Genomic DNA, 138412 nt, shown 5'->3' on the forward strand with positions numbered 1-138412 from the left:
ACACTCCAACTGGATGGTGCTCACTCGCTCTCCCTCACACTCTGACTGGACGGTGCACGCTCACTCCCCCCTCACACTCCGACTGGACGGTGCTCATTCACTCTCCCCTCACCCTCCGACTGGACCTTGCTCACTCACTCCTCACACTCCGACTGGACGGTGCTCACTCACTCTCCCCTCACCATCCGACTGGACGGTGCTCACTCTCTCTAAACTCACACTCAGTCTGGACGGTGCTCACTCACTCTCCCCTCACACTCCCACTGGACGGTGCTCACTCGCTCTCCCCTCGCACTCAGTCTGGACCGTGCTCCCTCACTGTCCCCTCGCACTGCCACTGGACTGTGCTCCCTCACTCTCCCCTCGCACTGTCACTGGACGGTGCTCCCTCACTCTCCCCTCGCACTGCCACTGGACGGTGCTCCCTCACTCTCCCCTCGCACTCCCACTGTACGGTGCTCCCTTGCTCTCCCCTCGCGCTCCCACTGTAAGGTGCTCACTCAGTCTATCCTCGCACTCTCACTGGACTGTGCTCACTCAGTCTACCCTCGCACTCCCACTGGACAGTGCTCCCTCACTCTCACCTCGCACTCCCACTGGACGGTCCTCACTCAGTCTACCCTCGCACTCCCACTGGACGGTGCTCATTCAGTCTACCCTCGCACTCCCACTGGACGGTGCTCACTCAGTCTCCCCTCGCACTCCATTTGGACGGTGCTCACTCACTCTACCCTCGCACTCCCACTGGACAGTGCTCACTCGCTCTCCCCTCGCACTCCAACCGGACGGTTCTCCCTCACTCTCCCCTCGCACTGCCACTGGACTGTGGTCCCTCACTCTCCCCTCGCACTCCCACTGGATTGTGCTCCCTCACTCTCCCCTCGCACTCCCACTGGATGGTGCTCCCTCACTCTCCCCTCGCACTCCCACTGGACGGTGCACCCTCACTCTCCCCTTGCACTCCCACTGGACATTGCTCCCTCACTCTCCCGTCGCACACCCTCTGGACGGTGCTCGCTCACTCTCCCCTCGCACTGCCACTGGACAGTGCTCCCTCAATCTCCCCTCGCACTGCCACTGGACGGTGCTCCCTCACTCTCCCCTCGCACTATGACGCGACAGTGCTCCCTCACTCTCCCCTCGCACTCTGACGGGACGGTGCTCACTCACTTTACCCTCACACTCCGACCGGACAGCGCTCCCTCACTCACTCCTCACACTCCGACTGGACGGTGCTCACTCACTCTCCCCTCACCCTCCAACTGGAAGGTGCTCACTCTCCCCTCGCACTCCGACTGGACGGCGCTCACTCGCGCTCCCCTCGCACTCCGACTGGAGGTTGCTCACTCGCTCTCCCCTCGCACTCCGACTGGACGGTGCTCACTCTCTCTAACCTCACATTCAGGCTGGACGGTGCTCACTCACTCTCCCCTCACACTCCAACTGGACGGTTCTCACTCACTCACTCCTCACACTCTGATTGGACGGTGCACACTCGCTCTCCCCTCGCACTCCCACTGGACGGTGCTCACTCGCTCTCCCCTCGCACTCCCACTGGACGTTGCTCACTCGCTCTCCCCTCGCACTCCGACTGGACGGTGCTCACTCGCTCTCCCCTCGCACTCTGACAGGACGGTGCTCACTCACTTTACCCTCACACTCCGACCAGACGGTGCTCCCTCACTCACTCCTCACACTCCGACTGGACGGTGCTCACTCACTCTCCCCTCACCCTCCAACTGGAAGGTGCTCACTCTCCCCCGGCACTCCGACTGGACGGTGCTCACTCGCGCTCCCCCTCGCACTCCGACTGGAGGTTGCTCACTCGCTCTCCCCACGCACTCCGACTGGACGGTGCTCACTCTCTCTAACCTCACATTCAGGCTGGATGGTGCTCACTCACTCTCCCCTCACACTCCAACTGGACGGTTCTCACTCACTCACTCCTCACACTCTGGACGGTGCACACTCGCTCTCCCCTCGCACTCCCACTGGACGGTGCTCACTCGCTCTCCCCCTCGCACTCCCACTGGACGTTGCTCACTCGCTCTCCCCTCGCACTCCGACTGGACGGTGCTCACTCGCTCTCCCCTCGCACTCCCACTGTACGGTGCTCCCTTACTCTCCCCTCGCGCTCCCACTGAATGGTACTCACTCAGTCTCCCCTCGCACTCCCACTGGACGGTGCTCCCTCACTCTCCCCTTGCACTGCCACTGGACGGTGCTCCCTCACACTCCCCTCGCACTCCCACTGGACTGTGCTCCCTCACTCTCCCCTCGCAATCCCACTGGACGGTGCTCCCTCACTCTCCCCTCGCACTCCCACTGGACGCTGCTCCCTCACTCTCCCCTCGCACTGCCACTGGACGGTGCTCGCTCACTCACACCTCGCACTGCCACTGGACGGTGCTCCCTCATTCTCCCCTCGCACTCTGACGGGACGGTGCTCCCTCACTCTCCCCTCGCACTCTGACGGGACGGTGCTCACTCACTTTACCTTCGCACTCCGACGGGACTGTGCTCCCTCACTCTCCGCTCACAATGCAACTGGACAGTGCTCACTCACTCTCCCCTCGCACTCCCACTGGATGGTGCTCACTCACTCTACCCTCACACACCCAGTGGACGGTGCTCACTCAGTCTATCCTCGCACTCCCATTGGACGGTGCTCACTCAGTCTACCCTCGCACTCCCACTGGACGGGGCTCATTCAGTCTACCCTCGCACTCCCAGTGGACGGTGCTCACACAGTCTACCCTCGCACTCCCACTGGAAGGTGCTCACTCAGTCTACCCTCGCACTCCGACTGGACGGTGCTCACTCGCTCTCCCCTCAAAATCCGACTGGAGGATGCTCACTCACTCACTCCTCAAACACCGACTGAACGGTGCTCACTCACTCATCCATCACACTCTGACTGGACGGTGCTCACTCTCTCTCCCCCCCACCCTCCAATTTTACGGTCCTCACTCTCCCCTCACACTCCAACTGGACGGTGCTCACTCGCTCTCCCTCACACTCTGACTGGACGGTGCTCGCTCGCTCCCCCCTCACACTCCGACTGGACGGTGCTCACTCACTCTCCCCTCACCCTCCGACTGGCAGGTGCTCACTCTGCCCTCGCACTCCGACTGGACGGTGCTGACTCGCTCGCCCCTCGCACTCCGACTGGACGGTGCTCACTCTCTCTAACCTCACACTCAGTCTGGACGGTGCTCACTCACTCTCCCCTCATACACCGACTGGACGGTTCTCACTCAATCACTCCTCAGACTCTGTACGGTGCACACTCGCTAGACCCTCGCACTCCCACTGGACGGTGCTCACTCGCTCTCCCCTCGCACTGCCACTGGACGTTGCTCCCTCACTCTCCCCTCGCACTCTGATGGGATGGTGCTCTCTCCCTTTACCCTCGCACTCCAACGGGATGGTGCTCCCTCACTCTCCCCTCACACTCCCACTGGACGGTGCTCACTCACTCTCCCCTCACACTGCAACTGGACGGTGCTCACTCACTCTCCCCTCGCACTCCCACTGGATGGTGCTCACTCACTCTACCCTCGCACTCCCAGTGGACGGTGCTCACTCAGTCTATCCTCGCACACCCATTGGACGGTGCTCACTCAGTCTACCCTCGCACTCCCACTGGACGGGGCTCACTCAGTCTACCCTCGCACTCCCAGTGGACGGTGCTCACTCAGCCTACCCTCGCACTCCCACTGGAAGATTCTCACTCAGTCTACCCTCGCACTCCGACTGGACGGTACTCACTCGCTCTCCCCTCAAAATCCGACTGGAGGATGCTCACTCATTCACTCCTCAAACACCGACTGAACGGTGCTCACTCACTCATCCATCACACTCCAACTGGATGGTGCTCACTCGCTCTCCCTCACACTCTGACTGGACGGTGCACGCTCACTCCCCCCTCACACTCCGACTGGACGGTGCTCATTCACTCTCCCCTCACCCTCCGACTGGACCTTGCTCACTCACTCCTCACACTCCGACTGGACGGTGCTCACTCACTCTCCCCTCACCATCCGACTGGACGGTGCTCACTCTCTCTAAACTCACACTCAGTCTGGACGGTGCTCACTCACTCTCCCCTCACACTCCCACTGGACGGTGCTCACTCGCTCTCCCCTCGCACTCAGTCTGGACCGTGCTCCCTCACTGTCCCCTCGCACTGCCACTGGACTGTGCTCCCTCACTCTCCCCTCGCACTGTCACTGGACGGTGCTCCCTCACTCTCCCCTCGCACTGCCACTGGACGGTGCTCCCTCACTCTCCCCTCGCACTCCCACTGTACGGTGCTCCCTTGCTCTCCCCTCGCGCTCCCACTGTAAGGTGCTCACTCAGTCTATCCTCGCACTCTCACTGGACTGTGCTCACTCAGTCTACCCTCGCACTCCCACTGGACAGTGCTCCCTCACTCTCACCTCGCACTCCCACTGGACGGTCCTCACTCAGTCTACCCTCGCACTCCCACTGGACGGTGCTCATTCAGTCTACCCTCGCACTCCCACTGGACGGTGCTCACTCAGTCTCCCCTCGCACTCCATTTGGACGGTGCTCACTCACTCTACCCTCGCACTCCCACTGGACAGTGCTCACTCGCTCTCCCCTCGCACTCCAACCGGACGGTTCTCCCTCACTCTCCCCTCGCACTGCCACTGGACGGTGGTCCCTCACTCTCCCCTCGCACTCCCACTGGATTGTGCTCCCTCACTCTCCCCTCGCACTCCCACTGGATGGTGCTCCCTCACTCTCCCCTCGCACTCCCACTGGACGGTGCACCCTCACTCTCCCCTTGCACTCCCACTGGACATTGCTCCCTCACTCTCCCGTCGCACACCCTCTGGACGGTGCTCGCTCACTCTCCCCTCGCACTGCCACTGGACAGTGCTCCCTCAATCTCCCCTCGCACTGCCACTGGACGGTGCTCCCTCACTCTCCCCTCGCACTATGACGCGACAGTGCTCCCTCACTCTCCCCTCGCACTCTGACGGGACGGTGCTCACTCACTTTACCCTCACACTCCGACCGGACAGCGCTCCCTCACTCACTCCTCACACTCCGACTGGACGGTGCTCACTCACTCTCCCCTCACCCTCCAACTGGAAGGTGCTCACTCTCCCCTCGCACTCCGACTGGACGGCGCTCACTCGCGCTCCCCTCGCACTCCGACTGGAGGTTGCTCACTCGCTCTCCCCTCGCACTCCGACTGGACGGTGCTCACTCTCTCTAACCTCACATTCAGGCTGGACGGTGCTCACTCACTCTCCCCTCACACTCCAACTGGACGGTTCTCACTCACTCACTCCTCACACTCTGATTGGACGGTGCACACTCGCTCTCCCCTCGCACTCCCACTGGACGGTGCTCACTCGCTCTCCCCTCGCACTCCCACTGGACGTTGCTCACTCGCTCTCCCCTCGCACTCCGACTGGACGGTGCTCACTCGCTCTCCCCTCGCACTCTGACAGGACGGTGCTCACTCACTTTACCCTCACACTCCGACCAGACGGTGCTCCCTCACTCACTCCTCACACTCCGACTGGACGGTGCTCACTCACTCTCCCCTCACCCTCCAACTGGAAGGTGCTCACTCTCCCCGGCACTCCGACTGGACGGTGCTCACTCGCGCTCCCCTCGCACTCCGACTGGAGGTTGCTCACTCGCTCTCCCCACGCACTCCGACTGGACGGTGCTCACTCTCTCTAACCTCACATTCAGGCTGGATGGTGCTCACTCACTCTCCCCTCACACTCCAACTGGACGGTTCTCACTCACTCACTCCTCACACTCTGGACGGTGCACACTCGCTCTCCCCTCGCACTCCCACTGGACGGTGCTCACTCGCTCTCCCCTCGCACTCCCACTGGACGTTGCTCACTCGCTCTCCCCCTCGCACTCCGACTGGACGGTGCTCACTCGCTCTCCCCCTCGCACTCCCACTGTACGGTGCTCCCTTACTCTCCCCTCGCGCTCCCACTGAATGGTACTCACTCAGTCTCCCCTCGCACTCCCACTGGACGGTGCTCCCTCACTCTCCCCTTGCACTGCCACTGGACGGTGCTCCCTCACACTCCCCTCGCACTCCCACTGGACTGTGCTCCCTCACTCTCCCCTCGCAATCCCACTGGACGGTGCTCCCTCACTCTCCCCTCGCACTCCCACTGGACGCTGCTCCCTCACTCTCCCCTCGCACTGCCACTGGACGGTGCTCGCTCACTCACACCTCGCACTGCCACTGGACGGTGCTCCCTCATTCTCCCCTCGCACTCTGACGGGACGGTGCTCCCTCACTCTCCCCTCGCACTCTGACGGGACGGTGCTCACTCACTTTACCTTCGCACTCCGACGGGACTGTGCTCCCTCACTCTCCGCTCACAATGCAACTGGACAGTGCTCACTCACTCTCCCCTCGCACTCCCACTGGATGGTGCTCACTCACTCTACCCTCACACACCCAGTGGACGGTGCTCACTCAGTCTATCCTCGCACTCCCATTGGACGGTGCTCACTCAGTCTACCCTCGCACTCCCACTGGAAGGTGCTCACTCAGTCTACCCTCGCACTCCGACTGGACGGTGCTCACTCGCTCTCCCCTCAAAATCCGACTGGAGGATGCTCACTCACTCACTCCTCAAACACCGACTGAACGGTGCTCACTCACTCATCCATCACACTCCGACTGGACGGTGCTCACTCTCTCTCCCCCCACCCTCCAATTTTACGGTCCTCACTCTCCCCTCACACTCCAACTGGACGGTGCTCACTCGCTCTCCCTCACACTCTGACTGGACGGTGCTCGCTCGCTCCCCCCTCACACTCCGACTGGACGGTGCTCACTCACTCTCCCCTCACCCTCCGACTGGCAGGTGCTCACTCTGCCCTCGCACTCCGACTGGACGGTGCTGACTCGCTCGCCCCTCGCACTCCGACTGGACGGTGCTCACTCTCTCTAACCTCACACTCAGTCTGGACGGTGCTCACTCACTCTCCCCTCATACACCGACTGGACGGTTCTCACTCAATCACTCCTCACACTCTGTACGGTGCACACTCGCTAGACCCTCGCACTCCCACTGGACGGTGCTCACTTGCTCTCCCCTCCCACTCCCACTGGACGTTGCCCACTCGCTCTCCCCTCGCACTCCCACTGGACGGTGCTCACTCGCTCTCCCCTCGCACTCCCACTGTACGGAGCTCCCTCGCTCTCCCCTCGCGCTCCCACTGGACGGTGCTCACTCAGTCTACCCTCGCACTCCCACTGGACGGTGCTCACTCACTCTACCCTCGCACTCCCACTGGACGGTGCTCACTCAGACTACCCTCGCACTCCCACTGGACGGTGCTCCCTCACTCTCCCCTCGCGCTCCCACTGGACGGTGCTCACTCAATCTACCCTCGCACTCCCACTGGACGGTGCTCACTCAATCTACCCTCGCACTCCCACTGGGCGGTGCTCACTCAATCTACCCTCGCACTCCCACTGGAAGGTGCTCACTCAGTCTACACTCGCACTCCCACTGGACGGTGCTCACTCAGTCTACCCTCGCACTCCCACTGGACGGTGCTCACTCAATCTCCCCTCGCACTCCCACTGGACGGTGCTCACTCACTCTACCCTTGCACTCTCACTGAATGGTGCTCACTCAGTCTCCCCTCGCACTCCCACTGGATGGTGCACCCTTACTCTCCCCTCGCACTCAGTCTGGACGGTGCTCTCTCACTCTCCCCTCGCACTCCGACGGGACGGTTCTCCCTCACTCTCCCCTCGCACTGCCACTGGACGGTGCTCCCTCACTCTCCCCTCGCACTCCCACTGGATGGTGCTCCCTCACTCTCCCCTCGCACTCCCACTGGACGGTGCTCCCTCACTCTCCCCTCGCACTCCCACTGGACGGTGCTCCCTCACTCTCCCCTCGCACTGCCACTGGACGGTGCTCCCTCACTCTCCCCTCGCACTGCCACTGGACTGTGCTCCCTCACTCTCCCCTCGCACTGCCACTGGACGGTGCTCGCTCACTCTCCCCTCGCACTGCCACTGGACGGTGCTTCCTCACTCTCCCCTCGCACTGCCACTGGACGGTGCTCCCTCACTCTAACCTCACACTCCCACTGTACGGTGCTCCCTCGCTCTCCCCTCGCGCTCCCACTGGACGGTGCTCACTCAGTCTACCCTCGCACTCCCACTGGACGGTGCTCACTCACTCTACCCTCGCACTCCCACTGGACAGTGCTTACTCAGACTACCCTCGCACTCCCACTGGACGGTGCTCCCTCACTCTCCCCTCGCGCTCCCACTGGACGGTGCTCACTCAGTCTACCCTCGCACTCCCACTGGACGGTGCTCACTCAATCTACCCTCGCACTCCCATTGGGTGGTGCTCACTCAGTCTACCCTCGCTCTCCCACTGGACAGTGCTCACTCAGTCTACCCTCGCACTCCCACTGGACGGTGCTCACTCAATCTCCCCTCGCACTCCCACTGGACGGTGCTCACTCACTCTACCCTCGCACTCCCACTGAATGGTGCTCACTCATTCTCCCCTCGCACTCCCACTGGACGGTGCTCCCTCACTCTCCCCTCGCACTCCGACGGGACGGTTCTCCCTCACTCTCCCCTCGCACTGCCACTGGACGGTGCTCCCTCAGTCTCCCCTCGCACTCTGACGGCACGGTTCTCCCTCACTCTCCCCTCGCACTGCCACTGGACGGTGATCCCTCACTCTCCCCTCGCACTCCAACTGGACGGTGCTCCCTCACTCTCCCCTCGCACTCTGACGGGACGGTGCTCACTCACTTTACCCTCGCACTCCAACGCGACGGTGCTCCCTCACTCTCCCCTCGCACTGCAACTGGACGGTGCTCACTCCCTCTCCCCTCGCACTCCCACTGGATGGTGCTCACTCACTCTACCCTCGCACTCCCAGTAGACGGTGCTCACTGTCTATCCTCGCACTCCCACTGGGCGTTGCTCACTCAATCTCCCCTCGCACTCCCACTGGACGGTGCTCACTCACTCTACCCTCGCACTCCCACTGAATGGTGCTCACTCATTCTCCCCTCGCACTCCCACTGGATGGTGCACCCTTACTCTCCCCTCGCACTCAGTCTGGACGGTGCTCCCTCACTCTCCCCTCACACTCCGACGGGACGGTTCTCCCTCACTCTCCCTCGCACCTCCCACTGGACGGTGCTCCCTCACTCTCCCCCTCGCACTGCCACTGGACGGTGCTCCCTCACTCTCCCTCGCACTGCCAACTGGACGGTGCTCGGCACTCTCCCCTCGCACTGCCACTGGACGGGCTTCCTCACTCTCCCCCTCGCACTGCCACTGGACGGTGCTCCTCACTCTAACCTCACACTCCCACTGTACGGTGCTCCCTCGCTCTCCCCCGCGCTCCACTGGACGGTGCTCACTCAGTCTACCCTCGCACTCCCACTGGACGGTGCTCACTCACTCTACCCTCGCACTCCCACTGGACAGTGCTACTCAGACTACCCTCGCACGCCCACTGGTCGGTGGCTCCCTCACTCTCCCCCTCGAGCTCCACTGGACAGTGCTCATCAGTCTACCCCTCGCACTCCACTGGACGGTGCTCACTCAATCTCCCCGCGCACTGCCACTGGACGGTGCTCCCTCACTCTCCCCTCGCACTATGACGCGACAGTGCTCCCTCACTCTCCCCTCGCACTCTGACGGGACGGTGCTCACTCACTTTACCCTCACACTCCGACCAGACAGCGCTCCCTCACTCACTCCTCACACTCCGACTGGACGGTGCTCACTCACTCTCCCCTCACCCTCCGACTGGAAGGTGCTCACTCTCCCCTCGCACTCCGACTGGACGGCGCTCACTCGCGCTCCCCTCGCACTCCGACTGGAGGTTGCTCACTCGCTCTCCCCTCGCACTCCGACTGGACGGTGCTCACTCTCTCTAACCTCACATTCAGGCTGGACGGTGCTCACTCACTCTCCCCTCACACTCCAACTGGACGGTTCTCACTCACTCACTCCTCACACTCTGATTGGACGGTGCACACTCGCTCTCCCCTCGCACTCCCACTGGACGGTGCTCACTCGCTCTCCCCTCGCACTCCCACTGGACGTTGCTCACTCGCTCTCCCCTCGCACTCCGACTGGACGGTGCTCACTCGCTCTCCCCTCGCACTCTGACAGGACGGTGCTCACTCACTTTACCCTCACACTCCGACCAGACGGTGCTCCCTCACTCACTCCTCACACTCCGACTGGACGGTGCTCACTCACTCTCCCCTCACCCTCCAACTGGAAGGTGCTCACTCTCCCCGGCACTCCGACTGGACGGTGCTCACTCGCGCTCCCCTCGCACTCCGACTGGAGGTTGCTCACTCGCTCTCCCCACGCACTCCGACTGGACGGTGCTCACTCTCTCTAACCTCACATTCAGGCTGGATGGTGCTCACTCACTCTCCCCTCACACTCCAACTGGACGGTTCTCACTCACTCACTCCTCACACTCTGGACGGTGCACACTCGCTCTCCCCTCGCACTCCCACTGGACGGTGCTCACTCGCTCTCCCCTCGCACTCCCACTGGACGTTGCTCACTCGCTCTCCCCTCGCACTCCGACTGGACGGTGCTCACTCGCTCTCCCCTCGCACTCCCACTGTACGGTGCTCCCTTACTCTCCCCTCGCGCTCCCACTGAATGGTACTCACTCAGTCTCCCCTCGCACTCCCACTGGACGGTGCTCCCTCACTCTCCCCTTGCACTGCCACTGGACGGTGCTCCCTCACACTCCCCTCGCACTCCCACTGGACTGTGCTCCCTCACTCTCCCCTCGCAATCCCACTGGACGGTGCTCCCTCACTCTCCCCTCGCACTCCCACTGGACGCTGCTCCCTCACTCTCCCCTCGCACTGCCACTGGACGGTGCTCGCTCACTCACACCTCGCACTGCCACTGGACGGTGCTCCCTCATTCTCCCCTCGCACTCTGACGGGACGGTGCTCCCTCACTCTCCCCTCGCACTCTGACGGGACGGTGCTCACTCACTTTACCTTCGCACTCCGACGGGACTGTGCTCCCTCACTCTCCGCTCACAATGCAACTGGACAGTGCTCACTCACTCTCCCCTCGCACTCCCACTGGATGGTGCTCACTCACTCTACCCTCACACACCCAGTGGACGGTGCTCACTCAGTCTATCCTCGCACTCCCATTGGACGGTGCTCACTCAGTCTACCCTCGCACTCCCACTGGACGGGGCTCATTCAGTCTACCCTCGCACTCCCAGTGGACGGTGCTCACACAGTCTACCCTCGCACTCCCACTGGAAGGTGCTCACTCAGTCTACCCTCGCACTCCGACTGGACGGTGCTCACTCGCTCTCCCCTCAAAATCCGACTGGAGGATGCTCACTCACTCACTCCTCAAACACCGACTGAACGGTGCTCACTCACTCATCCATCACACTCCGACTGGACGGTGCTCACTCTCTCTCCCCCCACCCTCCAATTTTACGGTCCTCACTCTCCCCTCACACTCCAACTGGACGGTGCTCGCTCGCTCCCCCCTCACACTCCGACTGGACGGTGCTCACTCACTCTCCCCTCACCCTCCGACTGGCAGGTGCTCACTCTGCCCTCGCACTCCGACTGGACGGTGCTGACTCGCTCGCCCCTCGCACTCCGACTGGACGGTGCTCACTCTCTCTAACCTCACACTCAGTCTGGACGGTGCTCACTCACTCTCCCCTCATACACCGACTGGACGGTTCTCACTCAATCACTCCTCACACTCTGTACGGTGCACACTCGCTAGACCCTCGCACTCCCACTGGACGGTGCTCACTCGCTCTCCCCTCGCACTGCCACTGGACGTTGCTCCCTCACTCTCCCCTCGCACTCTGATGGGATGGTGCTCTCTCCCTTTACCCTCGCACTCCAACGGGATGGTGCTCCCTCACTCTCCCCTCACACTCCCACTGGACGGTGCTCACTCACTCTCCCCTCACACTGCAACTGGACGGTGCTCACTCACTCTCCCCTCGCACTCCCACTGGATGGTGCTCACTCACTCTACCCTCGCACTCCCAGTGGACGGTGCTCACTCAGTCTATCCTCGCACACCCATTGGACGGTGCTCACTCAGTCTACCCTCGCACTCCCACTGGACGGGGCTCACTCAGTCTACCCTCGCACTCCCAGTGGACGGTGCTCACTCAGCCTACCCTCGCACTCCCACTGGAAGATTCTCACTCAGTCTACCCTCGCACTCCGACTGGACGGTACTCACTCGCTCTCCCCTCAAAATCCGACTGGAGGATGCTCACTCATTCACTCCTCAAACACCGACTGAACGGTGCTCACTCACTCATCCATCACACTCCAACTGGATGGTGCTCACTCGCTCTCCCTCACACTCTGACTGGACGGTGCACGCTCACTCCCCCCTCACACTCCGACTGGACGGTGCTCATTCACTCTCCCCTCACCCTCCGACTGGACCTTGCTCACTCACTCCTCACACTCCGACTGGACGGTGCTCACTCACTCTCCCCTCACCATCCGACTGGACGGTGCTCACTCTCTCTAAACTCACACTCAGTCTGGACGGTGCTCACTCACTCTCCCCTCACACTCCCACTGGACGGTGCTCACTCGCTCTCCCCTCGCACTCAGTCTGGACCGTGCTCCCTCACTGTCCCCTCGCACTGCCACTGGACTGTGCTCCCTCACTCTCCCCTCGCACTGTCACTGGACGGTGCTCCCTCACTCTCCCCTCGCACTGCCACTGGACGGTGCTCCCTCACTCTCCCCTCGCACTCCCACTGTACGGTGCTCCCTTGCTCTCCCCTCGCGCTCCCACTGTAAGGTGCTCACTCAGTCTATCCTCGCACTCTCACTGGACTGTGCTCACTCAGTCTACCCTCGCACTCCCACTGGACAGTGCTCCCTCACTCTCACCTCGCACTCCCACTGGACGGTCCTCACTCAGTCTACCCTCGCACTCCCACTGGACGGTGCTCATTCAGTCTACCCTCGCACTCCCACTGGACGGTGCTCACTCAGTCTCCCCTCGCACTCCATTTGGACGGTGCTCACTCACTCTACCCTCGCACTCCCACTGGACAGTGCTCACTCGCTCTCCCCTCGCACTCCAACCGGACGGTTCTCCCTCACTCTCCCCTCGCACTGCCACTGGACGGTGGTCCCTCACTCTCCCCTCGCACTCCCACTGGATTGTGCTCCCTCACTCTCCCCTCGCACTCCCACTGGATGGTGCTCCCTCACTCTCCCCTCGCACTCCCACTGGACGGTGCACCCTCACTCTCCCCTTGCACTCCCACTGGACATTGCTCCCTCACTCTCCCGTCGCACACCCTCTGGACGGTGCTCGCTCACTCTCCCCTCGCACTGCCACTGGACAGTGCTCCCTCAATCTCCCCTCGCACTGCCACTGGACGGTGCTCCCTCACTCTCCCCTCGCACTATGACGCGACAGTGCTCCCTCACTCTCCCCTCGCACTCTGACGGGACGGTGCTCACTCACTTTACCCTCACACTCCGACCGGACAGCGCTCCCTCACTCACTCCTCACACTCCGACTGGACGGTGCTCACTCACTCTCCCCTCACCCTCCGACTGGAAGGTGCTCACTCTCCCCTCGCACTCCGACTGGACGGCGCTCACTCGCGCTCCCCTCGCACTCCGACTGGAGGTTGCTCACTCGCTCTCCCCTCGCACTCCGACTGGACGGTGCTCACTCTCTCTAACCTCACATTCAGGCTGGACGGTGCTCACTCACTCTCCCCTCACACTCCCACTGGACGGTTCTCACTCACTCACTCCTCACACTCTGATTGGACGGTGCTCACTCGCTCTCCCCTCGCACTCCCACTGGACGGTGCTCACTCGCTCTCCCCTCGCACTCCCACTGGACGTTGCTCACTCGCTCTCCCCTCGCACTCCGACTGGACGGTGCTCACTCGCTCTCCCCTCGCACTCTGACAGGACGGTGCTCACTCACTTTACCCTCACACTCCGACCAGACGGTGCTCCCTCACTCACTCCTCACACTCCGACTGGACGGTGCTCACTCACTCTCCCCTCACCCTCCAACTGGAAGGTGCTCACTCTCCCCCGGCACTCCGACTGGACGGTGCTCACTCGCGCTCCCCTCGCACTCCGACTGGAGGTTGCTCACTCGCTCTCCCCACGCACTCCGACTGGACGGTGCTCACTCTCTCTAACCTCACATTCAGGCTGGATGGTGCTCACTCACTCTCCCCTCACACTCCAACTGGACGGTTCTCACTCACTCACTCCTCACACTCTGGACGGTGCACACTCGCTCTCCCCTCGCACTCCCACTGGACGGTGCTCACTCGCTCTCCCCTCGCACTCCCACTGGACGTTGCTCACTCGCTCTCCCCTCGCACTCCGACTGGACGGTGCTCACTCGCTCTCCCCTCGCACTCCCACTGTACGGTGCTCCCTTACTCTCCCCTCGCGCTCCCACTGAATGGTACTCACTCAGTCTCCCCTCGCACTCCCACTGGACGGTGCTCCCTCACTCTCCCCTTGCACTGCCACTGGACGGTGCTCCCTCACACTCCCCTCGCACTCCCACTGGACTGTGCTCCCTCACTCTCCCCTCGCAATCCCACTGGACGGTGCTCCCTCACTCTCCCCTCGCACTCCCACTGGACGCTGCTCCCTCACTCTCCCCTCGCACTGCCACTGGACGGTGCTCGCTCACTCACACCTCGCACTGCCACTGGACGGTGCTCCCTCATTCTCCCCTCGCACTCTGACGGGACGGTGCTCCCTCACTCTCCCCTCGCACTCTGACGGGACGGTGCTCACTCACTTTACCTTCGCACTCCGACGGGACTGTGCTCCCTCACTCTCCGCTCACAATGCAACTGGACAGTGCTCACTCACTCTCCCCTCGCACTCCCACTGGATGGTGCTCACTCACTCTACCCTCACACACCCAGTGGACGGTGCTCACTCAGTCTATCCTCGCACTCCCATTGGACGGTGCTCACTCAGTCTACCCTCGCACTCCCACTGGAAGGTGCTCACTCAGTCTACCCTCGCACTCCGACTGGACGGTGCTCACTCGCTCTCCCCTCAAAATCCGACTGGAGGATGCTCACTCACTCACTCCTCAAACACCGACTGAACGGTGCTCACTCACTCATCCATCACACTCCGACTGGACGGTGCTCACTCTCTCTCCCCCCACCCTCCAATTTTACGGTCCTCACTCTCCCCTCACACTCCAACTGGACGGTGCTCACTCGCTCTCCCTCACACTCTGACTGGACGGTGCTCGCTCGCTCCCCCCTCACACTCCGACTGGACGGTGCTCACTCACTCTCCCCTCACCCTCCGACTGGCAGGTGCTCACTCTGCCCTCGCACTCCGACTGGACGGTGCTGACTCGCTCGCCCCTCGCACTCCGACTGGACGGTGCTCACTCTCTCTAACCTCACACTCAGTCTGGACGGTGCTCACTCACTCTCCCCTCATACACCGACTGGACGGTTCTCACTCAATCACTCCTCACACTCTGTACGGTGCACACTCGCTAGACCCTCGCACTCCCACTGGACGGTGCTCACTTGCTCTCCCCTCCCACTCCCACTGGACGTTGCCCACTCGCTCTCCCCTCGCACTCCCACTGGACGGTGCTCACTCGCTCTCCCCTCGCACTCCCACTGTACGGAGCTCCCTCGCTCTCCCCTCGCGCTCCCACTGGACGGTGCTCACTCAGTCTACCCTCGCACTCCCACTGGACGGTGCTCACTCACTCTACCCTCGCACTCCCACTGGACGGTGCTCACTCAGACTACCCTCGCACTCCCACTGGACGGTGCTCCCTCACTCTCCCCTCGCGCTCCCACTGGACGGTGCTCACTCAATCTACCCTCGCACTCCCACTGGACGGTGCTCACTCAATCTACCCTCGCACTCCCACTGGGCGGTGCTCACTCAATCTACCCTCGCACTCCCACTGGAAGGTGCTCACTCAGTCTACACTCGCACTCCCACTGGACGGTGCTCACTCAGTCTACCCTCGCACTCCCACTGGACGGTGCTCACTCAATCTCCCCTCGCACTCCCACTGGACGGTGCTCACTCACTCTACCCTTGCACTCTCACTGAATGGTGCTCACTCAGTCTCCCCTCGCACTCCCACTGGATGGTGCACCCTTACTCTCCCCTCGCACTCAGTCTGGACGGTGCTCTCTCACTCTCCCCTCGCACTCCGACGGGACGGTTCTCCCTCACTCTCCCCTCGCACTGCCACTGGACGGTGCTCCCTCACTCTCCCCTCGCACTCCCACTGGATGGTGCTCCCTCACTCTCCCCTCGCACTCCCACTGGACGGTGCTCCCTCACTCTCCCCTCGCACTCCCACTGGACGGTGCTCCCTCACTCTCCCCTCGCACTGCCACTGGACGGTGCTCCCTCACTCTCCCCTCGCACTGCCACTGGACTGTGCTCCCTCACTCTCCCCTCGCACTGCCACTGGACGGTGCTCGCTCACTCTCCCCTCGCACTGCCACTGGACGGTGCTTCCTCACTCTCCCCTCGCACTGCCACTGGACGGTGCTCCCTCACTCTAACCTCACACTCCCACTGTACGGTGCTCCCTCGCTCTCCCCTCGCGCTCCCACTGGACGGTGCTCACTCAGTCTACCCTCGCACTCCCACTGGACGGTGCTCACTCACTCTACCCTCGCACTCCCACTGGACAGTGCTTACTCAGACTACCCTCGCACTCCCACTGGACGGTGCTCCCTCACTCTCCCCTCGCGCTCCCACTGGACGGTGCTCACTCAGTCTACCCTCGCACTCCCACTGGACGGTGCTCACTCAATCTACCCTCGCACTCCCATTGGGCGGTGCTCACTCAGTCTACCCTCGCTCTCCCACTGGACAGTGCTCACTCAGTCTACCCTCGCACTCCCACTGGACGGTGCTCACTCAATCTCCCCTCGCACTCCCACTGGACGGTGCTCACTCACTCTACCCTCGCACTCCCACTGAATGGTGCTCACTCATTCTCCCCTCGCACTCCCACTGGACGGTGCTCCCTCACTCTCCCCTCGCACTCCGACGGGACGGTTCTCCCTCACTCTCCCCTCGCACTGCCACTGGACGGTGCTCCCTCAGTCTCCCCTCGCACTCTGACGGCACGGTTCTCCCTCACTCTCCCCTCGCACTGCCACTGGACGGTGATCCCTCACTCTCCCCTCGCACTCCAACTGGACGGTGCTCCCTCACTCTCCCCTCGCACTCTGACGGGACGGTGCTCACTCACTTTACCCTCGCACTCCAACGCGACGGTGCTCCCTCACTCTCCCCTCGCACTGCAACTGGACGGTGCTCACTCCCTCTCCCCTCGCACTCCCACTGGATGGTGCTCACTCACTCTACCCTCGCACTCCCAGTAGACGGTGCTCACTGTCTATCCTCGCACTCCCACTGGGCGTTGCTCACTCAATCTCCCCTCGCACTCCCACTGGACGGTGCTCACTCACTCTACCCTCGCACTCCCACTGAATGGTGCTCACTCATTCTCCCCTCGCACTCCCACTGGATGGTGCACCCTTACTCTCCCCTCGCACTCAGTCTGGACGGTGCTCCCTCACTCTCCCCTCACACTCCGACGGGACGGTTCTCCCTCACTCTCCCCTCGCACTCCCACTGGACGGTGCTCCCTCACTCTCCCCTCGCACTGCCACTGGACGGTGCTCACTCACTCTCCCCTCGCACTGCCACTGGACGGTGCTCGCTCACTCTCCCCTCGCACTGCCACTGGACGGTGCTTCCTCACTCTCCCCTCGCACTGCCACTGGACGGTGCTCCCTCACTCTAACCTCACACTCCCACTGTACGGTGCTCCCTCGCTCTCCCCTCGCGCTCCCACTGGACGGTGCTCACTCAGTCTACCCTCGCACTCCCACTGGACGGTGCTCACTCACTCTACCCTCGCACTCCCACTGGACAGTGCTTACTCAGACTACCCTCGCACTCCCACTGGACGGTGCTCCCTCACTCTCCCCTCGCGCTCCCACTGGACAGTGCTCACTCAGTCTACCCTCGCACTCCCACTGGACGGTGCTCACTCAATCTACCCTCGCACTCCCATTGGGCGGTGCTCACTCAGTCTACCCTCGCTCTCCCACTGGACAGTGCTCACTCAGTCTACCCTCGCACTCCCACTGGACGGTGCTCACTCAATCTCCCCTCGCACTCCCACTGGACGGTGCTCACTCACTCTACCCTCGCACTCCCACTGAATGGTGCTCACTCATTCTCCCCTCGCACTCCCACTGGACGGTGCTCCCTCACTCTCCCCTCGCACTCCGACGGGACGGTTCTCCCTCACTCTCCCCTCGCACTGCCACTGGACGGTGCTCCCTCAGTCTCCCCTCGCACTCCGACGGCACGGTTCTCCCTCACTCTCCCCTCGCACTGCCACTGGACGGTGAACCCTCACTCTCCCCTCGCACTCCAACTGGACGGTGCTCCCTCACTCTCCCCTCGCACTCTGACGGGACGGTGCTCACTCACTTTACCCTCGCACTCCAACGCGACGGTGCTCCCTCACTCTCCCCTCGCACTGCAACTGGACGGTGCTCACTCCCTCTCCCCTCGCACTCCCACTGGATGGTGCTCACTCACTCTACCCTCGCACTCCCAGTAGACGGTGCTCACTGTCTATCCTCGCACTCCCACTGGGCGTTGCTCACTCAATCTCCCCTCGCACTCCCACTGGACGGTGCTCACTCACTCTACCCTCGCACTCCCACTGAATGGTGCTCACTCATTCTCCCCTCGCACTCCCACTGGATGGTGCACCCTTACTCTCCCCTCGCACTCAGTCTGGACGGTGCTCCCTCACTCTCCCCTCACACTCCGACGGGACGCTTCTCCCTCACTCTCCCCTCGCACTCCCACTGGACGGTGCTCCCTCACTATCCCCTCGCACTCCCACTGGACGGTGCTCCCTCACTCTCCCCTCGCACTGCCACTGGACGGTGCTCCCTCACTCTCCCCTCGCACTGCCACTGGACGGTGCTCCCTCACTCTCCCCTCGCACTGCCACTGGACGGTGCACGCTCACTCTCCCCTCGCACTGCCACTGGACGGTGCTTCCTCACTCTCCCCTCGCACTGCCACTGGATGGTGCTCCCTCACTCTCCCCTCGCACTCCCACTGTACGGTGCTCCCTCGCTCTCCCCTCGCGCTCCCACTGGACGGTGCTCACTCAGTCTACCCTCGCACTCCCACTGGACGGTGCTCACTCACTCTACCCTCGCACTCCCACTGGACAGTACTCCCTCAGACTACCCTCGCAATCCCACTGGAAGGTGCTCCCTCACTCTCCCCTCGCGCACCCACTGGACGGTGCTCACTCAATCTACCCTCGCACTCCCACTGGGCGGTGCTCACTCAGTCTACCCTCGCTCTCCCACTGGACAGTGCTCACTCAGTCTACCCTCGCACTCCCACTGGACGGTGCTCACTCAATCTCCCCTCGCACTCCCACTGGACGGTGCTCACTCACTCTACCCTCGCACTCCCACTGAATGGTGCTCACTCACTCTCCCCTCGCACTCCCACTGGACGGTGCTCCCTCACTCTCCCCTCGCACTCCGACGGGACGGTTCTCCCTCACTCTCCCCTCGCACTGCCACTGCACGGTGATCCCTCACTCTCCCCTCGCACTCCCACTGGACGGTGCTCCCTCACTCTCCCCTCGCACTCTGATGGGATGGTGCTCACTCCCTTTACCCTCGCACTCCAACGGGATGGTGCTCCCTCACTCTCCCCTCACACTCCCACTGGACGGTGCTCACTCACTCTCCCAACGCACTGCCACTGGACGGTGCTCCCTCACTCTCCCCTCGCACTCCCACTGGATGGTGCTCCCTCACTCTCCCCTCGCACTCCCACTGGACGGTGCTCCCTCACTCTCCCCTCGCACTCCCACTGGACGGTGCTCCCTCACTCTCCCCTCGCACTCCCACTGGACGGTGCTCCCTCACTCTCCCCTCGCACTGCCACTGGACGGTGCTCCCTCACTCTCCCCTCGCACTGCCACTGGACGGTGCTCGCTCACTCTCCCCACGCACTGCCACTGGACGGTGCTTCCTCAGACTACCCTCGCACTCCCACTGGACGGTGCTCCCTCACTCTCCCCTCGCGCTCCCACTGGACGGTGCTCACTCAGTCTACCCTCGCACTCCCACTGGACGGTGCTCACTCAATCTACCCTCGCACTCCCACTGGGCGGTGCTCACTCAGTCTACCCTCGCTCTCCCACTGGACAGTGCTCACTCAGTCTACCCTCGCACTCCCACTGGACGGTGCTCACTCAATCTCCCCTCGCACTCCCACTGGACGGTGCTCACTCACTCTACCCTCACACTCCCACTGAACGGTGCTCACTCATTCTCCCCTCGCACTCCCACTGGACGGTGCTCCCTCACTCTCCCCTCGCACTCCGACGGGACGGTTCTCCCTCACTCTCCCCTCGCACTGCCACTGGACGGTGCTCCCTCAGTCTCCCCTCGCACTCCGACGGGACGGTTCTCCCTCACTCTCCCCTCGCACTGCCACTGGACGGTGATCCCTCACTCTCCCCTCGCACTCCCACTGGACGGTGCTCCCTCACTCTCCCCTCGCACTCTGACGGGACGGTGCTCACTCACTTTACCCTCGCACTCCAACGCGACGGTGCTCCTTCACTCTCCCCTCGCACTGCAACTGGACGGTGCTCACTTCCTCTCCCCTCGCACTCCCACTGGATGGTGCTCACTCACTCTACCCTCGCACTCCCAGTAGACGGTGCTCACTGTCTATCCTCGCACTCCCACTGGGCGTTGCTCACTCAGTCTACCCTCGCACTCCCACTGGACGGTGCTCACTCAATCTCCCCTCGCACTCCCACTGGACGGTGCTCACTCACTCTACCCTCGCACTCCCACTGAATGGTGCTCACTCATTCTCCCCTCGCACTCCCACTGGATGGTGCACCCTTACTCTCCCCTCGCACTCAGTCTGGACGGTGCTCCCTCACTCTCCCCTCACACTCCGACGGGACGGTTCTCCCTCACTCTCCCCTCGCACTGCCACTGGACGGTGCTCCCTCACTCTCCCCTCGCACTCCCACTGGATGGAGCTCCCTCACTCTCCCCTCGCACTCCCACTGGACGGTGCTCCCTCACTATCCCCTCGCACTCCCACTGGACGGTGCTCCCTCACTCTCCCCTCGCACTGCCACTGGACGGTGCTCCCTCACTCTCCCCTCGCACTGCCACTGGACGGTGCTCCCTCACTCTCCCCTCGCACTGCCACTGGACGGTGCACGCTCACTCTCCCCTCGCACTGCCACTGGACGGTGCTTCCTCACTCTCCCCTCGCACTGCCACTGGATGGTGCTCCCTCACTCTCCCCTCGCACTCCCACTGTACGGTGCTCCCTCGCTCTCCCCTCGCGCTCCCACTGGACGGTGCTCACTCAGTCTACCCTCGCACTCCCACTGGACGGTGCTCACTCACTCTACCCTCCCACTCCCACTGGACAGTACTCCCTCAGACTACCCTCGCAATCCCACTGGACGGTGCTCCCTCACTCTCCCCTCGCGCTCCCACTGGACGGTGCTCACTCAGTCTACCCTCGCACTCCCACTAGACGGTGCTCACTCAATCTACCCTCGCACTCCCACTGGGCGGTGCTCACTCAGTCTACCCTCGCTCTCCCACTGGACAGTGCTCACTCAGTCTACCCTCGCACTCCCACTGGACGGTGCTCACTCAATCTCCCCTCGCACTCCCACTGGACGGTGCTCACTCACTCTACCCTCGCACTCCCACTGAATGGTGCTCACTCACTCTCCCCTCGCACTCCCACTGGACGGTGCTCCCTCACTCTCCCCTCGCACTCCGATGGGACGGTTCTCCCTCACTCTCCCCTCGCACTGCCACTGGACGGTGCTCCCTCCCTCTCCCCTCGCACTCCGACGGGACGGTTCTCCCTCACTCTCCCCTCGCACTGCCACTGCACGGTGATCCCTCACTCTCCCCTCGCACTCCCACTGGACGGTGCTCCCTCACTCTCCCCTCACACTGCAACTGGACGGTGCTCACTCACTCTCCCCTCGCACTCCCAGTGGACGGAGCTCACTCAGTCTATCCTCGCACACCCATTGGACGGTGCTCACTCAGTCTACCCTCGCACTCCCACTGGACGGGGCTCACTCAGTCTACCCTCGCACTCCCAGTGGACGGTGCTCACTCAGTCTACCCTCGCACTCCCACTGGAAGATTCTCACTCAGTCTACCCTCGCACTCCGACTGGACGGTGCTCACTCGCTCTCCCCTCAAAATCCGACTGGAGGATGCTCACTCACTCACTCCTCAAACACCGACTGAACGGTGCTCACTCACTCATCCATCACACTCCAACTGGATGGTGCTCACTCGCTCTCCCTCAAACTCTGACTGGACGGTGCTCGCTCACTCTCCCCTCACCCTCCGACTGGACCTTGCTCACTCACTCCTCACACTCCGACTGGACGGTGCTCACTCACTCTCCCCTCACCCTCCGACTGGACGGTGCTCACTCTCTCTAACCTCACACTCAGTCTGGACGGTGCTCACTCACTCTCCCCTCACACTCCGACTGGACGGTTCTCACTCACTCACTCCTCACACTCTGATTGTACGGTGCACACTCGCTCTCCCCTCGCACTCCCACTGGTCGGTGCTCACTCGCTCTCCCCTCGCACTCCCACTGGATGTTGCTCACTCGCTCTCCCCTCGCACTCCCAATGGACGGTGCTCACTCGCTCTCCCCTCGCACTCCGACTGGACGGTGCTCACTCGCTCTCCCCTCGCACTCCCACTGTACCGTGCTCCCTCGCTCTCCCCTCGCACTCCCACTGGACGGTGCTCACTCACTCTACCCTCGCACTCCCACTGGACAGTGCTCACTCAGACTACCCTCGCACTCCCACTGGACGGTGCTCCCTCACTCTCCCCTCGCGCTCCCACTGGACGGTGCTCACTCAGTCTACCCTCGCACTCCCACTGGACGGTGCTCACTCAATCTCCCCTCGCACTCTCACTGGACGGTGCTCACTCACTCTACCCTCGCACGCCCACTGAATGGTGCTCACTCACTCTCCCCTCACACTCCCACTGGACGGTGCTCCCTCACTCTCCCCTCGCATTCCGACGGGACGGTTCTCCCTCACTCTCCCCTCGCACTGCCACTGGACGGTGCTCCCTCACTCTCCCCTCGCACTCCGACGGGACGGTTCTCCCTCACTCTCCCCTCGCACTGCCACTGGAAGGTGATCCCTCACTCTCCCCTCGCACTCCCACTGGACCGTGCTCCCTCACTCTCCCCTCGCACTCTGACGGGACGGTGCTCACTCACTTTACCCTCGCACTCCAACGGGACGGTGCTCCCTCACTCTCCCCTCGCACTGCAACTGGACGGTGCTCACTCACTCTCCCCTCGCACTCCCACTGGATGGTGCTCACTCACTCTACCCTCGCACTCCCAGTAGACGGTGCTCACTGTCTATCCTCGCACTCCCACTGGGCGGTGCTCACTCAGTCTACCCTCGCACTCCCACTGGACGGTGCTCACTCAATCTCCCCTCGCACTCCCACTGGACGGTGCTCACTCACTCTACCCTCGCACTCTCACTGAATGGTGCTCACTCAGTCTCCCCTCGCACTCCCACTGGATGGTGCACCCTTACTCTCCCCTCGCACTCAGTCTGGACGGTGCTCCCTCACTCTCCCCTCGCACTCCGACGGGACGGTTCTCCCTCACTCTCCCCTCGCACTGCCACTGGACGGTTCTCCCTCACTCTCCCCTCGCACTGCCACTGGACGGTGCTCCCACACTCTCCCCTCGCACTCCCACTGGATGGTGCTCCCTCCCTCTCCACTCAGACTCCCACTGGACGGTGCTCCCTCACTATCCCCTCGCACTCCCACTGGACGGTGCTCCCTCACTCTCCCCTCGCACTGCCACTGGACGGTGCTCCCTCACTCTCCCCTCGCACTGCCACTGGACGGTGCTCCCTCACTCTGCCCTCGCACTGCCACTGGACGGTGCTAGCTCACTCTCCCCTCGCACTGCCACTGGACGGTGCTCCCTCACTCTCCCCTCGCACTCCGACGGGACGGTTCTCCCTCACTCTCCCCTCGCACTGCCACTGCACGGTGATCCCTCACTCTCCCCTCGCACTCCCACTGGACGGTGCTCCCTCACTCTCCCCTCGCACTCTGACGGGACAGTGCTCACTCACTTTACCCTCGCACTCCAACGGGACGGTGCTCCCTCACTCTCCCCTCGCACTCCCACTGGACGGTGCTCGCTCACACTCCCCTCGCACTGCCACTGGATGGTGCTCCCTCACTCTCCCCTCGCACTCCCACTGGACGGTGCTCGCTCACACTCCCCTCGCACTGCCACTGGACGGTGCTCCCTCACTCTCCCCTCGCACTCTGATGGGATGGTGCTCACTCCCTTTACCCTCGCACGCCAACGGGATGGTGCTCCCTCACTCTCCCCTCACACTCCCACTGGACGGTGCTCACTCACTCTCCCCTCACACTGCAACTGGACGGTGCTCACTCACTCTCCCCTCGCACTCCCACTGGATGGTGCTCACTCACTCTACCCTCTCACTCCCAGTGGACGGTGCTCACTCAGTCTATCCTCGCACACCCATTGGACGGTGCTCACTCAGTCTACCCTCGCACTCCCACTGGACGGGGCTCACTCAGTCTACCCTCGCACTCCCAGTGGACGGTGCTCACTCAGTCTACCCTCGCACTCCCATTGGAAGATTCTCACTCAGTCTACCCTCGCACTCCGACTGGACGGTGCTCACTCGCTCTCCCCTCAAAATCCGACTGGAGGATGCTCACTCACTCACTCCTCAAACACCGACTGAACGGTGCTCACTCACTCATCCATCACACTCCAACTGGATGGTGCTCACTCGCTCTCCCTCACACTCTGACTGGACGGTGCTCGCTCACTCCCCCCTCACACTCCAACTGGACGGTGCTCATTCACTCTCCCCTCACCCTCCGACTGGACCTTGCTCACTCACTCCTCACACTCCGACTGGACGGTGCTCACTCACTCTCCCCTCACCATCCGACTGGACGGTGCTCACTCTCTCTAACCTCACACTCAGTCTGGACGGTGCTCACTCACTCTCCCCTCACACTCCGACTGGACGGTTCTCACTCACTCACTCCTCACACTCTGATTGTACAGTGCACACTCGCTCTCCCCTCGCACTCCCACTGGACGTTGCTCACTCGCTCTCCCCTCGCACTCCGACTGGACGGTGCTCACTCGCTCTCCCCTCGCACTCAGTCTGGACCGTGCTCCCTCACTCTCCCCTCGCACTGCCACTGGACGGTGCTCCCTCACTCTCCCCTCGCACTGTCACTGGACGGTGCTCCCTCACTCTCCCCTCGCACTGCCACTGGATGGTGCTCCCTCACTCTCCCCTCGCACTCCCACTGTACGGTGCTCCCTTGCTCTCCCCTCGCGCTCCCACTGTAAGGTGCTCACTCAGTCTATCCTCGCACTCTCACTGGACTGTGCTCACTCAGTCTACCCTCGCACTCCCACTGGACGGTGCTCCCTCACTCTCACCTCGCACTCCCACTGGACGGTGCTCACTCAGTCTACCCTCGCACTCCCACTGGACGGTGCTCATTCAGTCTACCCTCGCACTCCCACTGGACGGTGCTCACTCAGTCTCCCCTCGCACTCCATTTGGACGGTGCTCACTCACTCTACCCTCGCACTCCCACTGGACAGTGCTCACTCGCTCTCCCCTCGCACTCCGACCGGACGGTTCTCCCTCACTCTCCCCTCGCACTGCCACTGGACAGTGCTCCCTCACTCTCCCCTCGCACTCCCACTGGATGGTGCTCACTCACTCTCCCCTCGCACTCCCACTGGACAGTGCTCCCTCACTCTCACCTCGCACTCCCACTGGACGGTGCTCACTCAGTCTACCCTCGCACTCCCACTGTACGGTGCTCATTCAGTCTACCCTCGCACTCCCACTGGACAGTGCTCACTCAGTCTACCCTCGCTCTCCGACTGGACGGTGCTCACTCAGTCTCCCCTCGCACTCCCACTGGACGGTGCTCCCTCACTCTCCCCTCGCACTCAGTCTGGACGGTGCTCACTCGCTCTCCCCTCGCACTCAGTCTGGACCGTGCTCCCTCGCTGTCCCCTCACACTCCGACTGGACGGTGCTCACTCAGTCTCCCCTCGCACTCCCACTGGACAGTGCTCACTCACTCTACCCTCGAACTCCCACTGAATGATGCTCACTCAGTCTCCCCTCGCACTCCCACCGGACGGTGCTCCCTCACTCTCCCCTCGCAGTAAGTCTGGACGGTGCTCCCTCACTCTCCCCTCGCACTGCCACTGCACGGTGCTCCCTCACTCTCCCCTCGCACTCCCACTGGACGGTGCTCGCTCACACTCCCCTCGCACTGCCACTGGACGGTGCTCCCTAACTCTCCCCTCGAACTGCCACTGGACGGTGCTCCCTCACTCTCCCCTCGCACTCCCACTGGACGGTGCTCGCTCACACTCCCCTCGCACTGCCACTGGACGGTGCTTCCTAACTCTCCCCTCGCACTCCCACTGGACGGTGCTCGCTCACACTCCCCTCGCACTGCCACTGGACGGTGCTCCCTCACTCTCCCCTCGCAGTCTGATGGGATGGTGCTCACTCCCTTTACCCTCGCACTCCAACGGGATGGTGCTCCCTCACTCTCCCCTCACACTCCCACTGGACGGTGCTCCCTCACTCTCCCCTCACACTGCAACTGGACGGTGCTCACTCACTCTCCCCTCGCACTCCGACTGGACGGTGCTCACTCGCGCTCTCCTCGCACTCCGACTGGAGGTTGCTCACTCGCTCTCCCCTCGCACTCCGACTGGACGGTGCTCACTCTCTCTAACCTCACATTCAGGCTGGACGGTGCTCACTCACTCTCCCCTCACACTCCAACTGGACGTTTCTCACTCACTCACTCCTCACACTCTGATTGGACGGTGCACACTCGCTCTCCCCCTCGCACTCCCACTGGATGGTGCTCACTCGCTCTCCCTCGCACTCCCACTGGACGTTGCTCACTCGCTCTCCCCTCGCACTCCGACTGGACAGTGCTCACTCGCTCTCCCCTCGCACTCCCACTGGACGGTGCTCACTCGCTCTCCCTCGCACTCAGTCTGGACCGTGCTCCCTCACTGTCCCCTCGCACTGCCACTGGACGGTGCTCACTCACTCTCCCCTCACACTCCCACTGTATGGTGTCCCTTACTCTCCCCTCGCGCTCCCACTGGACAGTGCTCACTCAGTCTCCCCTCGCACTCCCCACTGGACAGTGCTCCCTCCACTCTCCCCTGCACTGCCACTGGACGGTGCTCCCTCACTCTCCACTCGCACCCATGGACGGCTGCTCCCTCACTCACCCCTCGCACTGCCACTGGACGGTGCTCCCTCACTCTCCCCTCGCACTGCCACTGGACGGTGCTCCCTCACTCTCCCCTCGCACTCTCACTGGACGGTGCTCACTCACTCTACCCTCGCACTCCCACGGGACGGTGCTCACTCACTCTACCTCGCACTCCACTGGACTGTGCTCCCTCACTCTACCCTCGCACTCCCACTGGACGGTGCTCACTCACTCTCCCTCGCACCCACTGGACGGTGCTCACTCAATCTACCCTCGCACTCCCACTGGACGGTGCTCACTCACTCTACCCTCGCACTCCCACTGGACGGTGCTCACTCAGTCTACCCTCGCACTCCCACTGGACGGTGCTCACTCAGTCTACCCTCGCACTCCCACTGGACGGTGCTCACTCACTCTCCCCTCGCACTCCCACTGGACGGTGCTCACTCGCTCTCCCCTCGCACTCCGACTGGAGGTGCTCCCTCACTCTCCTCGCACTCCGACTGGACGGTGCTCACTCAGTCTACCCTCGCACTCCACTGGACGGTGCTCACTCAGTCTCCCTCGCACTCCCACTGGACGTGCTCACTCAGTCTCCCTCGCTCTCCGACTGGACGGTGCTCACTCAGTCTCCCTCGCACTCCCACTGGACGGTGCTCCCTCACTCTCCCCTCGCACTCAGACTGGACGGTGCTCACTCACTCTCCCCTCGCACTCCGACTGGAAGGTGCTCACTCTGCCCTCGCACTCCGACTGGACGGTGCTCACTCAGTCTCCCCTCGCACTCCCACTGGACAGTGCTCACTCACTCTACCCTCGACACTCAGTCTGAATGGTGCTCACTCACTCTCCCTCGCACTCCCACTGGACGGTGCTCACTCACTCACCCTCGCACTAAGTCTGGACGGTGCTCACTCACTCTCCCTCGCACTCCCACTGGACGGTGCTCACTCGCTCTCCCTCGCACTCCCACTGGACGGTGCTCACTCACTCTCCCCTCGCACTGCCACTGGACGGTGCTCCTCACTCTCCCCTCGCACTCCCACTGGACGGTGCTCACTCACTCTACCCTCGCACTCCCACTGGACGGTGCTCGCTAACTCTCGGCTGGGGCTCACTCTCCCCTCGCACTCCCACTGGACGGTGCTCGCTCACACTCCCTCGCACTGCCACTGGACGGTGCTCCCTCACTCTCCCCTCGCAGTCTGATGGGATGGTGCTCACTCCCTTTACCCTCGCACTCCAACGGGATGGTGCTCCCTCACTCTCCCCTCACACTCCCACTGGACGGTGCTCCCTCACTCTCCCCTCACACTGCAACTGGACGGTGCTCACTCACTCTCCCCTCGCACTCCGACTGGACGGTGCTCACTCGCGCTCTCCTCGCACTCCGACTGGAGGTTGCTCACTCGCTCTCCCCTCGCACTCCGACTGGACGGTGCTCACTCTCTCTAACCTCACATTCAGGCTGGACGGTGCTCACTCACTCTCCCCTCACACTCCAACTGGACGTTTCTCACTCACTCACTCCTCACACTCTGATTGGACGGTGCACACTCGCTCTCCCCTCGCACTCCCACTGGATGGTGCTCACTCGCTCTCCCCTCGCACTCCCACTGGACGTTGCTCACTCGCTCTCCCCCTCGCACTCCGACTGGACAGTGCTCACTCGCTCTCCCCTCGCACTCCCACTGGACGGTGCTCACTCGCTCTCCCCTCGCACTCAGTCTGGACCGTGCTCCCTCACTGTCCCCTCGCACTGCCACTGGACGGTGCTCCCTCACTCTCCCCTCACACTCCCACTGTATGGTGCTCCCTTACTCTCCCCTCGCGCTCCCACTGGACAGTGCTCACTCAGTCTCCCCTCGCACTCCACTGGACAGTGCTCCCTCACTCTCCCCTTGCACTGCCACTGGACGGTGCTCCCTCACTCTCCACTCGCACTCCCACTGGACTGTGCTCCCTCACTCTCCCCTCGCACTCCCACTGGACGGTGCTCCCTCACTCTCCCCTCGCAATCCCACTGGACGCTGCTCCCTCACTCTCCCCTCGCACTGCCACTGGACGGTGCTCGCTCACTCACCCCTCGCACTGCCACTGGACGGTGCTCCCTCATTCTCCCCTCGCACTGCCACTGGTCGGTGCTCCCTCACTCTCCCCTCGCACTCTGACGGGACGGTGCTCCCTCACTCTCCCCTCGCACTCTGACGGGACGGTGCTCACTCACTTTACCTTCGCACTCCGACGGGACTGTGCTCCCTCACTCTCCCCTCACACTGCAACTGGACAGTGCTCACTCACTCTCCCCTCGCACTCCCACTGGATGGTGCTCACTCACTCTACCCTCACACTCCCAGTGGACGGTGCTCACTCAGTCTACCCTCGCACTCCCACTGGACGGGGCTCACTCAGTCTACCCTCGCACTCCCAGTGGACGGTGCTCACTCAGTCTACCCTCGCACTCCCACTGGAAGGTGCTCACTCAGTCTACCCTCGCACTCCCACTGGACGGTGCTCACTCGCTCTCCCCTCAAAATCCGACTGGAGGATGCTCACTCACTCACTCCTCAAACACCGACTGAACGGTGCTCACTCACTCATCCATCACACTCCGACTGGACGGTGCTCACTCTCTCTCCCCCCACCCTCCAATTTTACGGTCCTCACTCTCCCCTCACACTCCAACTGGACGGTGCTCACTCGCTCTCCCTCACACTCTGACTGGACGGTGCTCGCTCACTCCCCCCTCACACTCCGACTGGACGGAGCTCACTCACTCTCCCCTCACCCTCCGACTGGAAGGTGCTCACTCTGCCCTCGCACTCCGACTGGACGGTGTTGATTCGCTCGCCCCTCGAACTCTGAATGGACGGTGCTCACTCTCTCTAACCTCACACTCAGTCTGGACGGTGCTCACTCACTCTCCCCTCAAACTCCGACTGGACGGTTCTCACTCACTCACTCCTCACACTCTGATTGTACGGTGCACACTCGCTAGACCCTCGCACTCCCACTGGACGTTGCTCACTCGCTCTCCCCTCGCACTCCGACTGGACGGTGCTCACTCGCTCTCCCCTCGCACTCCGACTGGACGGTGCTCACTCAGTCTCCCCTCGCACTCCCACTGGACAGTGCTCACTCACTCTACCCTCGAACTCCCACTGAATGATGCTCACTCAGTCTCCCCTCGCACTCCCACTGGACGGTGCTCCCTCACTCTCCCCTCGCAGTCAGTCTGGACGGTGCTCCCTCACTCTCCCCTCGCACTGCCACTGCACGGTGCTCCCTCACTCTCCCCTCGCACTCCCACTGGATGGTGCTCGCTCACACTCCCCTCGCACTGCCACTGGACGGTGCTCCCTAACTCTCCCCTCGCACTCCCACTGGACGGTGCTCGCTCACACTCCCCTCGCACTGCCACTGGACGGTGCTCCCTCACTCTCCCCTCGCAGTCTGATGGGACGGTGCTCACTCCCTTTACCCTCGCACTCCAACGGGATGGTGCTCCCTCACTCTCCCCTCACACTCCCACTGGACGGTGCTCCCTCACTCTCCCCTCACACTGCAACTGGACGGTGCTCACTCACTCTCCCCTCGCACTCCCACTGGATGGTGCTCACTCACTCTTACTCGCACTCCCAGTGGACGGTGCTCACTCAGTCTATCCTCGCACACCCATTGGACGGTGCTCACTCAGTCTACCCTCGCACTCCCACTGGACGGGGCTCACTCAGTCTACCCTCGCACTCCCAGTGGACGGTGCTCACTCAGTCTACCCTCGCACTCCCACTGGAAGATTCTCACTCAGTCTACCCTCGCACTCCGACTGGACGGTGCTCACTCGCTCTCCCCTCAAAATCCGACTGGAGGATGCTCACTCACTCTCTCCTCAAACACCGACTGAACGGTGCTCACTCACTCATCCATCACACTCCAACTGGATGGTGCTCACTCGCTCTCCCTCACACTCTGACTGGACGGTGCTCGCTCACTCCCCCCTCACACTCCGACTGGACGGTGCTCATTCACTCTCCCCTCACCCTCCGACTGGACCTTGCTCACTCACTCCTCACACTCCGACTGGACGGTGCTCACTCACTCTCCCCTCACCCTCCGACTGGACGGTGCTCACTCTCTCTAACCTCACACTCAGTCTGGACGGTGCTCACTCACTCTCCCCTCACACTCCGACTGGACGGTTCTCACTCACTCACTCCTCACACTCTGATTGTACGGTGCACACTCGCTCTCCCCTCGCACTCCCACTGGTCGGTGCTCACTCGCTCTCCCCTCGCACTCCCACTGGACGGTGCTCACTCGCTCTCCCCTCGCACTCCGACTGGACGGTGCTCACTCGCTCTCCCCTCGCACTCAGTCTGGACGGTGCTCCCTCACTGTCCCCTCGCACTGCCACTGGACGGTGCTCCCTCACTCTCCCCTTGCACTGTCACTGGACGGTGCTCCCTCACTCTTCCCTCGCACTGCCACTGGACGGTGCTCCCTCACTCTCCTCTCGCACTCCCACTGTACGGTGCTCCCTTGCTCTCCCCTCGCGCTCCCACTGTAAGGTGCTCACTCAGTCTATCCTCGCACTCTCACTGGACTGTGCTCACGCAGTCTAACCTCGCACTCCCACTGGACGGTGCTCCCTCACTCTCACCTCGCACTCCCACTGGACGGTGCTCACTCAGTCTACCCTCGCACTCCCACTGGACGGTGCTCACTCAATCTACCCTCGCACTCCCACTGGACGGTGCTCATTCAGTCTACCCTCGCACTCCCACTGGACAGTGCTCACTCAGTCAACCCTCGGTCTCCGACTGGACGGTGCTCACTCAGTCTCCCCTCGCACTCCATTTGGACGGTGCTCACTCACTCTACCCTCGCACTCCCACTGAATGGTGCTCACTCAGTCTCCCCTCGCACTCCCACTGGACGGTGCTCCCTCACTCTCCCCTCGCACTCAGTCTGTACGGTGCTCCCTCACTCTCCCCTCGCACTCCCACTGGACGGTGCACCCTCACTCTCCCCTTGCACTCCCACTGGACGTTGCTCCCTCACTCTCCCGTCGCACACCCTTTGGACGGTGCTCGCACACTCTCCCCTCGCACTGCCACTGGACAGTGCTCCCTCACTCTCACCTCGCACTGCCACTGGACGGTGCTCCCTCACTCTCCCCTCGCACTATGACGCGACGGTGCTCCCTCACTCTCCCCTCGCACTCTGACGGGACGGTGCTCACTCACTTTACCCTCACACTCCGACCGGACGGTGCTCCCTCACTCACTCCTCACACTCCGACTGGACGGTGCTCATTCACTCTCCCCTCACCCTCCGACTGGACCTTGCTCACTCACTCCTCACACTCCGACTGGACGGTGCTCACTCACTCTCCCCTCACCCTCCGACTGGACGGTGCTCACTCTCTCTAACCTCACACTCAGTCTGGACGGTGCTCACTCACTCTCCCCTCACACTCCGACTGGACGGTTCTCACTCACTCACTCCTCACACTCTGATTGTACGGTGCACACTCGCTCTCCCCTCGCACTCCCACTGGTCGGTGCTCACTCGCTCTCCCCTCGCACTCCCACTGGACGTTGCTCACTCGCTCTCCCCTCGCACTCCGACTGGACGGTGCTCACTCGCTCTCCCCTCGCACTCAGTCTGGACCGTGCTCCCTCACTGTCCCCTCGCACTGCCACTGGACGGTGCTCCCTCACTCTCCCCTTGCACTGTCACTGGACGGTGCTCCCTCACTCTTCCCTCGCACTGCCACTGGACGGTGCTCCCTCACTCTCCTCTCGCACTCCCACTGTACGGTGCTCCCTTGCTCTCCCCTCGCGCTCCCACTGTAAGGTGCTCACTCAGTCTATCCTCGCACTGCCACTGGACGGTGCTCCCTCACTCTCACCTCGCACTCCCACTGGACGGTGCTCACTCAGTCTACCCTCGCACTCCCACTGGACGGTGCTCACTCAATCTACCCTCGCACTCCCACTGGACGGTGCTCATTCAGTCTACCCTCGCACTCCCACTGGACAGTGCTCACTCAGTCAACCCTCGGTCTCCGACTGGACGGTGCTCACTCAGTCTCCCCTCGCACTCCATTTGGACGGTGCTCACTCACTCTACCCTCGCACTCCCACTGGACAGTGCTCACTCGCTCTCCCCTCGCACTCCCACTGAATGGTGCTCACTCAGTCTCCCCTCGCACTCCCACTGGACGGTGCTCCCTCACTCTCCCCTCGCACTCAGTCTGTACGGTGCTCCCTCACTCTCCCCTCGCACTCCCACTGGACGGTGCACCCTCCCTTTCCCCTTGCACTCCCACTGGACGTTGCTCCCTCACTCTCCCGTCGCACACCCTTTGGACGGTGCTCGCACACTCTCCCCTCGCACTGCCACTGGACAGTGCTCCCTCACTCTCACCTCGCACTGCCACTGGACGGTGCTCCCTCACTCTCCCCTCGCACTATGACGCGACGGTGCTCCCTCACTCTCCCCTCGCACTCTGACGGGACGGTGCTCACTCACTTTACCCTCACACTCCGACCGGACGGTGCTCCCTCACTCACTCCTCACACTCTGACTGGACGATGCTCACTCACTCTCCCCTCACCCTCCGACTGGAAGGTGCTCACTCTCCCCTCGCACTCCGACTGGACGGTGCTCACTCGCGCTCCCCTCGCACTCCGACTGGAGGTTGCTCACTCGCTCTCCCCTCGCACTCCGACTGGACGGTGCTCACTCTCTCTAACCTCACATTCAGGCTGGACGGTGCTCACTCACTCTCCCCTCACACTCCAACTGGACGGTTCTCACTCACTCACTCCTCACACTCTGGACGGTGCACACTCGCTCTCCCCTCGCACTCCCACTGGACGGTGCTCACTCGCTCTCCCCTCGCACTCCCACTGGACGTTGCTCACTCGCTCTCCCCTCGCACTCCGACTGGACGGTGCTCACTCGCTCTCCCCTCGCACTCCCACTGTACGGTTCTCCCTTACTCTCCCCTCGCGCTCCCACTGAATGGTGCTCACTCAGTCTCCCCTCGCACTCCCACTGGACGGTGCTCCCTCACTCTCCCCTTGCACTGCCACTGGACGGTGCTCCCTCACTCTCCCCTCGCACTCCCACTGGACTGTGCTCCCTCACTCTCCCCTCGCAATCCCACTGGACGGTGCTCCCTCACTCTCCCCTCGCACTCCCACTGGACGCTGCTCCCTCACTCTCCCCTCGCACTGCCACTGGACGGTGCTCGCTCACTCACCCCTCGCACTGCCACTGGACGGTGCTCCCTCATTCTCCCCTCGCACTGCCACTGGACGGTGCTCCCTCACTCTCCCCTCGCACTCTGACGGGACGGTGCTACCTCACTCTCCCCTTGCACTCTGACCGGACGGTGCTCACTCACTTTACCTTCGCACTCCGACGGGACTGTGCTCCCTCACTCTCCCCTCACACTGCAACTGGACAGTGCTCACTCACTCTCCCCTCGCACTCCCACTGGATGGTGCTCACTCACTCTACCCTCGCACTCCCAGTGGACGGTGCTCACTCAGTCTACCCTCGCACTCCCACTGGAAGGTGCTCACTCAGTCTACCCTCGCACTCCGACTGGACGGTGCTCACTCGCTCTCCCCTCAAAATCCGACTGGAGGATGCTCACTCACTCACTCCTCAAACACCGACTGAACGGTGCTCACTCACTCATCCATCACACTCCGACTGGACGGTGCTCACTCTTTCTCCCCCCACCCTCCAATTTTACGGTCCTCACTCTCCCCTCACACTCCAACTGGACGGTGCTCACTCGCTCTCCCTCACACTCTGACTGGACGGTGCTCACTCACTCTCCCCTCACCCTCCGACTGGAAGGTGCTCACTCTGCCCTCGCACTCCGACTGGACGGTGCTGACTCGCTCGCCCCTCGCACTCCGACTGGACGGTGCTCACTCTCTCTAACCTCACACTCAGTCTGGACGGTGCTCACTCACTCTCCCCTCAAACTCCGACTGGACGGTTCTCACTCACTCACTCCTCACACTCTGTACGGTGCACACTCGCTAGACCCTCGCACTCCCACTGGACGGTGGTCACTGGCTCTGCCCTCGCACTCCCACTGGACGTTGCTCACTCGCTCTCCCCTCGCACTCCCACTGGACGTTGCTCACTCGCTCTCCCCTCGCACTCCGACTGGACGGTGCTCACTCGCTCTCCCCTCGCACTCCCACTGTACGGTGCTCCCTCGCAATCCCCTCGCGCTCCCACTGGACGGAGCTCACTCAGTCTACCCTCGCACTCCCACTGGACGGTGCTCACTCACTCTACCCTCGCACTCCCACTGGACAGTGCTCACTCAGACTACCCTCGCACTCCCACTGGACGGTGCTCCCTCACTCTCCCCTCGCGCTCCCACTGGACGGTGCTCACTCAGTCGACCCTCGCACTCCCACTGGACGGTGCTCACTCAATCTACCCTCGCACTCCCACTGGGCGGTGCTCACTCAATCTACCCTCGCACTCCCACTGGGCGGTGCTCACTCAGTCTACCCTCGCACTCCCATTGGAAGATTCTCACTCAGTCTACCCTCGCACTCCGACTGGACGGTGCTCACTCGCTCTCCCCTCAAAATCCGACTGGAGGATGCTCACTCACTCACTCCTCAAACACCGACTGAACGGTGCTCACTCACTCATCCATCACACTCCAACTGGATGGTGCTCACTCGCTCTCCCTCACACTCTGACTGGACGGTGCTCGCTCACTCCCCCCTCACACTCCAACTGGACGGTGCTCATTCACTCTCCCCTCACCCTCCGACTGGACCTTGCTCACTCACTCCTCACACTCCGACTGGATGGTGCTCACTCACTCTCCCCTCACCATCCGACTGGACGGTGCTCACTCTCTCTAACCTCACACTCAGTCTGGACGGTGCTCACTCACTCTCCCCTCACACTCCGACTGGACGGTTCTCACTCACTCACTCCTCACACTCTGATTGTACGGTGCACACTCGCTCTCCCCTCGCACTCCCACTGGACGTTGCTCACTCGCTCTCCCCTCGCACTCCGACTGGACGGTGCTCACTCGCTCTCCCCTCGCACTCAGTCTGGACCGTGCTCCCTCACTCTCCCCTCGCACTGCCACTGGACGGTGCTCCCTCACTCTCCCCTCGCACTGTCACTGGACGGTGCTCCCTCACTCTCCCCTCGCACTGCCACTGGATGGTGCTCCCTCACTCTCCCCTCGCACTCCCACTGTACGGTGCTCCCTTGCTCTCCCCTCGCGCTCCCACTGTAAGGTGCTCACTCAGTCTATCCTCGCACTCTCACTGGACTGTGCTCACTCAGTCTACCCTCGCACTCCCACTGGACGGTGCTCCCTCACTCTCACCTCGCACTCCCACTGGACGGTGCTCACTCAGTCTACCCTCGCACTCCCACTGGACGGTGCTCATTCAGTCTACCCTCGCACTCCCACTGGACGGTGCTCACTCAGTCTCCCCTCGCACTCCATTTGGACGGTGCTCACTCACTCTACCCTCGCACTCCCACTGGACAGTGCTCACTCGCTCTCCCCTTGCACTCCGACCGGACGGTTCTCCCTCACTCTCCCCTCGCACTGCCACTGGACAGTGCTCCCTCACTCTCCCCTCGCACTCCCACTGGATGGTGCTCACTCACTCTCCCCTCGCACTCCCACTGGACGGTGCTCCCTCACTCTCACCTCGCACTCCCACTGGACGGTGCTCACTCAGTCTACCCTCGCACTCCCACTGTACGGTGCTCATTCAGTCTACCCTCGCACTCCCACTGGACAGTGCTCACTCAGTCTACCCTCGCTCTCCGACTGGACGGTGCTCACTCAGTCGCCCCTCGCACTCCCACTGGACGGTGCTCCCTCACTCTCCCCTCGCACTCAGTCTGGACGGTGCTCACTCGCTCTCCCCTCGCACTCAGTCTGGACCGTGCTCCCTCGCTGTCCCCTCACACTCCGACTGGACGGTGCTCACTCAGTCTCCCCTCGCACTCCCACTGGACAGTGCTCACTCACTCTACCCTCGAACTCCCACTGAATGATGCTCACTCAGTCTCCCCTCGCACTCCCACCGGACGGTGCTCCCTCACTCTCCCCTCGCAGTAAGTCTGGACGGTGCTCCCTCACTCTCCCCTCGCACTGCCACTGCACGGTGCTCCCTCACTCTCCCCTCGCACTCCCACTGGACGGTGCTCGCTCACACTCCCCTCGCACTGCCACTGGACGGTGCTCCCTAACTCTCCCCTCGAACTGCCACTGGACGGTGCTCCCTCACTCTCCCCTCGCACTCCCACTGGACGGTGCTCGCTCACACTCCCCTCGCACTGCCACTGGACGGTGCTTCCTAACTCTCCCCTCGCACTCCCACTGGACGGTGCTCGCTCACACTCCCCTCGCACTGCCACTGGACGGTGCTCCCTCACTCTCCCCTCGCAGTCTGATGGGATGGTGCTCACTCCCTTTACCCTCGCACTCCAACGGGATGGTGCTCCCTCACTCTCCCCTCACACTCCCACTGGACGGTGCTCCCTCACTCTCCCCTCACACTGCAACTGGACGGTGCTCACTCACTCTCCCCTCGCACTCCGACTGGACGGTGCTCACTCGCGCTCCCCTCGCACTCCGACTGGAGGTTGCTCACTCGCTCTCCCCTCGCACTCCGACTGGACGGTGCTCACTCTCTCTAACCTCACATTCAGGCTGGACGGTGCTCACTCACTCTCCCCTCACACTCCAACTGGACGTTTCTCACTCACTCACTCCTCACACTCTGATTGGACGGTGCACACTCGCTCTCCCCTCGCACTCCCACTGGATGGTGCTCACTCGCTCTCCCCTCGCACTCCCACTGGACGTTGCTCACTCGCTCTCCCCTCGCACTCCGACTGGACAGTGCTCACTCGCTCTCCCCTCGCACTCCCACTGGACGGTGCTCACTCGCTCTCCCCTCGCACTCAGTCTGGACCGTGCTCCCTCACTGTCCCCTCGCACTGCCACTGGACGGTGCTCCCTCACTCTCCCCTCACACTCCCACTGTATGGTGCTCCCTTACTCTCCCCTCGCGCTCCCACTGGACAGTGCTCACTCAGTCTCCCCTCGCACTCCCACTGGACGGTGCTCCCTCACTCTCCCCTTGCACTGCCACTGGACGGTGCTCCCTCACTCTCCACTCGCACTCCCACTGGACTGTGCTCCCTCACTCTCCCCTCGCACTCCCACTGGACGGTGCTCCCTCACTCTCCCCTCGCAATCCCACTGGACGCTGCTCCCTCACTCTCCCCTCGCACTGCCACTGGACGGTGCTCGCTCACTCACCCCTCGCACTGCCACTGGACGGTGCTCCCTCATTCTCCCCTCGCACTGCCACTGGTCGGTGCTCCCTCACTCTCCCCTCGCACTCTGACGGGACGGTGCTCCCTCACTCTCCCCTCGCACTCTGACGGGACGGTGCTCACTCACTTTACCTTCGCACTCCGACGGGACTGTGCTCCCTCACTCTCCCCTCACACTGCAACTGGACAGTGCTCACTCACTCTCCCCTCGCACTCCCACTGGATGGTGCTCACTCACTCTACCCTCACACTCCCAGTGGACGGTGCTCACTCAGTCTACCCTCGCACTCCCACTGGACGGGGCTCACTCAGTCTACCCTCGCACTCCCAGTGGACGGTGCTCACTCAGTCTACCCTCGCACTCCCACTGGAAGGTGCTCACTCAGTCTACCCTCGCACTCCCACTGGACGGTGCTCACTCGCTCTCCCCTCAAAATCCGACTGGAGGATGCTCACTCACTCACTCCTCAAACACCGACTGAACGGTGCTCACTCACTCATCCATCACACTCCGACTGGACGGTGCTCACTCTCTCTCCCCCCACCCTCCAATTTTACGGTCCTCACTCTCCCCTCACACTCCAACTGGACGGTGCTCACTCGCTCTCCCTCACACTCTGACTGGACGGTGCTCGCTCACTCCCCCCTCACACTCCGACTGGACGGTGCTCACTCACTCTCCCCTCACCCTCCGACTGGAAGGTGCTCACTCTGCCCTCGCACTCCGACTGGACGGTGCTGATTCGCTCGCCCCTCGAACTCTGAATGGACGGTGCTCACTCTCTCTAACCTCACACTCAGTCTGGACGGTGCTCACTCACTCTCCCCTCAAACTCCGACTGGACGGTTCTCACTCACTCACTCCTCACACTCTGATTGTACGGTGCACACTCGCTAGACCCTCGCACTCCCACTGGACGTTGCTCACTCGCTCTCCCCTCGCACTCCGACTGGACGGTGCTCACTCGCTCTCCCCTCGCACTCCGACTGGACGGTGCTCACTCAGTCTCCCCTCGCACTCCCACTGGACAGTGCTCACTCACTCTACCCTCGAACTCCCACTGAATGATGCTCACTCAGTCTCCCCTCGCACTCCCACTGGACGGTGCTCCCTCACTCTCCCCTCGCACTCAGTCTGGACGGTGCTCCCTCACTCTCCCCTCGCACTGCCACTGCACGGTGCTCCCTCACTCTCCCCTCGCACTCCCACTGGATGGTGCTCGCTCACACTCCCCTCGCACTGCCACTGGACGGTGCTCCCTAACTCTCCCCTCGCACTCCCACTGGACGGTGCTCGCTCACACTCCCCTCGCACTGCCACTGGACGGTGCTCCCTCACTCTCCCCTCGCAGTCTGATGGGACGGTGCTCACTCCCTTTACCCTCGCACTCCAACGGGATGGTGCTCCCTCACTCTCCCCTCACACTCCCACTGGACGGTGCTCCCTCACTCTCCCCTCACACTGCAACTGGACGGTGCTCACTCACTCTCCCCTCGCACTCCCACTGGATGGTGCTCACTCACTCTTACTCGCACTCCCAGTGGACGGTGCTCACTCAGTCTATCCTCGCACACCCATTGGACGGTGCTCACTCAGTCTACCCTCGCACTCCCACTGGACGGGGCTCACTCAGTCTACCCTCGCACTCCCAGTGGACGGTGCTCACTCAGTCTACCCTCGCACTCCCACTGGAAGATTCTCACTCAGTCTACCCTCGCACTCCGACTGGACGGTGCTCACTCGCTCTCCCCTCAAAATCCGACTGGAGGATGTTCACTCACTCTCTCCTCAAACACCGACTGAACGGTGCTCACTCACTCATCCATCACACTCCAACTGGATGGTGCTCACTCGCTCTCCCTCACACTCTGACTGGACGGTGCTCGCTCACTCCCCCCTCACACTCCGACTGGACGGTGCTCACTCACTCTCCCCTCACCCTCCGACTGGACGGTGCTCACTCTCTCTAACCTCACACTCAGTCTGGACGGTGCACACTCGCTCTCCCCTCGCACTCCCACTGGTCGGTGCTCACTCGCTCTCCCCTCGCACTCCCACTGGACGTTGCTCACTCGCTCTCCCCTCGCACTCCGACTGGACGGTGCTCACTCGCTCTCCCCTCGCACTCAGTCTGGACCGTGCTCCCTCACTGTCCCCTCGCACTGCCACTGGACGGTGCTCCCTCACTCTCCCCTTGCACTGTCACTGGACGGTGCTCCCTCACTCTTCCCTCGCACTGCCACTGGACGGTGCTCCCTCACTCTCCTCTCGCACTCCCACTGTACGGTGCTCCCTTGCTCTCCCCTCGCGCTCCCACTGTAAGGTGCTCACTCAGTCTATCCTCGCACTCTCACTGGACTGTGCTCACGCAGTCTAACCTCGCACTCCCACTGGACGGTGCTCCCTCACTCTCACCTCGCACTCCCACTGGACGGTGCTCACTCAGTCTACCCTCGCACTCCCACTGGACGGTGCTCACTCAATCTACCCTCGCACTCCCACTGGACGGTGCTCATTCAGTCTACCCTCGCACTCCCACTGGACAGTGCTCACTCAGTCAACCCTCGGTCTCCGACTGGACGGTGCTCACTCAGTCTCCCCTCGCACTCCATTTGGACGGTGCTCACTCACTCTACCCTCGCACTCCCACTGAATGGTGCTCACTCAGTCTCCCCTCGCACTCCCACTGGACGGTGCTCCCTCACTCTCCCCTCGCACTCAGTCTGTACGGTGCTCCCTCACTCTCCCCTCGCACTCCCACTGGACGGTGCACCCTCACTCTCCCCTTGCACTCCCACTGGACGTTGCTCCCTCACTCTCCCGTCGCACACCCTTTGGACGGTGCTCGCACACTCTCCCCTCGCACTGCCACTGGACAGTGCTCCCTCACTCTCACCTCGCACTGCCACTGGACGGTGCTCCCTCACTCTCCCCTCGCACTATGACGCGACGGTGCTCCCTCACTCTCCCCTCGCACTCTGACGGGACGGTGCTCACTCACTTTACCCTCACACTCCGACCGGACGGTGCTCCCTCACTCACTCCTCACACTCCGACTGGACGGTGCTCATTCACTCTCCCCTCACCCTCCGACTGGACCTTGCTCACTCACTCCTCACACTCCGACTGGACGGTGCTCACTCACTCTCCCCTCACCCTCCGACTGGACGGTGCTCACTCTCTCTAACCTCACACTCAGTCTGGACGGTGCTCACTCACTCTCCCCTCACACTCCGACTGGACGGTTCTCACTCACTCACTCCTCACACTCTGATTGTACGGTGCACACTCGCTCTCCCCTCGCACTCCCACTGGTCGGTGCTCACTCGCTCTCCCCTCGCACTCCCACTGGACGTTGCTCACTCGCTCTCCCCTCGCACTCCGACTGGACGGTGCTCACTCGCTCTCCCCTCGCACTCAGTCTGGACCGTGCTCCCTCACTGTCCCCTCGCACTGCCACTGGACGGTGCTCCCTCACTCTCCCCTTGCACTGTCACTGGACGGTGCTCCCTCACTCTTCCCTCGCACTGCCACTGGACGGTGCTCCCTCACTCTCCTCTCACACTCCCACTGTACGGTGCTCCCTTGCTCTCCCCTCGCGCTCCCACTGTAAGGTGCTCACTCAGTCTATCCTCGCACTGCCACTGGACGGTGCTCCCTCACTCTCACCTCGCACTCCCACTGGACGGTGCTCACTCAGTCTACCCTCGCACTCCCACTGGACGGTGCTCACTCAATCTACCCTCGCACTCCCACTGGACGGTGCTCATTCAGTCTACCCTCGCACTCCCACTGGACAGTGCTCACTCAGTCAACCCTCGGTCTCCGACTGGACGGTGCTCACTCAGTCTCCCCTCGCACTCCATTTGGACGGTGCTCACTCACTCTACCCTCGCACTCCCACTGAATGGTGCTCACTCAGTCTCCCCTCGCACTCCCACTGGACGGTGCTCCCTCACTCTCCCCTCGCACTCAGTCTGTACGGTGCTCCCTCACTCTCCCCTCGCACTCCCACTGGACGGTGCACCCTCCCTTTCCCCTTGCACTCCCACTGGACGTTGCTCCCTCACTCTCCCGTCGCACACCCTTTGGACGGTGCTCGCACACTCTCCCCTCGCACTGCCACTGGACAGTGCTCCCTCACTCTCACCTCGCACTGCCACTGGACGGTGCTCCCTCACTCTCCCCTCGCACTATGACGCGACGGTGCTCCCTCACTCTCCCCTCGCACTCTGACGGGACGGTGCTCACTCACTTTACCCTCACACTCCGACCGGACGGTGCTCCCTCACTCACTCCTCACACTCTGACTGGACGATGCTCACTCACTCTCCCCTCACCCTCCGACTGGAAGGTGCTCACTCTCCCCTCGCACTCCGACTGGACGGTGCTCACTCGCGCTCCCCTCGCACTCCGACTGGAGGTTGCTCACTCGCTCTCCCCTCGCACTCCGACTGGACGGTGCTCACTCTCTCTAACCTCACATTCAGGCTGGACGGTGCTCACTCACTCTCCCCTCACACTCCAACTGGACGGTTCTCACTCACTCACTCCTCACACTCTGGACGGTGCACACTCGCTCTCCCCTCGCACTCCCACTGGACGGTGCTCACTCGCTCTCCCCTCGCACTCCCACTGGACGTTGCTCACTCGCTCTCCCCTCGCACTCCGACTGGACGGTGCTCACTCGCTCTCCCCTCGCACTCCCACTGTACGGTTCTCCCTTACTCTCCCCTCGCGCTCCCACTGAATGGTGCTCACTCAGTCTCCCCTCGCACTCCCACTGGATGGTGCTCCCTCACTCTCCCCTTGCACTGCCACTGGACGGTGCTCCCTCACTCTCCCCTCGCACTCCCACTGGACTGTGCTCCCTCACTCTCCCCTCGCAATCCCACTGGACGGTGCTCCCTCACTCTCCCCTCGCACTCCCACTGGACGCTGCTCCCTCACTCTCCCCTCGCACTGCCACTGGACGGTGCTCGCTCACTCACCCCTCGCACTGCCACTGGACGGTGCTCCCTCATTCTCCCCTCGCACTGCCACTGGACGGTGCTCCCTCACTCTCCCCTCGCACTCTGACGGGACGGTGCTCCCTCACTCTCCCCTTGCACTCTGACCGGACGGTGCTCACTCACTTTACCTTCGCACTCCGACGGGACTGTGCTCCCTCACTCTCCCCTCACACTGCAACTGGACAGTGCTCACTCACTCTCCCCTCGCACTCCCACTGGATGGTGCTCACTCACTCTACCCTCGCACTCCCAGTGGACGGTGCTCACTCAGTCTACCCTCGCACTCCCACTGGAAGGTGCTCACTCAGTCTACCCTCGCACTCCGACTGGACGGTGCTCACTCGCTCTCCCCTCAAAATCCGACTGGAGGATGCTCACTCACTCACTCCTCAAACACCGACTGAACGGTGCTCACTCACTCATCCATCACACTCCGACTGGACGGTGCTCACTCTCTCTCCCCCCACCCTCCAATTTTACGGTCCTCACTCTCCCCTCACACTCCAACTGGACGGTGCTCACTCGCTCTCCCTCACACTCTGACTGGACGGTGCTCACTCACTCTCCCCTCACCCTCCGACTGGAAGGTGCTCACTCTGCCCTCGCACTCCGACTGGACGGTGCTGACTCGCTCGCCCCTCGCACTCCGACTGGACGGTGCTCACTCTCTCTAACCTCACACTCAGTCTGGACGGTGCTCACTCACTCTCCCCTCAAACTCCGACTGGACGGTTCTCACTCACTCACTCCTCACACTCTGTACGGTGCACACTCGCTAGACCCTCGCACTCCCACTGGACGGTGGTCACTCGCTCTGCCCTCGCACTCCCACTGGACGTTGCTCACTCGCTCTCCCCTCGCACTCCCACTGGACGTTGCTCACTCGCTCTCCCCTCGCACTCCGACTGGACGGTGCTCACTCGCTCTCCCCTCGCACTCCCACTGTACGGTGCTCCCTCGCAATCCCCTCGCGCTCCCACTGGACGGAGCTCACTCAGTCTACCCTCGCACTCCCACTGGACGGTGCTCACTCACTCTACCCTCGCACTCCCACTGGACAGTGCTCACTCAGACTACCCTCGCACTCCCACTGGACGGTGCTCCCTCACTCTCCCCTCGCGCTCCCACTGGACGGTGCTCACTCAGTCTACCCTCGCACTCCCACTGGACGGTGCTCACTCAATCTACCCTCGCACTCCCACTGGGCGGTGCACACTCAATCTACCCTCGCACTCCCACTGGGCGGTGCTCACTCAGTCTACCCTCGCACTCCCACTGGACGGTGCTCACTCAGTCTACCCTCGCACTCCCACTGGACGGTGCTCACTCACTCTACCCTCGCACTCCCACTGAATGGTGCTCACTCAGTCTCCCCTCGCACTCCCACTGGAAGGTGCACCCTTACTCTCCCCTCGCACTCAGTCTGGACAGTGCACCCTCACTCTCCCCTCGCACTCCGACGGGACGGTTCTCCCTCACTCTCCCCTCACACTCCCACTGGATGGTGCTCCCTCACTCTCCCCTCGCACTCCCACTGGACGGTGCTCCCTCACTCTCCCCTCGCACTCCCACTGGACGGTGCTCCCTCACTCTCCCCTCGCACTCCCACTGGACGGTGCTCCCTCACTCTCCCCTCGCACTGCCACTGGACGGTGCTCCCTCACTCTCCCCTCGCACTGCCACTGGACGGTGCTCGCTCACTCTCCCCTCGCACTGCCACTGGACGGTGCTTCCTCACTCTCCCCTCGCACTGCCACTGGACGGTGCTCCCTCACTCTCCCCTCGCACTCCCACTGTACGGTGCTCCCTCGCTCTCCCCTCGCGCTCCCACTGGACGGTGCTCACTCAGTCTACCCTCGCACTCCCACTGGACGGTGCTCACTCACTCTACCCTCGCACTCCCACTGGACAGTGCTCACTCAGACTACCCTCGCACTCCCACTGGACGGTGCTCCCTCACTCTCCCCTCGCGCTCCCACTGGACGGTGCTCACTCAGTCTACCCTCGCACTCCCACTGGACGGTGCTCACTCAATCTACCCTCGCACTCCCACTGGGCGGTGCTCACTCAATCTACCCTCGCACTCCCACTGGGCGGTGCTCACTCAGTCTACCCTCGCACTCCCACTGGACAGTGCTCACTCAGTCTACCCTCGCACTCCCACTGGACGGTGCTCACTCACTCTACCCTCGCACTCCCACTGAATGGTGCTCACTCAGTCTCCCCTCGCACTCCCACTGGATGGTGCACCCTTACTCTCCCCTCGCACTCAGTCTGGACGGTGCACCCTCACTCTCCCCTCGCACTCCGACGGGACGGTTCTCCCTCACTCTCCCCTCGAACTGCCACTGGACGGTGCTCCCTCACTCTCCCCTCGCACTCCCACTGGATGGTGCTCCCTCACTCTCCCCTCGCACTCCCACTGGACGGTGCTCCCTCACTATCCCCTCGCACTCCCACTGGACGGTGCTCCCTCACTCTCCCCTCGCACTCCCACTGGACGGTGCTCCCTCACTCTCCCCTCACACTGCCACTGGACGGTGCTCCCTCACTCTCCCCTCGCACTGCCACTGGACGGTGCTCGCTCACTCTCCCCTCGCACTGCCACTGGACGGTGCTCCCTCACTCTCCCCTCGCACTGCCACTGGACGGTGCTCGCTCACTCTCCCCTCGCACTGCCACTGGACGGTGCTTCCTCACTCTCCCCTCGCACTGCCACTGGACGGTGCTCCCTCACTCTCCCCTCGCACTCCCACTGTACGGTGCTCCCTCGCTCTCCCCTCACGCTCCCACTGGACGGTGCTCACTCAGTCTACCCTCGCACTCCCACTGGACGGTGCTCACTCACTCTACCCTCGCACTCCCACTGGACAGTGCTCACTAAGACTACCCTCGCACTCCCACTGGACGGTGCTCCCTCACTCTCCCCTCGCGCTCCCACTGGACGGTGCTCACACAGTCTACCCTCGCACTAACACTGGACGGTGCTCCCTCACTCTCCCCTCGCACTCTGACGGGACGGTGCTCACTCACTTTACCCTCGCACTCCAACGGGACGGCGCTCCCTCACTCTCCCCTTGCACTGCAACTAGACGGTGCTCACTCACTCTCCCCTCGCACTCCCACTGGATGGTGCTCACTCACTCTACCCTCGCACTCCCAGTAGACGGTGCTCACTGTCTATCCTCGCACTCCCACTGGGCGGTGCTCACTCAGTCTACCCTCGCACTCCCACTGGACGGTGCTCACTCAATCTCCCCTCGCACTCCCACTGGACGGTGCTCATTCACTCTACCCTCGCACTCCCACTGAATGGTGCTCACTCAGTCTCCCCTCGCACTCCCACTGGATGGTGCACCCTTACTCTCCCCTCGCACTCAGTCTGGACGGTGCTCCCTCACTCTCCCCTCGCACTCCGACGGGACGGTTCTCCCTCACTCTCCACTCGCACTGCCACTGGACGGTGCTCACTCAATCTCCCCTCGCACTCCCACTGGATGGTGCTCCCTCACTCTCCCCTCGCACTCCCACTGGACGGTGCTCCCTCACTATCCCCTCGCACTCCCACTGGACGGTGCTCCCTCACTCTCCCCTCGCACTGCCACTGGACGGTGCTCCCTCACTCTCCCCTCGCACTGCCACTGGACGGTGCTCCCTCACTCTCCCCTCGCACTCCGACGGGACGGTTCTCCCTCACTCTCCCCTCGCACTGCCACTGGACGGTGATCCCTCACTCTCCCCTCGCACTCCCACTGGACGGTGCTCCCTCACTCTCCCCTCGCACTCTGACGGGACGGTGCTCACTCACTTTACCCTCGCGCTCCAACGGGACGGTGCTCCCTCACTCTCCCCTCGCACTGCAACTGGACGGTGCTCACTCACTCTCCCCTCGCACTCCCACTGGATGGTGCTCACTCACTCTACCCTCGCACTCCCAGTAGACGGTGCTCACTGTCTATCCTCGCACTCCCACTGGGCGGTGCTCACTCAGTCTACCCTCGCACTCCCACTGGACGGTGCTCACTCAATCTCCCCTCGCACTCCCACTGGACGGTGCTCACTCACTCTACCCTCGCACTCCCACTGAATGGTGCTCACTCACTCTACCCTCGTACTCCCACTGGATGGTGCACCCTTACTCTCCCCTCGCACTCAGTCTGGACGGTGCTCCCTCACTCTCCCCTCGCACTCCGACGGGGCGGTTCTCCCTCACTCTCCCCTCGCACTGCCACTGGACGGTGCTCCCTCACTCTCCCCTCGCACTCCCACTGGATGGTGCTCCCTCACTCTCCCCTCGCACTCCCACTGGACGGTGCTCCCTCACTATCCCCTCGCACTCCCACTGGACGGTGCTCCCTCACTCTCCCCTCGCACTGCCACTGGACGGTGCTCCCTCACTCTCCCCTCGCACTGCCACTGGACGGTGCTCCCTCACTCTCCCCTCGCACTGCCACTGGACGGTGCTCGCTCACTCTCCCCTCGCACTGCCACTGGACGGTGCTTCCTCACTCTCCCCTCGCACTGCCACTGGACGGTGCTCCCTCACTCTCCCCTCGCACTCCCACTGTACGGTGCTCCCTCGCTCTCCCCTCACGCTCCCACTGGACGGTGCTCACTCAGTCTACCCTCGCACTCCCACTGGACGGTGCTCACTCAATCTACCCTCGCACTCCCACTGGGCGGTGCTCACTCAATCTACCCTCGCACTCCCACTGGGCGGTTCTCACTCAATCTACCCTCGCACTCCCACTGGGCGGTGCTCACTCAATCTACCCTCGCACTCCCACTGGGCGGTGCTCACTCAGTCTACCCTCGCACTCCCACTGGACGGTGCTCACTCAGTCTACCCTCGCACTCCCACTGGACGGTGCTCACTCAGCCTACCCTCGCACTCCCACTGGACGGTGCTCACTCACTCTACCCTCGCACTCCCACTGAATGGTGCTCACTCAGTCTCCCCTCGCACTCCCACTGGATGGTGCACCCTTACTCTCCCCTCGCACTCAGTCTGGACGGTGCTCCCTCACTCTCCCCTCGCACTCCGACGGGACGGTTCTCCCTCACTCTCCCCTCGCACTGCCACTGGACGGTGCTCCCTCACTCTCCCCTCGCACTCCCACTGGATGGTGCTCCCTCACTCTCCCCTTGCACTCCCACTGGACGGTGCTCCCTCACTCTCCCCTCGCACTCCCACTGGATGGTGCTCCCTCACTCTCCCCTCGCACTGCCACTGGACGGTGCTCCCTCACTCTCCCCTCGCACTCCCACTGTACGGTGCTCCCTCGCTCTCCCCTCGCGCTCCCACTGGACGGTGCTCACTCAGTCTACCCTCGCACTCCCACTGGACAGTGCTCACTCAGACTACCCTCGCACTCCCACTGGACGGTGCTCCCTCACTCTCCCCTCGCGCTCCCACTGGACGGTGCTCACTCAGTCTACCCTCGCACTCCCACTGGACGGTGCTCACTCAATCTACCCTCGCACTCCCACTGGATGGTGCTCACTCAGTCTACCCTCGCTCTCCCACTGGACAGTGCTCACTCAGTCTACCCTCGCACTCCCACTGGACGGTGCTCACTCACTCTACCCTCGCACTCCAACTGAATGGTGCTCACTCAGTCTCCCCTCGCACTCCCACTGGACGGTGCTCCCTCACTCTCCCCTCGCACTCCGACGGGACGGTTCTCCCTCACTCTCCCCTCGCACTGCCACTGGACGGTGCTCCCTCACTCTCCCCTCGCACTCCGACGGGACGGTTCTCCCTCACTCTCCCCTCGCACTGCCACTGGACGGTGATCCCTCACTCTCCCCTCGCACTCCCACTGGACGGTGCTCCCTCACTCTCCCCTCGCACTCTGACTGGACGGTGCTCACTCACTTTACCCTCGCACTCCGACGGGACGGTTCTCCCTCACTCTCCCCTCGCACTGCCACTGGACGGTGATCCCTCACTCTCCCCTCGCACTGCCACTGGACGGTGCTCCCTCACTCTCCCCTCGCACTCCCACTGTACGGTGCTCCCTCGCTCTCCCCTCACGCTCCCACTGGACGGTGCTCACTCAGTCTACCCTCGCACTCCCACTGGACGGTGCTCACTCACTCTACCCTCGCACTCCCACTGGACAGTGCTCACTCAGACTACCCTCGCACTCCCACTGGACGGTGCTCCCTCACTCTCCCCTCGCGCTCCCACTGGACGGTGCTCACACAGTCTACCCTCGCACTCCCACTGGGCGGTGCTCACTCAGTCTACCCTCGCTCTCCCACTGGACAGTGCTCACTCACTCTACCCTAGCACTCCCACTGAACGGTGCTCACTCAGTCTCCCCTCGCACTCCCACTGGACGGTGCTCCCTCACTCTCCCCTCGCACTCCGACGGGACGGTTCTCCCTCACTCTCCCCTCGCACTGCCACTGGACGGTGCTCCCTCACTCTCCCCTCGCACTCCGACGGGACGGTTCTCCCTCACTCTCCCCTCGCACTGCCACTGGACGGTGATCCCTCACTCTCCCCTCGCACTCCCACTGGACGGTGCTCCCTCACTCTCCCCTCGCACTCTGACGGGACGGTGCTCACTCACTTTACCCTCGCACTCCAACGGGACGGCGCTCCCTCACTCTCCCCTCGCACTGCAACTAGACGGTGCTCACTCACTCTCCCCTCGCACTCCCACTGGATGGTGCTCACTCACTCTACCCTCGCACTCCCAGTAGACGGTGCTCACTGTCTATCCTCGCACTCCCACTGGGCGGTGCTCACTCAGTCTACCCTCGCACTCCCACTCGACGGTGCTCACTCAATCTCCCCTCGCACTCCCACTGGACGGTGCTCATTCACTCTACCCTCGCACTCCCACTGAATGGTGCTCACTCAGTCTCCCCTCGCACTCCCACTGGATGGTGCACCCTTACTCTCCCCTCGCACTCAGTCTGGACGGTGCTCCCTCACTCTCCCCTCGCACTCCGACGGGACGGTTCTCCCTCACTCTCCACTCGCACTGCCACTGGACAGTGCTCACTCAATCTCCCCTCGCACTCCCACTGGATGGTGCTCCCTCACTCTCCCCTCGCACTCCCACTGGACGGTGCTCCCTCACTATCCCCTCGCACTCCCACTGGACGGTGCTCCCTCACTCTCCCCTCGCACTGCCACTGGACGGTGCTCCCTCACTCTCCCCTCGCACTGCCACTGGACGGTGCTCCCTCACTCTCCCCTCGCACTCCGACGGGACGGTTCTCCCTCACTCTCCCCTCGCACTGCCACTGGACGGTGATCCCTCACTCTCCCCTCGCACTCCCACTGGACGGTGCTCCCTCACTCTCCCCTCGCACTCTGACGGGACGGTGCTCACTCACTTTACCCTCGCGCTCCAACGGGACGGTGCTCCCTCTCTCTCCCCTCGCACTGCAACTGGACGGTGCTCACTCACTCTCCCCTCGCACTCCCACTGGATGGTGCTCACTCACTCTACCCTCGCACTCCCAGTAGACGGTGCTCACTGTCTATCCTCGCACTCCCACTGGGCGGTGCTCACTCAGTCTACCCTCGCACTCCCACTGGACGGTGCTCACTCAATCTCCCCTCGCACTCCCACTGGACGGTGCTCACTCACTCTACCCTCGCACTCCCACTGAATGGTGCTCACTCACTCTACCCTCGTACTCCCACTGGATGGTGCACCCTTACTCTCCCCTCGCACTCAGTCTGGACGGTGCTCCCTCACTCTCCCCTCGCACTCCGACGGGGCGGTTCTCCCTCACTCTCCCCTCGCACTGCCACTGGACGGTGCTCCCTCACTCTCCCCTCGCACTCCCACTGGATGGTGCTCCCTCACTCTCCCCTCGCACTCCCACTGGACGGTGCTCCCTCACTATCCCCTCACACTGCCACTGGACGGTGCTCCCTCACTCTCCCCTCGCACTGCCACTGGACGGTGCTCCCTCACTCTCCCCTCGCACTGCCACTGGACGGTGCTCGCTCACTCTCCCCTCGCACTGCCACTGGACGGTGCTTCCTCACTCTCCCCTCGCACTGCCACTGGACGGTGCTCCCTCACTCTCCCCTCGCACTCCCACTGTACGGTGCTCCCTCGCTCTCCCCTCACGCTCCCACTGGACGGTGCTCACTCAGTCTACCCTCGCACTCCCACTGGACGGTGCTCACTCAATCTACCCTCGCACTCCCACTGGGCGGTGCTCACTCAATCTACCCTCGCACTCCCACTGGGCGGTGCTCACTCAATCTACCCTCGCACTCCCACTGGGCGGTGCTCACTCAATCTACCCTCGCACTCCCACTGGGCGGTGCTCACTCAGTCTACCCTCGCACTCCCACTGGACGGTGCTCACTCAGTCTACCCTCGCACTCCCACTGGACGGTGCTCACTCAGTCTACCCTCGCACTCCCACTGGACGGTGCTCACTCACTCTACCCTCGCACTCCCACTGAATGGTGCTCACTCAGTCTCCCCTCGCACTCCCACTGGATGGTGCACCCTTACTCTCCCCTCGCACTCAGTCTGGACGGTGCTCCCTCACTCTCCCCTCGCACTCCGACGGGACGGTTCTCCCTCACTCTCCCCTCGCACTGCCACTGGACGGTGCTCCCTCACTCTCCCCTCGCACTCCCACTGGATGGTGCTCCCTCACTCTCCCCTCGCACTCCCACTGGACGGTGCTCCCTCACTCTCCCCTCGCACTCCCACTGGATGGTGCTCCCTCACTCTCCCCTCGCACTGCCACTGGACGGTGCTCCCTCACTCTCCCCTCGCACTCCCACTGTACGGTGCTCCCTCGCTCTCCCCTCGCGCTCCCACTGGACGGTGCTCACTCAGTCTACCCTCGCACTCCCACTGGACAGTGCTCACTCAGACTACCCTCGCACTCCCACTGGACGGTGCTCCCTCACTCTCCCCTCGCGCTCCCACTGGACGGTGCTCACTCAGTCTACCCTCGCACTCCCACTGGACGGTGCTCACTCAATCTACCCTCGCACTCCCACTGGATGGTGCTCACTCAGTCTACCCTCGCTCTCCCACTGGACAGTGCTCACTCAGTCTACCCTCGCACTCCCACTGGACGGTGCTCACTCACTCTACCCTCGCACTCCAACTGAATGGTGCTCACTCAGTCTCCCCTCGCACTCCCACTGGACGGTGCTCCCTCACTCTCCCCTCGCACTCCGACAGGACGGTTCTCCCTCACTCTCCCCTCGCACTGCCACTGGACGGTGCTCCCTCACTCTCCCCTCGCACTCCGACGGGACGGTTCTCCCTCACTCTCCCCTCGCACTGCCACTGGACGGTGCTCCCTCACTCTCCCCTCGCACTTCCACTGGACGGTGCTCCCTCACTCTCCCCTCGCACTCTGACTGGACGGTGCTCACTCACTTTACCCTCGCACTCCAACGGGATGGTGCTCCCTCACTCTCCCCTCGCACTGCAACTGGACGGTGCTCACTCACTCTCCCCTCGCACTCCCACTGGATGGTGCTCACTCACTCTACCCTCGCACTCCCAGTGGACGGTGCTCACTGTCTATCCTCGCACTCCCACTGGGCGGTGCTCACTCAATCTCCCCTTGCACTCCCACTGGACGGTGCTCACTCACTCTACCCTCGCACTCCCACTGAATGGTGCTCACTCAGTCTCCCCTTGCACTCCCACTGGATGGTGCACCCTTACTCTCCCCTCGCACTCAGTCTGGACGGTGCTCCCTCACTCTCCCCTCGCACTCCGACGGGACGGTTCTCCCTCACTCTCCCCTCGCACTGCCACTGGACGGTGCTCCCTCACTCTCCCCTCGCACTCCCACTGGATGGTGCTCCCTCACTCTCCCCTCGCACTCCCACTGGACGGTGCTCCCTCACTCTCCCCTCGCACTCCCACTGGACGGTGCTCCCTCACTCTCCCCTCGCACTGCCACTGGACGGTGCTCCCTCACTCTCCCCTCGCACTGCCACTGGACGGTGCTCCCTCACTCTCCCCTCGCACTGCCACTGGACGGTGCTCGCTCACTCTCCCCTCGCACTGCCACTGGACGGTGCTTCCTCACTCTTCCCTCGCACTGCCACTGGACGGTGCTCCCTCACTCTCCCCTCGCACTCCCACTGTACGGTGCTCCCTCGCTCTCCCCTCGCCCTCCCACTGGACGGTGCTCACTCAGTCTACCCTCGCACTCCCACTGGACGGTGCTCACTCACTCTACCCTCGCACTGCCACTGGACAGTGCTCACTCAGACTACCCTCGCACTCCCACTGGACGGTGCTCCCTCACTCTCCCCTCGCGCTCCCACTGGACGGTGCTCACTCAGTCTACCCTCGCACTCCCACTGGACGGTGCTCACTCAATCTACCCTCGCACTCCCACTGGGCGGTGCTCACTCAGTCTACCCTCGCTCTCCCACTGGACAGTGCTCACTCAGTCTACCCTCGCACTCCCACTGGACGGTGCTCACTCAATCTCCCCTCGCTCTCCCACTGGACAGTGCTCACTCACTCTACCCTCGCACTCCCACTGAATGGTGCTCACTCACTCTCCCCTCGCACTCCCACTGGACGGTGCTCCCTCACTCTCCCCTCGCACTCCGACGGGACGGTTCTCCCTCACTCTCCCCTCGCACTGCCACTGGACGGTGATCCCTCACTCTCCCCTCGCACTCCCACTGGACGGTGCTCCCTCACTCTCCCCTCGCACTCTGACGGGACGGTGCTCACTCACTTTACCCTCGCACTCCAACGGGACGGTGCTCCCTCACTCTCCCCTCGCACTGCAACTGGACGGTGCTCACTCACTCTCCCCTCGCACTCCCACTGGATGGTGCTCACTCACTCTACCCTCGCACTCCCAGTGGACGGTGCTCACTGTCTATCCTCACACTCCCATTGGACGGTGCTCACTCAGTCTACCCTCGCATTCCCACTGGACGGGGCTCACTAGTCTACTCTCGCACTCCCTTTGGACGGTGCTCACTCAGTCTACCCTCGCACTCCCACTGGAATGTGCTCACTCAGTCTACTCTCGCACTCCGACTGGACGGTGCTCACTCGCTCTCCCCTCAAAATCCGACTGGACGATGCTCACTCACTCTCCTCAAAAACCGACTGAACGGTGCTCACTCACTCATCCATCACACTCCGACTGGACGGTGCTTGCTCACTCCCCCCTCACACTCCGACTGGACGGTGCTCATTCACTCTCCCCTCACCCTCCGACTGGACCTTGCTCACTCACTCCTCACCCTCCGACTGGAAGGTGCTCACTCTCCCCTCACACTCCGACTGGATGGTGCTCACTCACTCCCCCCTCACAATCCGACTGGACGGTGATCACTCACTCTCCCCTCACACTCCGACTGGATGGTACTCACTCCTCACACTCTGATTGGACGGTGCTAACTCACTCACTCCTCACACTTCCAATGGACGGTGCTCACTCACTGTCCCCTCACACTCCAATTGGATGGTGCTCACTCACTCTCCCCTCACACTCCCACTGGACCGTGCTCACTCAATCTCCCCTCACTCTCCCTTCACACTCCGACTGGACGGTGCTCACTCACTCTCCCTTCACACTCCGACTGGACGGTGCTCACTCACTCTAACCTCACACTCAGTCTGGACGGTGCTCAGTCACTCTCCCCTCACACTCCGACTGGACGGTTCTCACTCACTCACTCCTCACACTCCGACTGGACGGTGCTCACTCACTCTAACCTCACACTCAGTCTGGACGGTGCTCACTCACTCTCCCCTCGCACTCCCACTGGACGGTGCTCACTCGCTCTCCCCTCGCACTCCCACTGGATGGTGCTCACTCGCTCTCCCCTCGCACTCCGACTGGACGGTGCTCACTCGCTCTCCCCTCGCACTCCGACTGGACGGTGCTCACTCGCTCTCCCCTCGCACTCCGACTGGACGGTGCTCACTCGCTCTCCCCTCGCACTCGGACTGGACGGTGCTCACTCGCTCGCCCCTCGCACTCGGACTGGACGGTGCTCACTCGCTCGCCCCTCGCACTCGGACTGGACGGTGCTCACTCGCTCTCCCCTCGCACTCGGACTGGACGGTGCTCACTCACTCACTCCTCACACTCTGGACGGTACCATCACTCAGAGTGCACAATGCCTCTTTTAAAAAATTGTCGAGACCTTTTTATGAAAATGCTGAGTTTTTTTATTCTGCTGAAGATTACGGAGTGTAAAGGACATACAGCAGCCGCCGGACATCACGTCAGAGACACCACTTGAGCTTGTATCCTTGAATCATCTTTATCTACATCGTTAAATGCAGTCTCGCGTATGACGCAGGCTCCCTCTTAAAGTCACACCCCCACGGCTGGTCAGTCTCATCCCACCACCCGCGATTGAGAAACACCCCTTACCACCTCCGTGGAATCGTGAGCAATGAGACGGGGCGGCTGGAGTGAGGCGGGGGGAGGGGAGTTTGCTGCGGTGGATGCTGCTGGTCACAGCGCTCTGCTGCAACATGGTGGCAGCGGGGCCAGCCGTCGGTTGCCCTCGGTTTGTCCCTTTAGGGTGGGGGGTGGTGGGGGGGGGGCAGTGGGTGGTCGGGGAGATGCGATGGAGGCGGGGAAAGTGAAGCTGCTCAGCAACCCCAGGGCTGCCGGCTGCAATGAGGTGCATTCCTGGGTGGGTGCTCCATCATCTGACACGCCTGCCACGCTCCGGCCAACGCGCCCGTCCTTGTGATGCCCGGCCTTCCGACACCCAATCAGTGGCAGAGAAAATGACTCGTTCCCAATCGGATGCCGCTCGACTGTCAGCCGTTCCCGCCCTCCACCCCCCCATGAACCCCCCTCCCCGAGCCCCTCTTTTTCAACCAGGTGTACACGAAATATTGAAAATAAGCTCAAAAGAAAATGACCCCACACAAAACAAAGACAAGCCAGCGTTTGTAAACGTGCCGACGATTTCCGGCCAGGGTGGGGCGCGTGGCTGAGAGCCGGAGATTGACCTTCAGTTCTCCAGGAGCCCAGGTTGATCCCAGAGGGTGGGCAACCCTGGTCACGCCACCTGTCCACACCCTTCACCATCCGCCCCCTCCCCACCCCCCCACTGCCCTCAGGGATGTCCCTCCGGCGTACCGGAGAGAGCTACACGCCGCCCAAAGGGGAGTCTTGCATTCACATGGCACCTTTCGCAGCCTCGAGACGCCTCCCACCCCCGACCCTCATCCCCCCTCCCCCCCCCACCACCCCCAACCCCACGAAGCTCCTCGCAACCGATGGTGGCACCACGGCGACCCCATTTGCACCAAACACGGTCCTGGCTTTGGTCACGTCGGCCAAGGGGTCAATAGCGGGGCCCCCCAGGACGCCGGGTACAACTCCGCCTCCCCCCACCACCACCCCGCCCCCCCCCCAACTCTTCTTCCTCCTGGCGTCCGTTTGGATCTCGAGTGAACAGGAGGCAAAGAAGCCAGTCCCGCGATGGCGCCCACAGCGACGGGAGCAGGAGGCGAGTACAGAAAGAACGCGGTGAGTGGGTTTTCCGAATGCCAATTCTTCCTGAAGGCGGAAGCCAGGAATACATTTAGGCCCCCCTACCCCGTTTTTTAAAAATTTAGGTTGATGTCCTCCGAAAGTACAGAACGCCGGCGTGGGTTGGGGAGGAAGAGGAAGTCTTCTTGCAGGGGTTATAACATCACAAGATGTCCTCCAAAAGTACAGAACACCGGCGTGGGTTGGAGGGGAGGGGGTGCAGAGGAAGAGAGCAAGTCCTCTTGCAGGGGTCATAACATCGCAGTGATGTTTACGTGTCATGTTAATCGGGCGAGCGGTATAAACTGCAGCCGGGAAACTGGCGCTCATCCGGACCTCTGCTGCCTGCACATCCCCTTCCCTCGCAACAAACCACACACCTGACCCCCACCACACCGCACACCCCCCTCCCCCACCTCACGCTCCCTGACCGGCTCCCAGCCAGGTTCCTGCCTCAATTTTCAAACACCCATCCTTGCTTTCCAATTCCTCCAACCCCTCCCAGCCCACCACTCCTCACCTCCGGAATATCCTCCACAGCTTCTCCAACGCCGACCTCTCGAGCTTTCCTCCCCACCTCCCCCCAAACAGATTTGAATCGCTCCACCAACGGCGGCCGTGCCTGGGCCCCCGCGTTCCGGAATTCCCCTCCCTAAAGCCCTCTGCACAACCCCCCCCCAAAACCCCCAGCCATCACTCCTTTAAGAGGCTCCTTAAAACCTATGCTCCTCCCCCGCTCCCCCCCACCACACCCCCCACCCCAGCTTTCACTCGCCTGCCCGAGGGCCTCCTCTGCCTGGCCCAGTGTCCTGTTTTGCTCGGTAACAGTCTTGCGAAGGCACCAAAAGGTGCCAAACGAATGCAAGTTGTTGTTGTTTTTGTTGCTGTTGCCTGTCGCGCCGCATGTTGCTCACCACAGCGAGGCGAAGTCAAAGCGGACCTTGAGCAGGTATCTCATGTGGACCTGCGTCGGGTTGTAGACCACGTACTCGTTGTAGTTCAGGGTGTAGCCGTTCAGGTTCTCCACCCCCGTCTCCGTCCCAGGGCCCATGGGAACCAGTGCGCCGTTACTGCAGGAGGTGGGGGGAGTCGAGGGGAGGCGAGACGGGGAAGGCCGAGGGGAGGCGAGACGGGGAAGGCCGAGGGGAGGCGAGACGGGGAAGGCCGAGGGGAGGCGAGACGGGGAAGGCCGAGGGGAGGCGAGACGGGGAAGGTCGAGGGGAGGCGAGACGGGGAAGGTCGAGGGGAGGCGAGACGGGGAAGGTCGAGGGGAGGCGAGACGGGGAAGGTCGAGGGGAGGCGAGACGGGGAAGGTCGAGGGGAGGCGAGACGGGGAAGGTCGAGGGGAGGCGAGACGGGGAAGGTCGAGGGGAGGCGAGACGGGGAAGGTCGAGGGGAGGCGAGACGGGGAAGGTCGAGTGGAGGCGGGGAGGTCGAGGGGAGGCGTGAGGGGAGACAGGGAAGGTTGAGGGGAGGGGAGGCAGGAGGGGTCCGAGGGGAGGCGAAGTGAGTGGGCAGGGTGGGGGCCAAGGGGAGCAGGACAGAGGGCGGCCAAGGGGAGGGGGCATGGTCGAAGGGGGAGGGACAGGTAGAAAACAGCAGGGTGGGGGGGGGTGGGGGAAAGAGAGAGAGAAAGAGAAAAAAAAACACAAAAACAACAGGTTAAAAGGAAAACGGGAGCGGGGAATTCCAGCTACAAGATCCGCCGGGAAGCATAACCTCAGCAAATCTGGCAGAAAATCCATAAACTCCTCGCGGTCACGGAGATTGTCTCCTGTCACGGAGCGAAGGGGGTGTCCGACTGGGCTGTGACACCACATTGGCGCTCTCTTTTCAAAATGGCGGCAATGTTGCAAAGTGCATCAGCCTACCTGCGCACAGCAAGATCCCACAAGCAGCGGAGCCCATCAACCGAGCGCTTTTTCCAATCGCTCGGGCCGAGGGTTGAAACGTTGGGCCAGGATACGCTTTCCTCTCATCCTTTATTCTTTCCTGGGACGTGGGCGTCGCTGGCGAGGCCCTAGGGTTTCCTGCCCACCCCTTAATTGCCCCTCGATCCCAGTGCCTTGGTCGGCCATTTCGACCGAGGGGCAGGTAACAGTTGACCATATTGGCTGTCCTATGACAAGTGCAGCCGAGCGCATGCCTGGGAGTTTGGTGAGTGGGGGAGTTCGATGAGGAGGGGTAGGAGGCCTTCCTTAATTTCTGCTTTTTCTAACTTTTTTGCCCTGTAAAGAATTGGTTCTTACTCTACGACAGGGAAAGGAGCTAGCTGTTTGGTGAGTAACTAGTAACTGGTTAACATCTATTCTATTTTAAAGGTTTAAAATAGTACAGGAACAGGTGGTAAGGTTAACAAGATACATAAAAAAGGTGAACAATTAAGTAATACAGCTAAGTAGTTAATTAAGTCACATTAAGGACGGCAGGACAGGTGATATGTCATGGCTGCAGCATGTGGGTATTCCTGGAGGCCACTGTGATCCAGGGCAAACATGCCTGCTCTAAGCTTTGCGGCTCCAGGAACTTCAGCTCAAGATTCATTGAGCTGGAGGCCGAACTGCAGACACTACAGCACATCAGGGACAAGGGAAAGCTACCCGGATGCTTTGTACCAAGAGGCAAGTCACACCCCTTAGGATAGGGTCTTCAGATTTGGTCAGTGGTCAGGGACAAGAGGGTGTGACTGCAAGTGAGGCTGGTTAGGGGACCCAGAGGGCAGCAGTGCAGCAGCTTTAGCCTCTGCAATTGTCCAGTGAGGAAGGGGGGGCGGGGGGGTGCGCATGTGAGGTTCTCACAGCTTGTTTGGATATGAGTAGGGGCTGCAGGGCGAATGAGCTAACTGGCCATGGCACCATGGTACAGGAAGCCTTTCAAGAGGGGGAAGCAAAAGCTTAGTTGTCAGAGACAGAGGGTGATGACAGAAGGATGCTTTAGTGACTGGAAGCCAGTGTCCAGTGGCGTACCACAGGGATCTGTGCTGGGTCCCCTATTATTTGTCGTTTATATAAATGACATAGATGACTATGTGAGGGGTAGGATTAGTAAGTTTGCAGATGACACAGAGATTGGCTGGGTGGTTAACTGTGAGGTTGAGTGTCTTGGGCTACAGGAAGATATAGACGGGATGGTCTAATGGGCCGATAAGTGGCAGATGGAATTTAACCCTGAAAAGTGTGAGGTGAGACACTTTGGAAGGAGTAACTTGACAAGGAAGTATTCAATGAATGGCATGGCACTAGGAAGTTCTGAGGAACGAAGGGACCTTGGCGTGTGTGTCCATAGATCTCTGAAGGTGGAGGGGCATGTTAGTGGGGTGGTGAAAAAGGCATATGGGACACTTGCCTTTATCAATCGAGGCATAGATAGGGAGGTCATGTTGGAGTTGTATAGAACCTTGGTGAGGCCACAGCTGGAGTACTGTGTGCAGTTCTGGTCGCCACATTATAGGAAGGATGTGATTGCACTGGAGGGGGTGCAGAGGAGATTCACCAGGATGTTGCCTGGGATGAAACATTTAAGTATTGAAGAGAGGTTGGACAGACTTGGGTTGTTTTCGTTGGAGCAGAGAAGACTGAGGGGCGACCCGATCGAGGTGTACAAGATTATGAGGGGCACGGACAGGGTGGATAGGGAGCAGCTGTTCCCCTTAGTTGAAGGGTCAGTCACGAGGGGGACACAAGTTCAAGGTGAGGGGCAGAATGTTTAGGGGGGGATGTGAGGGAAAAACATTTTTACCCAGAGGGTGGTGAGGGTCTGGAATGCGCTGCCTGGGAGGGTGGTGGAGGCAGGTTGCCTCACAACCTTTAAAAAGTACCTGGATGAGCACTTGGCACGTCACGACATTCAAAGGCTACAGGGCCGAGCGCTGGTCAATGGGGTTAGGTAGGTAGGTAGGTCAGGTGTTTCTCACGTGTCGGTGCAGACTCGATGGGCCGAAGGGCCTCTTCTGTGCCGTGTGTGATTCTGTGATTCTGTGAATGTAGCGGTAGTGGGGGGCAGTATGGCGAGGGGGACTGGCGCTGTTCTCTGCAGCAAAGAGCGAGAGTCCAGGCAGCCGTGTTGCCTGCCCCACCGCCAGGGCTCGGACGTCTGCTGAGGGCTGGAGAGGAAATTGCAGTGGGAGCGGGGAGGATCCAGCCGCAGTCCATGTCGGTACCAAAGATACTGAGCCTTTAGTTTTGTCCTTGTATTATTTTGGTAACCTCTGGGCTTATCTGTTGATTTAGTCTTAGATTTGTTCTCTCTGGCCCTTCCTGTTTATAAGTTCCCACATTAATACCTATCTCTCTTGCCTTGTCCCTACCCAGTTTTGATCCTTTGCCCCCCCCCCCCGCCACCCCATTCAGTCTAAAATCCTCTCTACTTCCCGAGTAGAGATAAAATTAGGAAAGCAGTTCTGCATAGACAGCATGAGGAGCTAGGCACTACATTAAAAAGTAGAACCTCAAAAGGTAAAACAGTCTCTGAGTTAGCCATGTGCCAATTGGCATGGGGTACATAAAATTAGAGAGATGAATGCGTGGCTCAAAGACTTGCGTGGGGGGGGTCGGGGGGGGGGAAGTGGGTTCCAGTTTTAGGGCATTGGCACCAGCGCTGGGGGAAAAGGGGGCTATACCGCCGGGACGGTCTCCACCCGCACCGTGCTGGGACCAGTTTTTCTAGCGAGCCACGTAACTCAGGAAGTAGAGAGGATTTTAAACTGAATAGTGGGGGGGGGGGGGGGGGCAAAGGGTCAAACAGAGTAAAGAGTAGAGACACGGCAAGGGAGAGAGGAGTTAATGTGGGAACATATTAACAGGAAGGGCCAGAGAGAACAAATCTAAGACTAAATCAAAAGATAAGGCTGGAGGTTAGCAAAATAATATAAAAGGACAAAACTAAAGGCTCAGTATCTGAATGCACAAAGCATCCGAAACAAAACGGATGGACTGATGGCACAGATACAAATAAATAAGTACGGCCTGGTAGCCATTAAAGAGATATGGCTGCGAGATGACAAGGGGAATTGAATATAAAAGGAGGGAGGTTATGCTTCGGTGGTACAGGGCACTGGTGAGACCACACCTGGAGCACTGTGTACAGTATTAGTCTCCTTATTTAAGGAAGGATGTAAATGCATTGGATGCCATTCAGCGAATACTAGACTCACACCAGGGATGGGCAGCCTGTCGTATGAGGGAAGGTTGGACAGGCCGGGCTTGTGTCCGCTGGAGTTTAGAAGAGTGAGAGGCGACTCGATTGAAACGTATAAGATCCTGAGGGGGTCTGGACAGGGTGGATGTGGAGAGGCTGTTTCCTCTTGTGGGAGAATCTAGAACTTGGCGGTGGTGGGGGGGGTCACTGTTTAAAAATAAGGGGGGTCGCCCATTTAGGACGGAGACGGGGAGAAATTTTTCCTCTCAGAGGGCGGCGAGTCTTTGGAAATCTCTTCCTCGAAAGGCGGTGGGAGCAGAGTCCTGGAATATTTTTAAAGCGGAGCGAGATAGATTCTTGATTAACAAGGGGGTGAAAGGTTATCGGGGTGGAGGGGAGGGGGGAGGGGCGGGTCGTCGACGGGAATGTGGGGCTGAGGTTACAATCTCATTGAATGGCGGAGTGGCCGACTCCTGCTCCTGATTCGTAACGTGCGTGCGGTATGATGTGAGGCTGAATAAATTGGGCCAGTACAGGATGGAGTTGAGAAGAACGAGAGGCGATCTCGTTGAAACCTGCAGGTTTCTGAAGGGGAAGGGTGGGGGGGTTCGACAGGGTGGACGCTGAGAGACGGTTCCCGCTGGTCAGGGGACCTAAAACACCGGGGGGGGGGGGGGTAGTGGTGAGGGGGGGTTGGCGGTGGATGGGGCACAGTCTTGGGATGAGGGGAGCAGACATTTTGGGGACTGAGACGAGGTGAAGTTTCTTCACTTTGTGGGGGGCGGGGGGGGAAATCTTTGGGGTTCTCCAACCCCAGGGGGTTGCAGATGACCCATCGTTGATGACATTTGAGGGCTGGACGGACAGAGGGAGCCATTGCGGGAGGGGTGGGGGGGGTGGGTTGGTGAATCCTTGGTGTTCTCCACCCCAGGGGATTGCAGATGACCCATCGTTGAAGACATTCGAGGGCTGGACGGACAGAGGGAACCATTGCGGGAGGGGTGGGGTGGGGGGGGTTGCAGGAAAGTGGAGTTGAAGGCCGACATCAGTCACGTGATGGTCTGGAATGGCGAAGCAGGCTTGACCGGGCCGGAGAGGCCGCTCCTGCTTCTCAGTTCTGGCGCTGGAGCCTGGGGTAGGCCAGGACGGGTAAGGATGGCAGATTCCCTTCCCCGAAAGGGACATTCGTGAACCAGATGGGGTTGTTTGTTTTGTTGGTTTTTTTTTTAAAACGACCGGTCGCCATAGTCACCGTGAGGGAAGTTCCAGATTTAACTTAAATTCCAACGGCTCGCTCGCCGTGGTGAGATTCCAACCAGGGCCTCTGGATTGCTAGTCCGGCGATATTACCGCGAGGCTGCCATCTCCTTGTGCTGCGCAGAGCTTGGTGGGGGGGTGGGGGGGGGGAACAGCCCCATCCACCTCCCCCAAAGTTGTCCTTCAAAATGGCGGCCATGGGATTTTGGCCTCAAGGCCACCAAGCAGGAGGGCTCGAAGGCCTCGTCCAAAAGGCGGCACCTCCGGCGGCAGCGGCACGGTGCCAGCACCGGGAGGGTCGGTCCAGGCCTCACCCTCGAGGCCCCCGAGACCCGCGGGGAGGGGGGGGGGGAGGGTGCTGGAGCCCGCGACCTCTGAACCGCTCAAGCGAGGGGCGCTCAAGCGCTACCGGCTGAGGCGCAACCTGATGCCAGAAGGACTGCCCTTGTCCCTCTTCCAAAAGTGGCCGGGTGGGCGTTTAAAGACAACTCGAGGGTGGGCAGAGCGAGGGTCCCGCGGTTTATTGACACGCCGCAGGGAGATGAGGTCAGAGGGGAGAACAGTGGAGGTCGGGGGGGGAGAACAGTGGGTTGGGGAAGCAGCCGCAGCAGAAGGCGAGGTCAGGGGGCAGATGACTTGGCTTGCTGAGGACATGGCGCCCCGAGCTCGGGGGTACTTACAGCTCGATGTTGCTTTTAGGGTCCGGGGCTATCCTGCCCAAGCCCATGGTGCTGTCCTTCCCGGGGGGCAGTTTATCACCGTCGTAGTCGGCGACCAGAAGCTTGTTACACTCACCGAGGGCCACCTGAGAGGGGACAAGAGGTCATTAAACAATGCAGCCACAATTAGAATACGAGGGCAGTTTATACATAGAATAACAGATACCCGGGAGTGAGTTACAGGCTGGAATCTAATCGAGGGGTTCGGGTGGTTTATATATAGAATAACAGATACCCGGGAGTGAGTTACAGGCTGGAATCTAATCGAGGGGTTCGGGTGGTTTATATATAGAATAACAGATACCCGGGAGTGAGTTACAGGCTGGAATCTAATTGAGGGGTTTGGGTGGTTTATATATAGAATAACAGATACCCGGGAGTGAGTTACAGACTGGAATCTAATCGAGGGGTTCGGGTGGTTTATATATAGAATAACAGATACCCGGGAGTGAGTTACAGGCTGGAATCTAATTGAGGGGTTCGGGTGGTTTATATATAGAATAACAGATACCCGGGAGTGAGTTACAGACTGGAATCTAATCGAGGGGTTCGGGTGGTTTATATATAGAATAACAGATACCCGGGAGTGAGTTACAGGCTGGAATCTAATCGAGGGGTTCGGGTGGTTTATATATAGAATAACAGATACCCGGGAGTGAGTTACAGACTGGAATCTAATCGAGGGGTTTGAGTGGTTTATATATAGAATAACAGATACCCGGGAGTGAGTTACAGACTGGAGTCTAATCGAGGGGTTCAGGTGGTTTATATATAGAATAACTGATACCCGGGAGTGAGTTACAGGCTGGAAACTAATTGAGGGGTTCGGGTGGTTTACATGTAGAATAACAGATACCAGGGAGTGAGTTACAGGCTGGAATCTAATCGAGGGGTTCGGGTGGTTTATATATAGAATAACAGATACCCGGGAGTGAGTTACAGGCTGGAATCTAATCGAGGGGTTTGGGTGGTTTATATATAGAATAACAGATACCCGGGAGTGAGTTACAGGCTGGAATCTAATCGAGGGGTTTGGGTGGTTTATACATAGAATAACAGATACCCGGGAGTGAGTTACAGACTGGAATCTAATCGAGGGGTTCGTGTGGTTATATAGAATAACAGATACCCGGGAGTGAGTTACAGGCTGGAATCTAATCGAGGGGTTCGGATGGTTTATATATAGAATAACAGATACCCGGGAGTGAGTTACAGGCTGGAATCTAATCGAGGGGTTCGGATGGTTTATATATAGAATAACAGATACCCGGGAGTGAGTTACAGACTGGAATCTAATCGAGGGGTTCAGGTGGTTTATATATAGAATAACAGATACCCGGGAGTGAGTTACAGGCTGGAAACTAATCGAGGGGTTCGGGTGGTTTATATGTAGAATAACAGATACCCGGGAGTGAGTTACAGGCTGGAATCTAATCGAGGGGTTCGGGTGGTTTATATATAGAATAACAGATACCCGGGAGTGAGTTACAGGCTGGAATCTAATAGAGGGGCTCGGATGGTTTATATATAGAATAACAGATAGCCGGGAGTGAGTTACAGGCTGGAATCTAATCGAGGGGTTCGGATGGTTTAATGCAGAAAATCCCCTCATTCCATACCTCACACAACAACAGCAGTCCGACGTTTTGTTCACGGGTGGCAAAGCAATAGTTGGCACTCTTGGAGGACATGTCGGCAAAATATATTCCCTTTCCAAACTGTGAGGGGAACAGGAAGAGAGAGAGAGAGAGAGAGAGAGAGGGAGAGAAATGTTTGACTGATTCGATAGCACAGTGCTGGACAGTGATTGTCCCGATTAAAGTAATACAACACGCTGAACACAATTACAGATGCACGAACAGAGCGCCTGACAGCCTGAGGTTAGCAAAGCTCTCCCCTCCTATATTATCGTCAGAATTAGCAGCAGGAGGAGGCCATTCAGCCTCTCGAGCCCGCTCCGCCATTCGATAAGATCGTGGCTGATATGATTGCCGCTTCAACTCCACTTTCCTGCCCATAACCCTCGACTCCCCCTGTCTAACTCGGCCTCGGATATATTCAGCGACCCGGCCTCCGCCACTCTCTTGGGGGGGGGGGGTGTGGAGAATCCCACAGACTGAGCCCCCCCACCCCCGACAGAAGAAATTCCTCCTCGTCTCCCTCTTCAATGGGAGACCCCCTCCCCCACCTTATTTTTAAACTGTGCCCCCCCACCCCACCCTCGTTCTAGCTCCCCCCCCCACGAGGGGAAAACATCCTCTCAGCATCCATCCTGTCAAACCCCCTCTCCCCCACTCAGGATCCTATCTGTCTCAATAAGATCCCCTCTCGTTCTTCTAAACCCCATTGAGTACCGGCCCAACCTGCTTAACCTTTCCCCATAAGACAAACCCTCCCCTTCATCCCAGGAATCAGCCGAGTGAACATTCTCCCAACGGCTCCCAGTGCAAGTGTGTCCCTCCTTAAGTAAGGAGGCCGGAGCTGTACACAGTGCTCTTGGCACAATCTCACCTACACCCTGTACGTGGTGCAGCTCCTCTCCCCTATACGCGAGGCATTGACTGCCCCTTCAGCTCCTGCAGGCTGCACCCACTCTCCAGACGCCCGTCAGGTGTTTCCCCCGGTTGGGGGAGGGGGTGGAGAAACCCCCAGCGAGGGCTGGCAAAGGTGTGAGGATTGGGACAGGGAGGGGGATGTTCCACCCCCACCCCCCTCCCAGCCTGCTCCGCCATTCAACGGGACCAGGGGTCGATCCCGATCGTAACTCCACCCGTAATCCTTAATGTCCCTACCCAACGAAGATCCACCAGTCTTTTCAGTTCCTGAAATTTTCAACTGATGTCTACCGTCCCCTTTTTTTTTTTGAGGGTGGGTGAGCAGGCAGGGCCGGGGAAAGATTAAAAGAAAAAAAAGAGATCCCTCCCACCAGGATCTTCGAGATTCTGCCCCCTTGTCCTGGGCTCTCTCCCGCAGAGGATACTCTCTATCTACCTCATCAATTCCTTACGCACCTCGATCGGATCACTCCTTAATGATTTGGACTCCAGGCAATGCAAGCTGCATAAATAATCAGGCTGCCACCATGTCGCATATGAAAGCAGTTCTCCCCATCTCCTGCCCTCCCCCCACCCCACCTTATTTAGCCGTGCCCCATCAACGATGCATGTTCAGGAGCGGTAACCCTGGTCTGCTTCTCCCTCTCCTCCCTAACTCAGCATTGCTCCAAGTCAATAGCTGCTTACCCCTTGTCATGAAGCTATTAACGTATGTAACATGATTGGAAAATATTTTTCTTTTAAAATAGAGGTTTAGTCTGTGGGTGTGTCTTAATTGGATTAAAGTCAGCTAGTCTGGGTGCTTTGATGTGTACTGGTTTTGAGATGTAAGAGAGGTAGCGCACATTTGCACTTTCTTGAATAGAGCGTACAAGAAGTGGGCTGAAATCTGGCACCTCGCTAGCAAAGACCGAGCAAAATGTTTACATTATTAATAAAATAGGTGCTACAAAAGGGGTTTATTGTTAGAAGAGGTGGAGTTCAAAGAAGCTGGTGATACAATGGGAATTTACATTCAATGAGATGTGCTGGATATAAACGATAGCAGTTTTTGTGTGTGCAGGGCACCGGCATTGTAGGAACAGAGCAGCTGTAAACCTCCACCGTGCCTCCACTGGGACCGAAGTGAAAGGAACCTCATTTTGAATTCGTAAGGTGAAAATGCTTTGCCTGGTGTCTGGTTAAGTCTGTGGGTTGCTGTTGCCTTAATGGAGATTAGTCTGGGAATGTGTTAAAAGTTATGATAGTAGTAATTTGTAGCCATGTGTATATCTATTTTAACCTGTGTAAGTTAATAAAATGTTTCATTTAGTTTAATATAAAACCTCTCGGGAACAGGTGGTCTGATTCCTAAATTTAGAGCTGCCATCTCAAACATAGCGCTTAAAAATATAGGTTATGACAGTTGTTTAAAGTTTCCCTCTGGGATTATTTTTAAATAACTCCACTTTACCAATCTGCTGTCTCATAATGGTGGAGATTCCACAGATTGAGGAGGGGACTGGGTGGGGGGTGGCAAGGCCATGGAGTGGGACTTATCCGACGTCCAGTACTGGGCTGAACAGAAATTTCCTCCGATTAAATATTGGGGAGGCTGAAGCCATTGTTTTCGACCCCTGCTCCGAACTCTGTTGCCCTAGATACCGGCTCCATCGCGTTCTCTGGAAACAGTCTGATATTAAGCCAGTCTGCTCGCAACTCTGATGTCACAGCTGACTCCCAGACCGGCTTCCGACCTCATATCCCCACCATCGACAAGGCAGCCCATTTCCAGCTCTGTCGCCTCGCCCGACTTCACCCCCTCAACTCGGCTCATCCTCTGCTGAAGCCCTCGTCCGCCGCCTTCGTCACCTCCAGACTGGACTATCCCCAACCCGCTCCCAGCTGCTCTCCCAGCGTCCCCACCGTCTGTAAACTTCAGCCCCGTCCAAAACTCTGTTGCCCCCTCCCCTGTCCTAACTCACACCGAATCCCGCTCCATGGCATTGCCACGCCCCCCACCCCCTCAATCTCTGGAATCCCCTCCACCCCACCCGAACTCCCCAAGATCTCCGCGCTCCTCCAACTCCAGCCTCTCGAGTGTTACCACCCCACCCCACCCCCCCCGGCCCCCCAAACATATTAATCGCACTGCCATCGGCAGCCATGCCTTCAGCTGACTGGGCCCTGAGCTCTGGAATTCCCTCCCTAAACATCTCCGCCTCTCAACCTCACTCTCCTCCTTTAAGACGTTCCTTAAAACCGACCTCCTTGACTGAGCTTTTGGACCATCTTCCCTCTGCCTTTTTACGTGGCTCACTGTCAAGCTTGGTTTTGTAACGCTCCTGTGAAGCACCTTATGATGCTTCATTCTGTTAAAGGTGCTCTATAAATATAGCCTGTTGTGGCCGTGAGTGTATCGGACAGCCTCCATGCGAGGGACTATCCCTTTAACAGCAAGTGTGGTCCCAGTCTGAGTGGGTGTCCCTTTAACAGTGAGTGTGGCTCCAGTGTGAGGGACTGTCCCTTTAACAGTCAGTCTATCAGTTAGCCCCAGCATGAGAGAATGTCCGTTTAAGGGTCAGTGAATCAGTTAGCCCCGGCACAAGGGAATGGCCCCTTAAGAGTCAGTGTATCAAATAGCCCCGGCATGAGAGAATGTCCCTTTCAGAGTCAGTGTATCAGATAGACCCGGATGAGAGAATGTCCCTTTAAGAGTCAGTGTATCAGATAGCCCTGGATGAGGGAATGTCCCTTTAAGGTCAGTGTTATCAGATAAAGGGACATTCCCTCATGCCGGAGTTATCTGATAACACTGACCTTAAAGGGACATTCCCTCATCCAGGGCTATCTGATACACTGACTCTTAAAGGGACATTCTCTCATCCGGGTCTATCTGATACACTGACTCTGAAAGGGACATTCTCTCACGCCGGGGCTAACTGATTCACTGACCCTTAAAGGGACATTCCCTCATGCCGGAGTTAAGGGTCAGTGAATCAGTTAGCCCCGGCGTGAGAGAATGTCCCTTTCAGAGTCAGTGTATCAGATAGACCCGGATGAGAGAATGTCCCTTTAAGAGTCAGTGTATCAGATAGCCCTGGATGAGGGAATGTCCCTTTAAGGTCAGTGTTATCAGATAACTCCGGCATGAGGGAATGTCCCTTTAAGGGTCAGTGAATCAGTTAGCCCCGGCGTGAGAGAATGTCCCTTTCAGAGTCAGTGTATCAGATAGACCCGGATGAGAGAATGTCCCTTTAAGGTCAGTGTTATCAGATAACCCCGGCGTGAGAGAATGTCCTTTTAAGGGTCAGTGTATCAGATAGACCCAGATGAGAGAATGTGCCTTTAAGAGTCAGTGTATCAGATAGTTCCGGCATCGTGAGGGAATGTCCCTTTAAGAATCAATGTATCAGATAGCCCCAGATGAGGGAATGTCCTTTTAAAGGTCAGTGTTATCAGACAGCCCTGGTGTGAGGGAATGTCCCTTTAAGGGTCAGTGTTATCAATCAGCCCCGGCGCAAGGAATGTCCCTTTAAGGGTCAGTGTTATCGGATAGCCCCGGATAAGGGAATGTCCCTTTAAGGCCAGTGTTATCAGATAGCCCCAGCGTGAGGGAATGTCCCTTTAAGGCCAGTGTTATCAGATAGCCCCGGCGCGAGGGAATGTCCCTTTAAGGCCAGTGTTATCAGATAGCCCCGGCATGAGGGAATGCCCCTTTAAGGGTCAGTGTTATCAGACAGCCCCGGCGTGAGGGAATGCCCCTTTAAGGGTCAGTGTTATCAGACAGCCCCGGCGTGAGGGAATGTCCCTTTAAGGGTCAGTGTTATCAGACAGCCCCGGCGTGAGGGAATGTCCCTTTAAGGGTCAGTGTTATCAGACAGCCCCGGTGCGAGAGAGATCCCAGCTGTAAAGTTGCCGGCAGTGCAGGAGGTTGCTCTGCCGTCACCGCGGTGCTGACTCACCATGTAGCCGGTGACAGGAGCCTCGGGAGGGGCAATTCGCAGCCCCTGCTTCAGGATGCTCACCCAGTTGGATAGGCGTGAGCCGTGCCACAGCAGCTGCCTGAGAGAGAAGGGGGTGGACAGAAAGAGCGTCAAGAGTTGAAGGTGATGGGGGGGTGGGGGGGGTACGGCCACGCAGAATCCGGACCTGCCGAAATCCCGGCGTGGGGACCACCTCCGGCTGTGCCCCTGAAACGACAAAACCAACACCCCAGCGCACACACTCTCTCCCCGTCTCGATTTCTCCCTCCCCCAAAACCTTGTGGCTCCCGCCAACACCGAGATCCACGCACTTGCCACCCAGCAGCCGACCCATGGGGTTCACTGCTCGCTAGTCACGGAGTGGTGGGGGGGGTGATTTGGCATGAGTTCAAATCCCATGGTGGGTGGGGGGGCGGGGAGCGTACAGCGGATCGAGAATTTGAATTCTCGTCTTGAGAATCGCCGAAGATTTTCATGCTGCACCGATCGGGACAAATGCAAGAATGCCAAATTTCACAGGGGAGCAGCAACAATTCATACCGCAAGAGAAAAGGGTGGCGATTGGCAACGAGTCGATTGGCTGAATGGTCGAGGCGTTGCCGTGGAGAACGCACCGGGGAATGACTGTGCCCCAACCCCCCCCAACGCTTTTAATCAGAAAAACGTGCAATGCTTGGACAGGTAGCTTTTGGCTCCAGACGACAGGTCCCTGTACATGAATACACGCCAACAGCATTTCTCTTCTGTCAGCAACGCTCAGGTTCAGTACCACCCCAAGCGACCGAGCATTATATAAAACAATCTGGAAATAAAACTCTGGTGTCAGTAATAGCGGCAGCAGGGGGGCTGCTGAACAGATATCTCCCTGAGGGAGAGGGGACTGAGAGACACCAGTCAGTGTACAGATATCTCCCTGAGAGAGTGAGGGGACTGAGAGACACCAGTCAGTGTACAGATATCTCCCTGAGAGAGAGGGGGACTGAGAGACACCAGTCAGTGTACAGATATCTCCCTGAGAGAGAGGGGACTGAGAGACACCAGTCAGTGTACAGATATCTCCCTGAGAGAGAGGGGGGAACTGAGAGACACCAGTCAGTATACAGATATCTCCCTGAGAGAGAGGGGGGGGACTGAGAGACACCAGTCAGTGTACAGATATCTCCCTGAGAGAGAGGGGACTGAGAGACACCAGTCAGTGTACAGATATCTCCCTGAGAGGGGGACTGAGAGACACCAGTCAGTGTACAGATATCTAGCTGAGAGAGAGGGGGGGACTGAGAGACACCAGTCAGTGTACAGATATCTCCCTGAGGGAGAGGGGGGTACTGAGAGACACCAGTCAGTGTACAGATAGCTCCCTGAGGGAGAGGGGACTGAGAGACACCAGTCTATGTACAGACATCACCCTGAGAGAGAGGGGGACTGAGAGACACCAGTCAGTGTACAGATATCTCCCTGAGGGACAGGGGACTGAGAGACACCAGTCAGTGTACAGATATCTCCCTGAGGGAGAGAGGACTGAGAGACACCAGTCAGTGTACAGATATCTCCCTGAGGGAGAGAGGACTGAGAGACACCAGTCAGTGTAGAGATAGCTCCCTGAGGGAGAGGGGACTGAGAGACACCAGTCAGTGTACAGATATCACCCTGAGAGAGAGAGGACTGAGAGACACCACTAAGTGTACAGATATCTCCCTGAGGGACAGGGGACTGAGAGACACCAGTCAGTGTACAGATATCGCCCTGAGGGAGAGGGGACTGAGAGACACCACTAAGTGTACAGATATCTCCCTGAGGGAGAGGGGGGAAACTGAGAGACACCAGTCAGTGTACAGATATCTCCCTGAGAAAGGGACGACTGAGAGACAGCAGTCAGTGTACAGATAGCTCCCTGAGGGAGAGGGGGGAACTGAGAGACACCAGTCAGTGTACAGATATCTCCCTGAGACAGAGGGGACTGAGAGACACCAGTCAGTGTACAGATATCTCCCTGAGAGAGAGGGGGGGTACTGAGAAACAACAGTCAGTGTACAGATATCTCCCTGAGAGAGAGGGGACTGAGAGACACCAGTCAGTGTACAGATATCTCCCTGAGAGAGAGGGGCGACTGAGAGACACCAGTCAGTGTACAGATATCTCCCTGAGAGAGGGAGGGGACTGAGAGACAACAGTCAGTGTACAGATATCTCCCTGAGAGAGAAGGGGCTGAGAGACACCAGTCAGTGTACAGATATCTCCCTGAGAGAGAGAGAGGGGACTGAGAGACACCAGTCAGAGTACAGATATCTCCCTGAGAGAAGGGGGGACTGAGAGACACCAGTCAGTGTACAGATATCTCCCTGACAGAGAGGGGACTGAGAGACACCAGTCAGTGTACAGATATCTCCCTGAGAGAGGGAGGACTGAGAGACACCAGTCAGTGTACAGATATCTCCCTGAGAGAGAGGGGACTGAGAGACACCAGTCTATGTACAGATATCACCCTGAGAGAGAGGGGGACTGAGAGACACCAGTCAGTGTACAGATATCTCCCTGAGGGACAGGGGACTGAGAGACACCAGTCAGTGTACAGATATCTCCCTGAGAGAGAGGTGGACTGAGAGACACCAGTCAGTGTACAGATATCACCCTGAGAGAGAGGGGGACTGAGAGACACCAGTCAGTGTACAGATATCTCCCTGAGAGAGAGGGGAGTGAGAGACACCAGTCAGTGTACAGATATCTCCCTGAGAGAGAGGGGACTGAGAGACACCAGTCAGTGTACAGATATCTCCCTGAGAGGGGGACTGAGAGACACCAGTCAGTGTACAGATATCTCCCTGAGAGAGAGGGGGGGACTGAGAGACACCAGTCAGTGTACAGATATCTCCCTGAGGGAGAGGGGGGTACTGAGAGACACCAGTCAGTGTACAGATAGCTCCCTGAGGGAGAGGGGACTGAGAGACACCAGTCTATGTACAGATATCACCCTGAGAGAGAGGGGGACTGAGAGACACCAGTCAGTGTACAGATATCTCCCTGAGAGAGAGGGGACTGAGAGACACCAGTCAGTGTACAGATATCTCCCTGAGAGAGGGAGGACTGAGAGACACCAGTCAGTGTACAGATATCTCCCTGAGAGAGAGGGAACTGAGAGACACCAGTCAGTGTACAGATAGCTCCCTGAGGGAGAGGGGACTGAGAGACACCAGTCTATGTACAGATATCACCCTGAGAGAGAGGGGGACTGAGAGACACCAGTCAGTGTACAGATATCTCCCTGAGGGACAGGGGACTGAGAGACACCAGTCAGTGTACAGATATCTCCCTGAGAGAGAGGGGGACTGAGAGACACCAGTCAGTGTACAGATATCACCCTGAGAGAGAGGGGGACTGAGAGACACCAGTCAGTGTACAGATATCTCCCTGAGAGAGAGGGGAGTGAGAGACACCAGTCAGTGTACAGATATCTCCCTGAGAGGGGGACTGAGAGACACCAGTCAGTGTACAGATATCTCCCTGAGAGAGAGGGGGGTACTGAGAGACACCAGTCAGTGTACAGATAGCTCCCTGAGGGAGAGGGGACTGAGAGACACCAGTCTATGTACAGATATCACCCTGAGAGAGAGGGGGACTGAGAGACACCAGTCAGTGTACAGATATCTCCCTGAGGGACAGGGGACTGAGAGACACCAGTCAGTGTACAGATATCTCCCTGAGGGAGAGAGGACTGAGAGACACCAGTCAGTGTACAGATATCTCCCTGAGGGAGAGAGGACAGAGAGACACCAGTCAGTGTACAGATAGCTCCCTGAGGGAGAGGGGACTGAGAGACGCCAGTCAGTGTACAGATATCACCCTGAGAGAGAGAGGACAGAGAGACACCACTAAGTGTACAGATATCTCCCTGAGGGACAGGGGACTGAGAGACACCAGTCAGTGTACAGATATCGTCCTGAGGGAGAGGGGACTGAGAGACACCACTAAGTGTACAGATATCTCCCTGAGGGAGAGGGGGGAAACTGAGAGACACCAGTCAGTGTACAGATATCTCCCTGAGAGGGGGACTGAGAGACACCAGTCAGTGTACAGATATCTCCCTGAGAGAGAGGGGGGGACTGAGAGACACAGGTCAGTGTACAGATATCTCCCTGAGGGAGAGGGGGGTACTGAGAGACACCAGTCAGTGTACAGATAGCTCCCTGAGGGAGAGGGGACTGAGAGACACCAGTCTATGTACAGATATCACCCTGAGAGAGAGGGGGACTGAGAGACACCAGTCAGTGTACAGATATCTCCCTGAGAGAGAGGGGACTGAGAGACACCAGTCAGTGTACAGATATCTCCCTGAGAGAGGGAGGACTGAGAGACACCAGTCAGTGTACAGATATCTCCCTGAGAGAGAGGGAACTGAGAGACACCAGTCAGTGTACAGATAGCTCCCTGAGGGAGAGGGGACTGAGAGACACCAGTCTATGTACAGATATCACCCTGAGAGAGAGGGGGACTGAGAGACACCAGTCAGTGTACAGATATCTCCCTGAGGGACAGGGGACTGAGAGACACCAGTCAGTGTACAGATATCTCCCTGGGAGAGAGGGAACTGAGAGACACCAGTCAGTGTACAGATATCTCCCTGAGGGAGAGGGGGGTACTGAGAGACACCAGTCAGTGTACAGATAGCTCCCTGAGGGAGAGGGGACTGAGAGACACCAGTCTATGTACAGATATCACCCTGAGAGAGAGGGGGACTGAGAGACACCAGTCAGTGTACAGATATCTCCCTGAGAGAGAGGGAACTGAGAGACACCAGTCAGTGTACAGATATCTCCCTGAGGGACAGGGGACTGAGAGACACCAGTCAGTGTACAGATATCTCCCTGAGAGAGAGGGGGACTGAGAGACACCAGTCAGTGTACAGATATCACCCTGAGAGAGAGGGGGACTGAGAGACACCAGTCAGTGTACAGATATCTCCCTGAGAGAGAGGGGAGTGAGAGACACCAGTCAGTGTACAGATATCTCCCTGAGAGGGGGACTGAGAGACACCAGTCAGTGTACAGATATCTCCCTGAGAGAGAGGGGGGTACTGAGACACACCAGTCAGTGTACAGATAGCTCCCTGAGGGAGAGGGGACTGAGAGACACCAGTCTATGTACAGATATCACCCTGAGAGAGAGGGGGACTGAGAGACACCAGTCAGTGTACAGATATCTCCCTGAGGGACAGGGGACTGAGAGACACCAGTCAGTGTACAGATATCTCCCTGAGAGAGGGAGGACTGAGAGACACCAGTCAGTGTACAGATATCTCCCTGAGAGAGAGGGAACTGAGAGACACCAGTCAGTGTACAGATAGCTCCCTGAGGGAGAGGGGACTGAGAGACACCAGTCTATGTACAGATATCACCCTGAGAGAGAGGGGGACTGAGAGACACCAGTCAGTGTACAGATATCTCCCTGAGGGACAGGGGACTGAGAGACACCAGTCAGTGTACAGATATCTCCCTGAGAGAGAGGGGGACTGAGAGACACCAGTCAGTGTACAGATATCACCCTGAGAGAGAGGGGGACTGAGAGACACCAGTCAGTGTACAGATATCTCCCTGAGAGAGAGGGGAGTGAGAGACACCAGTCAGTGTACAGATATCTCCCTGAGAGGGGGACTGAGAGACACCAGTCAGTGTACAGATATCTCCCTGAGAGAGAGGGGGGTACTGAGAGACACCAGTCAGTGTACAGATAGCTCCCTGAGGGAGAGGGGACTGAGAGACACCAGTCTATGTACAGATATCACCCTGAGAGAGAGGGGGACTGAGAGACACCAGTCAGTGTACAGATATCTCCCTGAAGGACAGGGGACTGAGAGACACCAGTCAGTGTACAGATATCTCCCTGAGGGAGAGAGGACTGAGAGACACCAGTCAGTGTACAGATATCTCCCTGAGGGAGAGAGGACAGAGAGACACCAATCAGTGTACAGATAGCTCCCTGAGGGAGAGGGGACTGAGAGACACCAGTCAGTGTACAGATATCACCCTGAGAGAGAGAGGACAGAGAGACACCACTAAGTGTACAGATATCTCCCTGAGGGACAGGGGACTGAGAGACACCAGTCAGTGTACAGATATCGCCCTGAGGGAGAAGGGACTGAGAGACACCACTAAGTGTACAGATATCTCCCTGAGGGAGAGGGGGGAAACTGAGAGACACCAGTCAGTGTACAGATATCTCCCTGAGAGGGGGACTGAGAGACACCAGTCAGTGTACAGATATCTCCCTGAGAGAGAGGGGGGGACTGAGAGACACCAGTCAGTGTACAGATATCTCCCTGAGGGAGAGGGGGGTACTGAGAGACACCAGTCAGTGTACAGATAGCTCCCTGAGGGAGAGGGGACTGAGAGACACCAGTCTATGTACAGATATCACCCTGAGAGAGAGGGGGACTGAGAGACACCAGTCAGTGTACAGATATCTCCCTGAGAGAGAGGGGACTGAGAGACACCAGTCAGTGTACAGATATCTCCCTGAGAGAGGGAGGACTGAGAGACACCAGTCAGTGTACAGATATCTCCCTGAGAGAGAGGGAACTGAGAGACACCAGTCAGTGTACAGATAGCTCCCTGAGGGAGAGGGGACTGAGAGACACCAGTCTATGTACAGATATCACCCTGAGAGAGAGGGGGACTGAGAGACACCAGTCAGTGTACAGATATCTCCCTGAGGGACAGGGGACTGAGAGACACCAGTCAGTGTACAGATATCTCCCTGAGAGAGAGGGGGACTGAGAGACACCAGTCAGTGTACAGATATCACCCTGAGAGAGAGGGGGACTGAGAGACACCAGTCAGTGTACAGATATCTCCCTGAGAGAGAGGGGAGTGAGAGACACCAGTCAGTGTACAGATATCTCCCTGAGAGGGGGACTGAGAGACACCAGTCAGTGTACAGATATCTCCCTGAGAGAGAGGGGGGTACTGAGAGACACCAGTCAGTGTACAGATAGCTCCCTGAGGGAGAGGGGACTGAGAGACACCAGTCTATGTACAGATATCACCCTGAGAGAGAGGGGGACTGAGAGACACCAGTCAGTGTAAAGATATCTCCCTGAGGGACAGGGGACTGAGAGACACCAGTCAGTGTACAGATATCTCCCTGAGGGAGAGAGGACTGAGAGACACCAGTCAGTGTACAGATATCTCCCTGAGGGAGAGAGGACAGAGAGACACCAGTCAGTGTACAGATAGCTCCCTGAGGGAGAGGGGACTGAGAGACACCAGTCAGTGTACAGATATCACCCTGAGAGAGAGAGGACAGAGAGACACCACTAAGTGTACAGATATCTCCCTGAGGGACAGGGGACTGAGAGACACCAGTCAGTGTACAGATATCGCCCTGAGGGAGAGAGGACTGAGAGACACCACTAAGTGTACAGATATCTCCCTGAGGGAGAGGGGGGAAACTGAGAGACACCAGTCAGTGTACAGATATCTCCCTGAGAGAGGGAGGACTGAGAGACACCAGTCAGTGTACAGATAGCTCCCTGAGGGAGAGGGGGGAACTGAGAGACACCAGTCAGTGTACAGATATCTCCCTGAGACAGAAGGGACTGAGAGACACCAGTCAGTGTACAGATATCTCCCTGAGAGAGAGGGGGGGGACTGAGAAACAACAGTCAGTGTACAGATATCTCCCTGAGAGAGAGGGGACTGAGAGACACCAGTCAGTGTACAGATATCTCCCTGAGAGAGGGAGGGGACTGACAGACAACAGTCAGTGTACAGATATCTCCCTGAGAGAGAAGGGGCTGAGAGGCACCAGTCAGTGTACAGATACCTCCCTGACTGAGAGAGAGGGGACTGAGAGACACCAGTCAGAGTACAGATATCTCCCTGAGAGAAGGGGGGACTGAGAGACACCAGTCAGTGTACAGATATCTCCCTGACAGAGAGGGGACTGAGAGACACCAGTCAGTGTACAGATATCTCCCTGAGAGAGGGAGGACTGAGAGACACCAGTCAGTGTACAGATATCTCCCTGAGAGAGAGGGAACTGAGAGACACCAGTCAGTGTGCAGATAGCTCCCTGAGGGAGAGGGGACTGAGAGACACCAGTCTATGTACAGATATCACCCTGAGAGAGAGGGGGACTGAGAGACACCAGTCAGTGTACAGATACCTCCCTGAGGGACAGGGGACTGAGAGACACCAGTCAGTGTACAGATATCTCCCTGAGGGAGAGAGGACTGAGAGACACCAGTCAGTGTACAGATATCGCCCTGAGGGAGAGGGGACTGAGAAACACCACTAAGTGTACAGATATCTCCCTGAGAGAGGGAGGACTGAGAGACACCAGTCAGTGTACAGATATCACCCTGAGACAGAGGGGACTGAGAGACACCAGTCAGTGTACAGATATCGCCCTGAGGGAGAGGGAACTGAGAGACACCAGTCAGTGTACAGATAGCTCCCTGAGAGAGAGGGGACTGAGAGACACCAGTCAGTGTACAGATATCTCCTTGAGAGAGAGGGGACTGAGAGACACCAGTAAGTGTACAGATATCTCCCTGAGAGAGAGGGGGCTGAGAGACACCAGTCAGTGTACAGATATCTCCCTGAGAGAGAGGGGGCTGAGAGACACCAGTCAGTGTACAGATATCTCCCTGAGAGAGAGGGGACTGAGAGACACCAGTCAGTGTACAGATATCTCCCTGAGAGAGAGGGGGCTGAGAGACACCAGTCAGTGTACAGATATCTCCCTGAGAGAGAGGGGACTGAGAGACACCAGTCAGTGTACAGATATCTCCCTGAGGGAGAGGGGGTTACTGAGAGACACCAGTCAGTGTACAGATATCTCCCTGAGAGAGGGGGGGACTGAGAGACACCAGTCAGTGTACAGATATCTCCCTGAGAGAGAGGGGACTGAGAGACACCAGTCAGTGTACAGATATCTCCCTGAGAGAGGGAGGACTGAGAGACACCAGTCAGTGTACAGATATCTCCCTGAGAGAGAGGGAACTCAGAGACACCAGTCTATGTACAGATATCACCCTGAGAGAGAGGGGGACTGAGAGACACTAGTCAGTGTACAGATATCTCCCTGAGGGACAGGGGACTGAGAGACACCAGTCAGTGTACAGATATCGCCCTGAGGGAGAGGGGACTGAGAGACACCACTAAGTGTACAGATATCTCCCTGAGGGAGAGGGGGGAAACTGAGACACCAGTCAGTGTACAGATATCTCCCTGAGAGAGGGAGGACTGAGAGACACCAGTCAGTGTACAGATATATCCCTGAGACAGAGGGGACTGAGAGACACCAGTCAGTGTACAGATATCTCCCTGAGAGAGAGGGTGCTGAGAGACACCAGTCAGTGTACAGATATCTCCCAGAGAGGGGGAGGACTGAGAGACACCAGTCAGTGTACAGATATCTCCCTGAGACAGAGGGGACTAAGAGACAACAGTCAGTGTACAGATATCGCACTGAGGGAGAGGGAACTGAGAGACACCAGTCAGTGTACAGATACCTCCCTGAGAAAGAGGGGACTGAGAGACACCAGTCAGTGTACAGATATCTCCTTGAGAGAGAGGGGACTGAGAGACACCAGTAAGTGTACAGATATCTCCCTGAGAGAGAGGGGGCTGAGAGACACCAGTCAGTGTACAGATATCTCCCTGAGAGAGAGGGGACTGAGAGACACCAGTCAGTGTACAGATATCTCCCTGAGAGAGAGGGGGCTGAGAGACACCAGTCAGTGTACAGATATCTCCCTGAGAGAGAGGGGACTGAGAGACACCAGTCAGTGTACAGATATCTCCCTGAGAGAGAGGGGGGGACTGAGAGACACCAGTCAGTGTACAGATATCTCCCTGAGAGAGGGGGGGACTGAGAGACACCAGTCAGTGTACAGATATCTCCCTGAGAGAGAGGGGACTGAGAGACACCAGTCAGTGTACAGATATCTCCCTGAGAGAGGGAGGACTGAGAGACACCAGTCAGTGTACAGATATATCCCTGAGACAGAGGGGACTGAGAGACACCAGTCAGTGTACAGATATCTCCCTGAGAGAGAGGGTGCTGAGAGACACCAGTCAGTGTACAGATATCTCCCTGAGGGAGAGAGAGGGGACTGAGAGACACCAGTCAGTGTACAGATATCTCCGAGAGGGAGGGGACTGAGAGACACCAGTCAGTGTACAGATATCTCCCTGAGGGAGAGAGAGGGGACTGAGAGACACCAATCAGTGTACAGATATCTCCCTGAGAGAGGGAGGGGACTGAGAGACACCAGTCAGTGTACAGATATCTCCCTGAGAGAGAAGGGGCTGAGAGACACCAGTCAGTGTACAGATATCTCCCTGAGAGAGGGGGGTACTGAGAGACACCAGTCAGTGTACAGATATCTCCGAGAGGGAGGGGACTGAGAGACACCAGTCAGTGTACAGATATCTCCCTGAGGGAGAGAGAGGGGACTGAGAGACACCAGTCAGTGTACAGATAGCTCCCTGAGAGAGGGAGGGGACTGAGAGACACCAGTCAGTGTACAGATATGTCCCTGAGAGAGAAGGGGATGAGAGACACCAGTCAGTGTACAGATATCTCCCTGAGAGAGAGAGGGGACTGAGAGACACCAGTCAGTGTACAGATATCTCCCTGAGAGAGGGGGGGACTGAGAGACACCAGTCTATGTACAGATATCATCCTGAGAAAGAGGGGGACTGAGAGACACCAGTCAGTGTACAGATATCTCCCTGAGAGAGGGAGGACTGAGAGACACCAGTGTAGAGATAGCTCCCTGAGGGAGAGGGGGGGACTGAGAGACACCAGTCAGTGTACAGATATCGCCCTGAGGGAGAGGGAACTGACAGACACCAGTCAGTGTACAGATATCTCCCTGAGAGAGAGGGGACTGGGAGACACCAGTCAGTGTACAGATATCTCCGAGGGAGAGAGAGGGGACTGAGAGACACCAGTCAGTATACAGATATCTCCGAGAGAGAGGGGACTGAGAGACACCAGTCAGTGTACAGATATCTCCCTGAGGGAGAGAGAGGGGACTGAGAGACACCAGTCAGTGTACAGATATCTCCCTGAGAGAGAGGGGACTGAGAGACACCAGTCAGTGTACAGATATCTCCCTGAGGGAGAGAGAGGGGACTGAGAGACACCAGTCAGTGTGCAGATACCTCCCTGAGAGAGAGGGGACTGAGAGACACCAGTCAGTGTACAGATATCTCCTTGAGAGAGAGGGGACTGAGAGACACCAGTAAGTGTACAGATATCTCCCTGAGGGAAAGAGAGGGGACTGAGAGACACCAGTCAGTGTACAGATATCTCCCTGAGAGAGAGGGGGCTGAGAGACACCAGTCAGTGTACAGATATCTCCCTGAGAGAGAGGGGACTGAGAGACACCAGTCAGTGTACAGATATCTCCCTGAGAGAGAGGGGGGGACTGAGAGACACCAGTCAGTGTACAGATATCTCCCTGAGGGAGAGAGAGGGGACTGAGAGACACCAGACAGTGTACAGATATCTCCGAGAGGGAGGGGACTGAGAGACACCAGTCAGTGTACAGATATCTCCCTGAGGGAGAGAGAGGGGACTGAGAGACACCAGTCAGTGTACAGATATCTCCCTGAGAGAGGGAGGGGACTGAGAGACACCAGTCAGTGTACAGATATCTCCCTGAGAGAGAAGGGGCTGAGAAACACCAGTCAGTGTACAGATATCTCCCTGAGAGAGAGAGGGGACTGAGAGACACCAGTCAGTGTACAGATATCTCCCTGAGAGAGGGGGTAACTGAGAGACACCAGTCAGTGTACAGATATCTCTGAGAGGGAGGGCACTGAGAGAACCAGTCAGTGTACAGATATCTCCCTGACGGAGAGAGAGGGGACTGAGAGACACCAGTCAGTGTACAGATATCTCCCTGAGAGAGGGAGGGGACTGAGAGACACAAGTCAGTGTACAGATATCTCCCTGAGAGAGAAGGGGCTGAGAGACACCAGTCAGTGTACAGATATCTCCCTGAGAGAGAGAGGGGACTGAGAGACACCAGTCAGTGTACAGATATCTCCCTGAGAGAGGGGGGGACTGAGAGACACCAGTCTATGTACAGATATCATCCTGAGAAAGAGGGGGACTGAGAGACACCAGTCAGTGTACAGATATCTCCCTGAGAGACGGAGGACTGAGAGACACCAGTCAGTGTACAGATAGCTCCCTGAGGGAGAGGGGGGGACTGAGAGACACCAGTCAGTGTACAGATATCGCCCTGAGGGAGAGGGAACTGAGAGACACCAGTCAGTGTACAGATATCTCCCTGAGAGCGAGGGGACTGAGAGACACCAGTCAGTGTACAGATATCTCCCTGAGGGAGAGAGAGGGGACTGAGAGACACCAGTCAGTATACATATATCTCCGAGAGAGATGGGACTGAGAGACACCAGACAGTGTACAGATATCTCCCTGAGGGAGAGAGAGGGGACTGAGAGACACCAGTCAGTGTACAGATATCTCCCTGAGGGAGAGAGAGGGGACTGAGAGACACCAGTCAGTGTACAGATATCTCCCTGAGGGAGAGAGAGGGGACTGAGAGACACCAGTCAGTGTACAGATATCTCTGAGAGAGAGGGGACTGAGAGACAACAGTCAGTGTACAGATAGCTCCCTGAGGGAGGGAAGGGACTGACAGACACCAGTCAGTGTACAGATATCTCCGAGAGAGAGGGTATTGAGAGACACCAGTCAGTGTACAGATATCTCCCTGAGAGAGAGGGGACTGAGAGACACCAGTCAGTGTACAGATATCTCCCTGAGAGAGAGGGGACTGAGAGACACCAGTCAGTGTACAGATATCTCCCTGAGAGAGAGGGGACTGAGAGGCACCAGTCAGTGTACAGATATCTCCCTGAGAGAGAGGGGACTGAGAGACACCAGTCAGTGTACAGATATCTCCCTGAGAGAGAGGGGACTGAGAGACACCAGTCTATGTACAGATATCTCCCTGAGAGAGGGGGGACTGAGAGACACCAGTCACTGTACAGATATCTCCCTGAGGGAGAGAGAGGGGACTGAGAGACACCAGTCAGTGTACAGATATCTCCCTGAGAGAGGGAGGGGACTGAGAGACACCAGTCAGTGTACAGATATCTCCCTGAGAGAGAAGGGGCTGAGCGACACCAGTCAGTGTACAGATATCTCCCTGAGAGAGAGAGGGGACTGAGAGACACCAGTCAGTGTACAGATATCTCCCTGAGGGAGAGGGGACTGAGAGACACCAGTCAGTGTACAGATATCTCCGAGAGGGAGGGGACTGAGAGACACCAGTCAGTGTACAGATATCTCCCTGAGGGAGAGAGAGGGGACTGAGAGACACCAGTCAGTGTACAGATATCTCCCTGAGAGAGGGAGGGGACTGAGAGACACCAGTCAGTGTACAGATATCTCCCAGAGAGAGAAGGGGATGAAAGACACCAGTCAGTGTACAGATATCTCCCTGAGAGAGGGAGGACTGAGACACCAGTCAGTGTACAGATATCTCCCTGAGAGAGAGAGGGGACTGAGAGACACCAGTCAGTGTACAGATATCTCCCTGAGAAAGGGAGGGGACTGAGAGACACCAGTCAGTGTACAGATATCTCCCTGAGAGAGAAGGGGCTGAGAGACACCAGTCAGTGTACAGATATCTCCCTGAGAGAGAGAGGGGACTGAGAGACACCAGTCAGTGTACAGATATCTCCCTGAGAGAGGGGGTGACTGAGAGACACCAGTCTATGTACAGATATCATCCTGAGAGAGGGAGGACTGAGAGACACCAGTCAGTGTACAGATAGCTCCCTGAGGGAGAGGGGGGGGACTGAGAGACACCAGTCAGTGTACAGATATCGCCCTGAGGGAGAGGGAACTGAGAGACACCAGTCAGTGTACAGATATCTCCCTGAGGGAGAGAGGACTGAGAGACACCAGTCAGTATACAGATATCTCCGAGAGAGGGGGGACTGAGAGACACCAGTCAGTGTACAGATATCTCCCTGAGGGAGAGAGAGGGGACTGAGAGACACCAGTCAGTGTACAGATATCTCTGAGAGAGAGGGTACTGAGAGACACCAGTCAGTGTACAGATATCTCCCTGAGGGACAGGGGACTGAGAGACACCAGTCAGTGTACAGATATCTCCCTGAGAGAGAGGGGACTGAGAGACACCAGTCAGTGTACAGATATCTCCCTGAGAGAGAGGGAACTGAGAGACACCAGTCAGTGTACAGATATCGCCCTGAGGGAGAGGGAACTGAGAGACACCAGTCAGTGTACAGATATCTCCCTGAGAGCGAGGGGACTGAGAGACACCAGTCAGTGTACAGATATCTCCCTGAGGGAGAGAGAGGGGACTGAGAGACACCAGTCAGTATACATATATCTCCGAGAGAGATGGGACTGAGAGACACCAGACAGTGTACAGATATCTCCCTGAGGGAGAGAGAGGGGACTGAGAGACACCAGTCAGTGTACAGATATCTCCCTGAGGGAGAGAGAGGGGACTGAGAGACACCAGTCAGTGTACAGATATCTCCCTAAGGGAGAGAGAGGGGACTGAGAGACACCAGTCAGTGTACAGATATCGCCCTGAGGGAGAGGGAACTGAGAGACACCAGTCAGTGTACAGATATCTCCTTGAGAGCGAGGGGACTGAGAGACACCAGTCAGTGTACAGATATCTCCCTGAGGGAGAGAGAGGGGACTGAGAGACACCAGTCAGTATACATATATCTCCGAGAGAGATGGGACTGAGAGACACCAGACAGTGTACAGATATCTCCCTGAGGGAGAGAGAGGGGACTGAGAGACACCAGTCAGTGTACAGATATCTCCCTGAGGGAGAGAGAGGAGACTGAGAGACACCAGTCAGTGTACAGATATCTCCCTGAGGGAGAGAGAGGGGACTGAGAGACACCAGTCAGTGTACAGATATCTCTGAGAGAGAGGGGACTGAGAGACAACAGTCAGTGTACAGATAGCTCCCTGAGGGAGGGAAGGGACTGAGAGACACCAGTCAGTGTACAGATATCTCCGAGAGAGAGGGTATTGAGAGACACCAGTCAGTGTACAGATATCTCCCTGAGAGAGAGGGGACTGAGAGACACCAGTCAGTGTACAGATATCTCCCTGAGAGAGAGGGGACTGAGAGACACCAGTCAGTGTACAGATATCTCCCTGAGAGACAGGGGACTGAGAGGCACCAGTCAGTGTACAGATATCTCCCTGAGAGAGAGGGGACTGAGAGACACCAGTCAGTGTACAGATATCTCCCTGAGAGAGAGGGGACTGAGAGACACCAGTCTATGTACAGATATCTCCCTGAGAGAGGGGGGACTGAGAGACACCAGTCACTGTACAGATATCTCCCTGAGGGAGAGAGAGGGGACTGAGAGACACCAGTCAGTGTACAGATATCTCCCTGAGAGAGGGAGGGGACTGAGAGACACCAGTCAGTGTACAGATATCTCCCTGAGAGAGAAGGGGCTGAGCGACACCAGTCAGTGTACAGATATCTCCCTGAGAGAGAGAGGGGACTGAGAGACACCAGTCAGTGTACAGATATCTCCCTGAGGGAGAGGGGACTGAGAGACACCAGTCAGTGTACAGATATCTCCGAGAGGGGAGGGGACTGAGAGACACCAGTCAGTGTACAGATATCTCCCTGAGGGAGAGAGAGGGGACTGAGAGACACCAGTCAGTGTACAGATATCTCCCTGAGAGAGGGAGGGGACTGAGAGACACCAGTCAGTGTACAGATATCTCCCTGAGAGAGAAGGGGATGAAAGACACCAGTCAGTGTACAGATATCTCCCTGAGAGAGGGAGGACTGAGAGACACCAGTCAATGTACAGATATCTCCCTGAGAGAGAGAGGGGACTGAGAGACACCAGTCAGTGTACAGATATCTCCCTGAGAAAGGGAGGGGACTGAGAGACACCAGTCAGTGTACAGATATCTCCCTGAGAGAGAAGGGGCTGAGAGACACCAGTCAGTGTACAGGTATCTCCCTGAGAGAGAGAGGGGACTGAGAGACACCAGTCAGTGTACAGATATCTCCCTGAGAGAGGGGGTGACTGAGAGACACCAGTCTATGTACAGATATCATCCTGAGAGAGGGAGGACTGAGAGACACCAGTCAGTGTACAGATAGCTCCCTGAGGGAGAGGGGGGGACTGAGAGACACCAGTCAGTGTACAGATATCGCCCTGAGGGAGAGGGAACTGAGAGACACCAGTCAGTGTACAGATATCTCCCTGAGAGAGAGGGGACTGAGAGACACTGTCAGTGTATAGATATCTCCCTGAGGGAGAGAGAAGGGACTGAGAGACACCAGTCAGTGTACAGATATCTCCCTGAGAGAGAGAGGGGACTGAGAGACACCAGTCAGTGTACAGATATCTCCCTGAGGGAGAGAGAGGGGACTGAGAGACACCAGTCAGTATACAGATATCTCCGAGAGAGAGGAGACTGAGAGACACCAGTCAGTGTACAGATATCTCCCTGAGGGAGAGAGAGGGGACTGAGAGACACCAGTCAGTGTACAGATATCTCCCTGAGGGAGAGAGAGGGGACTGAGAGACACCAGTCAGTGTACAGATATCTCCCTGAGAGAGAGGGGACTGAGAGACACCAGTCAGTGTACAGATATCTCCCTGAGAGAGAGGGAACTGAGAGACACCAGTCAGTGTACAGATATCTCCCTGAGGGAGAGAGAGGGGACTGAGAGACACCAGTCAGTATACAGATATCTCCGAGAGAGAGGGGACTGAGAGACACCAGTCAGTGTACAGATATCTACCTGAGGGAGAGAGATGGGACTGAGAGACACCAGTCAGTGTACAGATATCTCCCTGAGGGAGAGAGATGGGACTGAGAGGCACCAGTCAGTGTACAGATATCTCTGAGAGAGAGGGAACTGAGAGACATCAGTCAGTGTACAGATATCTCCCTGAGGGAGAGAGAGGGGACTGAGAGACACCTGTCAGTGTACAGATATCTCTGAGAGAGAGGGGACTGAGAGACACCAGTCAGTGTACAGATATCTCCCTGAGGGAGAGAGAGGGGACTGAGAGACACCAGTCAGTGTACAGATATCTCTGAGAGAGAGGGGACTGAGAGACACCCGTCAGTGTACAGATATCTCCGAGAGAGAGGGGACTGAGAGACACCAGTCAGTGTACAGATATCTCCCTGAGAGAGAGGGGACTGAGAGGCACCAGTCAGTGTACAGATATCTCCGAGAGAGAGGGGACTGGGAGACACCAGTCAGTGTACAGATATCTCCCTGAGAGAGAGGGGACTGAGAGGCACCAGTCAGTGTACAGATATCTCCCTGAGAGAGAGGGGACTGAGAGACACCAGTGTACAGATATCTCCCTGAGAGAGAGGGGACTGAGAGACACCAGTCAGTGTACAGATATCACCCTGAGAGAGGGGACTAAGAGACACCAGTCAGTGTACAGATATCACCCTGAGAGAGAGGGGACTGAGAGACACCAGTCAGTGTACAGATATCTCCCTGAGAGAGAGGGGACTGAGAGACACCAGTCAGTGTACAGATATCTCCCTGAGAGAGAGGGGACTGAGAGACACCAGTGTACAGATATCTCCCTGAGAGAGAGGGGACTGAGAGACACCAGTCAGTGTACAGATATCACCCTGAGAGAGAGGGGACTAAGAGACACCAGTCAGTGTACAGATATCACCCTGAGAGAGAGGGGACTGAGAGACACCAGTCAGTGTACAGATATCTCCCTGAGAGAGAGGGGACTGAGAGACACCAGTCAGTGTACAGATATCTCCCTGAGAGAGAGGGGACTGAGAGACACCAGTCAGTGTATAGATATCTCCCTGAGAGAGAGGGAGACTGAGAGACACCAGTCAGTGTACAGATATCTCCCTGAGAAAGAGAGGGGACTGAGAGACACCAGTCAGTGTACAGATATCTCCCTGAGAGAGAGGGGACTGAGAGGCACCAGTTGGGGTATGTGGGTTCCCACTGTCCCCCTTGAGCAATGCAGGCACGCTACCCACCTGTTACCCAGGTCAGTGCGGAACAAGTCGCCCTCTCCATCCTTCTCCATGTCGAAGACCTCCAGTAGCTTCATGGTGTAGTCATTGTGAGTGGCGGCGTGGGTGGTCTTCAGATACTTCTCGATTAGCTGGGAACGATCACCGAGTGAGGAGAGGTCAACAAACAGTGAGTTTATCGGCAGTTGCTACTATCCGTCTCACCCTTCCCTTCATGCGGTGGTCATGGGGGCTCAGTCCCGCTGGGTCCGACTCCTCGCTCGAGAATCCACCCCCCTGCCGAGTTCCGGCAGGCTCTTAATTAATCGCGACTCAGAACACAGCCCGCCCAGCCCCACGCTCCAGTCCCAGCAGGTCAGAGGGAAGGCAAGCAGGAATCTAGCTGATCTTGTATCCCCAGCTCCCTGCCAGCAGCTCTCCAACTATTACAGTTCCAATTGATCCACATTACTGGTGTGATAAGGGAATAGCATGGTGCATTACACTCTGTATCTAACCCCGTGTTGTACCTGTCCTGGGAGTGTTTGATGGGGACAGTGTTGAGGGAGCTTTACTCTGTATCTAACCCCGTGCTGTACCTGTCCTGGGAGCGTTTGATGGGGCAGTGCAGAGGGAGCTTTACTCTGTATCTAACCCTATGCTGTACCTGTCCTGGGAGTGTTTGATGGGGACAGTGTTGAGGGAGCTTTACTCTGTACCTAACCCTGTGCTGTAGCTGTTCTGAGAGTGTTTGATGGGGACAGTGTAGAGGGAGCTTTACTCTGTATCTAACCCTGTGCTGTTCCTGTCCTGGGAGTGTTTGATGGGGACAGTGTAGAGGGAGATTTACTCTGTATCTAACCCTGTGCTGTACCTGTCCTGGGAGTGTTTGATGGGGACAGTGTAGAGGGAGATTTACTCTGTATCTAACCCCGTGCTGTACCTGTCCTGGGAGTGTTTGATGGGGACAGTGTAGAGGGAGCTTTACTTTGTATCTAACCCTGTGCTGTACCTGTCCTGGGAGTGTTTGATGGGGACAGTGTAGAGGGAGCTTTACTCTGTATCTAACCCCGTGCTGTACCTGTCCTGGGAGTGTTTGATGGGTACAGTGTAGAGGGAGCTTTACTCTGTATCTAACCCCGTGCTGTACCTGTCCTGGGAGTGTTTGATGGGGACAGTGTAGAGGGAGCTTTACTCTGTATCTAACCCCGTGCTGTACCTGCCCTGGGAGTGTTTGATGGGGACAGTGTAGAGGGAGCTTTACTCTGTATCTAACCCCGTGCTGTACCTGTCCTGGGAGTGTTTGATGTTTGTGAGCGTTCTACATCTGACCAGAACACCCACCACCCCTCCAGCGCCTCCTCCATCGCCAACACTGCCCTGCACTGTTTTCACCCTGTCTGGAACGAGTCTGGACATTGGGCGGGTGCTACGTACGTACCTTAAATTCCGGTGTGGTGTGCTCCAGCGGCTGGAGGCTGCAGTGGAGGGAGCGATATTGTTGGTCCAGCGGATTCTCCGCGCTCTCCAGTTCCGAATTCACCACTTGGATGGCAACCTCGATGTCGCTCAGGGCCTGAAACAGGTACGGTCGTCATTCCGGAACAACTCTCGGGGAAGGAGGAGGGGGCAAGGGAAGGTCTGAGGGGGAGCCACAGGGGGAGTGGGACGTGCCACTTGGAAGGGGATGTGAGGGAGGGGCCACACGGCAGGCGAGGGTGGGGGGGCGGGGGGGGGGGGGGGGGGGGGGCGGTGACGGGGAGAGGGGCGCTGGGGCACATGTCACGAGCACTGCCCTGTTGGTTACGGGCGACATATCAGCCAACAACCGAAATGGCTGCAATTTACCTCCAGCAGTCCAATTTTCTCCTGCAGTTCCTTCTTGGTTCTGATCAAAGGAGGGGTCCTCAGCCTTTTGGGGAGCAGAAAGAGCACGTTAGTTGGTGGTGAGGCGGTGGCGTACGGGCAACGTCTGTCACGCGACTATGATCATTTTCGCAATACTTTTTCCGGTTTATCGTGAAGTTGGTTTACGGGGGTAAGTAGAGTCGGGGTCTGTCGGCGTGCGATTTAACGTCGAGCCAACTGCAAGCTTCAACTCTTCAAAAGAAGCCAGGTGCTTGACGTGCTAATGAGTGGACACGGTTTAGCGTGTACGGTGTGAAGGAAATTTGCATTTTTAGATAAATGAAGGGACACCTGGATTTCAAAGGGATAGCAGTCTGTTTGCAAACTAGCCAGAAAAGCAAGGCTAAGGAACGTGTTTCTTCACCACCCCCCCCCCCCCCACCCCCCCGCCCCCAAGATTACTGGCAATATGGGCAGCACGCAAGGTGATGAGGAAGATGCAGTTTCAAAGACATATGGGACACTAGAATTACAGATTAAAAAGAGCGAAACATATGTAAAGGAGAATGAAAGGCTATGTGTCACAAGGCCACGTAAGGTCTAACAGGAGTGTGTGAAAAGCCTTGCTGAAGCCTCCAGCATTTGTGCATAAGTCTGCTGTCCTGCGAGACTGGACCTGGGGGGGAAAGCCATTTGGAATTCCACTGCCCAGGGTATTGTGTTAACTTGTTGAGCTTGTTTTCAATCGAAAATCAATTTTGGACAGTTGCCTTAAAGGGAGTGTAACTAGGGGTTAGGTTAATTAGGAAGTTCAGGAGTTATGATGGTAGTAAGTAATTGTAGTCATTTTCTGGGCATCTTTTACTTTGTTAATAAATATTTAAATTTCATTTTGTAAAGTCCCTGAAGGTCTTGGTGGGCTTATTACTTCTGAATTCAGTGCACGCATCTCGTCATAAATACAAATTGCAAAACCGTTGGGATAGCGCGACCAAGTTTCCCTCGTGGGTTGGATCCGCCTGGCCACACGTCATCTGCTACGTCATAACACGTCGCTGGTCGAGTAATCCGGAGGCCCGGGCTAATGCTCTGGAGGGGGCAGGCATGAGGAGGTGGGAACGGGGGTTCAACCCCCACCATGACAGCTGGTGGAACTTAAATTCAATTAATAAAACCTGGAAGGCGGTGTTTGCTAATGGCGTGCACGCGCAGCTCAAATGTGTTTTCACTCGACATCTTCGCGAGCGACACAAGTTGGTACCGGCCAGGACCAAAGATGGCGCTGCTCAAACCATCACAGCTCTTGTTTATTGGCGGCGGGCTCCTTCTACCCACCCTGAGGGCATCCTGAACGGCCCTGTAAAGCTGGCGCAACGGTCCCGGGTCCACCAGACGGAGATAAACGTCTCAACTCAACCAGACAAGTACGTATCGAACCAATTATCTAAAATCGCAGCCTCACATTTTGAACCCCCCCAGTGGGGCAGGAGTGAGTTAAAAGGATCATTCGGTGAAAGGTCCCAGACAGCGACCTGTTCCATCAAACGCGTCACTTTTCCTGCGTATGAGCGTTCTCCGGTTTTAAAATGCGCGGGGAGGCAGTGGTGTAGCGGTCATGTCACCGGACTGGTAATCCAGCGACCCTGGGCTAATGCTAATGGAGGCGGGGGGAGAGACGGGTTCAAATCCCACCCACGGCAGCCGGTGGAATTTAAATTCGATTCACAAAATCTGGAATTATGAAGCCAGTTTCAGTCATGGTGACCACGGCAATGATCATCAATTGTTGTAAAAATCCCATCTGGTTCACTCATGTCCGCTTTAGGAAAGGGAAATCCGCCGTCCTTACCCGGTCTGGCCTACACGTGACTCCAGACGCCACCCAGTGATGTGGTGGACTCTGAAATGCCCCCTGAACATGGGCATTTAGGGATGGACAACAAATGTTGGCCCAGCCGGCGACACCCACTAATAAAACAAAAAACCTCTGTCCGATACCCAAGGGGAACACCACCAGCTTCCCCCAGCCTCACCTCGTAGCGAAAACCTCTTATTCCCGTCAACCGTTCAGGTAAATCTCCTCTCAAAGACCCCTCACCAGCCTTCCTATAGCATGGATTCAACGGGCTTCTCCTCTACGCAGCGAGTCGGCACGCTCTGGGGTGCACTGCCCGAACGGGGGGGTGTGGAAGCAGGTTCAATAGCGGCTTTCCCAGAAAAGGGGAACCGGGATATAAACGCTCGAAGGGGAATAAAGGTGCAGGGCCACGGGGGAGAAGAGCAAGGCGGCGAATGGGATTGACTGGACAGCTGGGATGGGCCGAGCGGCTGCCTTCCGTGCTGTATCAGTCGAGGAGGTTGACCTGTTAAAGGCAAACAATGGTGGTGGGGGCAGAGTCAATGACTTAGTGATAATGCCAATGGAGATCCAGGCTAATGTCCTGGGGACACAGGTTCAAATCCCACCAGCGGCAATTCATAAAATTTGGAATTATGAAGCCAGTTTCAGTCATGGTGACCGTCATCGATGGTCGTAAAAACCCCATCTGGTTCACTAACGTCCCCCTTTAGGGAAGGGAAATCGGCCGTCTTTAACCCGGTCTGGACGACACGTGACTCCAGACGCTACCGCACAGTGATGTGGTTGACTCTGAACTCGCCCCTCACACCCACCCCCCCCACCTCACTACTAAAACGGCCGAGCAAATCACTCCCTTCAAGGGTCAATCAGGGACGGGGGCAACAAATGCCAGCGGACTCGCCGACGACGTCCTCGCGCTCCACGAAAAGGACGAGGATGCTCGCAAGTCGGCTGAGGCGTGACCGAAAAGCTTCGGACGTCCCCTCCCAACCACCCCCCCCCCCCCCCCCTCACCACCACCACCACCTCCCCAAGGCGTGGAGGGGCACACGGCGGCCCCTGACACTTCCAAACGCCTCTGGGGCACCTGCAACCGGCGCCAAGCCCTTACCCGAAGTCGTGCGGTATCCTGGTGTAGAACTCGTTGCAGGCCTCCACCAGGGCCTTCCCAGTCATGCTTCGGTTAATGCAGCCCTCGATCTTCTGGAGGGAGAGGTAGCCGGCCTTAATCTGAGCACTGGTCAGCTTACCTAGGCGGCGAAACGCCAGAAGGAAGGACAGAGACTGAATTAGTTTCGGTAACTTGGGCTCTGCACACCCTGGGGTTTGGAAGAATGGCTGATGATCTCTTTGAAACGTACAAGATTCTGAAAGGGCTCAGGCCAATGGGTCAGTCTGCGGTAGAAAGAGAGAGAGAGAGATCAAGATGAGGTCCAAAGTGAACTGGCCTTACCGTTGCTGAACCCACGGCCCCTCCCCCCCACTATCAACATCCTGGGGGTTACCATTGACCAGAAACTGAACCTGACCAGCCATGTAAACACTGCGGCTACAAAGAGCAGGTCAGAGGCTGGGAATCCTGTGGAGAGTCACTCACCTCCTGACTCCCCCCCCCAAAGCCTGTCCACCGTCTACAAGGCACGAGTCAGGAGTGTGATGGGACACTCCCCCCACTTGCCTGGATGAGGGCGGCTCCCACAACACTCGAGAAGCTCGACACCGTCCGGGACAAAGCAGCCCCCGCTCGATCGGCACCCCATCCACCAACATTCGCTCCCCCCACCACCGACGCACAGTAGCAGCAGTGTGTGTACCATCTACAAGATGCACCGCAGCAACTCACCCAGGCTCCTTCGACAGCACCTTCCAAACTCACGACTGCTACCGTCTAGAAGGACGAGGGCAGCAGACGCACGGGGAACACCCCCACCTGGAAGCTCCCCTCCGAGCCGCACTCGCCGTCCCGACTTGGGAATATATCGGCCGTTCCTTCACTGTCGCCGGGTCAAAATCCTGGGAACTCCCTCCCTGACAGCACAGTGGGTGTACCTACACCACAGGGACTGCAGCGGCTCAAGAAGGCGGCTCATCCACCGCCACCTTTTTAAGGGGCAACTAGGGATGGACAATAAAAATGCTGGGCCCGGGCCAGGGACGCCCACATTCCGTGAAGGAATGAAGAAAAAGATTGTTTCCGCTGGTTGGGGAATCTAAAACATGAGGGCACGGTCTCGGGGTGATGAAGGTGGCCATTTTGGGAGTGAGATGAGGAGGAATTTCTTCATTCGGGAGGGTTGCGAATCGTTGGGAGTTCTCCAGCCCAGAGGGTCGTGGATGCTCCACTGTCGAAGGTGTTTAAGGCCGGGATGGACAGATTGTGGGTCCGCCAGGGAAATGAGGGGCACGGGGAGCGGGCAGGGGGCAGGGGAGACAAAGCCCAAAGGTTAGCCGCGAGCACACGGAACGGCAGAGCAGGCTCGGCGGGCTCGCTCCCTGCTCCGGTTTCTCGCTCCCCGTCGCCCTTCCCTGCCAAAGCCAGGTCCCCCGCGTCACCGCCGGCGATTAACGGTGCCACCGTCAGCCGCGGGCTCAGTCAGTCCGGTTCTCGCCTCCGCGTTGCGAGGGCTGCGGGTTCTAGTCCGCGCCCCCCCGCGGAGCTGACCGCAAGATCCGACGAGGTAGCGCTCGGGGAACGGGCGCCCCCGGAGTTGCCGTCTCTCGGAACTAGGAGTGACACAGCAATCGAGGCACAGATGACAAAAGTAGGGAGGTCATGTTGGAGTTGTATAAAACCTTGGTGAGGCCACAGCTGGAGCACTGTGTGCAGTTCTGGTCACCACATTATAGGAAGGATGTAATTGCACTGGAGGGGGTGCAGAGGAGATTCACCAGGATGTTGCCTGGGATGAAACATTTAAGTTATGGAGAGAGGTCGGATAGACTCGGGTTGTTTTCGTTGGAGCAGAGAAGACTGAGGGGCGACCTAATCGAGGTGTACAAGATTATGAGGGGCATGGACAGGGTGGACAGGGAGCAGCTGTTCCCCTTAGTTGAAGGGTCAGTCACGAGGCGGGGACACAAGTTCAAGATGAGGGGCAGGAGGTTTAGGGGGGGGTGATGTGAGGAAAAACTTTTTTACCCAGAGGGTGGTGAGGGTCTGGAATGCGCTGCCTGGGAGGGTGGTGGAGGCGGGTTGCCTCACATCCTTAAAAGAGTACCTGGATGAGCACTCGGCACGTCCTAACATTCAAGGCTATGGGGCCGAGCGCTGGTAAATGGGATTAGGTAGGTAGGTAGGTCAGGTGTTTCTCACGTGTTGGTGCAGACTCGATGGGCCGAAGGGCCTCTTCTGCGCTGTGTGATTCTGTGAGGCCGAGGTCCTGTCTGCCCCCTCAGGGTGGGCGTAAAAGGACCCTCGACCACGACGGTGAACAGGGGAGTTGCCACCCCCACTGCTCCTCCTGGTGTGCCTGGGCCAACGTTTAAACCTCATACAAGATGACTTAAAAAAAAAATGAAAAAGGACAGCAGACGACCTGGCCATGACGATCATGCCACTTGTGGGAGCTTGCTTTGCAAAACATTAGCTGCTACGTTAACGGAGTCGACAGAAACGCTTCCCTCCGCTGTGAAGCGCTTTCCACGGCCCTGAGGTTTGCAACAGAAGTTGATATACAACTGAAATAGGAACGGAGAAAGCAGGAAATGCAACGCAGGACGGGAAGCGCCTGCAGAGTGAAACAGAGTCAGTGCGTCAGGAACGAACGGGAAGGGGTTGGGGGTCCATTGGGATTGTGTACAGTGGGAGTGAATGGGAAGGGGTTTGAGTCCATTGGGATTGTGTACAGTGGGAGTGAATGGGAAGGGGTTTGGGTCCATTGGGATTGTGTAAAGTGGGAGTGAATGGGAAGGGGTTTGGGTCCATTGGGATTGTGTACAGTGGGAGTGAACGGGAAGGGGTTTGGGGCCATTGGGATTGTGTACAGTGGGAGTGAACGGGAAGGGTTTGAGTCCATTGGGATTGTGTACAGTGGGAGTGAACGGGAAGGGTTTGAGTCCATTGGGATTGTGTACAGTGGGAGTGAATGGAAAGGGGGTTTGGGTCCATTGGGATTGTGTACAGTGGGAGTGAATGGGAAGGGGTTTGGGTCCATTGGGATTGTGTACATTGGGAGTGAATGGGAAGGGGTTTGGGTCCATTGGGATTGTGTACATTGGGAGTGAATGGGAAGGGGTTTGGGGCCAATCGGATTGTGTACAGTGGAGTGAACGGGAAGGGGTTTGGGTCCATTGGGATTGTGTACAGTGGGAGTGAATGGGAAGGGGTTTGGGTCCATTGGGATTGTGTACAGTGGGAGTGAACGGGAAGGGGTTTGGGTCCATTGGGATTGTGTACAGTGGGAGTGAATGGGAAGGGGTTTGGGTCCATTGGGACTGTGTACAGTGGGAGTGAACGGGAAGGGGTTTGGGTCCATTGGGATTGTGTACAGTGGGAGTGAACGGGAAGGGGTTTGGGTCCATTGGGATTGTGTACAGTGGGAGTGAACGGGAAGGGAAGGAAAGTCCTTGTCCTTACCTAGTGGAGCCTTCTTGGTGTCGTACTTCATCTGAACCACCATCTCCTCCATCGCCTGAATGTTGCAGATCAGCTCAATCAGCTCCTGAACCCGCTGGTCTAGCTTCGAATCCACGGCAGGGGCCTTGGTCCCTTTCCCAGCCTTCCCCTTCTCCTGAAACAGACATGTCGATCAGGTCAGGACAGGTCAGTCAGTGCGGACGACTTCCATTGCCCCAGCACCTCAGACTTACAACGTGGACTGGCACATCACTGGCATTGCTTTACCCCACAACCATTCGCGTGCATAGAGTCAGAGAATGGTTACTGCAGTGGGGAGGGAAGGCCATTCTGCCCCTCATGCTCATGCTGGCTCTCTGCAAGTGGCACTCACATTGTGCCACTTCCACCACTCTCCTCCTTCCCCAGCCACGTTTCCCGCCCCCACAGCACGTTCTTCCTTTTCAGACAATTATCCGATTCTCTTTTGGACGCCTCGATTGAACCTGCCTCCATCGCACTCTCAGGCAGCACGTCCCACATCCTGACCACTCGCTGCCTGAAGAAGTTTCTCCTTCATGTCACCGTTGCTTCTTTTGCCGATCGCCTTAAATCTGTGCCCTCTCACTCTCGGACCTTCCGCCAACTGGGAATAGTTTCTCCCAATTGACCCCGTTCTGACTGCACATGGAGGGATAGAAAATAGCAGGATGAGACTATTTGGCCCCTTGTGCCTGCTACACTTTCAATTTGATCATGGGAACGAGTTTGGGTCCATTGGGATTGTGTACAGTGGGAGTGAATGGGAAGGGGTTTGGGTCCATTGGGATTGTGTACAGTGGGAGTGAATGGGAAGGGGTTTGGGTCCATTGGGATTGTGTACAGTGGGAGTGAACGGGAAGGGGTTTGGGTCCATTGGGATTGTGTACAGTGGGAGTGAACGGGAAGGGGTTTGGGTCCATTGGGATTGTGTACAGTGGGAGTGAACGGGAAGGGGTTTGGGTCCATTGGGATTGTGTACAGTGGGAGTGAATGGGAAGGGGTTTGGGTCCATTGTGATTGTGTACAGTGGGAGTGAATGGGAAGGGGTTTGGTTCCATTGGGATTGTATACTGCGGGAGTGAATGGGAGGGGGTTTGAGTCCATCACTACAATGAATCCACTGCTTCTCTGGCCAAACAAAACCAATTGCCCAAGCGCCTCCATGCATGTCACACGTTCAGATCACATCAGGAAGTCTGAGTTGCTGAGAGAACATGCACTTTTTTTACGCTCAATATGCAGCCCGGAGATGTGGGGAGAGTGATGGCAAAAGCTCCAACTGTCCTATCCATCACACGGCCGATCAGGAATCCCTCCCGCTGTCACCGCCCGCCGCTGTCGATAATCAACCTACCCGGCTGCGCTACCACCGCACCGCACTTTCCCTTGGCCGTCAAGTCCCGGGGGGGCAGGGGGGGGGGCAGTGACTCGAACCCGGAGCTCCTGGCTCAAGGGGCGGGGATGCTACCCCCCACACAGCTAGACCTCCAAGGTGGGGGGTGGGGGGGGGGGGGGGGGGGGCGGTGGCGGTAGGAGGGTATTTACCCTGCAGCAAAAAACTCCACAGGGCTTCACAACAGCCATCGCCCACAGACAAAACTGGGGTAAACACGCGGGTCGATCGAACGGCCCGTCGGAGGTGTGGTCTAAGTCCCATCCTCCACCTCCCACCCCACACCCATCCCACAACCACCCCCCCACCCCAACCCCCAAACCCCACCGCCAACCCTCCCCACCCCAACCCCGGCCAACACCCACTCCCAACCCCCACCCCAACACCCGCCCACCCCAACCCCCACTCCCAACCCCACCCCAACACCCCCCCACCCCACACCAACCCCCACCCAACCCCCAAACACCGCCACCAACTCCCACCCCACCCCCACACCCCCCCACCCTACATCCCCATCCCACCCCAACCCCCACCCACCCCCCAACCCCCCAAATCCCCACACCCCCGCAACCCCCACACCCAAACCCCACCTCCCACCCCCACGCCCCCCAACCCCCACACACCCCCAACCCCCACCCACAGCTTATTGTTTTTTACTTATTATTTCAGGAACTGTGGGCGTCGCTGGCGAGGCCCCAGCATTTGTTGCCCATCCCCAATTGTCCCCCCCCTCCCCAAAACCGAATGGCTCACTCAGCCATTTCAGAGGGGGTCAGTTAAGAGTCAACCACGTCGCTGTGTGGGGGGAGGGGGGGGGTTCTGGAGTCACGTGTAGGCCAGACCAGGGTAAGGACGGCAGATTTCCCCCTTCCCCAAAGAGGGAACGTGAGAGTGAACCAGATGGGGTTTTTTTAACGACCATCAATGACGGTTGTCATGGTCCCTGTGACTGAAACTGGCTTCATGATTCCAGATTTTATAAATTAATTTAAACTCCGCCGGCCGCCGCGGGTGGGATTTGAACCCTTGCCCCCAGCACAGCATTAGCCCGAAGCCTCTGGATTACTAGATCCCCCCCCCCCCTCCACCTCCACCCACCGCCCCTGGTCTTGGTCGGCCCGTCCCTAATTGCCCCTTTGAATGGAGTGGGCCGGCGAAGGCATTTTCAGAGTGTCGGCAGCATTGCCGCGGCGGTGGCCAGGTCTGGACTTGCACGTCGGCCCCTGAAAGGGGGCATCAGTGAATGGAAGCGGGCTGGATATGCAAGGGCTTCAAGGGAGGGCAGCCAGTTCGAGGGTGTTTTGGGGGGCCACCTTCGTTAGGCACAGGAAAGATACCCCCCATCCCCCCCCCCATCACACACTGCCACCACCCGCACCCCCATCTCCACCATCCCTTCCCCCACCACCGGTTTACCTGGCAGCTTCATCTTCTGGCTCGGGTGCCCCCATCGCTGGTAATAACTAATTAAAATTAAAACTAATTGCCTCACCCAGCCCAAAGGCAGCAGGTCACTCAGGTCCCATGCACACACCCACCCCCCCCCTTCCCCTCCCCCACAGTGGTAAAGTTCCAGCATCAGCGGGCAAGGCTACGAGCAGAGTCCACCTGCCAGCCAATCGACACTCTCTTCTCATCTAGTATAAATCGTTATTAAAGAAAACAGGAAATGCTGGTAAAACTCAGCAGTTCTGGCAGCGTCCATGGAGAGACAGAGAGAGAGAGAGTTAACGTTTCGAATCCATGTGACTCTTCTTCAGAGCTAAAGAGGAGTGGAAATGAGATGGGTTTTACACTGTTCGAGGTGGGGCGTGGAGCAGGTGGGGCAAGATAAAAAGGTCAGGGATAGGTGAGGGGGAGCTAAGCAGAGATTGCCAAAAACGTCACATGGACACAGGGCAATGGTAGTGTTAAAGACTAAAGAAGATGCTGATAGTAGCATAAAGGTAAGACAACAATGCCATGGACACAGGGCAATGGTAGTGTTAAAGACTAAAGAAGATGTTGATAGTAGCATAAAGGTAAGACAACAATGCCATGGACACAGGGCAATGGTAGTGTTAAAGACTAAAGAAGGTGCTGATAGTAGCAAAAAGGTAAGACAAAGATCTCATGGGCACAGGGCAATGGTAGGGTTAAAGACTAAAGAAGGTGCTGATAGTAGCATAAAGATAAGACAACAATGCCATGGACACAGGGCAATGGTAGTGTTAAAGACTAAAGAAGGTGCTGATAGTAGCAAAAAGGTAAGACAAAGATGTCATGGGCACAGGGCAATGGTAGTGTTAAAGACTAAAGAAGATGCTGATAGTGGCATAAAGGTAAGACAACAATGCCATGGACACAGGGCAATGGTAGCGTTAAAGACTAAAGAAGGTGCTGATAGTGGCATAAAGGTAAGAAAGCAAAAGGTGTTAAAAGCAGAACAAGGGTCAGTGCTCTGTGAAAGCACATCGCAGAAATAAGTGGTAGGTGGCCTGGTGGTAGTGGGCCCTCCAAATTGCAAATCTGTTGCTCGCGACCAGATTGTTCTGCCGTGCGGTCCCTTTAAGGCCGCTGCAGGCTCCTCGCCCGTGCAGGCTCAGGAGGGGAGGGGGCGGCGGTGGCGAATGACGATGACCGGGGAAGGGGGAAGGCTCGGGATGGAGGGAGCAGGGATCCGACAGTAACCGGAGGGACGCAACGAATGCCGGGCAAGGTGAGATCGGCGGGGGTAACACGCAAAACGGTAATGCAGAGGGGGGGTGGAGGAGGGTAGGGACGGCTTTCGGCGAGCTGGCACGAGGGAGAGAGGGGCCAAACAGCCCCCCGTCCCTCACCTTGCAGGATGGCCACAGAAACGGGTCGCGACGGCAAGGCAGCACTCCGCGTTAGGATACGCGGAGGGCGTCGCGCCGAGGTGTCGGCGCCCCGGTCGGAGGTGAACAGCCGCTGCACCGACTCACCTTGCCCGCGGGGGCGTCGCCGCTGTAGTCCCGGCTCAGCATGTCGTACTTGCCGGCCACTTTCTCGAAGCGCGCCCTCCTGGACCAGTCGTTCTTCGTCTTGTCGAGGAACCTGGGAGAGGCGAGAGGTGGGGGTGGTGGGTGTTGGTGGAAACAGGGTCGGGGGAGAAACAATTCAGCTGGGAATCAGCTCAACAGAGAAACCCCCCGCCACCCTGACCCGGATTCGAGCTTCGCACATCCGCCTGAGCGACCCCGCCCGTTCTCGTGGGCCTCTCGGCAAATCTACTGGGAGCACCCAGTGTCACAGAGACATGGGGATCTCAGCCTGCGGTGCAGAGAGAGCTGGGACAGTGTAGAGGGAGCTTTACTCTGTATCTAACCCTGTGCTGTACCTGTCCTGGGAGTGTTTGATGGGTACAGTGTAGAGGGAGCTTTACTCTGTATCTAACCCTGTGCTGTACCTGTCCTGGGAGTGTTTGATGGGGACAGTATAGAGGGAGCTTTACTCTGTATCTAACCCTGTGCTGTACCTGTCCTGGGAGTGTTTGATGGGGACAGTGTAGAGGGAGCTTTACTCTGTATCTAACCCTGTGCTGTACCTGTCCTGGGAGTGTTTGATGGGGACAGTGTAGAGGGAGCTTTACTCTGCATCTAACCCCGTGCTGTACCTGTCCTGGGAGTGTTTGATGGGGACCGTATAGAGGGAGCTTTACTCTCTCTAACCCCGTGCTGTACCTATCCTGGGAGTGTTTGATGGGGACAGTGTAGAGGGAGCTTTACTCTGTTTCTAACCCCGTGCTGTACCTGTCCTGGGAGTGTTTGATGGGGACGGTGTAGAGGGAGCTTTACTCTGTATCTAACCCCGTGCTGTACCTGTCCTGGGAGTGTTTGATGGGGACAGTGTAGAGGGAGCTTTACTCTGTATCTAACCCCATGCTGTGCCTGTCCTGGGAGTGTTTGATGGGGACAGTGTAGAGGGAGATCTGTACTGGGCCGGGGAGAGCAGTGTTTCTTAGTAATGAACCATGCGCCTGAGTATCTGGAAGGTCACGGTACATAAAGAGCCAGGATTTTCAGCAAATTTTACACCTCACTTTGCAGACAGCCAATGAAAAGCAGCTTCACGACACTTACTTCTTCTCAAAAATCTCCTTGGCTTTATTCAGATCATTTCCACATGAGATCAGGTTGTTTTGCCCAGCCTTTCCAACTAAACAGGAAGCAAGGTGAGAAAGTATTACACTGAGAATGAGGTTTCCAATCGGACCATTTCCCCATCTAATGTTTTATACCCTCGATTGGGACCCTCCTTAAGCCCCTCTGTCCCAGTTAATATTTTATACCCTCGATCGGGACCCTCCTTAACCCCCTCTGTCCCAGTTAATATTTTATACCCTCGATCGGGACCCTACTTAACCCCCTGTCCCAGTTAATATTTTATACTCTCGATTGGGACCCTCCTTAACCCCCTCTGTCCCGGTTAATATTTTAGACCCTCGATCGGGACCCTCCTTAACACCCTCTGCCCCGGTTAATATTTTATACCCTCATTCGGGACCCTCCTTAACCCCCTCCCCGGTTAATATTTTATACTCTCGATCGGAACTCTCCTTAACACCCTCTGTCTCGGTTAATATTTTATACTCTCGATCGGAACTCTCCTTAACACCCTCTGTCCCGGTTAATATTTTATATCCTCGATCGGGACCCTCCTTAACCCCCTCTGTCCCAGTTAATATTTTATACCCTCGATCGGGACCCTCCTTAACCCCCTCTGTCCCAGTTAATATTTTACACCCTCGATCAGGACCCTCCTTAACCCCCTCTGTCCCGGTTAATATTTTATACCTTCGATCAGGACTCTCCTTAACCCCCCTGTCCCGGTTAATATTTTACACCCTTGATCAGGACCCTCCTTAACACCCTCTGTCCCGGTTAATATTTGACATCCCCCTTCCACAATGAAACCAGCGAATAACCAGTGGTTCACCCTGCTCTGTGTGGAGCTCAGTACTCTACTCGGACAGGTAGTTAGTTACAGGGGTTCACCCTGCCCTGTGTGTGGAGCTCAGCATTATGCTCGGACAGGTTGTGAGTTACAAGGTTCTGCATTAAATTGATGAAGCTGCTCGGACTGGAGCGCACATGGTCCGAAGCACAGGCTGCTCACCTCTGCCCCATCGCAGCCAGACACTGAAATTTCTCTTCCCATCGTCTTCCAGTAGCTGAATGATATAGTACTTGTTGTTGTTGAACTGCAAGTTTGTCTGTTGAAAGAGGTCGAGAGTACAGAATAACTGGCTCACTGCTCTGGCACGAACCCGTCACCCACGTTACGCCCCCTCCCCACTGCTCGCTGACTTACATCGGCTCCCAGTCCCATCATCGCCTCATTTTAAAATTATCATTCTTGTTTTCAAATCCCTCTGTCGTCTCATCCGCCCTTCCACCCCACCCCCACCCCGCCCCAAACTAATCTCTGTAATCTCCTGCGGCTCCACAACTCTCCGAGATCTCTGCACTACTCCAATTCCAGCCTCCAGAGCATTCCACATCCCCCCCCACCCCCCCACCCACCCCCAAACACCACCCGACTCGCCCCCGCCCTCCGATTTCAATCGCTCCACCATTGGCGGCCGTGACTTCAGCTGCCTGGGCTCCGAGCTCTGGAATCCCCTCCCTAAATCTCTCCGGCTCTCCTTTAAGACACTGCTTAAAACTAAGAACAAAGGAATTGGGATTGTACAAAATATTTACCGAGACTCACGGGGTTAAGGAGGGTCCTGATCGAGGGTATAAAATATTAACTGGGACAGAGGGGGTTAAGGAGGATCCCGATCGAGGGTATAAAATATTAACTGGGACAGAGGGGGTTAAGGAGGGTCCCGATCGAGGGTATAAAATATTAAATGGGACAGAGGGGTTAAGGAGGGTCCCGATCGAGGGTATAAAATATTAACTGGGACAGAGGGGGTTAAGGAGGGTCCCGATCGAGGGTATAAAATATTAACCGGGACAGAGGGGGTTAAGGAGGGTCCTGATCGAGGGTATAAAATATTAACCGGGACAGAGGAGGTTAAGGAAGGTCCTGATCGAGGGTATAAAATATTAACCGCGCCAGAGGGGGTTAAGGAAGGTCCTGATCGAGGATATAAAATATTAACAGGAACAGAGGGGGGTTAAGGAGGGTCCTGATCGAGGGTGTAAAATATTGACTGGGGGAAATGGTACGATCAGAAACCTCACTCTCAACACGATATTTGCTCATTTGGCGCATCCAAGCTGCTCTGCCATTCAATTTGTTTTCTCGTTCTGTCACAGGGACGTGGGCCTCACTGGGCCAGGCCCAGCATTCATTGGCCCATTCCTCCCTTACTGCCCCCTCGAGAAGGTGGTGGTGGGTGAGCCGCCTTCTTGAGCCGCTGCAGGCTCCTGTGGTGTAGGTACACCCACCCTGCTGTTAGGGAGGGTGCTCCCAGGATTTTGACCCGGCGACAGTGGGGGATCGAACCCGTCACAAACCTACGAGAGAGAAGCAGGAGGCGGCCACTCGGCCCCTCGAGAGGCCGCTCCGCCGTTCAACAAGATGGCGGCCGAGCTGATTTGTAACCTCGACCCCCACATTCCCCACCGACCTCCCCCGATAACCTTCCACCTCCAACAACGCGCCCCTCCCCCAACCCCGAGAGAAAAAAATTTCTCCTCGTCTCCGTCCTAAATGGGGCCACCCCTGTATTTTTAAACGGTGATCTGGTCATGACCTCAACTCCACTTTCCTGCCTGTCCCCACCCCCACCCCCACCCCACTTCATCACCCTCCCCCTGCCCCCCCACCACCCCCCCCCTCCCCCGTAAACCTCAAGACCCCTCGTCGATCAAAGACCTGGTCTGACTCAGCCTCGGACATACTGGACAACCCGCAGCCTCCGCTGGTCTCCGGGGAATAGAATTCCGCGGACAGGCGGCCCTTGGTGGGGGGGTGGGGGGGGGCCTGAAAAAAATCCTCCTCACCTCCGTCTTAAAGGATGGACCTCCTCCCGTTCTTAAACTGAGTCGCTCGGTTCTGGTCTTCCTATCCCCGCCAAGCCCCCCACCACCCCGATTGGAAACATCCTCCTGGTATCGACCCTAAGTCACCCCCCCACACAGCTTCTGGTCTGGGGGGGGCTTCAACAACATGGCGGCATCCCCGTTTAAAGATTTTCACTTCCACGGTGGCTCGGAACGTTCCAGAGCTCCGGGCGTTCGAAGGGTCCTCGCGGAGGAGGCGCAGCAAGATCCCGCACTGAGGGCAGCCGCCCAGCAGCGGTCTGAGTCACACAGTGGGGGTGGTGGGGGTTGCACCGGGGGGCTCGATGTTCTTCATCTGGCAGCAGCCGGGGGTGGGGGGTCACTCTCGTGCACGCGAGGTGGTGGGGGGGGCGGACGGGCCTGCTGCTTTTCGAGTCCCGCCTGAAAGAGACGGACGGCGCCTCCCCCGGCAGCGAGCCGCTCCCTCGGTGATGGCGGCGGGGGGAGCGTCGGGCCCTTGCAGGGGTTGGGGGGGCTCGAGTCTTCGGAGCGGGGTCCGGAATTCACGACCTTGACTCCTCCAAGGGGTGGGGGGAGACCGCCGACCAGGCCGCTACTAACAATGAGCAATGCCACGGAGGGAGTGGTTGGGGGGGGGCGGGGGGAAGAGAGCCACTGAGGTGTGAACTTCGACAGGGCAAAACACTGCCCCATGTTGCACCTACCTGGTTTAAGAGTGCGTCGTACACATCGTCCCCCTCGCAGTACACGTGTGCCTGCAAGAGAAGCAAAGCGAAGGAGCAGTCACAAGGTATGCCTCTAACAAGCACTCCTGCGTGGAAAAACAGTGCCGCAGAGCGCTTTACGGGGCAGGAACACGGGGACAGGATCGCAGAATTGCTGCAGGGGCGGGAGGAGGCCGTTCAGCCCGTCACAGACCTTCGCAGCGTTAACCGCGGTGAGGGGTCGCGGTGGAAGAATGAATCCACGGCTGGTCCGCTGGCTCGAGCTGCTCTAGTTTCAAGGCCGCTCCCTCAGTGCTACTGACTTCCGAGTAGCTTCCGCACAGAGGGGGTGGTCAATGCCCATCACCTGTTTTAACGAGCGGCTGTTTTTAATACGTTGACATACGTGGCAGGAGGTGGCCATTTGACCCAACGTGTCTCCGCTCCGGTCAAACCAAGATCTGACTACGCTAATCCCGTTTTCCAGCGCTCGGCCCATAGCCCTGGAGGCTACGGCAAGCGCAAGCGAATATCTAAATGCTTCTTCAATGTTACGAGAGTTTCTGGCTCAACCCCCCCCTTTCAGGCTGTGAGTTCCAGACTCCCACTGCCCTCTGGGTGAAAATGTTTCTCCTCTACTCCCCTCTTATCCTTCTACCTCCAACCTTAAATCTATGCCCCCTGGTTACTGATCCCTCTACTAATGGTAAAAGTGCCTTCCTGTCTACCCTATCTATGCCCCTCGTAATCTTATGAACCTCGATCAGGTCCCCTCTCAACCTTCGCTGCTCCAAGGAAAACAACCCCAGCCCATCCAGCCTGTCCTCATAGCTCAGGCCCTCCAGCCCAGGCTGCATTCCTGGTAAAACTCCCCCACCTCTCCCCCCACCCCCACCCCGTCTTCTCCCCTGGGCCCTGCACGTTCTCCTCGTTCAGACCACCGTCTTAATTCCCTCTTCGGTTGAACCCGCCTTTCCCCCACGCCCTCTCGGGGCGAGTGCATTCCAGGTCCTAAGCACTCGCTGCGTGAGGAATCACTCCCTCTTGTCGCTTCCCACCAACCCCGCCCCCCGCACTTTCGCCAGTTTAAAACCCGCGCCCTCTCACTTCCCCCGTCCTCTCGCGCGAGCGGGGACAGACTCTCCCCGGAGGAGGCCGTTCAGCCCCCGCGAACCTATTCCACAGACCCCCCCCACATGCCCCCCCCCCACCCACAACGAGATCACGGGGCTGATCTGCGGCCCAACTCCACACCCCCGCCTTTGTCCGACATCCCTCATTACCCTCGGAGACCAAACTTCTTTCGATCTCGGGTTTCAAATTAATGGATCAACAGATCGAGTGCCCATCGCCGTCGGCGGGAGAGAGTCCCAAACCACTCCCACCCTCGGTGGGTGCCCTCGTACACCAGTCGCTGAAGGTAAGTGATACAGATGCAGCAGGCGGTAAAGAAGGCAAATGGTATGTTAGCCTTCATAGCCAGAGGATTCGAGTACAGGAGCAGGGATGTCTTGCTGCAATTGTACAGGGCCTTGGTGAGACCACACCTGGAATATTGTGTGCAGTTTTGGTCTCCTTACCTGAGGAAGGATGTTCTTGCTATAGAGGGAGTGCAGCGAAGGTTTACCCGACTGATTCCTGGGATGGCGGGACTGACACATGAGGAGAGATTGAGTCGATTGGGATTATATTTGCCGGAGTTCAGAAGAATGACGGGGAATCCCAGAGAAACCTATAAAATTCTAACAGGACTAGACAGGGTAGATTCAGGAAGGATGTTCCCGAAGGTGGGGGTGAGTCCAGAACCGGGGGGGTCACAGTCTGAGGATACGGGGTAGACCATTTAGGACTGAGACGAGGAGAAGTTTCTTCTTTCCCAGAGGGTGGGAGAGAGAGAGAAATAGTGAGAGAGAGAGATAGTGAGAGAGTGTGAGAGAGAGTGAGAGTAAGAGAGAGAGTGTGAGAGAGAGTGTGAGAGAGAGTGTGAGAGAGAGTGTGAGAGAGAGTGTGAGAGAGAGTGTGAGAGAGAGTGTGAGAGAGAGTGTGAGAGAGAGTGTGAGAGAGAGTGTGAGAGAGAGTGTGAGAGAGAGTGTGAGAGAGAGTGTGAGAGAGAGTGTGAGAGAGAGTGTGAGAGAGAGTGTGAGAGAGAGAGTGAGAGTAAGAGAGAGAGTGTGAGAGAGAGTGAGAGTAAGAGAGAGAGTGTGAGAGAGAGTGTGAGAGGGAGTGTGAGAGGGAGTGTGAGAGGGAGTGTGAGAGGGAGTGTGAGAGGGAGTGTGAGAGGGAGTGTGAGAGGGAGTGTGAGAGGGAGTGTGAGAGGGAGTGTGAGAGGGAGTGTGAGAGGGAGTGTGAGAGGGAGTGTGAGAGGGAGTGTGAGAGGGAGTGTGAGAGGGAGTGTGAGAGGGAGTGTGAGAGGGAGTGTGAGAGGGAGTGTGAGAGGGAGTGTGAGAGGGAGTGTGAGAGGGAGTGTGAGAGGGAGTGTGAGAGGGAGTGTGAGAGGGAGTGTGAGAGGGAGTGTGAGAGGGAGTGTGAGAGGGAGTGTGAGAGGGAGTGTGAGAGAGTGGGTGAGAGAGTGGGTGAGAGAGTGGGTGAGAGAGTGGGTGAGAGAGTGGGTGAGAGAGTGGGTGAGAGAGTGGGTGAGAGAGTGGGTGAGAGAGTGGGTGAGAGAGTGGGTGAGAGAGTGGGTGAGAGAGTGGGTGAGAGAGTGGGTGAGAGAGTGGGTGAGAGAGTGGGTGAGAGAGTGGGTGAGAGAGTGGGTGAGAGAGTGGGTGAGAGAGTGGGTGAGAGAGTGGGTGAGAGAGTGGGTGAGAGAGTGGGTGAGAGAGTGGGTGAGAGAGTGGGTGAGAGAGTGGGTGAGAGAGTGGGTGAGAGAGTGGGTGAGAGAGTGGGTGAGAGAGTGGGTGAGAGAGTGGGTGAGAGAGTGGGTGAGAGAGTGGGTGAGAGAGTGGGTGAGAGAGTGGGTGAGAGAGTGGGTGAGAGAGTGGGTGAGAGAGTGGGTGAGAGAGTGGGTGAGAGAGTGGGTGAGAGAGTGGGTGAGAGAGTGGGTGAGAGAGTGGGTGAGAGAGTGGGTGAGAGAGAGAGAGAGTGAGAGAGCCACCTCGAGACAGGAGGAGAATGGGGCGCAACGAGCGGGCAGGGCAGTGCCGCAGGAGCAGAGGGAGTGGGCATCGAGGAGCCCAGCCAACGACAGAGGGGAGTTTTGCAAGTTTCTCTCACGCTGTACCGTCCCGTTGTTTAATCGCGCTGACGAGCATTCAGTGGGTGGAGCAGGGGGGACAGGGTTACCTTGCCCTGTTTCGCTTGACACTCCGAGTCCACGGCTGCTTTGCCCTTGACGATCATCATCTTCACCGTTTCTGAGGGGAGAAGGAAGGAGGCCGGGTTGGTGGGTGGGGGGGGGGGGGGGGGGGGGGGGGCGGTGGGGAGGTGAGAGAACATTAACTTCAGTGCCAAACTCCCCCGGAGGTGCCCACCCCACCCACCACTATAAAAGCCTTTTATAAACCCGTTTCAAACTGGCTGTTCTGACACCGCTGAGTCGTGGCGCAACAGAAGGCCATTCAGCCCATCGAGTCCACAATGGACTCTCTCTCGGACGATCCAGCCAGTCCCCCTTAACCGCAACCACCCCCTCCCCCCAGCTCCCCCCACCACCGCCGCCGCCTCTATCCCTGTGGCCCTGCAAGTTTATTTCCCACGACGGCCCCTTCCTGAAATCCTCCATCGTCTCCGCTTCCACCAGCCTTCGTGGCCAGCGGCTCCCAGGTCATTACCATCTCCGCCGGTGCAAGACAGTCCTTCCTCACCCCCACCGTCCCAGCCCTCTCCCTGCACCCCACCCAGCATGTCTCTCTCTCTCCCCCCCCACCCCCCCTCCGAAACCTTAAATCTGTGCCCACCCCTCGCCCTTGCGCCCGTCAGCGAATGGGAGCAGCTTCTCTCCATTCGCCTTATCTGAACCCGTCATAACCCTTGTCCACCTCTGTCAAATCACCACCCCCCCCACCCCCCCAACTCCCTTCACTCTGAGGAGAACCAGCCCAGCTTTGTTCTGGCGGGAGCCGCCCGTCGCTTGCAAGTTCACCGAAGAGACCACGAAGCCGTTTCCCCGCCGCTTCCTCGCTTGCTGGCCGGCGCTCGCTACCGCCGCCTGTTCGGCGGCTCGCCTGGCCTCATGCCAAAGCACCAGTCCGCAACCCGGGCAAAAACTGGATGTGGTTCCTCCTCCTCCTGCCCCCCGCAAGCCCCCAACCCGGTGCCCAACCTTCCCTAATCGGCGCACGCGAGTTGTCGGGCAGGCGGCGGGGGGAAGGGGGGGCAACTCGCTCCTGCCCCGGCAAATAGGCGCAGGCTGAAAACGGCGGCGGCTGGGTTAGGAGTCGCGCACTTGTAACGTGCAGCCCCGCGAGTAAATGCTCAGCGCGGGGTGGGGCGTGCTGGGAAGAGGAAAAAAAGGGGCGTAAAGATTGGCTCCAGTTCTATCCTTCGCCACCCGGCATTCTGGAAGGGGGCCACTCCCTATTCACGCGCTTCCCCATCTCTCCGCCCGCTTGCACTGCCCAGCCAATGCCTTCCCCCTTGCCCGCTTCCCAGCTTCCCCATCCAGGTGTTGCCCCCGCCTTGCCACTCACGGGCACCGTCTGTATATGCCTGCGTAGCACGCAGAGGCTCATCCGTCGTCTATGCTTGTGACATGTATTCGGTACCCCTAGCTCCAGGTATATTTAACCCACCACCGCGTTAAGGGGCAACCTGGTGGTGATGGGGTGGGTGGTGTGATGCTCACCCTGGCTGTCCCCTCCCGCCTGCTGATTGCCGCCGGCCTCCTTCTCCAGCTGCTCCCTGGGGTTTTTGCGTGGCTTCTTCGTGGCGACGGACCCTGCAGACGAGGCTTCGGACGTCCCAGCTGGCTGCGGGAGGCTGCTCGGTGCTGCCACGCCGATGGCATCTGCCGGAGGAAGAGAGAGAGAGAGAGCGAGAGACAGCGAGCGGCGGTGAGAAAAGGGGGGGACAATGAGGCAGAGTGAGACAGACGCTCCTCGTTCTGTGCTGTTAATCCCAATAATTGTGGGCCTCCCCTTCCACAAAATATCCCCTACAGTTAAACCCCAATGACTGTAGGACCTCCCCTCCCCCAGACTATCCCCTACAGTTAAACCCCAACGACTGTAGGACCTCCCCTCCCCCAGACTATCCCCTACAGTTATACCCCAATGACTGTAGGACATCCCTTCCCCAAGACTATCCCCTACAGTTAAACCCCAATGACTGTAGGACATCCCTTCCCCAAGACTATCCCCTACAGTTAAACCCCAATGACTGTAGGACATCCCTTCCCCCAGACTATCCCTACAGTTAAACCCCAATGACTGTAGGACATCCCTTCCCCCAGACTATCCCTACAGTTAAACCCCAATGACTGTAGGACATCCCTTCCCCCAGACTATCCCTACAGTTAAACCCCAATGACTGTAGGACATCCCTTCCCCCAGACTATCCCTACAGTTAAACCCCAATGACTGTAGGACATCCCTTCCCCAAGACTATCCCCTACAGTTAAACCCCAATGACTGTAGGACATCCCTTCCCCCAGACTATCCCTACAGTTAAACCCCAATGACTGTAAGGCATCCCCTTCCCCAGACTATCCCCTACAGTTAAACCCCAATGACTGTAGGACATCCCGTCCCCCAGACTATCCCCTACAGTTAAACCCCAATGACTATAGGACTTCCCTTCCCCAGACTATCCCCTACAGTTAAACCCCAATGACTATAGGACATCCCCTCCCCCAATCTCTCTCCTACAGTTAAACCCCCATGACTGTAGGGCCTCCCCCTCAAACTGTCCGGTATGAACTTACGAATCAGGAGTAGGCCACTCGGCCCCTCGAGCCTGCTCCACCATTCAATGAGAGCATGGTTGATCTGACTGTTACCTCAACCCCACATTCCTGCCTACCCGCCACTACCAACCCCTGCCACCCTCTCCCCCGATAGCCTTTCACCTCCTCGCTTACCAAGAATCTATCTACCTCTGCCCCTAAAAATAATCAAAGACGTGCTGTCACCGCCTTTTGAGGAAGAGAGTTCCAAAGACTAGCCACCCTCAGAAAATTTCTCCTCTTATTCACCCCTTATTTTTTAAACAGTTTTTTAAAAATACTTATTCGTTCATGGGATGTGGGCTTCGCCGGCTGGGCCAGCATCTTTGCCCATCCCTAGTTACCCCTTGTTCGGAGGGTATTTTAAGAGCCATCTACATTGCTGTGGGTCTGGAGTCACGTGTAGGCCAGACCGGGTAAGGACGGCAGATTTCCCCCTCCCCTAAAGGGGACATGAGTGAACCAGATGGGGTTTTTACGACCATCAGCAATGGTTTCATGGTCATCATCAGACTTTTAATTTCCAATTTTTTTAGTGAATTCAAATTTCACCATCTGCCTTGATGAGATTCGAACCCGGGTCCCCAAAGCATTACCCCGGGTCTCCGGAATACCAGTCCTCTGGAATACCACTATGCCACCACCTCCCCTGTGGGCCCCCCTCCCTAGTTCTAGATTCGCCCACATGAGGAAACGTCCTCTCCACATCCACCCTGCCGAGGCCCCTCAGGATCTTGGAGGTTTCAATCGAGTCGCCTCTCACTCTCCTAAAACTCCAGCGGACACAAGCCCGGCCTGTCCGACCTTCCCTCATAAGACAGGCTGCCCATCCCTGGTGTTAGTCTGGCGAACCTTCTCTGAACAGCTTCCAACACATTTACGCCCTACATTAGATAAGGAGACCAATATTATACACAGTGCTCCAGATGTGGTCTCATCAGTGCCCTGTATAATTGAAGCATAACCTCCCTACTTTTGTATTCAATTCCCCCTCACAATAAATTATTCTGTTCACTTTGCTAATTACCTGCTGTACCTGCACACGAACCTTTTGTGATTCATGCACTAGGACACCCAGATTCTTCCCCCCACACCACATCTCAGCAGCCTCATCTCACTTAGATAATATGCTTTTCTATTCTTCCTGCCAAAATGGGCAATTTCACGCACATTGTCCTCCATTTGCCAGATCTTTGCCCAGTCACTTAACCCAACGATATCCCTATGTCGCCTTCTTAATTCCTCTTCACTACTTACTTTCCGACATATCTTTGTGTCAGCAACCATACCTTACAGTCCCTTCATCCAAGTCATTCATAAAAATGTTGTAAAAAGCTGAGGCCCCCAGCACTGATCCCTGTGGCACGCCGCTCGCTACATCTTGCCAACCAGAAAATAACCCATTTATGCCTACTCTCGGTTTCCTGTTAGCCAGCCAATCTTCTATCCATGTCAATATGTTACCCCCTATGGTTAAACCCAATGACTGTCGGATCTCCCCCTTCCCCAAATTATCCTGTACGTTTAACCCCAATGACTGTAGGACCTCCCCTCCGATGGTCTCTTATGATTAAACCCAATGGCTATGCAAAGGTGAGTGGCAGGACAGATGGTTGGTCAGGATGGCAAAGAACAGCAGAGAATGGCTGAAAGGTTAATCAGAAGAAATAAATTAAAGAGTAGGAGAGGATATTGAAACAGGAAAAGATTGGGTAAAGAGAGTGTTGGTCCTCTAGAGAGTGACAGTGGGGAGTTAATAGTAGATAATAAAGAAATGGCGGAAGAAATGAACAAATAGTTCGTTTTTGTCTTTACTGTAGAAGAGACAAAACACATTCCAGTCATAGCTGTAAATCAGGAGGTGGAGGGGAGAGAGGAATTTGGTGAAATTAATCACTAGGGGAGCGGTACTGAGCAAAACTGATGGAGCTGCAAGCTGATAGGTCTCCAGGTCCAGATGGACTTCAGCCTAGGGTCTTAGAAAGAGATGGCTCATGAGGTAACAGATGAAGGCAAACAAAATGTTGGCCCTTATTTCACAGGGAATGGAGTAGAAAAATAGGGAAGTCTTGCTAAAACTATACAAGGCACTAGTTAGAAGACACCTAGAATACTGAGAACAGTTTTGGTTCTCTTATCTAAGGAAAGATATACTGGCATTGGAGGCAGTCCAGAGAAGGTTCACTAGGTTGATCCCGGGGATGCAGGGATTTTCTTATGAGGAGAGGTTGAGTTGGTTGGGCCTGTCCTCATTGGGGTTTAGAAGAATGAGAGGCGACCTGATTGAAACATATAAGGTTCTTAGGGGGCTTGACAGGGTAGATGCTGAGAGGTTGTTTCCCCTTGTGGGAGAGTCTAGGACCAGAGGGCATAATCTCAGAGTAAGGGGGCACCCATTTAAATCAGAGATGAGGAGGAATTTCTTCTCTCAGAGGGTAGTGAATCTGTGGAAGTCTTTACCGCAGAGGGCTGGAGAGGCTGGGTCATTCAGTATATTCCAGGCTGAGATAGACAGATTTTTAATCAGTGAGGGAATCAAGGGTAATGGGGAAAAGGCAGGAAAGTGGAGTGGAGGATTATCAAATCGGCCACGACCTCATTGAGCAGGCTCGACGGGCCGAATGGCCTACTCCTGCTTCTACGCCTTACGGTCTGTCCGCCAGAGTGAGCCCCAATGACTGCAGGACCTTACCCCTCTCCAAAAATCTCCCGTGCGGTTAAGGGCCCGACGGACGCTCTACCTGACTGGATGCGGCTCATCATCTGCTCGAACTTGGTCTTGCCGTTGACCTGCCTCATCCTCCCGACGTCCAGGAGGTAGCGGACCCGACCGATGGCCACGGCGACAGGCCCTGCCCCCTTCCTCCTCGCCCGCTCCAGGTCAGCGGACACCGTGGCGCTGTAGGGGTGCCAGAGGGCGTCTTCATCCTGCCACTGCCAGACATAATCTGGAAGCAACCACACCAAAGAGCAGAGAGTGACCGGCAATTTGGAAAACCCGAAGAGAAAAACAAAACAACTTCGCTCACTAAATCTGACAAAGGGACAACTAACGGAAGACAGGGCCGGGGTGAACGGGTCATTTTCAGGTTGGCAAAACCGTAACCAGTGGAGCGCCGTTGGGGACCAGTGCCGGGGCGTCAACTGTTTACAATCCACATCAATGACTCGGACACATTTACTGATGGTACAACGATAAGTAGAAAAGGAAGCTGCGAGGAGGATATAAAGTGTCTGCAAAGGGTTGTAGATAGAAAGCGGGCAAAACAACTGGCGGATGGAGTATGATGTGGGAAAAAATGATTTTGTCGACTTTGGCAGGAAGAATACAAAAGTAGAGTATTAGTTTCACGGAGGTAGATTTCAGGATGCTGCAGTGCGGAGAGATATGGGTGTCCGAGTATGTGAACAACAAAAATCTAGCCTGCAGGTGCAGTGCTAATTAACAAGGCAAACTGAAAGCTGGTCTTTATTGCAAGGGGGATGGAGTATTAAAGTAGGGTAGTCTTCCTACAACTGGATGGGGCATTGGTGAGAGCACAGCTGCAGTACATTGCATTTTTGGCCATCATACATTAAGGGGGGAGACGCACTTGCATCGAGGCAGGATTACTGGGATAAAGCAGGTCGGATACAGTGCATAAAGCTCCCTCGACACTCACAGGACTGGTACAGCATTGGGTTAGATACAGAGTAAAGCTCCCTCTACACTGTCCCCATCAAACACTCCCAGGACAGGTACAGCACAGGGTTAGATACAGAGTAATGCTCCCTCTACACCGTCCCCATCAAACACTCCCAGGACAGGTACAGCACGGGGTTAGATACAGAGTAAAGCTCCCTCTACACTGTCCCCATCAAACTCTCCCAGGACAGGTACAGCATGGGGTTAGATACAGAGTAAAGCTCCCTCTACACTGTCCCCATCAAACACTCCCAGGACAGGTACTGCATGGGGTTAGATACAGAGTAAAGCTCCCTCTACACTGTCCCCATCAAACACTCCCAGGACAGGTACAACACAGGGTTAGATACAGAGTAAAGCTCCCTGTACACCATCCCCATCAAACACTCCCAGGACAGGTACAGCACGGGGTTAGATACAGAGTAAAGCTCCCTCTACACTGTCCCCATCAAACACTCCCAGGACAGGTACTGCACGGGGTTAGATACAGAGTAAAGCTCCCTCTACACTGTCCCCATCAAACACTCCCAGGACAGGTACAACACAGGGTTAGATACAGAGTAAAGCTCCCTCTACACTGTCCCCATCAAACACTCCCAGGACAGGTACAGCACGGTGTTAGATACAGAGTAAAGCTCACTCTACACTGTCCCCATCAAACACTCCCAGGACAGGTACAGCACCGGGTTAGATACAGAGTAAACCTCCCTCTACACTGTCCCCATCAAACACTCCCAGGACAGGTAAAGCATGGGGTTAGATACAGAGTAAAGCTCCCTCTACACTGTCCCCGTCAAACACTCCCAGGACAGGTACAGCACGGGGTTAGATACAGAGTAAAGCTCCCTCTACACCGTCCCCATTGAACACTCCCAGGACAGGTACATACAGTCCTCCTGTGCTTTCACAGCGTAGCGAACGCTCCTCTCAAAGCCCGTCCGGCTGTTCTTCTGAATCATTTTCTTCAAATCCACTCGTAAGGTGATGTTCGAAGGGAGACACAGCTGAACGGAGGTATTTCCAGATCTGAGGGGGAGACGGAGAGTGAAATGGTCTCAGTGCAATCCGATTGGAAACATGTTTTTTAAATTCTTTCAGGTAATGTAAGCGTCGCTGGCCGGGCCCGGCATTTATTGCCCCAAGCCCTCATTGCCCCCTTGAGAAGGTGGTGGGGGAGCCGCCTTCTTAAACCGCTGCAGACCCTGTGGTGTAGGTACACCCACCGTGCAGTTTTGGTCTCCTTATCTGAGGAAGGATGTACTTGCTATAGAGGGAGTGCAGCGAAGGTTTACCTGGGATTGATTCCTGGGATGGCGGGACTGACACATGAGGAGAGATTGATTATATTCGCCGGAGTTCAGGAGAATGAGGGGGGGATCTCATAGAAACCTGTAAAATTCTAACAGGACTGGACAGGGTAGATGCAGGAAGGATGTTCCCGATGGTGCGGGTGAGTCCAGAACCAGGGGGGTCACAGTCTGAGGATACGGGGTAGACCATTTAGGACTGAGATGAGGAGAAATTTCTTCACCCAGAGAGCGGTGAGCCTGTGGAATTCGTTACCACAGAAAGTAGCTGAGGCCAAAACATTGTATGTTTTCAAGAGGGAGTTAGATGTAGCTCTTGGGGCGAAAGGGATCAAAGGGATATGGGGAGAGAGCGGGAGCAGGGCTATTGAGTTGGAGGAGCAGCCACAATCATGATGAATGGCAGAGCAGGCTCGAAGGGCCAAATGGCCTTACTCCAGGCTCCTAGTTTCTACGTGCAGGGTGGGGGCTGCAGGCCTTGTATCGACGGGCACGGACTAAAACGCTCAGAAGGGCGTTTGACAGGAGCATCGGCGAATAATTAAGGAAAACGGGGCACCAAGCCAGAGGAGGCATCCAGACCGGTCACCGGAAGCTCAGCGAGGTGACAGAGGGCAGTTTTAAGGAGGGTCCAAAAGGAGGAGAGTGGTGAGGAGAGGTTCAGGGTGGGGATTCCAGAGCTTGGGGGGGGGACCCCAGGGCAGCTGAAGGCACCGCCTTCGGCATCCGCTCCCTCCACCACCGACGCACAATGAGGGGGAAGTATTAAGGTGTTTAGCTACACGAGCAGGTCGGAGGCTGGGAATCCTGCGGAGAGTCACTCACCTCCTTAATTCCCCCCCCCAAAGCCTGTCCACCATCTACAAGACACAAGTCAGGAATGCGATGGGACTCTCCCCCAACTTGCCTGGATGAGTGCGGCTCCCACAACACTCGAGAAGCTTGACACCGTCCAGGACAAAGCAGCCCCCGCTCGATCGGCACCCCATCCACAAAAATTCACTCCCTCCACCACCGACGCACAGCGGCAGCAGTGTGTGTACCATCTATAAGATGCACGGCAGCAACTCACCCGGGCTCCTTCGACAGCACCTTCCAAACCCACGACCGCTACCGTCTAGAAGGACGAGGGCAGCAGACACATGGGGAACACCACCACCTGCAAGTTCCCCCTCCGAGCCGCACTCGCCATCCCAATTTGGAAATATATCGGCCGTTCCTGCACTGTCGCCGGGTCAAAATACTGGGAACTCCCTCCCCAACAGCACAGTGGGTGTACCTACACCACAGGGACTGCAGCAGCTCAAGAAGGTGGCTCACCCACCACCACCTTCTCAAGCAGGAAATTAGGGGGATGGAGCAACAATACGAGGGGCCTTACCAAAGACGCCCACATCCCACGAATAAATATCCGCCAGACAGACAAACCTATCCGACGGGCAGCGCTATCACCAGTGGTGATGGATTTGGAAGGTCCCACCCCCCTCACAAACTAAAGCGGTCCAGAGGTCGTGAAAGGCGCTATATAAATGCAGAAACGAAAGCAGAAAGCGCTGGGAAATCTCAACCGGTCCAGCAGCATCCGTGGAGAGAGGAGCAGGGTTAGCGCCAAGTCGGATGTGACGTATTGGGCTCGAAGTGTTAACTCTGTTTCCCCCCTCTCCGCAGACGCTGTCGGACTGCCTGCTGAGCTTTTCCAGCGCTTTCTGCTTTCGTTTCGGAGTTCCAGCGTCAGCGACGTTTTGCTTTGAGAGATCTCAGAGGGCCGCGAGGCTGGGGGGTTGGGGGGTGGGGGGTGAAATCGCAGAGGCGGGGAGGGGGGTGGCGGGATCCGAGGGTGAGAGTTTTAAAAAATGAGGCGTCCAATACGACACCGCACGCGGCGCTTCTGCGCGCTTACCGCAAGGCCTGCGAAATATCCTGCGCGTGCTCGCCGGAGTAAACGTTCCAAACGCCGCCGTCCCCTTCCCACTCCCAGCGGCAAGCCAGCTCGTCGAGCTCCTCCTCGTCCTTATCCTCCTCCTCCTCAGCAATCCTCCGCTTGCGGCCTGCAGGAAGACAGCGGTTAACAGAGACCCACGGCCACTCCCGTCTAGAAGGACGAGGTCGGCAGACGTCTCATTTTTTTCCATTCCTTGCCCTCCTTCAAATGGCCGATCCCCCCCATCCCCTCCCCCGCTTCCCTCCCCCTCCCGTCCCCCGCTCCTTCCCCTCCCCTCCCAGCTCCTCCCCTACCCCGCTCCTCCCCCGCTCCTCCCCCTCCCCTCCCCACTCCTCCCCGCTCCTCCCCTACCCCCTCCCCTCCCCCCTCCCGTCCCCCGCTCCTCCCCCTCCCCGTCCCCCGCTCCTCCCCCTCCCCCGCTCCTCCCCCTCCCCTCCCCGCTCCTCCCCCTACCCCCTCCCCGCTCCTCCCCCACCTCCTCCTCCCTCTCCCCTCCCCGCTCCTCCCCCTACCCCCTCCTCCCCCTCCCCTCCCCGCTCCTCCCCCTACCCCCTCCTCCCCCTCCCCTCCCCGCTCCTCCCCCTACCCCCTCCTCCCCTACCCCCTCCTCCCCCTCCCCTCCCCGCTCCTCCCCCTACCCCCTCCTCCCCCTCCCCTCCCCGCTCCACCCCCTACCCCCTCCTCCCCCTCCCCTCCCCGCTCCTCCCCCTACCCCCTCCTCCCCCTCCCCTCCCCGCTCCTCCCCCTACCCCCTCCTCCCCCTCCCCTCCCCGCTCCTCCCCTACCCCCTCCTCCCCCGCTCCTCCCCCTACCCCCTCCTCCCCCTCCCCTCCCCGCTCCTCCCCCTACCCCCTCCTCCCCCTCCCCTCCCCGCTCCTCCCCCTACCCCCTCCTCCCCCTCCCCTCCCCGCTCCTCCCCCTACCCCCTCCTCCCCCTCCCCTCCCCGCTCCTCCCCCTACCCCCTCCTCCCCCTCCCCTCCCCGCTCCTCCCCCTACCCCCCTCCTCCCCCTCCCCTCCCCGCTCCTCCCCCTACCCCCTCCTCCCCCTCCCCTCCCCGGTCCTCCCCTACCCCCTCCTCCCCCTCCCCTCCCCCACTCCTCCCCCTACCCCCTCCTCCCCCTCCCCTCCCCGCTCCTCCCCCTACCCCCCTCCTCCCCGCTCCTCCCCCTACCCCCTCCTCCCCCTCCCCTCCCCGCTCCTCCCCCTACCCCTCCCCGCTCCTCCCCCTACCCCCTCCTCCCCCTCCCCTCCCCGCTCCTCCCCTACCCCCTCCTCCCCCTCCCCTCCCCCGCTCCCCTCCCCCTCCCCTCTCCCGCTCCCCTCCCCCTCCCTCCCCCTCCTCTCCCGCTCCCCTCCCCCTCCCTCCTCTCCCGTCCCCCGCTCCTCCCCCTCCCCTCCCGATACACCTCCCCCTCCCCCTCCTCCTGGGGTCCTTTTCCAGCCGTGCCCCCTTAACTTTACACCCTGGCTCCGCGGCGCTTCCTGCCCGAGTGAGCCGCCCTCGCCCTTCTCCACACTAAACTCCATCCGCCGCCCGCCTGCCCAACTCGCCCAGTGTGTCCCTCCCCCCCGAATCCTCCTCACTGTTCACAAAGCTGCCAAGTTTTTTTTTGCCTTATCCCCAACACCATTAATATATCGATTAATTGCTGCACAGGTTCATAGTTCAACCCCAGACAGCATCTCACCACATCCTGCCATCCCTTGCAGCCAGAGAGGGCCAAGAGTGCCTCACATCTGCCACCCACCCGCCGGCCGCTGATTGGCGGGTTCCCACGTCAATCAACCTGCCGCACCTTTTCCCCCCTATTCCCCACAACCTGCGTTGCCGATTGGCTCGGGGCCACGTCAATCAGCCTGCCCCTTCCCCCAACACCCTCTCAGCCCCATGATTGGCGAGTTCCCACGTCAATCAGCCGTCACTGCCCTTCCCACCCTCCGCCGCAGATGGGCGCGATAACTGACAACACCACCAACCCCCCCCCCAATTCCCGAGCGCCCCGCGCCAAACAGCTCCGCCGCTGATTGGTGAGATCACACGTCAATCGGAGGCCAGTTCACTGATTGGGTGGACGTCACAGAGGGTGGGAGAGAGAGAGGGAGGGGGAGGCCTAGAAGCCGAGCGCCGCGCGCGCTCTCGCGTACTCGTCGTTTATTGGTTGCGCTCGCGTGTCAAACCGGTTTGGCCAGTTTTCCCCCCTTCAACCTAACGCGGCGGCGCCTTCGCTGATTGGATGAGGCACCGCCGCTGGTGACGTAGCTGAGACCGCCCCTCCTCCTCCCACCCAGCTCCACCCACCCCTGCCCCTGCCCCCCTGTTAGGATTGGTTCGTCCGACTCATCCGGCCATCCCACGTGAATTCACGGCCTGAGGGGCGGGCACATGTACGGAAACGTCCTCCCTCTCCGCGAACCGATTGGCTGCCGCCCTTGTCAGTTATGGCAGGGCGATCCCCTGATTGGCCTGTCGTGGCAGTTGGGAACCCGCCCTGACCTCTAATTTCCGGGGGTGGGGGTGGGGGTGGTGTTTCCGTGGGCGGAGGGGAGGAAGGATCATGGTTGCCATGGGGAGGGAAGAGGCGGGATCATGGTTGCCATGGGGAGGGAAGAGGCGGGATCATGGATCCATGGGGAGGGATCATGGTTGCCATAGGGAAGGATCATGCTTGCTTTGTTGGGGGGGTGGTAGGAGGGATCACGGTTGCCATGGTGGGGGAGAGGAGGGACTATGGTTGCCATAGGGTGGGGGAGAGGAGGAGGAGGGTCCCTGGTGCCATGGTGGGTGGAGGGGGGAGTCCCTGTTGCCATGGAGGGGGAGGGGGAGGGGGAGGGGGTCCCTGTTGCCATAGAGGGGGAGGGGGAGGGGGTCCCTGTTGCCATGGAGGGGGAGGGGGAGTGGGGGGACGGGGACAGGGACCCTGTTGCCATGGGGGGGCAGAGGAGGATGGGTCCCTGTTGTTATTGAGGAGGGAGGAGGAAGGGTCCCTGTTGCCATGAGGGGGAGACGGAGGGGTCCCTGTTGCCATGAGGGGGAGGAGGAAGGGTCCCTGTTGCCATGAGGGGGAGAGGGAGGGGTCCCTGTTGCCATGGTGGGGGAGGATGGGTCCCTGTTGTTATTGAGGAGGGAGGAGGAGGAAGGGTCCCTGTTGCTATGAGGGGGAGAGGGAAGAGTCCCTGTTGCCATGAGGGGGAGAGGGAGGGGTCCCTGTTGCCATGGGGGGGAGAGGGAGGGGTCCCTGTTGCCATGGGGGGGAGAGGGAGGGGTCCCTGTTGCCATGGGGGGGAGAGGGAGAGGTCCCTGTTGCCATGGGGGGGAGAGGGAGGGGTCCCTGTTGCCATGGGGGGGAGAGGGAGGGGTCCCTGTTGCCATGAGGGGGAGAGGGAGGGGTCCCTGTTGCCATGAGGGGGAGAGGGAGGGGTCCCTGTTGCCATGAGGGGGAGAGGGAGGGGTCCCTGTTGCCATGAGGGGGAGGAGGAGGGGTCCCTGTTGCCATGGGGGGGGGAGGAGGAAGGGTCCCTGTTGCCATGAGGGGGAGGAGGAAGGGTCCCTGTTGCCATGAGGGGGAGGAGGAAGGGTCCCTGTTGCCATGAGGGGGAGACGGAGGGGTCCCTGTTGCCATGAGGGGGAGGAGGAAGGGTCCCTGTTGCCATGAGGGGGAGACGGAGGGGTCCCTGTTGCCATGGTGGGGGAGGATGGGTCCCTGTTGCTATTGAGGAGGTTGGAGGAGGAAGGGTCCCTGTTGCCATTGAGGGGGGAGGAGGAAGGGTCCCTGTTGCCATTGAGGGGGGAGGAGGAGGGGTCCCTGTTGCCTGGGGGGTGAGGAGGAGGGGTTCCTGTTGCCATTGAGGGGGGAGGAGGAGGGGTCCCTATTGCCATTGAGGGGGGAGGAGGAGGGGTTCCTGTTGCCATGGGGGCAGGATAGGTGGAGAACGCAGTTAATAAAGCACACAGTGTCCTGGGCTTTTTTAATGGGGCATAGAGTACAAGCGGCGGGTGGGGAAGTGGGAAACAGGTCTCGGGTGAAGGGAAGCTTCGAAATCCAAAGAGAAAGGCCAAAGTATTGGAGCAGGATGGTGATGTGGGGTAGTGATGAGCAGGGCGCGACTGGAAGGGACAGAGAGTTGAACCAAAAAAAAACCGAACTTCGGCGAATAAGGTCATTGCCGGGAATAGAAGGTTTTTAAAAAAAATGAAATTAAAGGTTATTTGTCTGAATGCGCACAAAGTGTCTGCAACGAGATAGATGAATTAGCGGCCACAAATGGAGGTAAAATGATTCAGATCCAATCGCCATGACAGAAACATGGTAACAAAGGTGGTCCAGGTTGGGGGAGTAAGTGTCCCCCCAGGGTACACATTATTTCGCAAGGAGGGGCAGAATGGCAAAGGAGTGAAGGATGACATAACACCTGGTGGGAGTAGTTTGTAGGTGGCTCCACCCAACAGTAGCAGGACGCGTGGGGGAGGGGGACAGGGAGGAGGTCCCACGCCAGTAGTTATACCAGTGGCGGGCAACATGCAGGCCACTTGGTCACAACACCAGTGGACGTGAGAGGTTGCGCTTTTTAGTCATTATTATTCGATCGTGGGGTGTGGGCGCCTTAAGGGTCAACCACATTGCTGTCAGTCTGGAGTCACATGTAGGCCAAACCGGGTCAGGACAGCAGGTTTCCTCCCTTAAAGGGGACGTTCGTGAACAATCGGCAGTGGTTTCATCAGACTTTTAATTCCAGATTTTTTTTTAAATTGAATTCAAATTTCACCATCTGCCAGCTGGTGGGATTCGAACGCGAGTCCTACAGAGCATCATCCTGGATTACCAGTCCAGCGACAATACCACTAGGCCACCACTTCCCCAATCAATCTTGCGGCCCACTCACTAGCCTAGGTTGTCCACCGTTGAGCAATACTGTTGGGCGGAGCATTGAACGAAAATTAGAGCCTGCAGCATAGGAGGTGTAACAATTGCGGGGGGGACTTTAATCTTCGTGTCATCTGTGTGCTAAACGCAAATGCTCGCCTTGATTTTTAAAGTCAGAGGCTAGGGACCTCCGGTTCCCAGCGGGCCTCGGGACTTCCTGCGCGTGCGCCAGCCAGGAAATGGCCGCACGCCGGCGGTTGGTTTTCTTTTACGTACCTTGGGCCGGGAACCAGCCCCGCGCGCCCGAGCGGGAGGGTGAGAAGCACAGAAGTGAAACTGCAGGTCGGGTGACCTGGAAACGGAGCGCCGTGAGGAGAGGGTGTGTCCCAGGAAGCAGGACATGGGGTGGGGGAGAAGGTCCCACACCAATAAGAAGGCCAGTAGACCAGGGCGTGGGATAGAAAGAGGCCCCAGATGGAAGTCGCCAGGTAAGGGGACAAGGACAGGGATCAGAACCAGGCCCTGTTAAGTGAAGTCGAGAGAAAGGAGCAGAGAAATGGGCTCTGCGTTAGAGAAAGAGTTGCGAGGGGCAGACCTGAAGCAAAGCAGGCTCGAGAGAAGCCCAGATGATCCAAAGTGACAGCCAAAAGCTGGTGACTCCGTGCTGCGGGCCGTAACGTGCAAAGGCACCCTATTGGAGCAGTGGTGTTCTGCTTGGCACGGCCGAAGAGCTGAACCTGTGCTTGGGAGATGAAGTTTGAGCGTACTCAGGGATCCAGGGGGGAAAAGGAACCTCAGAAGGCGAGACTGAAACCCTGGTTGATCCTGGTTGAAGCCATCCAAGGGGGAGCGATGTTTGGAGAGAATTCCAAGGCGAGTTTTTCGAATGTGGAGATTGGAAACCCCCGTGAGAAAGACAAAGTCTCAGCGAGATTGGTTGGCTCACGGGTATGAACAATTTCTGGGTGGATTGTTGAGAAATCCATGGAATCTGCTCTGATCGCATCTGTAATTTACTTTGGAGTGTGGTGTGTCTGACCACAGTTCACCTGTTCATTCACCTGTACCACATACTTACCCTGAATATTAGAGTATACGATAGAGAGTGTAAATTGTTTTGTGTTCCTGAATTTGTATGTGTCTGCAACAATATTGCTGGGGAAAAGGAGTAGTTTGATTTGAAGCACATCCTTGTGTTTGTATCAAGATCTTTCCAACCCTTTTGCCTGGTGTAATATGCTTAATTTTTCTCGTTTAATAAATATTTTATTCTTTGTGTTAAGAGTTCTTCAGCAGGCTCTTGTGAATTTGTTCTGTGACTTTCCTCCATGGTTTCTAAAAAGGAGTTAGGATCTATCAAGGCAGGTTTCACTCTGGAATCTGACTTGCCCAGTATTAACTGGGATTGTAACAACTGGGACATCCAAACTGGTTAGAACGATCTAGAAGGTGATTTTCTTCTTGTAGAATTTTTTTTTTGCGTCAGTTTCTTGGAGGAGTACGTAGTGGAACCAACGAGGGATAAAACTATCTAAAATCTAGTATTGTGTAATGAAGCAAGGTTAATTAGTAATGTTGTAGTAAAAGATCCACTGGGAAATAGTGATCATAATATCATTGAATTCCATGTTAAGTTTAAAAGTGACATATTCCAATCGCAAACAAATATCCTAAACTTAAAGCCAATTACATAAGTGTGCGGGGAGAACTAGCCAAGGTGAATTGGGTAAATGGGCTAAAATATGTGGAGTTAAATGAACAGTGGGATTCACTTAAAGAAACACTTCAAAATGTTCAACAAAAATGCATTCCATTGAAGAACAAAAACTCAGCGAGAGCAGACAATAACCTTGGGGCTAAAAAGAATGATGAACAGCTGATGAATCAGTGCTCCTCCATGTTGAACATCACTTGGAAGAATGACTGAGGGTGGCAAGGGTGTAGAATGTACTCTAGGTGGGAGACTTCAATGTCCATCACCAAGAGTGGCTCGGTAGCACCACTACCGACCAAACTGGCCAAGTCCTAAATGACATAGCTGCTAGACTGGGCCTGCGGCAGGTGGTGAGGGAACCAACAAGAGGGAGAAACATACTGGACCTCATCCTCACCAACCTGCCTGCCGCAGATGCATCTGTCCATGACAGTATCGGTAGGAGTGACCACCGCACAGTAATTGTGGAGACGAAGTCTCACCTTCACATTGAGGATACTCTCCATCGTGTTGTGTGGCACTACCACCATGCTAAATTGGATAGATTTTGAACTGATCTAGCAACTCAAGACTGGGCATCCATGACCCGGCCTGGCATATCCCCCACTCTACCATTACCACCAAGCCAGGGGATCAACTCTGGTTCAATGAAGAGTACAGGAGGACATGCCAGGAGCAGCACCAGGCATACCTAAAAATGGTGAAGCTATAACACAGGACTATTTGCATGCCAAACAGCATAGACAGTGATAGACAGAGCTAAGCAATCCCACAACCAATGGATCAGATCTAAGCTCTGCAGTCCTGCCATAACCAGACATGAATGGTGGTGGACAATTAAACAACTCACTAGAGGAGGAGGCTCCACAAATATCCCCATCCTCAATGATGGAGGTGCCCAGCACATCAGTGTAAAAGATAAGGCTGAAGCATTTGCAACAATCTTCAGCTAGAACTGCCGAGTGGATGACCCAACCCGGCCTCTTCCGGAGATCCCCAGCATTACGGATGCCAGTCTTCAGCCAATTCAATTCACTCCAGGTGATATCAAGAAACGGCTGAAGACACTGGATACTGCAAAGGCTATGGGCCCAGACAATATTCCGGCAATAGTACTGAAGACCTATGCTCCAGAACTTGCCGCGCCCCTAGACAAGCTGCTCCAGTACAGCTAAAACACTGGCATCTGCCCAGCTATGTGGGAAATTGCCCAGGTATGTCCTGTACACAAAAAGCAAGACTAAACCAACCCAGCTAGTTACTGCCCCATCAGTCTACTCTCCATCATCAAAAAAGTAATGGAAGGGGTCATCAACAGTGCTATCAAGAGGCACTTGCTTAGCAATAAGCTGCTCACTGATGCCCAGTTTGGGTCCTGCCAGGGCCACTCAGCTCCTGACCTCGTTACAGCCTTGATTCAAACATGAACAAAAGAGCTGAGCTCCCGAGGTGAGGTGAGAGTGACTGCCCTTGACATCAAGGCAGCATTTGGCCGAGTGTGGCATCAAGGAGCCCTGGCAAAACTGGAGTCAATGGGAATCAGGGGGAAAACTCTCCGCTGGTTGGAGTCATACCTAGCACAAAGGAAGATGGTTGTGGTTATTGGAGGTCAGTCATCTCAGCTCCAAGACATCACTACAGGAGTTCCTCAGGGTAGTGTCCTCGGCCCAACCATCTTCAGCTGCTTCATCGATGACCTTCCTTCCATCATAAGGTCAGAGGTGGGGATGTTCACTGATGATTGCACAATGTTCAGTACCATTCGTGACTCCTCAGATACTGAAGCAGTCCACGTCCAAATGCAGCAAGGCCTGGACAATATTCAAGCTTTGGGCTGACAAGTGGCAAGTAACATTTGTGCCACACAAGTGTCAGGCAATGACCATCTCCAACAAGATAGAATCCAATCATCGCCCCTTGACGTTCAATGGGCATTATCATCACTGAATTCCCCACTATCAACACGCGGGGGGTTACCATTGACCAGAAACTGAACTGGACTGTGGCTACAAGAGCAGGTCAGAGGCTGGGAATCCTGTGGAGAGTCACTCACCACCCGACTCCCCCCAAAGCCCGTCCACCATCTACAAGGCACAAGTCAGGAGTGTGACTTGCCTGGATGAGTGTAGCTCCCCAACACTCGAGAAGCTCGGCACCATCCAGGACAAAGCAGCCCAGCTTGATTGGCACCCCATCCACGAACATTCACTCCCCCCACCACCGACGCACAGTGGCAGCAGTGTGTGTACCATCTACAAGATGCACTGCAGCAACTCACCGAGGCTCCTCCGACAGCACCTTCCAAACCCACGACCGCTACCGTCTAGAGGGACGAGGGCAGCGGACGCACGGGGAACACCACCACCTGGAAGTTCCCCTCCGAGCCACTCACCGTCCCGACTTGGAAATATATCGGCCGTTCCTTCACTGTCGCTGGGTCAAAAGCCTGGGAACTCCCTCCCAAACAGCACGGTGGGTGTACCTACACCACAGGGACAGCAGCGGTTCTAGAAGGCAGCTCAGCCACCACCTTCTCAAGGGACAATTAGGGATGGGCAATAAATGCTGGGCCCAGCCAGCGGCGCCCACGTCCCATGAATGAATTAAATAAAAAATAGGGAAACATCCTAACATTCAAGGCTATGGGCCAAGTGCTGGTAAATGGGATTAGGAGGGTAGGGTCAGGTGTTTCTCACGTGCCAGTGCAGACTCGATGGACCGAAGGGTCTCTTCTGCACAGTGTGATTATGTGAAACTAATATCAGCAGAGATAAAGCATTTAAGAAACTTAGGGGGCTAAAATATGACAAATCCCCTGATGGCCTCTAACCTCCGGTTCTAAAAGAGTTACCTGCAGATTTGGTGCATGCTCTGTCTACGATATTCCAAAAATCCTTAGATCTGGGAACAGATCCACCAGGTTGGAAGTTGGCAAATGTTGCACCACTTTTTGAGAAAGGGTAGGGAGAGAGAAAACTGAGAGCTAGAGGCTAATTTCCCAACATCAGTAGTTGGGATAAATGCTGGAATCTATTATTAAATAAGTCATAACAATGCACTTAGAAAAGGATGGTGTGATTAGAACAGGTCACTGTGGGAAATCCTGTTTGATAAGTTTTTTTGGGGACGCGCAGGGGATGTTTGCCCTTGTGGGAGAACCTAGAACGAGGGGGGAGTCACTGTTTAAAAGTAATGGGGTCACCCGTTTAGGACAGAGATGAGGAGAAATTATTCCTCTCAGAGGGTGGCGAGTCTTTGGAACTCTCTTCCTCAAAAGGCAGTGGAAGCAGAGCCTTTGAATATTTTTAAGGCAGAGCTAGATAGATTCTTGATTAAAAAGGGGTTGAAAGGTTATCGGGGGGGGTCGGCGGGAATGTGGAGTTGGGGTGACAATCAGACCAGCCGTGATCTTATCGAACGGCGGACAAAGCTCGAGCGGTCAAGTGGCCTACTCCTGCTCCTAATTGGAATGTTCCTATTCAACTGGTAGAGTAGATAAAGGGGAACCAGTAGATGTAGTATACCTGGAATTTCAAAAGGCATTCTGTTGGGGGAAAATTAAAAATGCTAAAAGAGAACACTTAAGAATTTACTGAAGAACACTTAAAATCTCCAGGCAGACATAGCTGCTAAGCATATTAAGAGTTGACGATTACCAGATGAACATCTCACAGCCTTGTGAGTCAGGCTGAAGACACAAGGAGGAAATAAAATAGATTAAGTGTACTCCACTCTCACACAGGGAAGGGGCAGATGGTTTTAGCTTAGATGTGGGAAGACATACAATGGACAAAGAGGGGGCTTTGATGGAACACAAACAGAGCTGAGTTATGAGAATCAATGTCTTTCCATACATGTTTTGATTTTGATTGGATAATATAACTATGTATACACCCTTTAGAATAATTGGTTAGCAAAATCTCATGTTTATGTACTCAATAGGATAGAGTTAGTATGGGACCGGTGTGTCGGTTACTGATTGGATATATTCAAATGTACTCAAATGTATTATGATAAGAAAAAGTACAAAAGTAATGAAATGTAATCAGTCTGGGAGCTGGGTCTTTATTCTTAGGAATGATTGTGGCTCCCTTGCATATTTTTGAATAAAACCTGTTTAAGGAAGCCTGAGTCTCTGTGGTCGCTGTGTGATCGGGGATTGTAATTTCTCCTCCTCAACTGGCCTATGTGGTGGTTGTTGGATAGGAAGGAATACCCTCTTTAATTCAATAAGGTTCCACATAAAAGGCTAATAAATAAGAGGTCATGGAGTTGGGGGTAATACATTAGCATGGGTGGAGAGTTGGTTAATGGATAGAAAACAGGGAGTGGGCATAAACCGGACTTTTTCAAGTTGGCAGGCAGTGGGTAGTGGAGTACCACAGGATCAGTGCTGGGGTCTCGGCTATCTACAATCTATAGTAATGACTCAGATGAAGAAACAGAGTGTAATGTACCTAGGTTTGCTGATGATACCAAGCTAGGTGGGAAGGAAAGCTGTGAGGAGAGGCTGCAAAGAGATATAAACAGGTTCTGTGAGTGGGCGGCAAGATGGAAGATGGAAGTATATTGTGGAGAGATGCGAGGTTAAACACTTTGATCATAAGAATAAAAAAAAAACAGAATATTCTTTAAAAAGTGAGAGACTTGTGAGTGTTGATCTTCGAAGAGGTTGGGGTGCAATGGGACAAGGGGGACGCAGAAAGTTAGCATTGAGGAAGGCAAATGGCCAGTTGGCCTTTATGTCAAGGGAGGGGTTGGAGTGCGGGACTAAGGAAGTCTCGCTGTGGTTGTCACAGGATTTTGGTGTGACCGTGTCCGAAGCGGAGCGGAGAGTGTGGTGCGGTACTGGTCTCCGCGTCGAAGGGAGGATAGACTCGTCTCCGAGGCGGAGCAGAGAAGGTTCACTAAATCGGTCCCCAGGATGAGGCAGGGGAGTGGGGGTGGGGAGGGCGGGGGTTGTCCTGCGACGCGAGGCTGGGTTAAACCGGGCTGGATTCTCCGTGAATCGAGGAGAACGAGAGGCGACCTCGTCGGGACATACGCGATTCCGAAGGACTGAAGTGAGGAGAAATCCCATCACCCAAAGGGTTGTGAGTCTTGGGGATTCTCTAACCCGGAGGGTCGCGGACACTCCATCGCTGAAGACTTTTAAGGCGGTGGGGGCGGGGGTGGGAGAGGCGGACAGATTTTTGGTCTCCCGGGGAATTAGGGGATACGGGGAGCAGACTGGAAAATGGGGTCGAATACCAAGATCAGCCGTGATTGAATTGAATGGCGGAGCGGGGATCGATGGGCTGAATGGCCTGTTCCTGCTCCCACCTCTTAATGCTCTTCACACTAAAGAGGAGGGAGAGGGATGGGGGAGAAAGAGGAGGAGAAATGGAGGAGGGAGATGGATGGGGGAGAGAGAGGAGGGAGATGGATGGGGGAGTGAGAGGAGGGAGATGGATGGGGGAGTGAGAGGAGGGAGATGGATGGGGGAGTGAGAGGGAGATGGAGGAGGGAGATGGATGGGGGAGTGAGAGGGAGATGGAGGAGGGAGATGGAGGAGGGCGATGGATGTGGGAGTGAGAGGAGGGAGATGGAGGAGGGAGCTGGATGGGGGAGAGAGAGGAGGGAGATGGAGGAGGGAGATGGATGGGGGAGTGAGAGGAGGGAGACGGAGGAGGGAGATGGATGGGGGAGTGAGAGGAGGGAGATGGAGGAGGGAGATGGATGGGGGAGTGAGAGGAGGGAGATGGAGGAGGGAGATGGATGGGGAGAGAGAGGAGGGAGATGGATGGGGGAGAGGGAGGGGGAGTGAGAGGAGGGAGATGGAGGGGGAGTGAGAGGAGGGAGATAGAGGAGTGAGATGGATGGGGGAGTGGGAGGAGGGAGATGGAGGGGGGAGTGAGAGGAGGGAGATGGAGGAGGGAGATGGATGGGGGAGTGAGAGGAGGGAGATGGATGGGGAAGTGAGAGGAGGGAGATGGATGGGGGAGTGAGAGGAGGGAGATGGATGGGGAGGGGAGGAGTGAGATGGAGGGGGGAGTGAGAGGAGGGAGATGGATGGGGGAGTGAGAGGAGGGAGATGGATGGGGAGTGAGAGGAGTGAGATGGATAGGGGAGTGAGAGGAGGGAGATGGATGGGGGAGTGAGAGGAGGGAGATGGATGGGGGAGGGGAGGAGTGAGATGGAGGGGGGAGTGAGAGGAGGGAGATGGATGGGGAGGGGAGGAGTGAGATGGATGGGGGAGTGAGAGGAGGGAGATGGATGGGGAGGGGAGGAGGGAGATGGATGGGGGAGTGAGAGGAGGAAGGATGGATGGGAGAGTGAGAGGAGGGAGATGGATGGGGAGGGGAGGAGGGAGATGGATGGGGGAGTGAGAGGAGGAAGGATGGATGGGGGAGTGAGAGGAGGGAGATGGAGGAGGGAGATGGATGGGGGACAGAGAGGAGGGAGATGGATGGGGTAGTGGGAGGAGGGAGATGGAGGAGGGAGATGGAGGAGGGAGATAGAGGAGGGAGATGGATGGGGAGGGAGAGGAGGGAGACGGAGGAGCGAGATGGATGGGGGAGGGGAGGAGGGAGATGGATGGGGGAGAGAGAGGAGGGAGATGGATGGGTGAGTGAGAGGAGGAGAGATGGGGGAGGGAGATGGATGGGGGAGTGAGAGGAGGGAGATGGATGGGGGAGTGAAAGGAGGGAGATGGATGGGAGAGTGAGAGGAGGGAGATGGAGGGGGGAGATGGAGGAGGGAGATGGAGGGGAGAGAGAGGAGGGAGATGGAGGAGGGAGATGAATGGGGGAGTGAGAGGAGGAGAGATGGATGAGGGAGATGGAGGAGGGAGATGGATGGGGTAGTGAGAGGAGGGAGATGGAGGAGGGAGATGGATGGGGGAGAGAGAGGAGGGAGATGGATGGGGGAGTGAGAGGAGGGAGATGGATGGGGGAGAGAGAGGAGGGAGATGGATGGGGGAGTGAGAGGACGGAGATGGAGGGGGAGTGAGAGGAGGGAGATGGAGGAGGGAGATGGATGGGGAGGGAGAGGAGGGAGATGGAGGAGCGAGATGGATGGGGAGGGGAGGAGGGAGATGGATGGGGGAGAGAGAGGAGGGAGATGGATGGGGGAGTGAGAGGAGGAGAGATGGGGGAGGGAGATGGATGGGGGAGTGAGAGGAGGAAAGATGGGGGAGGGAGATGGATGGGGAGGGGAGGAGGGAGATGGATGAGGGAGATGGAGGAGGGAGATGGAGGGGGGAGTGAGAGGAGGGAGATAGAGGAGGGAGAGGATAGATAAGGGGGTTTGGGGATGGGGATGTTGGGGAGGGGGCGGATGTTGGGGTTTGGGGGGCGGATGAGGATGGGGATGGGGGGGGCGTGTGTTGGGGTTGGGGATTGGTGGGGGTGGGGGAGGGGCTGGGGGGGGTGGGGGAATGTTGGGGTTTGGATGATTTTTCGCTGCCGGAACTTTGTCCGCGGGGGTTTCGGGCGGCGGAAGGTTTTACAGGTGACGCCGTTCCCATGGCGGCGGCTCGAGGAGGATTCAGACTCGTCACCGGGGGGAGGGTGAGAGACCCGGGGGGGGGGGTGGGGTGAGGGTGCGGGGGGTGAGGGTGCGGGGGGCTGAGGGTGCGGGTGGGTGAGGGTGCAGGGGGGTGAGGGGGTGTGTGTGGTGGGGGGTGGGTGAGGGTGCGGGTGGGTGAGGGAGCGAGGGGGGTGGGTGAGGGTGCAAGGGGGGGGCGGGGGGGTGAGAGTGCGAGGGGGGGCCGGGGGTGGTGGGTGAGGGGGGGTGGGTGAGGGTGCGAGGGGGGTGGGTGAGGGTGCGGGTGGGTGTGGGTGAGGGTGCGGGTGGGTGAGGGTGCGAGGTGGGGTGGGTGAGGGTGCGAGGGGGTGGGTGAGGGTACGAGGGGGGTGGGTGAGGGTGCGGGTGGATGAGGGTGCGAGGGGGGGTGGGTGAGGGTACGAGGGGGGTGGGTGAGGGTACGAGGGGGGTGGGTGAGGGTGCGGGTGGATGAGGGTGCGAAGGGGGTGGGTGAGGGTACGGGGGGGGGTGGGTGAGGGTGCGGGTGGATGAGGGTGCGAGGGGGGGTGGGTGAGGGTACGAGGGGGAGTGAGGGTGCGAGGCCTGGGGGGGGGTGAGGGTGTGAGGCCCAGGGGAGTAGGGATTGGTGGGGAGGGGAGAGAGAGAGACCCAGGGCCAGGGGAAGGTGTTATTTCCTGTTTAATCTAAGTCTGGCATGGTTTTGTTGTTACTTTTATGTAATTGTTTTTCTCCTTTACCCTCCCGCCCCCTCCTCAGGGCCTGAGCAGCCCCGCCCGCCGCCTGGGGGACGATCCCAGCCGCCTCTCCCCCCGACAGGAGGCGGAGGAGCAGGTCCCGCACCGCCGACACCCGGGGATCAGCAACCTGAAGACCATCCGCCTGCCCGATGCCCTCTCGCAAGGGGTCCGCTTGCTGCTGGAGCGTAAGGAGCCGATTGGGTGGGACGCTGGAGGTGGCCGGACCACCGGGGGTTGGGGGGGGTGGGGGGCTGTAGGTGGAGGACCGGTTCCTCCGGGCCGCCGGGGGGGTGCTGGAGGCGGAGGAATGGTTCCTCCCGGCCGCCGGGCGGCGCTTTGCGATGGTGACCTCCCGGTGGCACTGTCTGCATCTAGCTCCTCCTGGCCTCCGGGCGACGGTGTGGGCGCAGTTCCTTCCTGCCGCCAGGAGGCACTGTGAGCTGGAGACCACCTCCCCCTGCCGCTGGCACCCGGCTCCTCCCGGCCTCCGGATGGCGCTGTGGGCAAAATTTTTAACCCCTCCCTATTCCTGTTATACTTCATCAAGGTCAAAGATGCCATTCAGTCTTTCCAGTTTGCACTAGCTCTTTGGAAAGCCGACCCCCAATGAGACCCACCCCCCTGATCGTTCCCTCGACCCCGACGATTTTTTAAAAATTCACCTTCAATCATCTGTGCAATACCCTTTTGACCTTGACACTGGTGCTCCAGGGGCACCATTTCAAAGTCCGCAGATGATACGAAATTTGGAGGCATCATAACCCGTGTGGAGGTTGGGTCTGAGGGACGTCGGCTGGTTGGCAGAACTGGCAGATGGGTGGCAGATGAAATTCAATGCAGCGTGACTCACTTTGGTAGGAAGAACATGGAAAGACGATATAAAGTAAGGGGTTCAACTCTAAAGGGGGTGCGGGAGCAGAGGGACCTGGGTGTACATACGCATTAGTCATTGAAAGTGGCAGGGCAGGTGGAGAGAGAGCAGTTAATAAAGTATTACAGTATCTCAGACTTTATTAATAGGAGCATAGAGAACAAGCGCTTACGTTGTTAAGTTATGTTGAACTTGTACATGGGACGCTGGGTCGGCCTCAGCTGGGGTATTGCGTCCCCCTCCTGGGCAGCGCACTTAAGGAAGGAAGGGAAGGCATCGGGGGGGGGGGGGAGAGAGAGAGAGATTGCAGAAAAGATTCACGAAGGCGCTCCCAGGGATGAGTCACGTAGATAGATTGGAGGGAGTTGGGACTGTTTTCCTTGGAGGAGAGAAGACTGAGAGGAGATTTGATAGAGGTATTCAAGATCACGAGGGTGCCCTGGGCAGAGTCGATTGGGAGAAACTGTTTCCAATGATGAAAAGATGGAGGACAAGAGGGAACAGATTTAAGGGGATTGGGCAAAAGAAGCAACAGTGACAGGAGGAGAAACTTTTTCACGCAGTGAGTGGTTAGGGCCTGGAATGCGCTGCCCGAGAGTGCAGTAGAGGATGGGTCAATCGAGGCGTTCAAAAGGGCATTGGCTCTTAATCACCTGGATGAGTGCGGCTCCCACAACACTCGAGCAGCTCGATACCATCCAGGACAAAGCAGCCCCCGCTCGACCGGCACCCCATCCACAAACCTTCACTCCCCCCACCACCGACGCACAGCAGCAGCAGTGTGTGCACCGCAGCAACTCACCCAGGCTCCTTCGACAGCACCTTCCAAACCCACGACCGCTACCGTCTAGAAGGACGAGGGCAGCAGACGCACAGGGAACACCACCACCTGGAAGTTCCCCTCCGAGCCGCACTCGCCATCCCGACTTGGAAATATATCGGCCATTCCTTCACTGTCGCCGGGTCAAAATCCTGGGGAGCTCCCTCCCTAACAGCACAGTGGGTGTACCTACACTACACGGACTGCAGCAGCTCACCGCCACCTTTTTAAGGGGCAATCAGGGATGGGAAATTATAACGCTGGGCCCAGCCCAGTGACGGCCACATCCCACAAAAGATTGTGTGTGTGGTTGGTGGGGGGGGAGGGTGGATTAAAAGAATTGCCCCTCCACCACACACCCCACCGCAGCACCCCCCACCCCCCCACCCCTATTTCCTTGTGTATAGAGAGGGAGTCAGATGTAGGATATTCGCACGTCGGTAACGCTGCCCCTTCTTTGCTCTGACCCACAGAAAGTCCCATCAGACGGTTGGAAGATGGCGCCCGGGAGCTGAGCGACTTCCTGTGGAGCCGCAAGAGGGCGGTGGAGGACCGGGAGCTGCGAGCTCGGGCCCAGCGCCTGTGGGAAAGGTTGGCGGGGAGCGCAGAGCGTACCCGGACAGGTAACGGAGCCGCGTCGTTGGCTGGGATGCGCTTCCTGTGGGGTGTGGGGAAGGGCGGGGGTGGGGGGGGTGGGGGTGAGTACGGTGGGGAGGGTTAGGTTGCATTCGTGAGGCGCCTCGTCGACCCTGTCTTCCCTCGCGCCCTGTCTGCCTGTCTGATTGAGCTGGGGCAGGAGGTTTAGGGGGAGGGGGGGGATGTGAGGAAAAGCTTTTTTTTACCCAGAGGGTGGTGACTGTCTGGAATGCGCTGCCTGAGAGGATGGTGGAGGCGAGTTGCCTCACATCCCTTTAAAAAGTACCTGGATGAGCACTGGGCACGTCCTAACATTCACGGCTATGGGGCCGAGCGCTGGTCAATGGGGTTAGGTTGGTAGGTAGGTAGGTCAGGTGTTTCTCAGGTGTCGGTGCAGACTCAATGGGCTGAAGGCCTCTTGTGCACCGTGTGATTCTGTCACGGGCGTGGATCACCCAACAGCCGTGACGATGACGGGTAAACCCTTCCCTCCCTCCCCCCCCCTCCAACCCCCCAGTCCTCCTTGACCCGCCTGCGGCCTTTGACACGGGGTCGACCCCACCTTCCCCCTCCAAAGCCTCTCCCACTGTCGTCCCACTGGGGTGGGGCTGCCCTCTCCTGGTTCCATCCTTACCCATCTCACTGTCGCCAGACAATCGCTTGCGGCCGCTTCTCTCCCTGCTCCCGCTTCTGCTCTGTTACCTTCGGCATCCCCCGAGGGTCTAACCTTGGTCCCTTCCTATTTATGAACTCGGCCCGTCAAGCCTGCACCGCCGTTCATTAAGATCATGGCTATCTGACTTTAACCTCGATCCCGGATTCCCACCGACCCACCCACCCCCCCGCCCCCCGATAACCTAATACCCAGCCCTTGCTTATCAAGAATCTATCTTGTTCCACCTTAAAAATATTCCAAGACTCTTCCCACCGCCTTTTGAGGAAGGGAGTTCCAAAGACTCACCACCCTCTGAGAGAAAAAATTTCTCCTCATCCCTGCCTTAAATGGGCGACCCCCTTATTTTTAAACAGTGACCCCCCCCCCCCACTAGTTCTAGATTCTCCCACAAGAGGAAACACCCTCTCCATATCCACCCTGTCAAGACCCCCTCAGGATCTTATAGGTTTCAATCAAGTCGCCTCTTACTCTTCTAAACTCCAGCGGATACAAGCCCAGCCTGTCCAACCTTCCCTCATAAGACAGGCTGCCCATCCCTGGTATCAATCTAGTAAACCACCTCCAATGCATTCACATCCTTCCATAAATAAGCTTCTATCTTGCGTAATAACCTTTGAATGTGGCAACTTATCAAATACCTTTTGAAAATCCAAGTGTAGCACATCTACTGGTTCCTCTTTATCCACCTTGCTCGTCACTTAGAGTCACAGAGTCATACAGCACAGAAACAGGCCCTTCAGCCCGTCGTGTCCGTGCCATCCAATGAGCGCCTATCTATTCTAATCCCATTTTCCAGCACTTGGCCCGTAGCCCTGTGTGCTACGGCGGTTCAAGGGAGCGCCTAAGCACTTCTTAAATATTGTGTGAGGGTTCCTGCATCTACCACCCCCCTCAGGCAGTGCGTTCCAGATTGCACACTCCTTCAAAGAATTGTTAGCCAAACACGATATTTCCCTTTCACGAAACCATGTTGACCCTGCCTGATCGCCTTCGGATTTTTTCTCAGTGCCCCGCTGTAACCTCCTCAGTAATAGATTCCGGCATTTTCTCCCTGTCCGACTTTTAGCAAACTGACCTGCAGTTTCTTGCTTTCAGCCTCCCTCCCTCCTTGAATAGAGGAGTCACGCTCGCTATTTTCCCGTCTGATGGGACCTTCCTAGATATCCGGGGAATTTTGCAGAATAAAAACCGATGCGTTTGCTATCTCAGCGACTGCTTGTTTTCAGACCCTAGGATGAAATCCGTCGGGAGCAGGGGGACC

General features: G+C 57.8%; 2 protein-coding genes across 3 annotated transcripts in view; one reads left to right on the top strand and one right to left on the bottom strand.

Annotated features, from left to right (window-relative positions):
- Positions 1-58185: 58185 nt before the first annotated feature.
- On the bottom strand, positions 58186-121103 carry parp2 (poly (ADP-ribose) polymerase 2). The gene is made up of 19 exons (XM_041180953.1): positions 120997-121103; positions 119265-119412; positions 116947-117083; positions 115114-115320; positions 111275-111436; positions 109774-109844; positions 106492-106542; positions 103926-104022; positions 102890-102965; positions 101753-101864; positions 97394-97547; positions 93929-94067; positions 90957-91020; positions 90550-90684; positions 89133-89260; positions 71058-71157; positions 66178-66276; positions 64520-64644; positions 58186-58516 (listed from the first exon to the last, which is right to left on the bottom strand). Exons 1-19 carry the CDS (start codon positions 121007-121009, stop codon positions 58357-58359), a joined length of 2178 nt encoding a protein of 725 aa, XP_041036887.1. The 5' UTR covers positions 121010-121103; the 3' UTR covers positions 58186-58356.
- A 12250-nt stretch (positions 121104-133353) lies between these two features.
- mettl17 (methyltransferase like 17) overlaps positions 133354-138412 on the top strand; it is a 28391-nt gene continuing 23332 nt past the window's right edge. For both annotated transcript variants that reach the window (XM_041180784.1, XM_041180785.1), the window contains exons 1-3: positions 133354-133434; positions 134168-134333; positions 136313-136462. In XM_041180784.1, the coding sequence (XP_041036718.1) occupies positions 133390-133434; positions 134168-134333; positions 136313-136462 (361 nt within the window). In that variant the 5' untranslated portion in view covers positions 133354-133389. The remainder of the gene's footprint in view (positions 133435-134167; positions 134334-136312; positions 136463-138412) is intronic.

This window comes from Carcharodon carcharias (genome assembly GCF_017639515.1).
Source record: "Carcharodon carcharias isolate sCarCar2 chromosome 27 unlocalized genomic scaffold, sCarCar2.pri SUPER_27_unloc_1, whole genome shotgun sequence".
NCBI lineage: Eukaryota > Metazoa > Chordata > Chondrichthyes > Lamniformes > Lamnidae > Carcharodon > Carcharodon carcharias.

Bases quoted from the DNA above. Each gene is read 5' to 3' on its own strand.
- parp2 (XM_041180953.1), bottom strand. The intron at 101,865-102,889 runs GTAAGTGTCGTG...CGCCTCTCCCAG, and splicing joins AAGGAGATTTTTGAGAAGAA to GTTCCTCGACAAGACGAAGA. The intron at 97,548-101,752 runs GTGAGTCGGTGC...TGTCTGTTTCAG, and splicing joins GCGACGCCCCCGCGGGCAAG to GAGAAGGGGAAGGCTGGGAA.